Source organism: Doryrhamphus excisus, linkage group LG12, assembly GCF_037039965.1.
Source record: "Doryrhamphus excisus strain RoL-2023G ecotype Guam linkage group LG12, RoL_Dexc_Guam_v1.1, whole genome shotgun sequence".
Classification (NCBI taxonomy): Eukaryota; Metazoa; Chordata; class Actinopteri; order Syngnathiformes; family Syngnathidae; genus Doryrhamphus; species Doryrhamphus excisus.
This window is the reverse complement of record NC_136368.1, coordinates 19004058-19117291: the sequence shown is the minus strand read 5'-3', so window position 1 is coordinate 19117291 and position 113234 is coordinate 19004058. Positions and strand designations below refer to the sequence as shown.

At 40.5% G+C, this 113234-nt stretch overlaps 9 protein-coding genes and 1 long non-coding RNA gene across 13 annotated transcripts; 5 read left to right on the top strand and 5 right to left on the bottom strand.

Annotated features, from left to right (window-relative positions):
- The first annotated feature begins 2639 nt into the window (after positions 1 to 2639).
- pfkla (phosphofructokinase, liver a) lies at positions 2640 to 16311 on the top strand. 2 transcript variants are annotated; one of them, XM_058082700.2, is made up of 22 exons: positions 2644 to 3002; positions 3803 to 3876; positions 4641 to 4718; positions 6454 to 6643; positions 6726 to 6891; positions 8187 to 8231; positions 8322 to 8430; positions 8983 to 9078; positions 9170 to 9262; positions 10671 to 10796; positions 10889 to 10953; positions 11111 to 11174; positions 11262 to 11408; positions 11490 to 11560; positions 11629 to 11716; positions 11788 to 11940; positions 12862 to 13026; positions 13094 to 13155; positions 13931 to 14042; positions 14124 to 14223; positions 14368 to 14473; positions 14551 to 16310. In XM_058082700.2, exons 1-22 carry the CDS (start codon positions 2918 to 2920, stop codon positions 14696 to 14698), a joined length of 2343 nt encoding a protein of 780 aa, XP_057938683.2. In that variant the 5' UTR covers positions 2644 to 2917; the 3' UTR covers positions 14699 to 16310. The 2 variants fall into 2 exon arrangements, with proteins under 2 accessions (XP_078651145.1, XP_057938683.2); XM_078795019.1 differs by having other exon boundaries at positions 2640 to 3002; positions 11111 to 11408; positions 14551 to 16311.
- Positions 14957 to 17660, bottom strand: LOC144901505 (uncharacterized). Its single transcript, XM_078795021.1, has 7 exons — positions 17537 to 17660; positions 17416 to 17465; positions 16660 to 16850; positions 16445 to 16580; positions 16337 to 16378; positions 16237 to 16261; positions 14957 to 16157 (listed from the first exon to the last, which is right to left on the bottom strand). Exons 1-7 carry the CDS (start codon positions 17568 to 17570, stop codon positions 16033 to 16035), a joined length of 603 nt encoding a protein of 200 aa, XP_078651147.1. The 5' UTR covers positions 17571 to 17660; the 3' UTR covers positions 14957 to 16032.
- tmem169b (transmembrane protein 169b) lies at positions 17612 to 24592 on the top strand. Of its 2 annotated transcripts, none has more exons than XM_078795020.1 (3): positions 17612 to 17669; positions 20744 to 21076; positions 22278 to 24592. In XM_078795020.1, the coding sequence occupies exons 2-3, from the start codon at positions 20806 to 20808 to the stop codon at positions 22910 to 22912; spliced, it is 906 nt and encodes a 301-aa protein (XP_078651146.1). In that variant the 5' UTR covers positions 17612 to 17669; positions 20744 to 20805; the 3' UTR covers positions 22913 to 24592. The 2 variants fall into 2 exon arrangements, with proteins under 2 accessions (XP_078651146.1, XP_057938690.2); XM_058082707.2 differs by lacking the exon at positions 17612 to 17669 and adding an exon at positions 20091 to 20238.
- Positions 18624 to 19981, bottom strand: LOC144901543 (uncharacterized). The gene is made up of 5 exons (XM_078795303.1): positions 19525 to 19981; positions 19288 to 19344; positions 19095 to 19221; positions 18945 to 19034; positions 18624 to 18861 (listed from the first exon to the last, which is right to left on the bottom strand). Exons 1-5 carry the CDS (start codon positions 19571 to 19573, stop codon positions 18681 to 18683), a joined length of 504 nt encoding a protein of 167 aa, XP_078651429.1. The 5' UTR covers positions 19574 to 19981; the 3' UTR covers positions 18624 to 18680.
- Positions 24593 to 24916: 324 nt separating the features above from the next.
- Positions 24917 to 34289, top strand: LOC131136035 (X-ray repair complementing 5). Its single transcript, XM_058082500.2, has 21 exons — positions 24917 to 25015; positions 25431 to 25544; positions 25621 to 25804; positions 25882 to 25930; positions 26009 to 26131; positions 26958 to 27137; positions 27265 to 27379; positions 27577 to 27715; positions 28845 to 28957; positions 29024 to 29086; positions 29153 to 29290; positions 29377 to 29464; positions 30361 to 30491; positions 30648 to 30844; positions 31750 to 31864; positions 31958 to 32027; positions 32141 to 32250; positions 32475 to 32571; positions 32701 to 32768; positions 33556 to 33630; positions 33786 to 34289. The coding sequence occupies exons 1-21, from the start codon at positions 25001 to 25003 to the stop codon at positions 33798 to 33800; spliced, it is 2199 nt and encodes a 732-aa protein (XP_057938483.2). The 5' UTR covers positions 24917 to 25000; the 3' UTR covers positions 33801 to 34289.
- Positions 33987 to 46652, bottom strand: LOC131136034 (collagen alpha-2(VI) chain-like). The gene is made up of 28 exons (XM_058082497.2): positions 46430 to 46652; positions 44285 to 44461; positions 43601 to 44211; positions 43484 to 43504; positions 42532 to 42597; positions 41688 to 41741; positions 41570 to 41614; positions 41464 to 41490; positions 41372 to 41398; positions 41240 to 41284; positions 41115 to 41168; positions 40984 to 41046; positions 39658 to 39720; positions 39524 to 39577; positions 39427 to 39462; positions 39290 to 39352; positions 39040 to 39102; positions 38087 to 38149; positions 37936 to 37998; positions 37784 to 37834; positions 37071 to 37169; positions 36803 to 36865; positions 36694 to 36729; positions 35705 to 35750; positions 35475 to 35627; positions 34941 to 35396; positions 34836 to 34874; positions 33987 to 34739 (listed from the first exon to the last, which is right to left on the bottom strand). Exons 2-28 carry the CDS (start codon positions 44430 to 44432, stop codon positions 34141 to 34143), a joined length of 3108 nt encoding a protein of 1035 aa, XP_057938480.2. The 5' UTR covers positions 44433 to 44461; positions 46430 to 46652; the 3' UTR covers positions 33987 to 34140.
- Positions 40728 to 60743, top strand: LOC144901577 (uncharacterized). The gene is made up of 5 exons (XR_013629633.1): positions 40728 to 40806; positions 43943 to 44042; positions 44126 to 44238; positions 57045 to 57237; positions 59571 to 60743. It is a non-coding gene; the product is annotated as an uncharacterized LOC144901577 (long non-coding RNA).
- LOC131136199 (E3 ubiquitin-protein ligase MARCHF4) lies at positions 53202 to 76177 on the bottom strand. Its single transcript, XM_078795484.1, has 4 exons — positions 75475 to 76177; positions 58595 to 58750; positions 57065 to 57257; positions 53202 to 53663 (listed from the first exon to the last, which is right to left on the bottom strand). Exons 1-4 carry the CDS (start codon positions 75868 to 75870, stop codon positions 53242 to 53244), a joined length of 1167 nt encoding a protein of 388 aa, XP_078651610.1. The 5' UTR covers positions 75871 to 76177; the 3' UTR covers positions 53202 to 53241.
- A 2125-nt stretch (positions 76178 to 78302) lies between these two features.
- Positions 78303 to 95049, top strand: smarcal1 (SWI/SNF related, matrix associated, actin dependent regulator of chromatin, subfamily a-like 1). Of its 2 annotated transcripts, none has more exons than XM_078795481.1 (17): positions 78303 to 79747; positions 79813 to 80134; positions 82142 to 82192; positions 82263 to 82523; positions 82599 to 82649; positions 82738 to 82921; positions 84533 to 84683; positions 84778 to 84939; positions 85028 to 85093; positions 86589 to 86729; positions 86845 to 87063; positions 87177 to 87247; positions 88040 to 88142; positions 89709 to 89891; positions 89958 to 90058; positions 90156 to 90252; positions 94955 to 95049. In XM_078795481.1, exons 1-17 carry the CDS (start codon positions 79484 to 79486, stop codon positions 94997 to 94999), a joined length of 2472 nt encoding a protein of 823 aa, XP_078651607.1. In that variant the 5' UTR covers positions 78303 to 79483; the 3' UTR covers positions 95000 to 95049. The 2 variants fall into 2 exon arrangements, with proteins under 2 accessions (XP_078651607.1, XP_057937594.2); XM_058081611.2 differs by lacking the exon at positions 94955 to 95049 and adding an exon at positions 91124 to 91257.
- Positions 91278 to 101816, bottom strand: nme9 (NME/NM23 family member 9). The gene is made up of 16 exons (XM_058081614.2): positions 101537 to 101816; positions 101390 to 101447; positions 101119 to 101222; positions 100979 to 101050; positions 99573 to 99689; positions 99392 to 99479; positions 99194 to 99276; positions 99009 to 99101; positions 96981 to 97135; positions 96507 to 96703; positions 96059 to 96203; positions 94915 to 95022; positions 94489 to 94640; positions 94251 to 94395; positions 92374 to 92612; positions 91278 to 92290 (listed from the first exon to the last, which is right to left on the bottom strand). Exons 1-16 carry the CDS (start codon positions 101567 to 101569, stop codon positions 92199 to 92201), a joined length of 1881 nt encoding a protein of 626 aa, XP_057937597.2. The 5' UTR covers positions 101570 to 101816; the 3' UTR covers positions 91278 to 92198.
- Between the last annotated feature and the right edge of the window lie 11418 nt (positions 101817 to 113234).

Sequence of the window (113234 nt, the reverse complement as noted above, 5' to 3'; positions counted from 1 at the left end):
TTTTCTCCGGGTACTCCGGTTTCCTCCCACATTCCAAAAACATGCTAGGTTAATTAGCGACTCCAAATTGTCCATAGGTATGAATGTGAGTGTGAATGGTTGTTTGTCTATATGTGCCCTGTGATTGATTGGCTGGCGACCAGTCCGGGAGTGTACTCCGCCTCTTGCTTGAAGACAGCTGGGATAGGCTCCAGCAACCCCTGCGCGACCCTAGTGAGGAAAAAGCGGTAGAAAATGAATGAATGAATGAATGAGTTGCTGAATTTGGACGAGTGGTTAGCGTGCAGGCAACACAGCTAGGAGACCTGAGTTCGATTCCGCCCTCGGCCATCTCTGTGTGGAGTTTGCATGTTCTCCCCGTGCATGCATGTTTTTTTTTTCGGGTATTCCGGTTTCCTCCCACATTCCAAAAACATGCTAGGTTAATTAGCGACTCCAAATTGTCCATAGGTATGAATGTGAGTGTGAATGGTTGTTTGTCTATATGTGCCCTGTGATTTATTGGCTAGCGACCAGTCCAGGGTGTACCCTGCCTCTCTCGCTTGAAGACAGCTGGGATAGGCTCCAGCAACCCCAGCGCGCGACCCTAGTGAGGAAAAAGCGGTAGAAAATGAATGAATGAATGAACTGCTATTATGAAGCAATTACACATTCCGTTTCATTTTTAGGTGCAGCATCTCCCATGTAACTCTTTCCAGCAGGGTAATTGTTTGCAAAAAGTGATTAGAGACATAGATTGCTTGCTCAGGATCAAGAATGTCTAGCAGGCTAGACACACAGCGACTGGTTGTTTGTGGAGCTAAAGAAATTGCTAATATTTTCTTATTGTATTTTTTTTTATTATTATTATTTTGAACGCTTCAGGTTGCCGGTTGAGAGCAGGAGCAATATAACAGCCGCTAGATGGCGACAAATGCAATGACATGTAAAGATACTGCTCTGCTGCTTTTTGATGCTCTTCATTACATAAACTCAGCAATGTTAAACTACTTTAGGCTTGCTGTGTTTAAAAAAGGGATTTTTTTTTATTTTTTATTTTGGTGACTTGAAAACAAAGCGATGGAGGACGGTGGCAATTGAGGAGTATAAGCCGCACATAAATAAGTTGTGTTTTTAATTTTTATTAATATAATTTCAGTGTTATTTTCCTCTGTATATAAACATCAGTAAATATAACTCTGACTGAGAATTTTGTCACCAACGATCAGCTTAAATTAGCTGAAAAGAAGCATTTTCATGATGTGTTTTACATCAGTATTGAACTTTTCAGGTGCGCAGGCAGCAGAGATGAACCTAAGATTTGTACTTGCATTTTTTTTTTTGCTTTAAAGCTTTACAAAGGCCTCAATTTGAGCCACCTTCATCCATCTCTGTTGTGTTTTATGTGAATTAACGTCATGTGTTGTAATCTGATCTGTGAAGTATGATTGTCTTATGTTTACTTTCATTATTTTACTTTACGTAGCTGGCCTACACTATTATTGAATAATTTATTTTGAATGAAGTAAGTGTTCTTTTTCATTTTTTGGCAGCTTCTTCTTGGAGTATTATTTAAAAAAAAAGAGCACAACGAACAGATATGAGGACAGTATTAGTTTTATGTTTAGTGGATCAAATCATTTGAAGTATTGCTATGTACTGCACTTAGCAACATACATTGTACTTTTAACGTATCTTTTCAACAAAAGCCAATCAGGGGACACAAACACAAGGTCAAAAAGACCACTCAATGTATACGTTTTTGGGTTTTATTTTTTCCTTTCTGCAATTGTCTCTGTTATTTAATCCAAAATATCAATTTGTGTCTGAATTTTTGTGAAGCTTTTTCTAACCGTGGACATCATGTGGCCTCGTATACCGAGTATCCAGTTTCTTTATTACGCTCCTCTACCTGTTGAATGGCATTACGATCAACCGAGTCCTCTCATGTTCGATTCCTGTATTTTCCACAGTACAGTACAGTTGATAATCTGGGAGAATATAATCCAAGCAAGTCATGCATGGAATAAATGCTGATGTACTGTACCCAACATACTAGTGGTGGTCTGTTGATTTTTCTTTTGAATATCATATTTACTCCGCTCAAATAAATGCCTCATACGCACCCCTTTAATAAATGTTAAATAATAAATAATAATAAGTTGCCAGACGGTTTGTTGAGCAGAGTGGTTCCTGAATGCATCTCTACCACTGCTAACATGTTGCACAGAATAGAGTGAAGATTTGTCTGTTGCCTGTGATTAATTTTTTCTGACATATGACATAATATATGGTGGATTGGCTTGAAATTTCTCACACAGCTCAATGCTCTCTACAAAACACCCACTGTAATTTTTGGGTGTTTAGTGAGGGTCATGACATCTGTAAAGCTGTCAAGTGCTTTTGTAAGGTTTGTGGCCTGTTCCTGAGCACATTGTGTTATATCTATTTGTATTTTGTTTTCCTATTCAGTCATTTTTTTTGGTATTCAAAAAAATAATAATATAATTTAATAAAATATTAAATGTAACACTACAACCACAGTAATATAATATGATCATTTGGATGTGTTTTGAAGGTGTCGCAATAGTATACATTGTGTAAACCACGCCTACTTGAAAAGAGTCCGTGTTGTACGTGCCAAAGGTTTATTTTTCTGCTTTCAGTGTTTTTCGGCCTCTACCGGAAGGGCGGTGTTTAGTGTGTGTCATCCACTCAACGAATTGTTGCACGAAATATCGGCCTGCACGGGTTAACAAAACCATTTTGCCTTCGGAGGAGGCGGAGTCAACTGCAGGACAGACAACACGTAAGGTGGAAGGTTAAAGCCCGCTCTTCTATACAGGAAGTGACTACTTCGGACCAGCGAGTACATAAAACAAGCCTAAACTCTCCCAGTAAGGACTTTATCCCAGTTATTGACAGATTCCTTGTCAAAATGTCCTCGATGGACCTGGAGAAGTTGAAGATGACGGGAGCAGGCCGAGCAATAGCGGTGCTCACTAGCGGAGGAGACGCACAAGGTGACTCCAAACACGGCTATTATTATTATTATTATTTAATTCAACAATATCAGCAACACTCGAGTACAATTTAAGCTAGCCATTGCTAAAGTACGCTGCGTCCATACGTTGTTGACACAGTACTGTAAAGTACAACACACAATAATGACAAACTACCGTAGTTAAGAAAAAAAACTACAGTTTACAGCACTGATGGAGTGTTCATAGACCTTAGTAACTGGAACTAATGCATGTAAACTTCATTTGATAATTGTCCAGTTACAGAAATAAGGCACATATTGCCATACTTTGGTAATGCTAATGGTTTAATTTCATTTGAACATGCATCAGATTACAATTGAATGCATAATTAGTAAATACATAATCAGTTCACAGTTCCACATGTCCAAAAGGAGTAGGAAGAAGCAAAGCTTATTAAATCCTACCCCTCCATCTGGTACTTTTACAATCAGTAACTGTTACATTTGTTCACTTCCTGCTTTCCATAATACAGTTTAAGGTTGTTTTTTTTTTTTAATACTGCACCTCGTACCGAAGTACAAGGTGATATGACCATACAATGACATAACGGGTTAGATTAATTGGCGACTCCAAATTGTCCATAGGTATGAATGTGAGTGTGAATGGTTGTTTGTCTATATGTGCCCTGTGATTGGCTGGCGACCAGTCCAGGGTGTACTCCGCCTCTCATTTGAAGACAGCTGGGATAGGCTCCAGCACGAGGATAAGTGGTAGAAAATGAATGAATATTGTATTGTTGCTAAGACAATGTTGACATTTTGAACCTGTTTTTGGCGCAGGGATGAATGCTGCTGTGCGAGCTGTAACCAGAATGGGCATTTATGTTGGAGCCAAGGTCTACCTTATATATGAGGTAAAACAGTGTACATAGTACACACATCCTGTACAACAGTGGTTCCCAAACCTTTCACAGTACCCCCATCCTGAACACTGAAAAAACAGAAACCACACTGTGAGATACCGTATTTTCTAGACTATAAGTCGCTCCGGAGTATAAGTCGCACAAGGCCAAAAATGCATAATTAGGTAGAAAAAAACATACATAAGTCGCATTTTTGCGGGTAATTTATTTTACAAATCACTTGACCAAAACAGACATTACATCCTCTTGGAAGGCAAGTTTAAACATTAATAAAAGGATAAGTGTAAGATATGCTAACACAATGCTTATTCAGCTACATAAAAAAAATAAACATGAACAGAAAATGTGTCCAGCGTTTATGTAACATAAACATTTTTTTCATTTATAAGTCGCTCTGGAGTATAAGTCGCAGGAACAGCCAGCCTATGAAAAAAAAGTGCGACTTATAGTCTGGAAAATACGATATCTTTGATATATGACATTTATATATGCACACAGACCATTGAAGAACTGTATGCTATCACCTTTCTTCTGCACTGTGTATGTTCATATGAAGCGTTCAGTTGCATTACGTAAATCTCAGTGTTTGTCATTTGTAATTTGTATTTACTTACCCCCTATGACAATCTGCATACTTTGGGAACCTATGCTTTATAGCATCTAATAGTTTTGTATGAGTTGTTACTTTTAACAGAATTTTATGTATTTAATGCAATTTATTATAGTATATTATGTTTTTTTGACTTGCTGACTAGGGTTACCAGGGTCTGGTGGATGGTGGCGATAACATCCAACTAGCCCACTGGCAAAGTGTGACCAACATCATCCAGCTGGTAGGTTGGAGCTGCTGACTTACTATGACTAGACCTCCTCATGTTACTTTAGCAGGTCAACACAAGCGTCTTCCTCCCTCTATAATGTGGCAATATATGTTTTTTCTCTTTCTTTTTTTATGATTCTAATAGGACATTTTATCTCGACCATCTCGCCTTACCTGCATAATACGCAGGCTATAAACCGGTAAGAGGGCCTTGGTTCATGTGGCGTAGCTAGCTGTCCTTGTGCGGTTTTAACTCTCTAAAGGAGAAGCACCAAGTTGCACGTGGAATGCAATTTGGAACCTGCAACCTTGAGTGGCATTTGAAAGGCATGCGCTTCTACTGAGAAGCGACAGTCTTGTCGTGGTTTTTGTCGTTTTAACTCCTGTTGTATTGTTTTTTTTTACAGTCACAGTAGATATAGCCTTTGGACTCTAGTTCCAGAAGTACAGTGGAACCTCTGAAGTTGTTTCTTCTGGGACGCTAGTCCACCTCCAATTAGTTCTTTATTAACTGCACAGGCCATGTTTGAAGTAACATATGAATATTCATATATAGCATGCAAGTGTATTGAAATGTAAATTAGAACGATAAATTATGTGCGCACAGACACGGTGAAGGGGTGCCCAAAGCTGAGCAAGAGGCAACAAGATGAACATCCATAGCTGCACACTTGCTTAAGGGGGCGCTATGGTGCCAAAAACAGTTAGAAAGTAATAAATAAAGCAATATTAAATGCTAAAAACGCCGCAGGAGATACAGAGCTTGCCCTTACTAGCTTGCACTTGGGTGCACTACATCGATATGAACAATATGCTTGTTTTTGATATTCTTAAAAGAAATTAAAGTATCAATATATCGCTCAGCTCTAGTGTGAATGTAGCCTAAGTTCTGTGGTTATCATCACATTTCGACATCATCCTCAATGGGTTTGCTGGTACTCTTCTGTGTGGGGAAAAATACAGCAAAAGCAAAACACTTAATTAGATTACATCCATAGGTATGAATGTGAGTGTGAATGGTTGTTTGTCTATATGTGCCCTCTGATTGGCCCCCGCGACCCTCGTGAGGATAAACGGTAGAAAATGAATGAATGAATGAATCCCAGTGGTTTGTGACAAAAATAATGGCAAAAAAAGCATCCACACATTTGTGACTCCAGATGGGGACACTACGGACAGATTCCGGCCAATCATCTTTATAATGTGTGTGTGTGTGTCGGTGGTTTATTTGTTCATAGAATGCACACAAAACAATTTTTTCTTCCGTCCCCTTACCGTGTTTGCTAGTCTTCAATAAAACTAAAAGTGATATTAAATGTTTATTTATGTAAAACTATAATCATTCTCAATAACATGTTTTTTTTTAATGGAATAATGTATTTGGCTTTCGTGTGTCGGACCTTTTGAAGCAGACTGAAGACAAGGTTTGACTGTATAGTTTGGCATTGCGGCATCGCCTCAAGGCACTTCCCAAATGCTGAGTATATGTGCATGGTATCGTGGGATTGCTATGATATGTTGGCATGTATTAATCAGCAACAGCATTCCTCAGCATTTAAATGCACAAACTGAATGTAGTTTATGTTTATTCTGTTTTGTATTTCATAGATGTTTGAAATGTTCTGTTTCCTTGTTCCATATTTGAATGGAATCCAAACCTTCCATTCGTCATTATTGTTAAATTAGCATCAGTATTCGTAGTAGTAATGGTCTGTAGCTTATGTTGTGTTATGACATCGCCGGCTCAGGGTGGGACGGTGATCGGTAGCGCGCGATGCAAGGCCTTCACGTGCCGAGACGGGAGGTTGGCAGCGGCCTACAACCTGGTGAAAAGAGGCATCACTAACCTGTGTGTGTGCGGCGGCGACGGCAGCCTCACTGGAGCCAACATCTTCCGCAAGGAGTGGAGCAGCCTGCTGGACGAACTCGTGCAGAAGGGTGAGCCCACCATGCAAAGACCGGCGACCCAACCCGTACTTGATCAGCATCATTTATTTCCACAAGACTGCGTCTCTTTCAGGGAGGATAACTGATGATCTGGCGAAGCAGTATAGCCACCTTAACATCGTGGGGCTGGTGGGTTCCATAGACAACGACTTCTGTGGCACTGACATGACCATTGGAGCAGACTCGGCGCTGCACCGCATCATGGAGATCATTGACGCGATCATGACGACTGCACAAAGGTGGAACATGCGCTTCATTCTCATGCACTGATTAATCAAATAAAATCAGCATTAACTCTAATCTAACATTTTAACATCTTTTAATGGCACTCAAGTGTAAAAAGAAGTTAACAACTGTTTATATTCATTCATTCATTTTCTACCGCTTATCCTCACGAGGGTTGTGGGGGTGCTGGAGCCTGTCCCAGCTGTCTTTTGGGCAAGAGGCGGGGTACACCCTGGACTGGTTGCCAGCCAGTCAATCACAGGGCACATATAGACAAACAACCATTCACACTCACATTCATACCTATGGACAATTTGGAGTCGCTAATTAACCTAACCTCGCCAAACTCCACACAGAGGGTGGAATTGAACTCCGGTCTCATAGCTGTGAGGACTGCGCGCTAACCACTCATCTACCGTGCAGCCTACTGTTTTTATTCATTCATTCATTTTCTACTGCTTTTCCTCACAAGGGTTGTGGGGGTGCTGGAGCCTATCCCAGCTGTCTTCAGACAAGAGGCGGGGTACACCCTGGACTGGTGGCCAGCCAATCACAGGGCACATATAGACAAACAACCATTCACACTCACATTCATATCTATGGACAATTTGGAGTCGCCAATCAACGTAACCTCGCCAAACTCCACACAGAGGGTGGAATTGAACTCCGGTCTCATAGCTGTGAGGCCTCCGCGCTAACCACTCGTCCACCGTGCAGCCTACTGTTTATATTAAGCTGTGAAAATAATACATTTTACATAATGTGTACTATAGGCATAACGTGAAGGTGTTTGATTATGCTTTTTTTTTATATTGACAATTGTCACACACAAAAAAACGATGCTGAAGTCGTAGCACTTTGAATGTGACTCCACTTTTTTCACGTAACATTTCATGTTCTTTTAACTCTTCTTTGGAAGGAAGTGATGCAAAAAAGCCACATCAAAAAAAAAGAAAACAAAAGGCATAAAAAGCATATAAATGAGATATAGGCTTGGTAAAACTGCATTTCTCTTTGTTGTATTGTAGTGTTGTAAAGGGCAAATAGAAAAAAAAGACTAAACTTTGTGTTACGTTTGCAGCTCCAGACTATTTTTCTTTAGTATAAGAGTCTGTAAAATGTCTGTTTTGACAGTAAGGGTTACCGACCCCTGCAATAGAGAAATGACATTAGTCTGAGGGAAGAGCTTCAGTATGGGATATCAGGAAGAATGCATGTATTTATATGCTGAATAACCTCAACATATTTTTCCCAGTACTGTATACAGAAGCTCTTCACAAAAATGACGTGCTTGTCGTTCTACCAACAGCCACCAGCGGACATTTGTCCTGGAGGTCATGGGTCGTCACTGCGGGTGAGCTGAAAGGCCTTTTTTTTTTCCACGCCGTGCAACACATTCTGAACTGACCCAAACACAGCTAGAATATTTGGACTTTTTCTCCAGTTATCTGGCTCTGGTGTCCGCTCTGGCATCCGGCGCCGATTGGCTCTTCATCCCAGAGGCCCCTCCGAAAGACGGCTGGGAGGATCGCATGTGTGACCGTCTCGAGGCGGTGAGCGGTCAATACTTATTGTCACTTCAGGGATGGGCATAAAAAATCGAAAGAAATGATTGCTAGGAATGTCGTTTTCAGTGAAATTGATTGTTGATTAATACAATTAATGAATTATGTTGATGAAGTCTCAACTTGTTTGCGGTCTCTTTTCGAGTTCGAAACCCACACTATGGAAACTCCTGCAGGCAGTATGGGAACAGAAGAGAATAGCGGAATTGGAAAATGATATATATAAAAAAAAAATACATTTACCGGCCCTGAATGGATTTGTGCCATCATTTCGAAGACAGCTGGGATAGGCTCCTGCACCTACGCGACCCTCATGAGGATAAGCGGTAGAAAATGAATGAATGAATGTAGTCAAACGCCCATCCCTAGTTCTGTTCTGTGGTTTTTTGCTATGCTTTGCTAATAGGAATGGGGCAAGCTGCTCCAGGATCAGTATCAGGTTTCAGATATCCAAGTTAACTTCATTAATTACAAATTTGATAAAAATGTGCATCAGTGCATTCCTAACCGCTATAACTTTGTGTGTGTGTGTACTTCCAGAGTCGTATCAGAGGGTCCAGACTCAACATTATAATAGTTGCAGAAGGAGCTATTGATATCCACGGCCGGCCCATCTCCTCCACTTATCTCAAAGATGTACGTTGAAGGATCTTATTGCCGCTCCATTATAACACAACCTTTGTAGAATCCCATAATATGCTGAAGATGCATTCACGTGTCTCTGAAGCTGGTGGTAAAGCGGTTGAATTATGACACCAGAGTCACCGTACTGGGACATGTTCAGCGAGGAGGAACGCCCTCGGCGTTTGACAGGATACTGGTGAGTTGTTTTTAATGCATATGTTATTGCGGACCCCCTGAGGTCGTCCGATACCGGCCTGTTATGTATTCCCAGAGTTAGAACACGAACACACGGTGAGGCATCTTTCCAGTTTTATGGCCAGCCTGCCGGAGGACCTGAGGGCCGTAGAGAACGTTGAGATGTTTAAAAATAGGCTCAAGACCCACTTATTTAATTTAGCTTTTAACTCTTGCTCTTAGTTTTACTCTTTTTTTTTTAACCTTTTGAACTTGACTGTTATCTAATGGTTATTTTATGCTTATTTTAGTTTTTATTAATGTTCTTATATAATTATATATATATATAATATATTAATGTTCTTTTACTTTTTATGTCATTATTTCTATATATACTTTCTATATTCTTATTTTGTGTTTTTATATTTCTTATCACATATATCCAGTGTGCACGGCGGTCTAGTGGTTAGCGCGCAGACCTCACAGCTATGAGGACCAGGGTTCGATTCCACCCTCGGCCATCTCTGTGTGGAGTTTGCATGTTCTCCCCGTGCATGCGTGGGTTTTCTCCGGGTACTCCGGTTTCCTCCCACATTCCAAAAACATGCTAGGTTAATTAGCGACTCCAAATTGTCCATAGGTATGAATGTGAGTGTGAATGGTTGTTTGTCTATATGTGCCCTGTGATTGGCTGGCCACCAGTCCGGGGTGTACCCCGCCTCTCGCCTGAAGACAGTTGGGATGGGCTCCAGCTTATGGGGCTTACCGACTGGGGTGGCTGGGAGTTCTGCGGGTCCCCCTGCCTACCTGTTGTGTGGTGGCCCCCCTGAGTTGTGGCATCATGGCCTGGGCCGTGGGCAGCGCTTCCTGAACTGGTTCCTCTGTACTCAAACAAACTTCTTATGTGTGTGTGTGTCTGTGCAAGTGTGTGTGTGTATATATTTGTCTTGTTGTTTTTTTTTTACATGTAAAGCACTTTGTGCTACATTCTATGTATGAAAAGTGCTCTACAAATAAAGTTTGATTGATTGATTGCATTGTTAAAGAATACTTCCTGGATCCAGACATTGAGTCGCGTCATCCCCAAAATGTAATCAGATCTTCCATGTCACATTTCCGACGTTTCTTGACAATTTCGCCCAAATCCATACAAAACTTTTTCAAGTTAGTTTGAATGAAAACAGACAGACAAGCAAATAAACGCCCGCAAACACGCTTTACACAGGTAGTGATGTTGTTTGAATGGCTCATATTCTTCATTTCCACCCACTCTGTCTGTTGTATATGTTGACTTTTGCTTCAGCAAGCGCAAAATCTCTTTCAACCTGTACACTGCAGGAAGGCATTATGGTTTAAAATCAGATTTCTTATCTATTCATAGATGGTCAAATTTAATCATCTTCTCCCATCCTGCCTCTGTTCCTCTTCAGAGCAGTAAATTAGGCGTGGAGGCAGTCCTCGCCCTGATGGAGGCATCTCCTGACACCCCGGCCTGCGTCATTGGCCTTTCGGGGAACCATGCGGTGCGTCTGCCTCTCATGGAGTGCGTGGAGATGGTGAGTCTCCCTTCCGTCTCCTGAGCTTCATATTTCAGAGGAGAACCTCCAAATAATGACACTATGTTTACTACATACGCTCTCTCTTGCAGACAAAGTTGGTGCAGACGGCCATGAATGAAAAGCGCTTTAATGAGGCGGTTAAATTGCGTGGGGGGTGAGTACTACAACGTTTGCTAAGATTGTGTGTAGTATTAGTAGCTTGTATAGCATGCATATAGCAAGGAGTTTTATATTTAAGCAAATATAAGGCACTCAGAAGACGCCTTTAAATATTTTGTTGATATGTAGATGATATGTAGATTTTCTTGCAGGAGTTTTGAAAACAACTGGAACATCTACAAGCTTCTTGCCTTCCAGAAGCCTGCCCAGTCTCAGGTGAGGATGTCTCAAACACACACACACACACACACACACACACCACACATATTCAATTTTAACATGCTGAATTACGTCCCACCTCAGAGCAACTTCACTCTGGCTGTCCTAAACGTTGGCGCCCCAGCAGCAGGGATGAATGCGGCGGTGAGGTCAGCGGTGAGGTTGGCGATCGCTCACGGACACAAGGTCTACGCTGTTCACGACGGCTTTCAGGGCTTTGCCAACGGAGAGGTGAGGCCTCAGACGTTTGCGTCCGTCACTGTGGATCGATCGTAGCAACGTGCAACAAGCGACTTGTGTGTGTCTCTGCAGGTGTTTGAAATGCAGTGGCACAATGTGGCAGGATGGACCGGCCAAGGGGGGTCACTGTTAGGGACCAAAAGGTGGTCTGGAGCACTGGTCTGGTATGCTTCTTAATACTATAATACTAAACCTCCTTAACTGCCATCAGAACCCTTCCAAGCAAACACATGGAGAAGGTTGTGGAGAACATCGCCAAGTACAACATCTCCGCCCTGCTCGTGATCGGAGGATTTGAGGTATACTAAAACACTTTCACAACCACTGGTCAACATACCTTCTTCAATGATGTTCTTCGCAACAATCGAAGGCCTACCGAGGCGTACTGGAGCTCTTTGAGGCCCGAGGTCGTTACGATGAGCTGTGCATCCCCATGTGTGTTATTCCGGCTACCATCAGCAACAATGTCCCTGGAACAGACTTCAGTTTGGGAGCCGACACCGCTGTCAATGCCGCCATGGAGGTAATGCTAAACTTGTGAGATATTAAGAGCTATATTAAGAGTTAAGTGCTTTTAATTTGTCTTAGTTTTACACAATTAATAAGACAAAATTTGTTCTCAATCAGAAATCACTCCCCACTCTTTATTGCTCTTTGGTTTTACCATATCTTACTTATTGTGTGGAAATATGGGCTAATAACTATAAAAGCAATCTTCACTCACTACATGTACTGCAAAAAAAGGTCAGTAAGTTTAATTCATAATGCCGCCTACAGAGAACATACTAACTCCTTATTTCTAAAATCACAAATACTTCAACTTGCTGATATAGTTCATCTTCAAACAGCTAAAATAATGCATAAGGCTAAAAATAACCAATTAGCTAAAAATGTCATCCAATACTTCTCTACTTCTTTACAAATTAAAAAAAATTAAAAATACAAACAAAATTTTAAATACAAACAAAATTTAAAATACAAATATTTTAAAAATGCAAAATTTAAAAGTATATTAAAAAATTACATAAATACAAAAATACATAAATAAAAAACTTAAACTATATTCGGAAAGCAGGAAGTGAACAAACAGTTCACCTCCTACTAATTTTTTAAAAATTTATAAAATTTAAAAATTAAAAAAAAAAAATTTTTAATTAGGAAAGCAGGAAGTGAACAAATGTAACAGTTACTGATTGTAAAAGTACCAGATGGAGGGGTAGGATTTAATAAGCTTTGCTTCTTCCTACTCCTTTTGGACATGTGGAACTGTGAACTGATTATGTGATGCATTCAATTGTAATCCGATGCATGTTCAAATGAAATCAAACCATTACCATTACCAATTCTGTCGGTTTGCCATTTGTTTGACAATTCGTACTCCGCACACACCCAACCTACAGTTATCTCTCCTTGACACTGAATTTTAGTTTACCTCCGCCCTTAGGGTTGTGACAAGATAAAGCAATCTGCCTCCGGGACAAAGAGGCGCGTGTTTGTGGTGGAAACGATGGGCGGATACTGCGGTTACCTAGCAACCAGCACCGGTATCGCCGTGGGCGCTGATGCAGCCTACATCTTTGAGGACCCCTTTAACATCCATGACCTGAAGGTAGCATAACTCGGAGAGATCCAGTTTTTCCCTCCACATTGCGTCTCATCATTCTGTCTTTTCACAGACCAACGTGGAACATCTAACGGAGAAAATGAAGAAGGACATCCAGCGGGGGCTCGTTTTGAGGTCAGTCCATTTACCTGGACGAAACCAGGTGCTGCAGCTTGCACAAAGACCGACTGACTTCTTTTTTTTTTTTTTTTTTGACAATTAATATACCGTATTTTCCGGACTATAAGTCACACTTTTTTTCATAGGTTGGCTGTTCCTGCCACTTATACTCCAGAGCGACTTATAAATGAAAAAACTGTTTATGTTACATAAACACTGGACACCTTTTCTGTTTATGTTTATTTATTGTGTAGCTGAATAACCATTGTGTTAGCATATCTTACACCTATTCAGCCTGTTCTCTATTCTTTTATTAATGTTAGAACTTGGTAATGGTAATGGTTTAATTTCATTTGAACATGCATCAGATTACAATTGAATGCATCACATAATCAGTTCACAGTTCTACATGTCCAAAAGGAGTAGGAAGAAGCAAAGTTTATTAAATCCTACCCCTCCATCTGGTACTTTTGTAATCAGTAATTGTTACATTTGTTCACTTCCTGCTTTCCATAATACAGTTTAAGTTTTTTTGTTTTGTTTTTTTTTTTTATTACGTCCTTAATATCTGTTTTGGTCAAGTAGTTTGGAAAATAAATTACCCCTCAAAAAATGCGACTTATACTCCAGTGCGACTTTTGTATGTTTTTTCTACCTAATTATGCATTTTTGGCCTTGTGCGACTTATAGTCCAGAAAATTCGGTACTTTCAGCTGCATTACAACAAAACCATTATTTAATTTTCATTAATTAGCCCCTATGCTGTATTTTCATTGTTTTTCCTTGACAGGAATGAAAAATCCCACGATCATTACACTACCGATTTCCTCCACAAGCTGTATTCAGCCGAGGGGAAGAACATTTTTGACTGTCGGGTCAATGTGTTGGGTCACCTCCAGCAGGTACGACTTATCCAACTGCAGTGGTCATGTGCTAAGAATCAATGATAAACGAGTTTCTTTCTGTTCCCTTGAACTCACCAGGGAGGGGTACCGTCTCCTTTTGACAGGAATTATGGCACCAAGCTGGGAGTGAGAGCCATCCAGTGGATAAGTGAGAAGTTGACCGAAAACTTCCGTCAAGGTAGTAAGCAAAAGATACTAGTTGGCATGTAAAAGCCGGCTTTTTATACACATTCGTTTTGTGTGAATGTCCGATGTTGCTGTGTGAAAGCACACGGTTTAAATGCTGGATCTCCTTTCAGTAAAGTGAAACTCATTCATTCAGGTCGCGTCTTCGCCAACTCGCCAGACTCCGCGTGCGTCCTCGGCCTCCACAGGAAGATCGTAGCGTTCAGCCCCATCACTGAACTCAAAGACGTCACCGACTTTGAGTAAGCTCCAGGAATTGTTTTGCAGTGCGGTCGTCAAATCTTGAGTCATGAAATTATTATGGGATGATGTCTTCCAGGCACCGCATGCCCAAAGTCCAGTGGTGGTTTAACCTGCGTCCCATGCTGAAGATGTTGGCAAAGTATCAAACCAGCTTCTGCGAATATGTGCCAGGAGAGATTGAACATGTGACCCGTCGCTCTCTCAGCATTGACTCTGGCTTCTAGGTGCTCCCAAATCGCACTCGGCACTTTTTTTAAAAAACCATCTGCCTGTATTTACATTTTCCACATGCCTGCTCCTGTATTTGCAAAGGGTAAAATTAACTACTGCTGTTATTTATTTAAAGGGGCATCTTAAAGGGGCATCTCATTGGGCATTCATGTGGTCAAAAAACATTTTTTTGTCTGCTTTTTTCCACAGAAAACACATCTCATTCGCTCTGAGTTGGTAACAACTTTTAAATAAGTGATAATACATGGTGGTTTAAAATGCATTTAATTAGTATTTGAAGTGCACTGAAGACCGACAGAAGAGAGCTCTGGAGTTGTTTTTAATGTCTAGATTACAACAGTCAATCTTATTGCAAATGTTGATTTGAAATCGGAGGAGAATGTCAGTATCAAGCTAGCCATTTATTCCTATTACAGAGGAACCTTCAAAGGTTAAACACAGTTTATTCTGCGATTCTTCCAACAAAAAAATTGCACATTTGATAAGTGATGGAAATTTAATTAGTCTGTTCCAGAGTCAAACTCTCTATTAACCCTATAATTAAGTGTATAGGTAATGTTGTCAATAACATTTTAACATTCCTAACTGTCATACAAGTGTAAAAGAAGCTAACTTCTTTTGGAATACAATGTAAACATTTTGACCAAGCCACTTTCATAGTTATGTTACCACTACTTTGCAAGACGTTCTGTGTTTACCGCCACACTTTATTCTCTTGTGTCGTTCTGTGGTGGCGTCACAAAAACAAACACCAAAACACCTATTGGTAAGATTTCGAATTGTACAACTTTGAATGTATTGCATTTGAATTTAGAGGTTTCAAACTTGAACCTTGTCAGGTTATGCTACTGAATGACATTGTATAATGCCTTTAAATGCAATCATGTTAAAATGAACCTCCTGTGAGATAAACTACTGAATCAATCATGAACGAGAGCCAAAAAGTGAATGAATGAATGCTGTGTATCCATGTTGTAACATCCTCATCCTTAACAGGTCCATTAATTTTACACTGAAAGGCTGATTTAAGATGCTGTATCCTCAAATATTTACACGCTGTGAGATGGAACTGCTGATCTTTGTAAGTAATTCATCTCAGCAAATGATAGGTATAGTCATGCATTTAATTACAATATTTAACGGGAATGGGATGCATTGGTGTTGAAATGTTGTCATCGTGGAAAAGAAATATGTTTAGAAATGGTGAAACGACCAAATGAACACGTCACAAGAACCACAGAAGTGACCTTTTACAAATAAACTTGTTTTAAAAACTTCATATCTGAACACTGTTCTTAACTTTGTATGCGAATGTACAAAACTTTTTTTAAAAGTTGAACGAAAAGGGGAATTGATCTGTGGTCTTTCCTTTGTTAGCCGTGGGGCTCTTGGAGGCGAAAGCAAATTGGAAGTCTTCATTTTGCTCCGTTTGGTTGAACAGGAAGTCCAGGCCTGCAGAGACAACACGTGTTGCAACATGTAGTTCAAAGCAAGGTAACACGCTATAAGCATGCAGAGATGAGCTGTTTACCGCCTGATTGTTGCTCTGTGTTTTTCTGAAATCAGAAATCAGAGGTTTGTTTTGCTTTTAAGTGGAAAACAGGAAATGACATTGGAGGACAGACTTATACCTTCTCGTTGAAAAAAGAGCTTCCAAATGGAAAGGATAAATCCTGCAAAATGGGGACATGAATGCACCGGTGAAAATGTTCCGTTTCCCCCCCCCCCGCGCACCTCACCTCATCACAAGAAGAGACGACATCAAACCCGATACTCGAGGAGCCTGGGGTGCAGGGATTAGAGGTGAGTGAGAACATGAAAGCTGGAGATTTGGTATCGGACTCTTCCTGAATTGGGGAACAAGCTGGGTTGAAGCTGAAGTGAACACACAAGCAGTCATTATGAGTTCTTGCTTGATGGTAGACCTAAAAGCATGGTAGACCTAAAACCTTACTTAAAGTGGAATCTCGGTGTAACGGGCACAGTGGCGGCTAGAACTGAGGAAGATGGAGGATGAGTCACTTGACACTGAGTGACTTCCTCATCTTTGCCCTCGTTGCCTGGTGCCTGCTCTTCATCTGCTGTTCCTTCTTCCATTTCTTCCTCTGCTCCCTCCTCTACCTCTGATGCTGTTGCTTTCTTCGCCTGTGAACAAAAAGAACATTATTATAAGACATTATGAGCATTGTGTCGTACTGTGCATAAATAGATCGATATTATACTTTACTAATCTCCAAGAGATTCACAAAGGAAAGCTAGCTATTGACATTTTGACAGTCCTTAAAAAACAAACAAAACCAATAGTAGATAACAATAACAATAATTATTTTCAATAGCAGCGGCGCGGTGGACGAGTGGTTAGCGCGCGGACCTCACAGCTAGGAGACCAGGGTTCAATTCCACTCTCGGCCATCTCTGTGTGGAGTTTGCATGTTCTCCCCGTGCATGCGTGGGTTTCCTCCGGGTACTCCGGTTTCCTCCCACATTCCAAAAAAACATGCTAGGACTCGGATTAGCGACTCCAAATTGTCCATAGGTATGAATGTGAGTGTGAATGGTTGTTTGTCTATATGTGCCCTGTGATTGGCTGGCCACCAGTCCAGGGTGTACCCCGCTTCTCGCTCCAAGACAGTTGGGATAGGCTCCAGCACCCCCGCGACCCTCGTGGGGAAAAAGCGGTAGAAAATGAATGAATGAACTTGTTACTTACTGCCCCAGGCTCCTTGTCCTCTGCTTCTTCACGGTGCAGCTCACTTGACTCTAAAGAAATATTTAACAACCTTACTGAGTTTGAATATGCTATAAATTGAACCAAATCAATCTCTGCTTACCGTCTGTTTGTGAATTTAACCTCACAATTTGCATATTGCTCTGTGTGTCATCAGCACTGCATGAAGGCCTCTCCTGACCCTCAAGATCCCCCCCATCTGCCGCAGCATCCGGACCACTCGGCCATCTCTTAAGGTTTGTGTTTAAACAAGACAATGACGATTGATGATCTATGACAAAGTAATACAGAATACACCACAGTACCTTTATCTCATTGAGGCCGACAGCGGGAGAATCATCCACGGATAAAGTATCTGTTTTTTTGTCAAGTTCTGTTGTGGGAAGCTGCTGGGGGTCACTGAAAGAAAAATCCTCAGCTTTTCTGGTTAGCCATTTACACGGAATTATTCCGTTTTCTGTAGATACCTGTTAGCTGGTTTCTCTGGGGAAGGTGAAGGGGGAGTGGTATCTGGTAAAACATTGGATGTTAACTGAAAAATAGCTATAAAACATCCTAGCACTAACTTAAAACATTAGGGCCACGCTGGAAAGAATGGTAATGGTAATGGTTTAATTTCATTTGAACATGCATCAGATTACAATTGAATGCATCACATAATCACTTCACAGTTCCACATGTCCAAAAGGAGCAGGAAGAAGCAAATCAGTAACTGTTACATTTGTTCACTTCCTGCTTTCCAAATTTTTTTTTTAATTTTTAAAATTTTTTTAAATTTAAAAATTTTTAAAATTAAAAAAAATGTATTTATTTAATTTTTGTCATGTTCCAAAGTAGGAGGTGATATGACCATACAATGACATAATGGGTACCATAGTAACTGTCAATATAGTATAAGTTTAATATAAGTTTTATGTATTTATTTTAATTTTGGTCACGCACCGCAGTACGAGGTGATATGACTGATTGAAAAAAAAAATGAAGTTTATATATAGCGTGTATTACAAGAAAAATATTTACAAAGCAGAGCAGAGTATATTAAAAGATAATATTATTACAAGAATAAAGTTGTACTGTAATTTTATGATAAGAAAGGCCCATTTTTTTTTTAAGAACAATGACAATTTTACAGTTACGTTTCTTTTGAGCAGATTAAGTGGCAATTTTTTTTTCCCCCCGGACAGTAAGACATTATAGTCGTAACTTTATGACTGGTTTCCTTTTCAGTGTGGCCCTAATACTCCTTACTAAATGTGATTGTTACCAGTGAGATGCACCACTTCCTTGGCTTTTATTGTCACTTGATCATGGCAGGCCTTGGCGCGGCTTTCCATGTCAACGTTGTAAGCCTGCAGCTTTTGAGCAAATGGCTTTTCATGAGACTGCAAAAGCTTACTGTAGCTTACAATTTTGTCTCCATACGCTTCCCTTGATGGGTCAGAAGTACAGACAAAGCAGTGTGTGATTGTAAACGGTATATGATGTAGTACACTAGCAATAGATTGACCCACTTGTCATTGCTGTAATTGACTTTAGCGCTCTCCAGTTCTGCTATAAGAGTCCGCTCATACTGAATCAGCAAGCCTTGAGTTGCCTTCATGCTGTAACAGATTTTTTTTTTAAGTCCCTTCATCCTTTGCGTTAATATAATCTGTCCATACCTTTTTGCAACTGCCCTGTTGTGTTTTAAAGTGTTCTGTTTCAGTCCAATGTCCTCATCTAGTTTCTCAATATTCCTGCGCATCTTTTGGTTAGAAGTCCTCTTTTCTGCAATGTCAGCTTTATAAACTGGAAGCACATTCGTGAATTAGTGGATTTCATTCATAATGGCCCCAAAATAGGTTTAAGATTTACCTTCAATTTGTCGGTCGATTTGAGTCTTCTTCGCGGAAAGCTCACGGACTTCAATAACTATTCAAATTGTCAAAAATAAAGTCAACATACAATGATTAATTCATGTGAACTCATCTAATCCATTATAACATCTCTGCTAGCCAAACACCTAAACACATTAGTTGAGTGTTTAAATACTTTGAGGCCAACAAATACATCATACATATAAGTTAGTAAAATAGTACAAAAATAACTTACCCAGCTGGCAAAGGAGACTGTCAATATTCGGTGAGATTTGGAATGCCATTTTAGTTATAGTGGCTTTAGCATTTGCATTAGCTGTCCTCAATTTTTAGCTTCAATTTGCTGATTTGTGGGGCTCAACTAGCATAACATTGACTTTAACATTTCCTTTAACATTAATTATGTTTAAAGGAAGCTTTAAACTACACACTCAAGCACATTATTCGTCAATATTAAGTATGCTAATAATCTATTTGTTGTGTCAGCTATGCTAGCTTAGAAGCTCATAACTGAAATGAAATACAAAAAATTCACCGGATCATGAATAACCATTACATTTCAGGATGGCGTTTCAATAATTAATATAGCTTTTTCATACAATATATAATTTTCTCAATTGGTCTCCGAATTTAATGTAATTATATCATGTTGGTAAAAGATTTTGCTATTTTCGAATAGTACTCCACGGAAGTGAGGGGCGGGGCTTCGGTGCTATTCTGGAAAACAATTTGCGTAACGCATCTGTACGGTCGACGGCTAGTGCTATTCTGGAAACAAATTAACGTACATTGTCGGCATGCCTCGCGCTCGGCTCCACTGTATCCAGGAAGTCATTTTGCGTAACCCATCTGTACGGCTCCGTGTTCCCTGCTGCCAAGTGCAACACTAATGTAGCATCTTTTTTGTGGTCATTGTTAATGTTCTTAATACAACAGCAGTCTGATTAAGGTAAGAGTGCATATTCGTATAAGAGAACGTTATCCTAACGGGTGGTGTCGGTAGACAAAAGAGCGGACATGGGTGGGATTTAAATGGGAGGAGATCAGCTGGGCGAATAATGGTTTGCATTGTCTGTTTAGTTGCGAGAATTCCTTCATTTATCGTTAATCAGGAAAAAAAAACCGTAAGAAACACACACATATTTATATGAGCCATCTAGCTGTGCAATATAATGTCGCCTCTTTTATGATTTGCGGTATAAATAGCTAAAACACATTAAATCAGCAACAATGTCAGCAAATCGATCAAGCCTTGTTTATTATTGGTAATATCGTCATTATGCGTGAGTCGAGGGGGGTGTTTTTGGGTGGATTTTATTAGCTAGATTAGTGCTTGGATGAATGGACATTGAATATAGGTCAGGATGGTGTGCATTGTGGATTACTTGTAACACAAATACTAATATTCTAATGCCTTTTTTTTCTCTATGTCTCTCTTTATGTCATTCATCCAGTTCCTACTTTGAGCACGACGGATGAGATCTCCATAAAGAATAGGCTTCATAGAGTTCACAGCATGACCAGTGTGGAGGAATCTCAAACTGAAGGAGAAGGCAGCCCACAGATCATCTCTCTCAGGTCTGAATCATCAGCCAACCACGATGGCGACCTGGGGCCGTCTGTAAGGAGGAAGAGGAGGAAGAAGAAAGAGCAGCGTCCCGAGTCCGTTATCATCTTTCGCTCTGACATGGAGAGGGGACCCAGTGAGGACCAAGGAGGTGAAGAAGAGGGAGCCGAGAGAAGCGCGGAGGAAGGGGCTAATTTCCTTTGCACGCCTACCAATGAAGGTGACGCATCTTGTCTCGCTTCGCATCAAAAAAGTGGATACTGTTCAAAAGGCGAATGATATCCAGTGTGTCGGAGTAACGGCATTAAACAGGTGGTCTTCTGTTTACGGTGCCACTCGTCTCAACCACTATCGCAATGCACCATTAAGGCTAACGATTGTATTGTTAAGTCTACCTGGATGCAGTAAGGGTGACGAGGAGGTGGTCAACCGGCAATGTTTTTATTTTATTTATTTTTTATTTTATTCTTTATTGCAAAAACAAAACAGGCTACTGTCGGGCCTCACCGTGCCAAAACAATATAAAATATAAATAAAAATTAAAAGAAATAGTAATTTAAAAAAATAATAATAACCATAAATAATATAAAATATAAAATAATAATAATAATAATAAAATAAAAATAAATAAAAATTTGAAAAGCAGGAAGTAAACAAATGTAACAGGTACTGATTGTTGATACATTACCATTCTCCTTCCACACCCACACACAGTCCGGACTTCCTGTATTGTTTCCCATAATAAATTATAATCTAATGAATTAATTTAAAAATTTTACAACGCTATTGATGATACCGCCAGTGAAATGTGGTGCTTTATAATGCACTGATATCAATTTATCAACAATCTGAATCTTCAGTCCCAGTTCTTCACTACAGGAAGCTAAATAAGCAAGGCAACCAAAGTTGTGGTTGTTCACTCTCAGGAAAACACTACCCTCTAGCGTTATGGTTGAGAATTACAAGTCAAAAGCTCACCTTAACTGTAATTTAATGCAACATCTCTCAATGATATACGTAAGTCACTAAAAAACAAAATTGCTATTATTTTACATATTTGAAGTTTTTTGAAAGTAATTGCTTTGCTGGTAACTAATAACATGTATGATACATATTTTGTTACTACCCCCGGTACTGGCTAGACGGGGGGGCCCAAATTATGGCTGCATTTTCTCTGGCTGGGAACACCTCCATTCACTTTTTGCCAGTCCCACACTGTAGTACCCCATTGGACATTTTTCGGAAATTCATTTTTCCACAAACAAATCTTGAAAAAGATGCATTTAGGACTCTCTTTTTTTAATTTAAATGATAGTATATTGGTTTTATCGAAGGTTCTACTTGATCAAATTCCAACAATAGATGTCCATGCTGATGTCTCCAGTCATCTCATGTGGTCTGTGACTTTTACCTCTTAACAGGTGGAGGCTGGAACCTCCCCCCAGACAGCCGCTATGTTACACTGACAGGCACCATCACACGGGGCAAGAAGAAAGGCCAGGTGGTCGACATCCACGTGACCATGACTGAGAAGGAGCTGCGTGAGCTGGCTAAGTCAAAGGAGCGGCTCGACGCGGAATGCGAGGCAGGGGATGACTCGAACCGTGCGTGCAGGTTGGGTGTATGTCAGGGACCCCATGTTGTACTGTGGAGCATCTCTTGTGCCCCCGTGGTCTTCATCCTCTCCTTCATCACCTCGTTCTACTACGGCACTCTGACCTGGTACAACGTCTTCCTTGTGTACAACGAGGAGCGGACATTCTGGCACAAGATTACAATCTGCCCCTTCCTCATCATCTTCTACCCGGTGCTCATCATGCCCATGGCTTTGTCTCTAGCGCTTTACTCCGCCGTGGTGCAGGTATCCTGGGCACTCAGTGGGTGGTGGCAGGCTGTGAGGGACCTGGAGAAGGGCTTCTGCGGTTGGGCCTGCGGAAAGATGGGTCTGGAGGACTGCTCCCCTTATAGCATCATAGAGCTGCTGGACTCGGACACCGTGTCTGGCACTCTGCAGAGCAAATCCCCGAGTGAACTCGCCCACACGTCGTCGGTGTAACACGGAATGAAGTACAGGACATCACACGTAGTACTGTGCAAAAGTCTTGGACCACCGTTAGATTTGTTTCAGCAACACTATAATGTATGTTAGGTCCGCACGGTGGATGAGTGGTTAGCATATTGGCCAAACAAAAGACCTGGGTTCGAATCTCTATTAGGCGTCTCTGTGTGGAGTTTCCACGTTCTCCCCGTGTGCGTCCGGGTACTCCGGTTTCCTCCCACATTCCAAAAACATCCATGTTAGGTTTGTCTATATGTGCCCTGAGTCAGCTGGGATAGGCTCCAGCATACCCCTGCAACCCTAGTGACGGTAAGCGGCATAGAAAATTGATGGATGGATAATATATGTTCATAAATAGTGTTGAAGGAGTCATATTTTTGTATTGATATATTATTCTAATACCTAAATGATATATATTTCAGGGGCTGCACGGCGGTAGAGTGGTTAGCGCGCAGGCCTCACAGCTAAGAGAGCTGAGTTCAATTCCAAGTTCAATGTGAGTGTGAATAGTTGTTTGTCTATGAATGAACAAATTAATATATATTTTGAGTTAAAAAAAATTTGTTAAAAATCACATACTGCAATAATTTTTTATTATTAATATTATAGTAATATGTTGTATTATGGTTTAGGTCACTCTAAAGAGTATGAACTTTTCTGATTCAAACTTTTAATCATTCATTCATTCATTTTCTACCGCTTATCCTCACGAGGGTCGCGGGGGTGCTGGAGCCTATCCCAGCTGTCTTCGGGCAAGAGGCGGGGTACACCCTGGACTGGTGGCCAGCCAATCACAGGGCACATATAGACAAACAACCATTCACACTCACATTCATACCTATGGACAATTTGGAGTCGCTAATTAACCTAGCATGTTTTTGGAATGTGGGAGGAAACCGGAGTACCCGGAGAAAACCCACGCATGCACGGGGAGAACATGCAAACTCCACACAGAGATGGCCGAGGGTGGAATTGAACTCTGGTCTCCTCGCTGTGAGGTCTGCGCGCTAACCACTCCACCGCCGTGCAGCCCAACTTTTAATTAGTAAAAAAAAAAAAAATAGTAATCACAGCCTTTTGCACAGTATTGTAACACACATTTTCTGGAGTATATGCATTTTGTGGTCACTTTTTTTCTACATGATCATCACATCAAAATAGCTCTATTTATGTTTTTTTGCTCACCAAAAAATGTTTTTTTTTCCCCGCACCTTGGAACCTTTCAGTCTCTACTATATTACATGTTCACCTGGACAAGTTTTATGCAAATAGATCCAGCTATAATTCAAAGCCCAAGTCCAAATAACAACATATGTCTTCACATTCATCATAATACAAATGTCCGTTATCAAGTGTTGAAACTGCTTTTAATGCTTGTTTAATTTATTTTACTATTTAAGTGTAGATTCTTGAACATAGTTGTTTTATACAGTTTTTGTCTTTTTAAAAAAAAATGTGTTTCAAACCTCTATCCAAGGCTAACTGAAATATGTCTTTGGTGAAATCTATGATATAAAGTACTGTATAAACACATTATTATTGTCTCTAAACGTACCAAGTAATGCTGTGAAATATGTTTTTTTTTTTAGACCATCAGGTCGGAACTTGTTGCATTCCATGCTTTATGTGATAAACCTTCAGGGTGTAAAGGATTTTATAAATAAAAAGGGCACCTTGTTGCATGGCAACAGTATTGATTTTGATTTATCTACATTCAAGCCGCTACTCTGGTATGGACAAAACCGATTTTAATCGATCCGCTCACATTTCCGTATATTATAGTGTTCCACTTTAAAAAAATAATCAAAACATCATAACTAATATGATTTTTTTATATACTAACTAACACAAACGTCGGCCTATTTCGTAGGGAACAAACATAAGCATAGCTGATGACGGCGGAACTATTTTCTTTGTATCCAGGAAGTGAACTCGTGTTTGCTCGGCGGAACTATTTTCATTGTATCCAGGAAGTGAACTCGTATTTGCGGAACTATTTTGTTTGTATCCAGGAAGTGAACTCGTGTTTGCTCCGGATCTTTTAACGGGTAACACAGCGGTAGAAAGCGGGGAAACGAAAACAATATGGCCAAGTCAAAAGTAAGTACATTTATATTGAAGTATTTTAATTTATATTTAATTGCTAACACTTTCTACGATATATACTTTGTCAGTTGGTTTTCTACCTGGTAACGGTGCGTGTTTCATGGAGGGAAAAGGCATGTTGGGACATGTTGACGGCGGCGAATGGGGGCAAGTTGACAAGCCTGATAGGAACCATAGCAAAACGTTTATAATAATAGTAATAATACATTTTATTTGTATAGCGCTTTTCAAAATACTCAAAGACGCTTTACAGAAGAATGAAGTTGAATAAAGCAAGTAAACAGAAAGGAAGACGCACCAAAATACAACATTCATTGGTTAATACACAATTAAAACATTATTAAAAGCCGGGCGGGGCACAGCAGTCAGATATAAAAAGTTTATTGGTTTTATTTTCTGTTTACTGCAGTCGTTTCTGGTGCTGTGCATGGACGTGGGCTTTTCCATGTCCAACTCAGCATTTGGTGAAGAATCATCATTTGAACAAGCCAAAAAAGTCGTTCAGAAGTTTGTCCAACGTCAGGTAACCTCGGACACAAATATAGTACATTCGAAATGGGTTACACACATGATACAAATTATTGCAATTTAAATGTCAGGTATTTGCAGAAGCTAAGGATGAATTAGCATTGGTTCTATTCGGCACTGACTCCACCGAGAACCCGCTGGCCCAGGATGACCAGTACCAGAACATCACTGTACACCGCAACCTGATGATACCTGATCTGGAGCTTCTGGAGGAGATTGAGAATCAGGTCCACCCAGAGAATCAGCAGGCTGACTGTATCTTTCTACATATTGTACACCCGCTAATGCAAGAAAACCATGAAACTTGTTGAATACCTTAACAAATGTTACAGGGTTGGATGCCCTCGTTGTCTGCATGGATCTCCTTCAAACAGGAACAAAGTAAGCTCTCTATTTGATAACTCATGGTATATACAAATGTACGACAGTGTTCTTATCTGACATAATTTTTTTTTTCAGTGGGAAAAGTTATGACCGACTCAACATCGCCTTGTTGAGTGACCTCGCTACTGAAGCAGACTCTGAGCAACTGGACGTCATCATTGAAAACCTCAAGCAAGCTGGCATCACCTTGCAGTTCTTGTAAGCTCCAAATCTAGTCACCTTTCCCTCTAATATGGAATGGAATGGCCTTTATTGTCATTATACAAGATGTACAACGAGATTGGAGAGCTTCTCCTTTCAGTGCAGTAGTCAAGTTTAAAAAAAAAAAGTACATAAAAGTAGAGTAAAAAAAGACAATTTAACAAGATATCCAAAATATACACATAGTATTGCACAGGAGCAGATATATTAATTTTAGTGCAATCATAAATGGGTCATAGTGCATGCCACAATTAATTGCAGGTTGCTTCAGCTTGAACAAACAGGCGCTGCACCCAAAATAAATATTTTGTCCACAGGAAATGTGTGAGACATGAGTGTGAATGGTTGTTTGTCTATATGTGCCCTGTGATTGGCTGGCCACCAGTCCAGGGTGTACCCGAACACAGCTGGGATAGGCTCCAGCACCCCCCGCGACCCTTGTCAGGATAAGCAGTAGAGAATGAATGAAATACCAAACACCATAAAAACTCAGGAACCCATTAGATTTTGGTGAGGATCTGGATAAAGATGCAAACTGGTGGTGCCAAATGACTTCACCCTAATCGAGAGAGAGAGCTTTTCTTCCTGTCACTCTCACTGACTGGGAGAGATGCAACTGTGTCTTTGTCTATGTGTCTATATATTTGTCTATATGTCTATATATTTGTCTATATTGGCTGGCCAGCAGTCCAGGGTGTAGCCCGCCTCTCGCCCAAAGACAGCTGGGATAGGCTCCAGCACCCCCGCGACCCTCGTGAGGATAAGCTGTAGAAAATGAATGAATGAAAATATTCTATTAAAAATATTTGCATTTACTTTTCAGTTTACCCTTTCCTGTTGAAGATGAAGCAAAAGATGCTGGGGATGCGGGCAGAGGAGGTCCTGGTACCCCTGGCTCCGGCAAAGGTCTTTCCAGGGAGCAGAAGAGCGGACTGGAAATGGTCAAACACATCATGCTCAACCTGGATGAGCAGGAAGGTCTTGATCAAATTTACACGCTGAGGTTTGAAGGCTTTCGTCAACACTAGATGCTCACTATTGTTGTTGTTTTTTTCTCTTCTATTTTTAAATTGGAATAATCCCATTTCTTGATGACGTAACAATTTGCGCTCTGTTTGAACAACTTGTAGGAACGCAATTGAGCAACTTCACATGTTTAAGTGCATTGAGAGACGACCTATGGCCTGGCCCTGTCAGCTGACCATCGGCAGCAGTCTGTCCATCCGCATCGTTGGCTTCAAAGCTGTATGTGGTTTGATAAGAACATTGGATAATTGGACACTCACTCATCACAACACTGTGTTCCTGTTGGTGGTGGTCATGGTCACCCACCGCTCACCGTGGTTGTGGATGCTCCATGATCCACATGTTCATTCTATCCGTTTCCTTTATCGAAAGTCCAAAATTTATTTTCACAATTTATCCTGCTTGTGTCCAACCAGGTGACCGAGGAGAAGCTGAAGAAAACGTGGCTCAAGGTTGATGCTCAGAGCAATCAGAAGGACGACGTGAAGAGAGAGACCGTGTACTGTCTGGATGATGACAACGAGACGGAGGTGCCAAAGGACGACATTATTCAAGGTATTTAAACTACTTATTCAAACTACATCTTTAAAAGAGGCATATTGTGCTTTTTTCCACTTTTCTGACTTATAAATGTAGTTAGAATGTAGTATTCTCGTGTTAAACGACACCAAAGTTTCTTATAATGAGGTTTACGCATTCGGGAGTGAGCCCTGAAAGAAGTTTGGGATGTCTCAAAATGCTCGTTTTTAAAAGGCGTGGTAAAACTGTTCTTTTGTGATGTCACAGAGGAGTAGACTTCCTTATATGCACGTGGCTGTAAGCCATATAAACTCTCCGCCCTCCCGCAAGCTCTGCTACTTGTTTACGAAACAAGCTCATACCCAGCGAGAGAAAAATATTTTCATCAAAATAAATGGAAAATGAGATGCTGGAGCCTATCCCAGCTGTCTTCGGGCGAGAGGCGGGGTACACCCTGGACTGGTGGCCAGCCAATCACAGCTTTTTTCCCTACTTTATCATGTCATGGCTGACTACACCGGACTATTAAGGTAATGTAATGTAAGGCAATGTCCCATCAATGTATTACTGATGCAGAGTGACCGGAATACTACATATGACTTTGGGTACACCCTGGACTGGTGGCCAGCCAATCACAGGGCACATATAGACAAACAACCATTCACACTCACATTCATACCTATGGACAATTTGGAGTCGCTAATTAACCTAGCGTGTTTTTGGAATGTGGGAGGAAACCGGAGTACCCGGAGAAAACCCACGCATGCACGGGGAGAACATGCAAAACTCCTAGCTGTGAGGTCTGCGCGCTAACCACTCGACCGCCGTGCAGCCCTCAACGAGTATGTTAGACATAATTGTGTAATTTTTCGGGCAAAAACCATGTATTACTTTTGTAAATATGTAAGCATGATGATATGTTTCCATGCTAGTGTCAAATAGTATCATACCAAAAAATAATAAATAAATAAATAAATAATTTTATAAAAACAATCAGTCCCTCATTGACGATATTTGATTACATAAATTGCTTATTGTAGTGCACTCCATTTCCCCTCAGTTTGCCTCAAGATGGAATTAATCAATTATCATTTCCATGATGATCAATTCATTGATTGCAGTGTATAAAAGAGTTATAATGAGTGCTCCTGTTCTGTGTTACCAGGTTTTTGCTACGGAAGTGATATTGTTCCCTTCTCCAAAGTGGATCAAGAGCAGATGAAGTACAAACACGATGGGAAGTGCTTTTCTGTTCTTGGCTTCACCAAACGGAATCTGGTACTGTTATTTATATTTCCGCATGGCATCAACATTTTCGGTGTTATTCATGTGTGCCGCCTGCAGGTTCATCGCCATTCTTTCATGGGATATCAAGCCATCAAGATATTCGCTGCACTTAACGATCAGGTAAAAAAAAAAAAAGTAAAAAGGTGACGCTATGTTCATAATAATATATATTTCTTCTGATATCAGCATGCCGGAGTGGCGCTGTCCGCTCTGGTGCGGGCACTGGATGAACTCAAGATGGTTGCCATCGTTCGCTACGCCTACGACCGGCGCGCTAACCCTCAAATTGGAGCAGCTTTCCCTTGCATTAAGCAGCACTACGAGGTATATTTTTGCAGAATGAACCATCCATCCCATCCAGTTCTGCAATGCTTTACTTATGCTAACTGTACACACGCTGATCTCTACAGTGTCTGATATACGTCCAGCTTCCCTTCATGGAAGACCTCAGTCACTTTACCTTTGCGTCTCTGGACAGCAAGAAATTCACACCGTCAGGTATAGTTTGCTGATGATATTACTGTACTGTACTTTATTATTATTATTATTATTATTCGGATTGCCAAGCTACACTGGCACCAAAAAAAAAAAAAAAATGTCACCCCCTGGGCTTACCGTAACTAAACAAATATGATTGGGTTAGTTCTCGCAACATTTTGTGTGCCAAAAAACGGACTACTTGAATATACTGCATGACCAGGTTATTGTTTTCTTTCTTCCCTGATGGCATTGTAATATCCCAATATTCCATAAAATGACAATGCCAGGATTCAACCGGCTCAAATTGTGTGGTTCGAGTGTCCAGACCTAAACCCACTGAGAATTATTGAGATGTCTCAAAATGCTCGTTTTTAAAAGGCGTGGTAAAACTGTTCTTTTGTGATGTCACAGAGGAGCAGACTTCCTTATATGCACGTGGCTGTAAGCCATATAAACTCTCCGCCCTCCCCCAAGTTCTGCTACTCGTTTACGAAACAAGCTCAGGCAGACGTTTTGTATCTGGTCATACCCAGCGAGAGAAAAATATTTTCATCAAAATAAATGGAAAATGAGATGCTGGAGCCTGGATTCATGCCGGGAATGCCAGGATTCAACCGGCTCAAATTGTGTGGTTCGAGTGTCCAGACCTAAGCCCACTGAGAATTATTGAGATGTTTTGCAAAACAGAAAGTTTTCATCACGTCATCATCACGTTAGAGAACCATAATGAAACTCTGGACAGAAATTGCAGAAAGTTGTGGAAACAATGCCACAAAGAATGCATGCAGTAATTAATACTAAAGGCATTCCCTGGAAGTAGAGAGTTTTTTTTGGCCTGCCAGTGTAGTAAACAATCTTTAATGAAAACATCTCTGGCATTCCCAATCCCAACTGATATTATTGTGTATCCCCAGACACACAGCTGCAGGCTGTAGACTCTCTCATTGACTCCATGATGTTGGTGGAGCAGGACGAAGATGGAGATCTACAAGACATGGTCAAAGTCCACAACATTCCTAACCCGCAATTCCAGAGGCATTTCCAGGTTCTGTGCACCGTTTTTACCTCAGAAATTTTTTCTTTATTGTCATTGTATTGCATACAACGAAATTTAAGTGCAACTCCACGGTGAATTTTGTAGAAAGTAAAAATAAGAATAACGAAAAGCATAAAAATAAAACAAGGAATAACCATCTCTCAGTGCTTACATCATCGGGCTGTCAACCCCGGCACCCCCTTACCCCCAATGGAACCATGGCTAGCAGCTGTACTTGACCGCCCAGATGTCATTAAGGAACGTTGTGGAGCACCACTGGAGGAGGTGAAAAGGATGTTTCCTCTCAAAGAGGTGGAGAAGAAAAAGAAGCTGAAGACCAGTGCTCAGATCTTTGGAAAAGAGTAAGTTTGGTTTTTGGATCTAGTGCAGGGGTCTCAAACTCAATTTACCTGGGGGCCACTGGAGCTAGGGTCTGGGCGAGGCTGGGCCACATCAGGTTTTCAAAAAAAAAAAAAAAAAAAACGCATTTATTAAAAACAGAAAAATGAAAAAACTTTGCTTTGGTTCAAATTTTCTACAAGAAAAGCTCTGATAAAACATTCCACTGTTCTCAAATATCTTACTTTTTATTTTTCTACACAAAATAAGATGAAAAATAAATAAACAAATCAAGAATAAAGAAAATCAATCAATCAGTAATAAATAAATAAATATAATAATAATAATAAAACTGCAAATAATTAAAAATTAAGAAACCACATATAGTTGGTGGGTAGACAAATTATTTTTTTCAGATTAAAACGAACAAAGCATTATTAGAGCCCTGTAGACATGACAAAACACGACTATAGTCACATTTATACTCTTTTTATTTACAACATATTGCGCAACTGCAGGGTCTTGAGACACATGCTAACTCGCAAACTAGAGAGCTAGCGACCTAAACGGTAGCCTTCAAGTTATTTCCTTTCAACTTAAATAGCCAAAAACTTACCACTTCCACACGGATAGGGAGGATAACTATTAACAGTTATTTAACCTTTAACATGAACATTAATGAAATGTAATAATTTTTTCTGGGTACATGATACCATACAGCATCCATATCAAACTTGCGCTGGCCGCATTAACATTAAACTTTCATATCAAGGCGGGGGGCCTCAAACTAGTGTCCTGCGGGCCACATTTGGCCCGCGGGCGGCGTGTTTTTTTTACTGCACTGTTAAACGCAGACTCTGCTAGAGTCTTGAAGATGGTTTAGATTAGTCATGTGTTGCTCCTTCTATCTGACCCCTTCCACTCACAGTTCAGAGCAGCCCGATGCCAAGAAGGCAAAAGGAGATGCTGCTCCTGCGGAGGAGGAGGAGGAGGAGGAGGAGGAGTATAATCTGGCTGACATTTCTGAAGGTTCTGTTACTTCGGTAAGAATCTGGGTGGGATAGATGGGTCAGGTTCTAGTATAGGACTGACCCTTTGTTCACACCTCTAAGAATCTCATTCCTCGTTGCTTACAGGTAGGAAGCGTCGATCCTGCCCGGGATTTCCGCATCCTCATCAAGCAAAAAATACTTCCATTCAACAAAGGTGAGGCCACACTGACCAGTACGCCATTATCACGACTAATGGGCGGCTCTTGTAATTCTCTTTCTCTTTGGCTGCGATGATGAAACCGTGTCCTCCCTTTTTCCCGCCTCCAGCCTGCGAGCAGCTGACTCACAGAATCGAGCAGTTGCTAGGCAACAAGAACACGCAGTACTATATGAAAAGCATCACCTGTATCCAGGCCTTCAGAGAGCAGTCAGTAAAGGTAAATAAACATTCGCTATCTCCCATTTGGGGAATCCACGCAGGTGCTTCTCTTCTGGGTCACGTCATGTTGAGTTATCAACGCGAGTCATTTTTGTCAAGAGAGATTTATGTATCACACGCTGAACCGGTGCCAGTTCTTGCACAAACGTGCTCGCAAGTCAATGTGCTTCTCTTGGTAAACGTCTGAAGGATTCCAAATGTTCCTTATCTTTGCGCACACAGCTGAGGAATGCCGATCCGTACAACAGCTACCTCCAGTCCCTGAAAAGAAGCATCCCAACAAGAGGGCTGGAGGTCTTCTGGGACCTGCTTGTCCAAGGTATGCTAAGCAAACTATTCATTCCGGCGCTTGTGATGTCACAAAATTTCCAAAAAGTCTTAATAATGAATTTAAATAAGAATCTTTTTTTTTTTTTTTGCTCATACCCTGCTGCTTCCTGCTCAATAGATGCCGTATCTCTTATTAGCCAGGACGAGGTGCAAGGAAGTTCTGTATCCAAACATGAAGCCACTCAGGTAACTGTCTCCCTCACAAAGTTTGTAAAATAAAAAAAAAAAAAAATTACAACTATAATGATGAAAATGGTAATATTAATTATGATTATAATAATGATGACAACAATAATAATGGTAATAATGAGAAAGATTATAGCAATAATAATATTATGCGGGGACTGCTGGGGTGCTGGGCACTGAGTGGGTGCACTCAGGGACTATAGGGGGGGTCGGGGCCAGGTGGGTTGGCTTGGTGGCGTGCTTCGGGTTTTGCTGGGGTGTCCGATGTTCCCACTCTTCTTTTGTTGTTTTGTCTTATGTAAGATTCTGTGATTATATGAGTGGAAAAAAAATTCACTTATTGAATTGGTAACTGCTATGGCGTGGAGAAGGGGTAGGATTTAATAAGCTTTGCTTCTTCCTGCTCCTTTTCAGACGTGTGTAGTAATGAGGTGTTATGTGTGTATATGTATATATATATATAAATAGATATTGTAAGTGTATTGTATTGTAAGTGTATATGTGAGAAACAATAATATAACATAGTATGCATGTCTGAAATAAATTAAGAAGAAGAACATGATTATATCTTGCAAAAAGGGGTCGGCATTTATAAGCTTTTGCTTCAGCCTACTCCTTTTTGAGCTTGTGATCAGATAGTTGAATCCAAATCTAAATAATGGAAAGTTATATTTTGATTAATGTAAGAAATGCACTGTAATGTTTCATATATTTGTATATATATATTCCAAAAAAAAAGCACCCTGTCATTGACCACACCTCAAACTGAAATCTGCTGTATCTTCAGTTTCTGCTTGCTGAGGAGAAGAAAGACGAAGCGGTCGCAATAACAGAAGATGACACTGGCGATGTTGATGACTTGGTAAATATCTTTTCGTTCATTCTTTTACGAAACATATGGCCCATTTATATAAAAAAAAAAAAAATCCTGCATAGTGAAGTGCCTCAGTGTGTCCCAGGCCTAATCTTTATCTTAAACACTCAAAACCTTCCCCCCTCCTCCTTCTTCCTGTGCAGCTGGACATGATGTAAGAAAGAAGGCAATGGGAGCGACTGCGAAAAAACGGAAAAGTATGCATCACTGTGTTTATCTGTCCAGTCGTCCATTGTTTCACCTCCCACGTGGAGACCTTTTGCTACTTTGAACAAAACTAATATTGTTTTCTTTGTAATGCTGAATATTGGACAATGAGCTCCGAAAATTGACAAAAAAAACCAAAACACTGTAATATAGCTCGGCCTGTTTACGACCTTAAATCTGATTTATTGTGTATTGGATATAGTGTCAGATTGTACAGTGCATAAGAGGAATAGTAAATGGCATTAACATCAGTAGCACCAATACAAGATACGTCTCCAGCGTGATTACTCATTAACAAATCCATCGGAAAAAATGGTCAAAAAAGCCTGACCGCCACTCAGACCAGTCTTTTTCTCTGAATATGGCATTCTTATCTCCCATGGCCAGTTTCATTAAGACTTCTTGATCCACGTCATTCCCTGCGGCGATCACCGTGGGCACCACTTGTGCCCCACGCATGGCCCTAACGGCTTCATCCAGGTTCTTTTTATCTGTGACTCCATCTGTGATGAAAACAAATGCAATTTCTGCATGGCGTCTCGTCTGGCGAGCCGGTCCTTTGCCTAGTACTCTATCAATGGCGTGAGTGATGGCCCCCCCCACGCTCGATGAAGAGTCCAGATAACCCAAACGCGCGATACCGTCGGCGATGAGAACAGGGTCGTGCGTGAGAGGGAAAGCCACAAAGTTCTCACCGTCATCGCCGTATTGCAACAGAGCCAAGCGAGCTCGCAGGCGATCTGTTCTGGTTCTGGCGAGTACCAGTCTATCCGGCACCATTTGTAAGAATTCACGGATGTGACGGAAGTTCTGCACTCCGAGGCGTTCGGAACCGTCGAGCAGGAATACCAAATCGACTGGACGTTGGGCACAGGGAGCCACATCAGGTTCTAAAAAGGCGGAACAAATAACAAAATAAAAGCTTCTATTTGAGTTTTATTGGAGGTTGAGCTTAGGTAAAATAGACCCAGACCCGGTGCACCTACCGGTCTTGCAGGGGAGATCAGGGCACACAACGACTGGATCTGGAAGGGGAGTCAATAGTTAAAACAACATTTAAGACCATGACCGTGAATGTATTAACCACTGACCGGGACAAAGAACAGTCTCCATTTTGTCTATGAAGTCCTCTGCAACCAAGTCAACGAAATTCTTCATCCCTGTGACTCGCTCCTTTTGGTCGCACGCTATGGAGCCCAGGATCTCGTCATCCTGGGCTTTTCTAAACATATCCCCGACCCCGATTGCATTTACCACAACGCTGCTGTCCCGGCAAAGGTATTTGAGTAGATCCTCATCGTCACGTGGATCGAAGCGTCCATCTGTGATCACAACCACCGATAATTTGGCTCGGGCTCTCTTGCCGTCCCTGATGAGGTGATCGTAAGCGAACTTGAGAGCCGAGGGGGTGAAGGTGCCGCCGGCAATCCACTGAAGATTTTTCACCGCCATTTTAAAAGCAGACATGGAGTTTATGTTGGGTTCATCGAGACGAATGGCCTCAAAGGTCCCGTTGTGACTGTACTGCACAACTCCAACTCTTGTACCTGAAAGAGGCAGATGTTAGAAACTCTGGAACACAAAAAACTCTTGTCACTTGAGGCGTTTTATGGTAGCAATCTTACCAGTCGGAGACGCGGGGTTAGCGGCCATTGATCCCAGACGATTAATGGTGTTGATTACAAAGTTCTTTTCCAAGGTGAAGTTGGTCAGACCAACGCTCTCTGAGCTATCTATTACAAATACAATGTCCAGTGCACCGCAGCGCTTCTCGCAGTCTGAGACAAGAAAACATAAGCATGTTAAAAGATCTTCTTACTGGACTTGAGTGCACACGGTGATCATATTTACTCACCGCAACAACCGCACGTCTCCCTGATGTACGTCATGACGTCGCAGTCCTGCAGTGACAAGTGATGCAGTTATACCATGAATGCTGCGTAAATAAGTACTTGTGTTTTCAATTTGAACATGCATCAGATTGCAATTGAATGCATCACATAATCAGTTCACAGTTCCACATGTCCGAAAGGAGTAGGAAGAAGCAAAGCTTATTACATCCTACCCCTCCATCTGGTACTTTTACCAGATGGTAAAAGTAGCAGTGGTACTAAAATATAAGTTTGTTCACTTCCTGCTTTCCATAATACAGTTTAAGGTTTTTTTTGTTTTTTTTTTAAATAAAAAAAATATGACCATCCAATAACATAATGGGTACCATAGTAAGTGAATAAGATTGAAAATCAATCAATCAGTAATAAATAAATATAATAATAATAAAACGGCAAACAATAAAAACTTAAAAAACCACATATAGTTGGTGGGTAGACAAATTATTTTTTTCTGATTAAAATGAACAAAGCATTATTAGAGCCCTGTAGACATGACAAAACACGACTATAGTCACATTTATACTCTTTTTATTTACAACATATTGCGCAACTGCAGGGTCTTGAGACACATGCTAACTCGCAAACTAGAGAGCTAGCGACCTAAACGGTAGCCTTCAAGTTATTTCCTTTAAACTCAAATGGCCAAAAACTTACCACTTCCACACATATAGGGAGGATAACTATTAACAGTTATTTAACCTTTAACATGAACATTAATCAAACGTAATAATTTTTTCTGGGTACATGATACCATACAGTATCCATATCAAACTTGCACGGGCCGCACTAACATTAAACTTTCATGTCAAGGCGAGGGCCTCAAAGTAGTGTCCTGCGGACCACATTTGGCCCGCGGACCGTGTGTTTGAGACCCCTGTCTTAGGTGAATAAACACCCTGACTATAATTAGTATGAATTGTCAACCAAAAGGCCTCCTAAAGGATATACTCACAGTGAGTGCAGCATCGCCCTCTGGTCCACGGCCACCCTGCACACACGCATCACGAGTCCTTATGTAATGCACTTGTTGAAAGTCAGTCAAGTATGCACTGATTGCTCACATCGGGCCCAGGATGCCCCCTGGTTCCTCGAGCTCCGGGCTCCCCCGCCTGACCTGGTTCCCCCTAATTTTGTAAAAAAAAAAGAGCACACAATTGACAGAAATCGATCGACTGAACCCTGGTGGGCGTCAGATGTCAACTGCTCAAGTCTCAATTGTGCACCCAGCATCAGAGATTCTCGGAGTTGTTGACACATTTCCTGTTGCATCAACAGTACATCCCTCCATCTTGCTATATTTTTAATAAACCATGAATGCGTTAAACTTACAAACTCTCCACGTGGACCTGGGTCGCCGGATTCTCCCTTCGCACCACATTCACCTCGACTGCCCCTCGGTCCTTTTCCGCCTGGGATACCTCTGTCCCCCTGTAGAATGTACAGTAGTTACTTCCCGGAGGTGTACAGTACGTACACTACCGCTCAAAAGTTTGGGATCACTTGGGAATTTTTTTTTTTAGCCAGTCTGAGATTTGGCTTTTTCTTGGCAATCCTGCTATGAAGTCCAGCATCCTGAAGTTGTGCTTCATTGTTGATACTGAGACTGGTTTTTGACGGGTACTAATTAGGGCAGCTGCCAGGTGACGACTTAAAGTACACACTCTCAGATATTTGTCTTCTTGCACAGTTGTGCAGCGTTTTTATGTCCTTGTTAGACCCAGTTGGTGCTGCTCTCTGAAGAGAGTAGTTAACAGCATGGTAAGAGGTTTTTGTTTAGATTTTTAGATGGGTTTTCTAATCATATATTATCCTTATAAAATGATTAACTTGGATTAGCATTAGGCATACCAGGAGATTGATGCCGAGGACTGACAGTTGTTGATAGTAGGCCTCTATGCAAAAATGTACATCCTTCTTTGAAAAATGTTTGTGAAATGGAAAAAAATGTTTGTGAAATGCATGAAAACAACCAAATTTGCAAGTGATCCCAAACTTTTGAGCGGTAGTGTATGCAGTATTTTATGCCAGAAAGGGAACATTACAGTAGGTCCTCTTGGTCCAGGGTAGCTGAATCCTTGTCTTCCTTTGTCACCCTTTTCGAAAACAGAACCAATTCGATATAAGTACACAGATCTCAAATTGCGGGGCTAGCTCATAAAACAAATTCATTCTCAATTTCATCTATTTTTGCTACCGTTGGTCCTTGGGTGCCTGGGTCTCCTCTCGATCCAGGATCTCCAGGATTCCCCATGGTGCCCTGCTTTGCGTAAAATTCATTAGTATGTGTTATGTGTCATTATCTTGTTCTCAAAGTAAACTATTGTTGGATGTTTTGAATAACCCACATTTGCTCCAGAGCTCCCTGGGTCTCCGGGTGGACCCCTTGGTCCTGGCAGTCCAGGGGCCCCCTAAAAACAGAAGTTGGAGCCCAGTTGAAACATTAGAATTTGACTCAGAATTTAGCTAGCATGTGTGCTAGCTTTGTAGAAAATTAATTCATTCATTTTCTACCGCTTATCCTCACGAGGGTCGCGGGGGGTGCTGGAGCCTATCCCAGCTGTCTTCGGGCGAGAGGCGGGGTACACCCTGGACTGGTGGCCAGCCAATCACAGGGCACATATAGACAAACAACCATTCACACTCACATTCATACCTATGGACAATTTGGAGTCGCTAATTAACCTAGCGTGTTTTTGGAATGTGGGATGAAACCGGAGTACTCGGAGAAAACCCACGCATGCACGGGGAGAACATGCAAACTCCATACAAAGATGGCCAAGGGTGGGGAAAGACAAAATAAGAAGCCAAAAAGTTACCACTTCCACACAAAATAGGAGGAGAACTCATTCATTCATTCATTTTCTACCACTTATCCTCACGAGGGTCGTGGGGGGTGCTGGAGCCTATCCCAGCTGTCTTCAGGCGAGAGGCGGGGTACACCCTAGACTGGTGGCCGGCCAATCACAGGGCACATATAGACAAACAACCATTCACACTCACATTCATACCTATGGACAATTTTGAGTCGCTAATTAACCTAGCATGTTTTTTGGAATGTGGGAGGAAACCGGAGTACCCGGAGAAAACGCATGCACGGTGGGAGAACATGCAAACTCCACACAGAGATGGCCGAGGGTGGAATTGAACCCGGGTTTCCTAGCTGTGAGGTCTACGTGCTAACCACTCGAACACCGTGCAGCCGCTTTGTGGAAAATTTTTCACCAAAATATGTTTCGATCAAAGAGTTTTTCCCAATCTTAGTCCAAGGATGACTTGGGAATATCCTCGGAAAGCTCACCTTTGCTCCCTTGAGTCCTTCCTCCCCTGGATGTCCCCTGCGTCCCAGTGGCGCTCGTTCCCCCTTCAAATGAGAGCCAGGTAATTAGTGACATTATTATACTCTACTAATGTAATGTTAAATATTGTTTTTATATTTTACAGTGCTTAACTTCTTTTATAAAAATAATATTCGAGTCACATGACCTCTTACTTAGCTTTTTACAGATTGTATGTAAACTTCTGGTTTCAATTCGGAGTGATTGTTTCACCTTCTCTCCCTTTTTGCCAACAAATCCTTGAGCTCCTTTTGGTCCTGGATGCCCTCTCCTTCCCTGTGGACGTTTGGAACAGTTCTTGACAAAGTCACCCGAAGTCCATCATTGATGATCATATTGTAGAAATATACCACTTCGCCTTTTGGTCCAGGTAAGCCACGAGGTCCCTTGAAAGAGTCGTATTGTTATTTGGCAATTGAAGACCATTAAAACAAGCTTCATTCGTACCCGTGGTCCCTTTTCTCCCGGGGCTCCTGGATTTCCTGGGATTCCTCTTTCGCCCTGCACACAGTCAGTCTACGTGTTTTTGTCTTTGGGATTTTCAGAGGCGGTATTAGTTTGTTATTGTTTTTTTTTTTTACCTTTGCTCCTAGTTCACCTTCGGGGCCTTGAGGACCTGATTTCCCGGGTAGACCAAGGTCACCCTGAAAGACACAAATTCAGATTAATTAATTTGGAGGTTAATCATGATTTATTATGCCTACAAAAATATGTCTTGAAAGCAGGAGCCACGTTCCTTTCTTGTCAAGCCTAACTGGACAAATGAATAACAAAAGAACTTAATATTTTCTATATTAATATATTCATTTATTTTTTACCGCTTATCCTCACAAGGACATTCAATTAACCTAGCATGTTTTTGGAATGTGGGAGGAAACCGGAGTACCCGGAGAAAACTCACGCATGCACGGGGAGAACATGCAAACTCCACACAGAGATGGCCGAGGGTGGAATTGAACCCTGGTCTCCTAGCTGTGAGGTCTGCACGCTAACCACTCGACTACTGTGCAGCCTATATTAATATTAATTCATTCATTCATTCATTTTCTACCGCTGGAGCCTATCCCAGCTGGCTTCAGGCGAGAGGCGTGATACACCCCGGACTGGTGGCCAGCCAATCACAGGGCACATATAGACAAACAACCATTCACACTCACATTCATACCTATGGACAATTTGGAGTCGCTAATTAACCTAGCATGTTTTTGGAATGTGGGAGAAAACCGGAGTACCCGGAGAAAACCCGGAGAGAACATGCAAACTCCACACAGGAATGGCCGAGGGTGGAATTGATCCCTGGTCTCCTAGCTGTGAGGTCTGCGCGCTACCCACTCAAACGCTGTGCCGCCTATATGAATATATTTTGCAGTAATTATGTATAACAAAGAAGTAATTATATTTTTAGTCACATGCAGCAGAATTCCCTAATGCCTGCCATTTTAAGGGCCCGGTAAAAAAACACGGAAAATCAGGACATTTTTATTGCACACAATAAAATAAAATTAAAAAAAATCAAAACAGGACGACAGGGCATGAAAATGAACATGTCCTGGCAAAAGAGGACTTTTGGTCACCAACCAAACACCTACTCAACAGTCAAGTAGTCATGTGACCTCTCTCTTTCAGGAATGTTCTAATACATCAAACATCACCAAGGATGCTGTTTTCTTGTTTGCTGTTTAAAGAAGAACAACATCAGCTTCTTCAGGTTCTTGTCGTGCATCCATCACGTAAGTAAAGTTCTTCTATGGCACAATTCCTCCAAGCAGCATTACCCTGGCTTGGAAACAGGGGTTTAGAACATTCAGAGCGATCCCCCCCCCATGCTATTAAAACTTCATCTTCTCCGTAGACGATCTAGAAACCTAAGAAACTTGATTTATTTATTTATTTTTTTTGCTTCAAACCTTTTCTCCTTTTCCACCTGGTGGTCCAGTATCACCAGCATCTCCTGGGAAGCCATCTTGTCCCTTTTTATAGACACAAAAAACAATATGTTACTTATAAAGTTCACTATAAGGAAACAAAATTAACCTACTTTGTCGCCTGGTTCCCCTGTGCAGCCAAGAGCTCCAATATGGCCGATTTTACCCTGAACACATCACCATATGGAACATTAGCTACACCCAGTTGGACATTCATTATCAATTGTCCAAAGCTCACCTTTTGTCCGTCAGTTCCATTCCTGCCAGGTACTCCGACCAAACCCTGAGCATTTGGAGATCAATACAAACCGAACATGGCGGCAATGTTGCTACTGTATATAATTTATTATAGCAATCCTATTAAAAGTACCTTTGCTCCGCTTGTTCCCATTTCTCCCTGATGGGAAGAAAGTTGTAAGACTGGTAGATCATCTGAGGAACACTAAGAACATTCGCTCTCACCTTCTCACCCTTCAACCCGACCTCTCCCTACGTCAGAGCACAAAGAAGGGCATGTTTTTGAGATGGAAACAACATGGATACACTTGGTTAGTAACCCTAAGCTAACCTTTAGTCCGGGACGTCCGATCGGACCCTCAATGCCAGGATCACCCTGTTTTAGGAAAAGTCATATTCAGAATCTTTGTCTCAGTAGAGAGGATTCAGTATCTGCACAACCGTCTTACCTGTTTTCCCTTTGCACCTTGTGGCCCCGGAAGACCTCTGTCCCCTTTTGGACCCTGTATTGATATTATAGCAAATATTATTTGTGTTTGTGTACCTTGTTGGGTCCGTATTGCTGCTAATCGCAATCACAGCCAAGCCAGCCAATCACAGGGCACATATAGACAAACAACCATTCACACTCACATTCATACCTATGGACAATTTGAAGTCGCTAATTAACCTAGCATGTTTTTGGAATGTGGGACGAAACCAGAGTACCCGGAGAAAACCCACGCATACACCCACGCAGAACATGCAAACTCCACACAGAGATGACCGAGGGTGGAATTGAACCCGGGTCTCCTAGGTGTGAGACCTGCGTGCTAACCACTCCACTGATGTGCAACAGAGGCAACATTCATTCATTAATTTTCTACCGCTTATCCTCTTGAGGGTTGCGGGGTTGCTGGAGCCTATCCCAGCTGTCTTCGGGCGAGGGGCGGGGTACACCCTGGACTGGTGGCCAGCCAATCACATGGCACATATAGACAAACAACCATTCACACTCACATTCATATCTATGGACAATTTGGAGTCGCCAATTCACCAAAAAACCACACCATCCATTCTCAGCCATTTCATCTCAACCCCAATCATCCCAACCCAAACATTCCATCCCATCCTTTACAATAGCAGTCACACACCCTCCATTCCAATCCCACGATCCCATCTTAATGCAGACATCACAATCAAACCATCCCATCCTATCCGGCCTTTGAGAACTGACACCATCCCAACTGACCACCCCAGCCCATCCATTCAATCTCATTTCATTGATCCAAAGATGGTCGATTTTAAGCTTACCTTTGGCCCTCGAGGTCCCCTTGGTCCAGGGATCCCAGGAGTTTCAATGCAGCCCTGTTGGTAGCACTACAGATACAGTGTTTGAGAGAAAACAAAAATAATATTCCATTCAGGTGACAAACTGTAAGACTTAACTAGAAAATTCCCGCAGAAATTTTGATGGGCTTGCCACCTGTGCTGTGAACCTCGGGCCCCGGTGTGCCAACGGCTACCGTGCTGGCAACTAGCAAGACAACCTCAAGTACTGAAAAGGTTGATGCAGTCCCATAGTCTCCCCACATCATGCCATGTGTCTATTTGCCTTTAGACATTAGTAAATTAGCTTAAATGATAACATCCTAACGGCTACCATGCTAGCACCTAGCAAGACAGCCTCAGGTCCCGAAAAGTTTGGGGCAGGCCCATAGTGTCCCCACATCACGCCATGAGTGTATTTGCCTTTAGACATGAGTAAATTAGCTTAAATGCTAACATGCTAACGGCTACCATGCTAGCACCTAGAAAGTGCCAAGTTCGTCCTTTAACCTCCCTACATCATGCCATGTGTGTATTTGCCTTTAGACATGAGTAAATTAGCTTCAATGCTAACATGCTAGCAATTAGCATTTAGCCACAGAGAGAGTTGAGAAGTTTATCTAAAAAAAAAAAATGAGCCGTTAATCACGTTTCTACGTGGCCGTATGCCTGAGCTTACAAGGCTGTGAAAAGTCTGTAAATTCTCGTTTTCCCTGGAATGCGGCTGTTCTAAAAATAGAACAGGTGTACCTAATCTAGTGGCTCATTTTTGAACGTTTTGGTGAATAGCGTCGCCATGGTTACACAAAACGTTCACAAGGAATAACAATATGGGCTTGCTCAGTAATGCAAGCCCCATAGACTGCTGCTGTCTATGGGGCTTGCATTACTGAGCAAGCCCATAAGAAGACACGTCATACCTGGTACTGTTTCTTACCTCGGAATAAGCTTGGTATTTCTGCAAGGAAAAGATTTAAGTGAATGATGATGATGATGATGATGATGGTAGCATCAATCTATTAGACTTGGTTTAACATTCAAAGCAGGAGATCACCATGGTTTTTATAATACGATCAATGGAGTCCGTCTTTATTCTCGGCCTGCCGTTGACGATCTCCACAGCTAAGTAGTCATTCCGGAAGACCTCAGCTGGTGAACTGGCAATCTCCATCATTCCCGTCTCATCCACGGACCTGGATGCCGCTACGGAGAAAACGCCAATTCCCTGCTCTCGGGCCTTCTCCGCCGTCATTTTAATACCGCCGCAGGGACTTCCTGTCACGTGACCGTCTGTGATGACCACAGAGAAAAGAGCAGCGCTTGTTCCCGCGTAGTGCTGAGTCATGTGATACGTCGTATTTCGGAGAGCGCAGTCGATGTAGGTGCCTTTGCCCAGGTATCGAATGCCACTGAGACTCCTGATGAAGCTCTCTCGAGTTGCAAACTGGCTGAAGACCACTTGAGTCTGAGAGAAGTGTAGACCTCCGATAGACCAGGTAATGCGGACCCGATCCCGGTACTCCTCATCTTCCAGCCTCTGAGCAAAAACCCGCATGAACTCCTTGATGTTTTCCACCAGTATTCCAGGCGGGGACTCCTGCAGGGCAATGGTCTCGGAAGTGTCAACGGTGAAGAAGAGCTTGATGGGACAGTTGACCAATCTGCCTGGAGACCGGGAACTTGGACTGTAAGGTTTGTAATAAATCATTTTCCATACATGCGTCCAATCAAAACTCACTCTCACAACCTTCTGGGATTGGTGGATTCTGATCTGGATTGTCTCTCGGGAGTGAAATTGGCCGTGGTCCACGAGGGGTCAGTCCTTGAGGGATGGCTGCATGGACCATGTACAGTAAGATGAACTCTGGTATATGAATTATTGCCATTGTGTCGGAAAGACCCCCTCTTTGCTGAACTAAGTAAGACAGAGAAGAAGTGGTTTAACTTGCAGAGGGCTTCACTTGAAAAGCAGGGACCAGATGTCAAACAGATGTGTCTTCATCATACCATGGCAACCGGTAATGTTTATCATTGTTTTAAACCAGGGGTCTCAAACACGCGGCCCGCGGGCCAAATGTGGCCCGCAGGACACTAGTTTTAGGCCCCCGCCTTGATATGAAAGTTTGTTAGTGCGGCCCGCGCAAGTTTGATATGGATGCTGTATGGTATCATGTACCCAGAAAAAATTATTACGTTTGATTAATGTTCATGTTAAAGGTTAAATAACTGTTAATAGTTATCCTCCCTATCCGTGTGGAAGTGGTAAGTTTTTGGCTGTTTAAGTTGAAAGGAAATAACTTGAAGGCTACCGTTTAGGTTGCTAGCGCTCTAGTTTGCGAGTTAGCATGTGTCTCAAGACCCTGCAGTTGCGCAATATGTTGTAAATAAAAAAAAGTAGGGATGCTTTGTTCATTTTAATCTGAAAAAATAATTTGTCTACCCACCAACTATCTCTGAATGAGTGTGTTGATTTGAAATGATAGCTAAAACTTATCAGTCTTAAAAATGTAAAAAACTAACAAGAGGCGGGATGGGTGTGCAACATGGGACTGGAGACATAAACGATTACAGACCTTCTTGACCCACGTTCCAAACCCGCAGACTGCCGACAGAAATAAACAACTTAAGAAAAACATTCAACATGAATGCGTAACCGGCAGTACTTCCAATGTTATGATTAGAAAAGAGCTGGAATCTTTGAAACGCTGACAAAAATGAAAAAATATCGCTGGTGTCAACATTGGAATATATTGGCAACAAACTTTACAAGATTTATATTCAAAGTTATCTTCTAAATGTCATGCACTGTCTAAATAAAATTAAATCCCAAACAAAACACAATATTCATATCATAACACTGACAATGGTGCACATTGGGACTGCCTTTACTGGGGTAATAACTATAAAAGAAATATTCACTCGCTAAATGTACTGCAAAAAAGGTCAGTAAGGATAATTCATAATGCCGCCTACAGAGAACATACTAACTCCTTATTTCTAAAATCACAAATACTTCATCAAATAGTTCATCTTCAAACAGCTAAAATAATGCATAAGGCTAAAAATAACCAATTAGCTAAAAATGTCATCCAATACTTCTCTACAAGAGAGGAGAAATATGATCTCAGGGAAGAAGTACATTTGAAACACTTCTATGCTAGGACTACGTTAAAAAGCCATAGCATTTCAGTATGTGGAATCAAACTATGGGATGGATTGAGTAAGACCCTCAAACAATGCACAACGATGAGCCAATTGACAGGTACTATGGTACCCATTATGTCATTGTATGGTCATATCACCTCGTACTTTGATACGAGGTACATTATTTAAAAAAAACAACAAAAAAAACTTAAACTTCATTGTAGGAAAGCAGGAAGTGAACAAATGTAACAGTTATTGATTGTAAAAGTACCAGATGGAGGGGTAGGATTTAATAAACTTTGCTTCTTTCTACTCCTTTTGGATACAAGGATGAAGAGTCTTGAATCAGTCATGATGTGCTTTATATATCACTATATAGTATCACTATTATATCACAGTTACTACTACATGTCATTGTATGGTCATATCAACTTGTACTTCGGTACGAGGTACATTATTTTAAAAAAACAACAACAAAAAAACAAAAAAAAAACCCTTAAACTGTATTATGGAAAGCAGGAAGTGAACAAATGTAACAGTTACTGATTGTAAAAGTACCAAATGGAGGGGTAGGATTTAATAAGCTTTGCTTCTTCCTACTCCTTTTGGACATGTGGAACTGTGAACTGATTATGTGATGCATTCAATTGCAATCGGATGCATGTTGAAATGAAATAAAACCATTACCATATCATATGCTTATATATATATATATATATAATAAATAGTATGTACTCACCCGAAGTGGAAGAACAAGTGTTTCTTCTCTTTATCCGCACAGGAAATCCTAGCAATGTCCTCCACGTTTTAACAAGATGGGCATCCTATTTGGGGGGCCTGTTGTCGATCCAGGGGCCGCCCAATTTATTGTACAGCAGAGCTCACTCCCGCAGATGCCTGCGTGGAGCGGAGAGATAGCTCAGCCTCCACAACAGAAATGTAACAGCGTAAGGGGGGTGGGGGGGGGGGGTGGATAGAGTCCAGAATAAATAGTCAGGGTGCAATGGCGTATTTCTCCTACTCTTGTGGACAAGAAGAAGTGTTTCACAGACAAACACTGCAGCTGCACTCTGTCTTCTCCTTACATGGAGACACTCACTGCATGTTTACACCAACATTAAGCCTGAACGCAACACAGTCGGCGGTGCATGTACTTCATTACCTCACATGAGTATTAATAGCATAATAGAGTGGGTCGTAAATTGAGAAATGTGTTGCGGCTATGCTAATTGTACGACTTTGCAGTCAGTCAAATTCTAAGGACACGTTTTTGGAAAAAACGTGAAACGTTTCCATTTATCTTGTTGCATAAAAAACGTAGCAGTGGAGGAGGAGGATTCATAACCTGATTTATGTACTGTGCTAACCATTACGGTGAAACATAAAAATGAAATTATTCTCATCATTACATAAATAGCATTAAAAAGCAGACCATGTCTCCACTGCCTGACAAGAGAAGGGTAGCAGTGCTTTAGCTACAAAAATATTCCATCGAGAAATGGGTAAAGGTAACTATAGGGGTGCTATTTCATGTCGACAGGGCTTTAATCATGTGCTCCATGCTCTAGCTACAAAAATATTCTATTTAGAAATGGGTAAAGGTAACTATAGGGGTGCTATTTCATGTCGACAGGGCTTTAATCATGTGCTCCATGCTCTAAATACAAAAATATTCCATTTAGAAATGGGTAAAGGCAACTATAGGGTTGCTATTTCATGTCGACAGGGCTTTAATCATGTGCTCCATGCTTTAACTACAAAAATATTCCATCTAGAAATGGGTAAAGGTAACTATAGGGGTGCTATTTCATGTCTACAGGGCTCTAATAAAAATTATTTAAAAAATTAAATTTTTAAAAATATTTTTTTCATTTATTTAATTAATTAATTATTTTTTTAATTATTAAAAAATATAATAAAAAATATTTCATTTCAAAATAAGGAATCCTACTTTCACGGTTTTATAACTGTAATAAACACGGGATGACTCTATTACTTTATAGCCTGTCTTTAAAATAATGCCTTTATGACATCTTTACAGATACTAAAACATGCATTGATGCAGGATATTTGGTTTATTGAGTATAGCTGCTATTGAAATCCCTCACTATTGGTGCATTAACGACATTCATTTTAGCGTCACACAAACAAGCGTTATGTATCACAACCTCCACTAAGGCTTCATTTCTGTACAATTTATAGACTCTCACTGTTTGCAATTGTCATGTATCACATGGAAATGTCCTTGAGAGACACAATAAATGTCCCGTGGTTGTAAATTGCAGCAGTAGCAATGTAAAAAAAAAAAAAAAAAGACAATGATTGAAGGGAGCTGCCTGCTGTTACACCTTGAAATCCGTGTAAAATGTCATCAACACCAGTGTCAACGTGTGAGCAGTGACCCTTTGATGACCCCTTGAGGATGTACAGACCCCCCCCCCCCCCCCCCCCGCCAAAAAAAAAATTATAGAAAATAATAATTTTCCTTAATAGGACACTGTCCACACCCCCTCCCTTGTAAAAGACAGTTTTTACTGTTTGTGGATTCCTTGCTGTCACTTATCTGCATACTCTCTCGCTTTATGGTGTTTGGTTGGACGGACTCCAGTAATCAATCTCTAAAACTCAAAGAGCAAAAGAAGTGCACAGTGAGTTATGTCAGTTATGTTAATATCCGTCTTTTATCCCAGAGTGTTTTAAAAATTCAAATGATGCAGTTTGTCTACTCGGTCAGCCCATTTTGGTCCATTTTCTGTGGCTTACAGCTCATGGCGGCTTTACAGCACGCTGTGCATGAAGAATAGCTTGTTAATTAAATAAGTACACTTACGAGCCTTGGGGCATCACATCACTGATTGCGTTAGCAGAGTTACAGGAAGTAGGAAGTCTTTTCAAATTAAATACAGTACCAGTAACTCACTCGGTAGAGAACAGACCTCCTCCAAGGCGGGGCAGTTCGGCGATGGAGTCTTGTATCGTCATCGCTTGTTTGTCATGTTCATTGGTTCCAAAGTGAAGTATTGAGTATTATTACATACACTATTAGAGCCCTGTAGACAAGAAATAGCACCCCTATAGTTACCTTTACACACGTATTACCCAATATAGTAGACATAATCAGTGTAAATAAGCCATTTAAGATGTAAATAAGGCTTGTGCCTGGTAATGGTAACGGTTTGATTTCATTTGAACATGCATCAGATTACAATTGAATGCATCACATAATCAGTTCACAATTTCCACATGTCCAAAAGGAGTAGGAAGAAGCAAAGCTTATTAAATCCTACCCCTCCATCTGGTACTTTTACAATCAGTAACTGTTACATTTGTTCACTTCCTGCTTTCATAATGTAAAGTTTTATTTTTAATTTTTTTATTAATTAAATTTTATTTAATTTATTTATTATTATTTATTAATTTGTTTTAAAAAATTATTTATTTATTTATTCATTAATTTTTTTATTTTTTAAATTTATTTTGTCACATCACTTCCTGCTTTCATAATGTAATGTTTTATTTAAAAAAATGTATTAATTAAATTTTATTTAATTTATTTATTATTATTTATTACCTTTATTAATTTGTACAATTTATTTATTTATTTATTCATTTATTTTTTATTTTTTTAATTTATTTTGTCACGTCACTTCCTGCTTTCATAATGTAATGTTTTATTTTAATTTTTTTATTAATTAAATTTTATTTAATTTATTTAATATTATTTATTAACTTTATTAATTTGTAAAATTCATTTATTAATTTATTTATTTTTTTATTCTTTTATTTTTTTCTTTTTTTTTTCTTTATTTTGTCACGTACCAAAGTATGACATGACAAAATGGGTACCATAGTAAGTGTCAATATAGTGATATGTATAGCACACCATGACTGGTCCTTGTGCTTGTGTGTGTTGATATAAATGTGTTCCCTAAGGGGAGTAGAGCGAGTGGAAGACAGGAAGTGATATATTGAGAATAGCAGTTAACTTCTTTTTACACTTCCCTTTTCACTTCTTCACTTTTCATAAGTCGTTTTGCTCTGAATTAGCTTAATGTTGACTATTGTGCGTCACCTGACGTATTTCTCCACTTATACGATAGTCAAGTGTGTTGACATCACGCATGCGAACCACACCTGCGGTTTCAAACGTGTGACGGGAATCAGGAAAAGCAGCTTCTTGCTGAACTCTCTACAACCTCCTTAGCTCCTTAGCAAGATGGTTCTTCAATAATTAATTCCGCAGTCGCTTCCTGATTCTCTGCCTGCTGGATTTCTCCTTAGCATATTATGATCATGTGAGATAGCAACTGTAAAAAAAAATAATAATCTGTCAGGGAGAAATTATGTAACAAAAATGCAGCACCGTTTCTACAATGACATTGTGGCACACTTTAACCATGAAGAGTTGCGTTCAAAGACACCAAGTAATTTAAGTTGGATTCACATTTCCGAGCATACTTAAATGCCTCAAATTGTACTTTATCAGTAATAGGTACGTAGGAGACACGTTTAGGTCGCTGTCCGCAGAGGTGTGGAGGGCGTGGTCACATGGTCATTGGTGGGTGTGGTCACAGGAGAGCGTTTAGTTACGCTGAAAAATGGAAGGTAATTAATGAAATAAATTAGTTACCTCCGTTAACACACTATTTTTATATTAGATATTATATTCGTAAAGCCATTCCAATTTATGAAGCTCTATTTTGGGGTTTAATAACAGTGCCACCATTTGCTTTATATAACAAATACAAACACATAGCACTGATACAAGAATATTAATAATACTACATATATGGCTTTTTCTTGGCAGTCCTGCTTCTTTATTAGGTGTCCATCAAATATAAAGTCATAAAATATTTTATATAATATATATATATTATATTTAATATAAATAAATTATATGCACATATTTATTTATTATATATAAATATATTTATTTATGTATTTATATTAAATATATTATTAAAAAAATAAATTATATACATATTTATATTAAATATAATATATTTTTTAAAAATGGTACATGGTACATTTTATATAAATGTTTTTATTAATATTATATTTAATATAAATACAATATAATATTTATTTATATTAAATATAATATTTTTAAAAATGGTACATGGTACATTTTATATAACTGTTTTTATTAATATATTTAATATAAATATATATATAATTTATTTAAAAAAATAATATATTTAATATGCATGAATAAATATGTATATTTAGAATAAATAAATAATATATGTATATATATTTTATTTATATTAAATATAATATATATATATTTTAATTTATATAAAATGTTTTATTACTTTATGTTTGATGGACACCTAATAAAGAAACGATTCACACTTGTTGGTTATGAGTCGTATTCATTCATTCATTCATTTTCTACCGCTTATCCTCACGAGGGTCGCGGGGGTTGCTGGAGCCTATCCCAGCTGTCTTCACCCGAGAGGCGGGGTACACCCTGGACTGGTGGCCAGCCAATCACAGGGCACATATAGACAAACAACCATTCACACTCACATTCATACCTATGGACAATTGGGAGTCGCTAATTAACCTAGCATGTTTTTGGAATGTGGGAGGAAACCGGAGTACCCGGAGAAAACCCACGCATGCACGGGGAGAACATGCAAACTCCACACAGAGATGGCCGAGGGTGGGATTGGTGTGAGTAGTATATCCTATTAAAACGAAGCAATCTATCTATCTTTAGTACACAGCCCGATCCCCTTCACTGACTCTGGCGTCTCCTGGGATCAAACTGATATTCGAAGGACATGAAACAAGAGCTATGAAAGAGCATATTTGAATGCAAACGCTTGAAAGGCTGCGAGATCGCTGGCTGTGTGAGCCAAATGTGAACCATGAATACTGTATGGATGCAATAGAGTGGAAGTGACACCCGATGCTCGGGCACAGAAACACTAACACAACCACCGGCTTGCCGCCGTCCTTCACTTTGCTGCTGGTTACCATACTGGGAAACGGTCCAGTTTGTAGAAAAGGTGACTGAAAGAGCAACTATAGACATGCATTACAGAGATTTTACAGTTTTTAAAATGTATCCCACGTAGTTCTGCAAGTGTTTTTACATTGAAAGAAAAAAAAACACCCAGCATTGTGTTATCTGTGACAATGCGTATTATTAGTATGAACTTTTGGCTGGTTTTTTTTTTTGCATTTCTACAAATATTTAATTGTGTAGATTTTTTCTCGTAATATTATGACTTCATTCTGATAATATTTTGACTTTATTTTCATGGAATTATAATGTGCCTCTTTATAAGAATTCAGCCTGCAACTTTTCCCATAGAAATACACGCTGCAGTTATGTAAATAACTGGCTTATCTTGTCATATAGTTTTATTTTACAATATGTCGAGGGCCAATTTAGAAAAAAAAAAAGGGTTGTAAATGGCCCCCGGGCCCCACTTTGGACACCCTTGCATTTTATACGGCCAATCATGAGCTATGAGAAAGCTCAATATAACTGAGTCTGACTTAGTGTCTTCTTACAAAGAATGCTAAAATCATCATACAGGAACTTAACACTGAAAAGATTTGCGTTATTTTTTCTCGTAATATTATGATTTCATTCTAATAATATTTTTACATGTTATGGAATTATAACATGAAGTTGTAAGCCAGAAAAGCGGCCACAAGGTGGCAGAAGTGCCTTTTTATAAGAATTGGGCCTGCAATTGGGCGTGAAAATTGTAAATAGTTCAAGGTGTTAAGGTTATACTTGTAAATAATTTGGTATTTTTATGTAACTAACTGGTTTATCTTGTGGTATAGTTGTATTTTAGAATGTGTCGAGGGCCAATTAAAAAAGGAGCTGCAACTGGCCCCTGGGCCGCACATTTTTTTTATGAGCTATGAGAAAGCTCACAAGTTTATCAACTCATCGGAAATGGCAGGAGGCGATTACTCAATATGACAGTCTGACTTGGTGTTATCTTATAAAGAATGCTAAAATCATCATACAGCAACTTAACACTGAAAACTTTAGTTTAGAATTATATCTGGCTCCCTCTTGTTGAGAGAGGCGGTATTGCAGCGTCCAGCCAGTAATAACCAACCAAATAATTTGTGTGTGTGTGTGTGCGTTAAGTGGGTGTGGCTTATATGTTCGAAGCAGGAAGTAACGTTTGAATCTGAATGGCACCATCAACGCCGATATTGTTGTCAAACAGTATAAAGTGGGCGTGGCTGGCATTTGCCACTTTTTTTTATTATCCTCCAATAAGTGGCCAGTAGTTTTCTTTGGCATGTATTCGATATTTTCATAAAATACGCTTCAAAATACTCCAAAGAATACCCAAAGAAGTATTTTCCAAGAAGCTGTGCAAATTAACCAATTTCGACTTTAATTCAATCCATGGAAGGACAGTGATGATGCATTTATGTAACAAACAAGAAGACGGTATCAGTCCAGTTGCAGTTCAGCTGCTTGCAGAATTTTGGACCCCCCCCACTAAACCCCCCCCCCCCCCCCCCCACAGTGCCGATATGAGAGATAAGGCCACATCTGACTCCTCATACGGTTGTGACTCTCATGACCAGCTCTCGTGTGTTGCTGCTGGCTTGACTGCGGGGTTCCGACGTCCTCAGGTGGCTGAGGAGGTGCAGTATATTATACGGGCAGTGCGGGTCGCCCCCCGCGCCTCCTCCATCGGGGTTCAAGTGCTGCATCCCCAGTCCTCCGGCGGCCGCCACCACGGTCGCCGGCGTGGATCCGGCAGCCGTGGAAGCGACCACCATTAGCGAGGATGTGGACGTGGAGACTCCGAGTCCAGTCTGGTATGCCTGGTTGCTCTGATGAGTCCTGTCCACCGCCACGTCCTTCAGGTCAACGTTGTCCATGGACTTGTCATAGTTGAGGACCTTCCACTGCTGGTTCACAGCCTGCCATCGGTGGAAGATGCGGAACACGGAAGGTCCCTCGTGGACGATGAGCGCTGTAGAGGTCAGAGTATCGATTAGAAAACATAACGTTCATTATGTTCTCGGTGAGTTTAGCTATCTTCTCCAAGATTCCTCCACCAAAGAAACGTTGACATGGCACATTTTGTATTCTCGGACTGAGGTTAGCGGCGCTAAATCATTTGTGTTTCTGGTTGTTGTCCAGTAATCTCTTTTCGCACAGTTTGAAATTACTTATTGATTGGAGTTCTTTCAGCTCACTATTGAGAGACGAGAATCGATGTGTAGCAACAGAAGCTTAGAGTCCACATTTTGCTGTAAAGAAGCCATTTAACCTGCACGCCGGCGTCAACAAAGCTGCTTACAAAAACACGGAACTGAACATTAGCTCCTCATGCACAACCCTTGAGAGACGCCGGGGACATTGTGTGCCTTTCAGTTTGCACCGTGTGGAATGAATACACAGTAGATTGTGGTATTTACCACGCAATATTCATTTGATTTTTTTCTCCTATAATGGCAGCGCTACTCGTGACAAAATGAAAAACACTGAAAAACATTAAAAATACATATTTTTATAAAATATATTATAAAATATTATATATATATATATATATATATATAGCCAGTAGGCCAACTTGAAATATTAGTTTTTTAAATATATTTTATAATATATTACATACATATAATATTAATATATATATATTTTATATAAACACTATATATAAATATATATAAAAATATATTTTATAAAATATTACATTCATATATTATTTATAATATAATATTTTTTAATATATATTTTAATCCAATATATATATTAAAAATATATTTATAATCTATCATATATATATATTATTAATATATGTAATATATTTTAATATGTATATTTTTTATTTGATTTAATATATATTTTTTAATATATTTGATATATATTTTTCTATTTGTAATATATATATAATATATAAAATATTTTATTAAATATATTTTTTCATTTGATCCCACAAAAACTAATATTTCAAGTTGGCCTACTGGCTTTATTATCTTTTTATTTTTGTATTTATTCACCAAATTGCATTATTTTTTCCCATTCAAAGCATTCAGCAAAAGTTTTTTTTTAATTAATTGTTTAAAATGGAAACAAATATTATACAGAATACGTTTTTGTGGGATCAAATAATATATATATATATAAATATATATTTTATATTAATACATTTATTATATCCTTTGACATTTTGTAACATTAGAGCCCTCTAGACATGAAATAACACCCCTATAGTCATCTTTGTATCATATTACTTGATATAGACCACATAATAAGAGTCAGTAAGACATAAATAAGGACGGATCCAGTGCTGGAGGATCTGAACGAGGGATGAACAGGAAGTGACATCAGGGGTTTGAAGTAGAGTTTCAGCTTGGCCTGGGTTACAGTCGCTGCGTGGTGATCAAGTCATGTCATGTGCTGGTTTTTTTTTTTTTTTTTTTAAAGGTTGCAGGTCATTTCCTGATAAATACAGAAAAACTTTTCATGACATTTTCTTTTTCATCCCGATCGTCGGGGAGGAATGGTTCCGTTGTGATTAAAAAAAAAAGAGAGAAGCCAGTTTGATTGACATTTTGCATGCCTGGTTACATTATTTAACGGAATACCAGAAGCACCTTTGAGAATGTTGCTAAATACAATCACAATAAAACTATATTGTTCTAGTTATATTGCTCTATGTCAATCAAAGGCAGGTTTGCTGCAGTAACCTTTGGAATGAACTCAAAGCTCAACAACTGCAGCAATCATCTCTTTTTTTCCACATTACTTATTGAAGAATAATAATTAAAAAAAAAAAACGGCACTCCCACACTCGCTTTTTGACGTTACCAGGTGACGAATTAATCTCTATAATTTACGCAGCCAATTGTGACCCAAGCGGAGACAATCAACCCTGCTATCCCGCGTCTTCCCGCAGTTTTCATAAAACGATGTCATCCAACGTTCCTTCTTACCACCCAGGAGGATGTCAAGCTTAAAAACGGATGCCTTTCATCACACGACACACTGAGAAGATCACTTCTCCCCTCCATCAGTCCTTCAACGAGGGCACGAGGGTTGGCTAAGTTGGCCTCAAAGTGTCACAGACGTTTTTTTAAAAATTATTATTAGTGGGAAAACTATTTAAATGCATGCGATGAAACTGAGCTCAGTGGCTTTGAAGATGAGAGTTTAGCATTTTGATCAAGTTTGTGTTCAATTTAAGCATCTTTTTTATTCACTTCCAATACAAGAAAAGTAGCAAATGCTATGCCAGTATTATAATAATAATAATAATAATAATAATAATAATGCTCAGTCCATTCATTTAACATTATGTCTTTAAAGTTGTGTAGAATGCATTACAAATATTTTAACACATTTATTGAAATATATTATTTATTAAAATATATTAAAATATTGCAAAAAAATACATTAATTCATTCATTCATATATTCAGGGTACACCCTGGACTGGTGGCCAGCCAATCACAGGGCACATATAGACAAACAACCATTCACACTCACATTCATACCTATGGACAATTTGGAGTCGCTAATTAACCTAGCATGTTTTTGGAATGTGGGAGGAAACCGGAGTACCCGGAGAAAACCCACGCATGCACGGGGAGAACATGCAAACTCCACACAGAGATGGCCGAGGGTGGAATTGAACTCGGGTCTCTTAGCTGTGAGGTCTGTGTGCTAACCACTAGACCGCCGTGCAGCCTGAAATGAAAAATGTGTATTTAAAAAAAAAAAAAAAATCTGATTCATCAGTTAATCAAAAAATTAATTGGTTTATAACTGATTAATTGGTTATTAGTTGCAGCCTTGTTATGTCCAGTTTTGTTTGCTTTGTATTGATGATTTTCTTAATTATTCCCTTTTAACAATAACATTAATTTTAAAAGAAAAATGTACACAAATTGTGATCAAGTCAAACCCCATAAAATGTTTGTGTAGAATCTTCTTTATATTGCCGTTATTATTTTCAATGTCAGGGTTCTAATACAGGGCCGCATGGTGGACGAGTGGTTAGCATGTTAGCCACTCAGTCAGGAGATTGTGAAGACCTGGGTTGGAATCATCTCTGTGTGAAGTTTGCATGTTCTCCCTGTGTATGTACTGTATATGTATCCGGGGTGTGCCCCGCCTCTCGCCCAAAGTCAGCTGGGATAGGCTCCAGCATACCCCTGCGACCCTAGTGAGGATAAGCGGTATACAATTTACTATATTTGTAAAGGCATCATTTATAATACAGCTCTTGTATTGGATTGCATTACACTATACAGGTGCACCTTATGGTTTTTACTAGTATAAATTCCAGTATGATATACTAGCTTTATTTTCATTATCGTCACTTTGCTTGACTCTCTTCATGTCAGAATGAAATCGAGTAGCCCACCTATGCAGACGACGTCCATGAAGCCGTACATGCCGTAGCAGATCTGGAACAGCAGGTCTTGCCGCTGCCAGCGTGCCGACGGGCTGAACGAGGACCACACCAACCAGGAGATGCTGGCCATCAGGAAGAGAGAGCCCAAGATGGCCGCTGCGATCTGCACCTTCTCGATCACGGTGAGCGAGATGGCCTGCCACTGCATAAAAACACACACATGGTAAATTGTCATCAGATTAGATTAGATTAGATTAGATTAGTGTCAGGTTCAAACTCCTGTGACACTTTTAAAAACACTTAAATACAAAAATACTGAAGAGACAGACAACAATATTCAAAGTTACTCGCAGCGATGAGAGTGAAACCACATACCCAGTGACATGCCGCTCCACTCTGAATATGCAGAATATTCTTGTTTTGGGGGTCCCTACTACACGGTCGTGCAACTCTAAGGGGGGGGGCAGTTGCACGAGCTGCATTTGTTTGTCTATGTGTGTTTTGTATATGTGAGAGTAATTACTTTTATTGTTTTATTAGTTCTTTCATTCATTCATTTTCTACCGCTTATCCTCACGAGGGTCACGGGGGTGCTGGAGCCTATCCCAGCTGTCTTGGGGCGAGAGGCGGGGTACACCCTGGACTGGTGGCCAGCCAATCACAGGGCACATATAGACAAACAACCATTCACACTCACACCTAATTTGGAGCCGCTAATTAACCTAACATGTTTTTGGAATGTGGGGAAAAAAACCCACGCATGCACGGGGAGAACATGCAAACTCCACACAGAGATGGCCGAGGGTGGAATCGAACCCTGGTCTCCTAGCTGTGAGGTCTGCGCGCTAACCACTAGACCGCCTTACAGCCCGACTATGATACAGTGTGGATATATATACAGGGATATAAATGACTATAGTATGGCTATTGCAGATTATACAGATTATAAACAGTATGAATGTGACAAAATATAATAATAATAATCATTGCTACACACGCTGGCCACAACATTAGGTGCACTCAATAATTAGCATGAATCAATATATTTATACTCTTATGTGTACCTCAAATACCTAAAGTTGTACCTAAAGTCATCATGAGGTGAACGTAAGAAGCATCGTTATAGAAATATTTAATTTTAAAGTCATCATTTCTAAAGGAAACTGCAATTTGTCGTTTACATGCATGGCTTTGAACAAGCGCCTGGACATGGAATTGATCTAAATAGACTCATTCACCCATTCAACCTCCCACTCTTATGGCAGCGTTCTATCGGAAGGTGCATCGGGTTCTGTGCTGCGCTCACAAATGTTTCATCATGTAGACGCTAGCAGTCTGGGAGAAAAATCTGTAAAAAGTGTAAATCGGATCCGTCCAACACTGTCAGACACTTCCACCAACACAAACATTCTATTTCGGGTCATTTAGCAACTCTACAAGGAAAGAGACGAATATAAGGGAAAATATAAGGGAAAAATAATAATAATAATAATTCACAACTGTTACATTAGCGTAATTCTGTCGCTATGCCATTCTCACCTGTAAGGGGTTCTTTGTGCTTATAGCTATGACCTGGTACTTGTAATAGCAGAGCTCACAGGCCCAGGATCCTCTCTCACTGATCCATTTGATGAGGCAAGGCTGGTGGGTGCAGCGAACCGAGCCACTGCACCGACATGGACTCAGAAGCTCCCCCTGTAGGAAAGAAGAGGAATTGCTCAGTGCAAAAGTAATGACTGACATTTTTATTATTAAAAGAATGTCAGGGCACCAACTTTGTTGGGCTATAAGCAAACAACATTCATTCATTTTCTACCGCTTATCCTCACGAGGGTCGCAGGGGTGCAGGAGCCTATCCCATTCACACTCACATTCATACCTATGGACAATTTGGAGGCGTGTTTTTTTTAACTTTATTTTTTAATTTTAATTTTAATTTTAAATTGTACACAATGGTGGACCGCCAAAGAAGCAGTTTTAACTCAAACAATGTTGCTTATTTATGCATCATGTAGTAAGTACCAAGTATTTATTTGAGGTAAGGCGCATGTCCATATCATAAAATGGCATATTGTGGTGCGCAGGCAGGAGTCTGTGAGGACCAGTTAGCTATGAGCTATGAAAAACCTTGTCAACCCATTGGAAGTCAATCGTCAATACAACAGTCTGACTCATGGTGTCATCTTACAAACTCAAAGTTTTCCCATAATGCATTTAGTTTGAGAAAACATTTCATTGGAGGAGCATAGAAAGCATAGAAAAGTGCACATGGCGCCGCAATGCTGCCTTGGTCCGCCAGAGGACCCGAAACCCAAAGCCCAGAGGGAGGCTGACGCCATTGCAGTACCTTTAATTAATAATTTAATGTGTTGCTCAGACAATTCCATTTTAAACTCATATTTGTACATGTTTGTTATATTTTCAAGTGTGTCTTTTGAGTGTTAAGTTGCTGTGTGATGAATTTAGCAAAGTATTCTTTGGAAAGTGACTCTGTTATGTTGTTATACTGTTATAGACAATGACCTCCTGCGAGGTGGGTTGAGACGCCCTGTCTGCTGTGGTAGAGATGTTCACTGCGGCGCATGGTGGTGTCCATCAGGGTCAAGGTAAGCGCAGCCCAATTTTGGACGCAATACTACGTATATGGTACGATTGGACTTTAATGGGTGCGACAGTTTGTTTGCCGTTTTCCAAGCTGTTTCTGCTATTGCTTTTGTGGAACCATAGTCTGATTACTTCAAGGTAGTAATTTTTTCGCAACTAAAAAGCCTCTGCTATTCACAACATAACAAAATCCTTAAAAAAAAAAAAAAATCCTGCTGTTCTAATGTCCCGAGTTCCATAAAAGAGATCGGCCGCCAGCAGTCGTAGATTGGTAAATTTGTACAGCAAAGTGTTACTAAAAAGGCTGCATCTTAAATGCTATTACATGAAAAAGCTTCAAGAGGTTTTTTTTTGTGGAAAAAAAAAAAAAACACACAGATGGGCTTCGGGAAAAGAATTCAAAATGAAAGCACCCTCAGATCCTTCATGTTGAATCATAAATCTTATTATATTTGACAAGAACACTGCACAACCTTTCCCCATAAGACATTTGTAGACCATCCAATCCAATAGATGCTTTCGTACCATATTTACCTCCTGGCCATGGAAGTTATTTTTTTTCATCATTTTCCGCACCTGAACAATTTTAGAAAGTTTTGCCACATTTTCCATAATTTCTCTGTGAATATCTTTGATGTTGATGCAAATTAGGCATATTCAACCATGACAAGAGGTGACTCTACAGAGAACTACTAGATTATTCATAATTTGACATTCATCCGGCATCACTCCGCCTGCAGGAGCTCATTTTTTGTGAATCCGGCTGAAAACCATATTTTCAGAGGAAAAAAAACTAAACAAAAAACATATGAGGCGTTTAGATTTAATCAGACAAGGAACCATATATCCAGCAAGTAGTGCTACATGGCTGACATTGTAATGAATGCCATATCCCCCAATTATTAATATGATTTCTCCATGCATATAATTGATTATATTAACCCATTACATTAATATTATGATTCATATCTGTAACACCGGGATGTTAAAACCAGCACACATGGACTGCTGACCTTTGTACAGACATTGCATAACTGTTATGAACAACAAATAAATAAATCCCATAATCCTTGCAGCGTTTCAATGCCGGGCTTAACCTGCTATTTAATTCTGCTAATATTTTCTGGTTAAGTAATGTATAAATGAACTTATACTGCGGGATACAACAAAAAAAAGTATGATAAAACTGTATAAATGGTACATGGGTGTGGCCAAATAACATTTTCTGAAAATGCATATCGATTTTGAAAACAGGCACTTTTTTTATTGGAAAAATAATATACTATACATTTGAGTTTCGTTTAGTTTCCCAATGGTGAGTCTGAATTCATTCTGTGTTTAACCCTTAGATGCACGAGTGACTGGACCCTACACTCTTCCATAAGTGGGTCAAAAATGACCCATTTTATGCCAATTTTGCTATTTTGGTTAGGAATAATCACTTGTATAATATTTAGTATTATACTTAGGACCACACAAGAATGATTTCATGTTAGAAACATCTTAATTTTTCACTTTTTTTTATTATGTCCTATTGGAAAATGATTGTAATGGTAATGGTTTTATTTCATTTGAACATGCATCAGATTACAATTGAATGCATCACATAATCAGTTCACAGTTCCACATGTCCAAAAGGAGTAGGAAGAAGCAGAGCTTATTAAATCCTACCCCTCCATCTGGTACTTTTATAATCAGTAACTGTTACATTTGTTCACTTCCTGCTTTCCTAATATAGTTTAACGTTTTTTTTTTGTTTTTTTTTATTTTTGATTTGTTCACTTCCTGCTTTCCTAATATAGTTTAACAGTTTTTTTTATTTTTTTTATTTTTGATTTGTTCACTTCCTGCTTTCCTAATATAGTTTAAGTTTTTTTTCATTATTTTATTTTTGATTTGTTCACTTCCTGCTTTCCTAATATCGTTTAATGTTTTTTTTGTTTATATTTGATTTTTGATTTGTTCACTTCCTGCTTTCCTAATATAGTTTAAGGTTTTTTTTATTATTTTATTTTTGATTTGTTCACTTCCTGCTTTCCTAATATCGTTTAACGTTTTTTTGTTTTTATTTTATTTTTGATTTGTTCACTTCCTGCTTTCCTAATATCGTTTAACGTTTTTTTTGTTTTTATTTTATTTTTGATTTGTTCACTTCCTGCTTTCCTAATATAGTTTAAGTTTTTTTTTGTCACGTAACAAAGTACGAGGTGATGTGAGCATCCAATGACATAATGGGTACCATAGTAAGTGTCAATATAGTGATATGTATAGCACATCATGACTGGTTCAAGACTCTTCATCCTTGTATTCTTGTATCGTATTTGTAAATCACAACAATCCAGCCTGTGTTTGATATTAGAGGTTCTACTCCGTCGTTTTAGCCACACATGGAAAACAACTAGATGGAAGCCTTACTCAAAAAGCCATATCAGCCAAAGCTGCCCTGTCTGATTTATTCAAACATAAGATCAGACATATTAAAGAGAAATGGAAAAAACAATCTGTCTCCACATCAATGCCGTGCTGATATCCGGGAACGGGAAAAAGAGGGTAGGCGGGGAAGGAGAAAAGGCCCGGCTACAGATGGCCCGGGTGGGCGTGTATTGGCAAGGCCCATCAGAACACTTGTGACGTGTCCAGAGGGACTCAACACGCTCGCCGTGTGACTGTCCCGATTGCCGCCAAGAGCTGAAAAGCCAGGCTGGAGAGCGAGCAAGAGCATCCGATAACAAACGTGGCGGCATTACAGCCCACACGCGCAGAAAGTGATAACTAAATGTCCTTTTGTTGATCAAACAGCACAAAAACAAATAGAACAATGTAGCCTACTGTACTCCGTAGATGATGCAGCTTTTGCAACGCCGGACCGTTTTATGTGCCGCATTATTGGCAAAACACCTCACTTGGCCGCATTTTCTCGCCCCGTGTGCTCACTGCTGATGTAAATAACGGCACGGTACTAAATTAGCAATAGCTACTGGCATTACTTAAGCGCCTGGGATCAGTCCAAGTGCACTCCATTAACTTTTGGAGAGGGGAAACTGCAGCATAATAAACTCACTGCCACAGAAAGTGAATGATTTTCAAAAGGGCAATCGCACTCCGGCCACAAGCATTTCTTTTTTATGAGCACCGGGACCGCAACAGACATCTGGAAAAACAGGCAAGTCAGAGTCATTTATTATTTATGGTGCTTTATTATTACATAGATTTATTATTTATAGTAGAGACATTTATTATTATAATATCGCCATATTCAACAAGTTCAAGGGACAAAAGGTATAATTACTCAATACAATACTTTATATCATGTTATGAATACAATGACTCTATTCCCCTTTCAGGTGAATGATATAAGTCAGGGGTTCCCAAATGTACCAACTCAGGGCCCACTTGAAAATATAAACAATGGCCCACCTTTGTCCTATAAGCACTTAATAATGATGATGATAATGTTATTATTATTTATATAATAATTATTATTATTTATATAATCATAATGATAGTGTTATTATTATTTATATATTATTATTTATATAATATGATGATAATATTATATAATAATTCTAATTATTATATAATATAATTTATAACAATATATAATATATCATTATTATGCAATATCATTTATAATAATTTAATTATTATTATTTATATATATTATTATTATTCATTCATTCATTCATTTTCTACCGCTTATCCTCACGAGGGTCACGGGGGTGCTGGAGCCTATCCCAGCTGTCTTCGGGTGAGAAGCGGGGTACACCCTGGACTGGTGGCCAGCCAATCACAGGGCACATATAGACAAACAACCATTCACACTCACATTCATACCTATGGACAATTTGGAGTCGCTAATTAACCTAGCATGTTTTTTTGGAATGTGGGAGGAAACCGGAGTACCCGGAGAAAACCCACGCATGCACGAGGAGAACATGCAAACCCCACACAGAGATGGCCGAGAGTGGAATTGAACCCTAGTGTCCTAGCTGTGAGGCCTGCGCGCTAATCACTCGACCGCCGTGCAGCCCCATTATATGCCTTATTTTCTCTTATTGTGTCTACTATATTGAACAATACGAGTGTAAAGGTGACTATAGGGGTGTTACGTCATGTTTAGAGGACTCTAATAATGTTGCAAAAAAACACATTTAGAAGATCTTAAACAGGTTTTCACAGGGCACATATAGACAAACAACCATTCACACTCACATTCATACCTATGGACAATTTGGAGTCGCTAATTAACCTAGCATGTTTTTGGAATGTGGGAGGAAACCGGAGTACCTGGAGAAAACCCACACATGGACGATTATTACATTAAAACAGACAGTTTTCACAGGAAGCACAAAATCCAAAGAAGTACAGCTGAATAGGTGCAGATTCTGGAAGAACCGGAATGCTTTCTGTGCTGGTATAGCGTGTCTAGCACCAGGACCAAGACTCAAGCTGATACCGTTTCCTTTTGAACGCCCACAAGCTCATCCACCGCCCGTTTCTTCTGCCTGGGTCAGAAATATTTGAATCTAAGTCCAACGAAAACTCAAGACAGTCAAAACAAAAGCAGTGAATCTCATCGGGTTTAATACCGCATGTTCACAGAAAGCAAATAGGCGACATTATGCAGCGAGTCTCATAAGCCAATCAAATTTCATTTTGTGTCTCAAGTGATGATTACTCGAGGAATAAAATGAAGCATTTTAAGTGAGCTGAGACAGGAGGAAGCCTATTTCCCAGGAGATTAATTTAAGAGGTATGACACGGGGGGCAAAAAAAAAATCTATTGATGTTAAAATGAGCTCAGAGAAATAGTGGCTGGATCAAGATGAGCTGAATTTTTCTTTCCTCTGGGAACAAAATGGCAGAGCGGCCGTCCTCCATAAGCATGCAGGAAGCATCGCGCGGAGCCTTATAGGAAGAATGACACTAACTCGTTCCCCTCGAGGCTTTTTATTGTGCTGCAGACAAGTGCAAGTGCATTAGCGGTGTTACCATTTAGCGAGGAAAGCGGTGGACTCTTGAGCTCCAAATGGCACTTTTAGATTCCCTAGCGCAGGGGTCTCAAACATGCGGCCCGCGGGCCAAATGTGGCCCGCAGGACACTAGTTTGAGGCCCCCGCCTTGATATGAAAGTTTAAAGTTTAATGCAAGTTTGATATGGATGCTGTATGGTATCATGTACCCAGAAAAAAATTATTACGTTTGATTAATGTTCATGTTAAAGGTTAAATAACTGTTAATAGTTATCCTCCCTATCCGTGTGGAAGTGGTAAGTTTTTGGATATTTAAGTTTAAAGGAAATAACTCGAAGGCTACCGTTTAGGTCGCTAGCTCTCTAGTTTGCGAGTTAGCATGTGTCTCTTTTGGGAAAACCTGATGCGGTCCAGCCTCGCCCAGACCCTAGCTACAGTGGCCCCCAGGTAAATTGAGTTTGAGACCCCTGCCCTACCGCATTCATTTTCTATCAGCCAGCTTAGCTTTTTACATGATTTTGTAACTTTTTATGTATTTACTTGCAATTATGGCTGAGATTTTGCTGAATGTTGACTTTGAGGGCATCGGGGTGTGAAAACAGTGCAGCAATTTCGAGTGACCCCAAGCTAAACGCCTGATGATGCTGTGATGGGGACCGGAGCAGCTGCGACACTAGTTAGCATGCGCTGTGAGACATTAAAGTCATTACTAGAACATGTTAGAACTCCTTGTGCCTCTGTGTTCTTTACAGCAGTGTTGGTTTTAGTCTAAGCCTGAGCCTTTTTTTTCATCTATATGATTTGATACAAAAAGTGTTTTTCTCCATAGTCACATGACCTTAATTCAAAAGAGACGCCTCGAAAGTCACACAAAGTTGAAACGCTGTCATCCGTAACAAATCTTGCCAGATTTCGGCATATAGCGCTTCGGCTCAGTGAGTGTCATTCTCGAGGATTAACTCCACAAGTGACAGGAAAGGATGATAAAAGGAAAAGGATGATTACAACCATAGAACCGTACATTGACAGGCACTGGCGCAATTATGGAAAGTAAACATAGTTTTGGACATAACTTTTTGTTGTTGTTTTTTAATTCTGTATTGTGCAAAAGGAAACCATTGCTAATTCAGCTATGAGAGTTCTAAATTAGGCTAATCAAATGGTTAGCTGCTCTCAGAAAGAGAGTATGTAGGATGGGTCACAAGGGTCGCGGGGACGCTGGAGCCTATCCCAGCATGTTTTTGGAAGGTGGGAGGAAACTGGAGTCTTTGGAAAAAAAACATGCATGCATGGTGGAATCGAACTTGGGTCTCCTAGCTGTGTGGCCTGCACGCTAACCACTCGTCCACATTCAGCAACTCATTCCTTCATTCATTCATTTTCTACTGCTTATCCTCACGAGGGTCACGGGGGTGCTGGAGCCTATCCCAGCTCTCTCTTCGGGCGAGAGGCGGGGTACACCCTGGACTGGTGGCCAGCCAATCACAGGGCACATATAGACAAACAACCATTCACACTCACATTCATACCTATGGACAATTTGGAGTCGCTAATTAACCTAGCATGTTTTTGGAATGTGGGAGGAAACCGGAGTACCCGGAAAAAAACCCACGCATGCACGGGGAGAACATGCAAACTCCACACAGAGATGGCCGAGGGTGGAATTGAACCCTGGTGTCCTAGCTGTGAGGTCTGTGCGCTAATCACTCGACCGCCATGCCTTATTTTCTCTTATTGTGTCTACTATATTGAACAATACGAGTGTAAAGGTGACTATAGGGGTGTTACGTCATGTCTAGAGGACTCTAATAATGTTGCAAAAAAAACACATTTAGAAGATCTTAAACAGGTTTTCTGTGCTCCTGCTATGAAAATATTCCATTTATAAATAAGGAACTCTATTTGAAAAAAAATTGATTAACAGTGATAAATGAGGGATGACTTCACCGTGTAGTATGAATGTTTCAAATAGTTAATTAATCTTTCAAGAATAATATACGGTAATCTCACATTTATCGTTTATTTCGGTAGTAGGAGTCCTTCCTTATATATTGAATATTTTTGCACAGTAGCTAGAGCATAGAAAACCTGTTTACAACCCCCCCAAATATGGGGTTTAACATGGTTAAAGACCTCCAGACATGAACTAACACCCCTATAGTCCTTCCTTATATATTGAATATTTTTGCACAGTAGCTAGAGCATAGAAAACCTGTTTACAACCCCCCCAAATATGGGGTTTAACATGGTTAAAGACCTCCAGACATGAACTAACACCCCTATAGTCCTTCCTTATATATTGAATATTTTTGCACAGTAGCTAGAGCATAGAAAACCTGTTTACAACCCCCCCAAATATGGGGTTTAACATGGTTAAAGACCTCCAGACATGAAATAACACCCCTATAGTCCTTCTTTATATATTGACTATTTTTGCACAGTAGCTAGAGCATAGAAAACCTGTTTACAACCCCCCCAAATATGGGGTTTAACATGGTTAAAGACCTCCAGACATGAAATAACACCCCTATAGTCCTTCTTTATATATTGACTATTTTTGCACAGTAGCTAGAGCATAGAAAACCTGTTTACAACCCCCCCAAATATGGGGTTTAACATGGTTAAAGACCTCCAGACATGAAATAACACCCCTATAGTCCTTCCTTATATATTGACTATTTTTGCACAGTAGCTAGAGCATAGAAAACCTGTTTACAACCCCCCCAAATATGGGGTTTAACATGGTTAAAGACCTCCAGACATGAAATAACACCCCTATAGTCCTTCTTTATATATTGACTATTTTTGCACAGTAGCTAGAGCATAGAAAACCTGTTTACAACCCCCCCAAATATGGGGTTTAACATGGTTAAAGACCTCCAGACATGAAATAACACCCCTATAGTCCTTCTTTATATATTGACTATTTTTGCACAGTAGCTAGAGCATAGAAAACCTGTTTACAACCCCCCCCCAAATATGGGGTTTAACATGGTTAAAGACCTCCAGACATGAAATAACACCCCTATAGTCCTTCTTTATATATTGACTATTTTTGCACAGTAGCTAGAGCATAGAAAACCTGTTTACACCCCCCCCAAATATGGGGTTTAACATGGTTAAAGACCTCCAGACATGAAATAACACCCCTATAGTCCTTCTTTATATATTGACTATTTTTGCACAGTAGCTAGAGCATAGAAAACCTGTTTACAACCCCCCCAAATTTGGGTTTTAACATGGTTAAAGACCCCCAGACATGAAATAACACCCCTATAGTCCTTCCTTATATATTGACTATTTTTGCACAGTAGCTAGAGCATAGAAAACCTGTTTACAACCCCCCCCAAATATGGGGTTTAACATGGTTAAAGACCTCCAGACATGAAATAACACCCCTATAGTCCTTCCTTATATATTGACTATTTTTGCACAGTAGCTAGAGCATAGAAAACCTGTTTACAACCCCCCCAAATATGGGGTTTAACATGGTTAAAGACCTCCAGACATGAAATAACACCCCTATAGTCCTTCCTTATATATTGACTATTTTTGCACAGTAGCTAGAGCATAGAAAACCTGTTTACAACCCCCCCAAATATGGGGTTTAACATGGTTAAAGACCTCCAGACATGAAATAACACCCCTATAGTCCTTCTTTATATATTGACTATTTTTGCACAGTAGCTAGAGCATAGAAAACCTGTTTACAACCCCCCCCAAATATGGGGTTTAACATGGTTAAAGACCTCCAGACATGAAATAACACCCCTATAGTCCTTCTTTATATAATGACTATTTTTGCACAGTAGCTAGAGCATAGAAAACCTGTTTACAACCCCCCCAAATTTGGGTTTTAACATGGTTAAAGACCCCCAGACATGAAATAACACCCCTATAGTCCTTCCTTATATATTGACTATTTTTGCACAGTAGCTAGAGCATAGAAAACCTGTTTACAACCCCCCCAAATATGGGGTTTAACATGGTTAAAGACCTCCAGACATGAAATAACACCCCTATAGTCCTTCCTTATATATTGACTATTTTTGCACAGTAGCTAGAGCATAGAAAACCTGTTTACAACCCCCCCAAATATGGGGTTTAACATGGTTAAAGACCTCCAGACATGAAATAACACCCCTATAGTCCTTCCTTATATATTGACTATTTTTGCACAGTAGCTAGAGCATAGAAAACCTGTTTACAACCCCCCCAAATATGGGGTTTAACATGGTTAAAGACCTCCAGACATGAAATAACACCCCTATAGTCCTTCTTTATATATTGACTATTTTTGCACAGTAGCTAGAGCATAGAAAACCTGTTTACAACCCCCCCCAAATATGGGGTTTAACATGGTTAAAGACCTCCAGACATGAAATAACACCCCTATAGTCCTTCTTTATATAATGACTATTTTTGCACAGTAGCTAGAGCATAGAAAACCTGTTTACAACCCCCCCAAATATGGGGTTTAACATGGTTAAAGACCTCCAGACATGAAATAACACCCCTATAGTCCTTCTTTATATATTGACTATTTTTGCACAGTAGCTAGAGCATAGAAAACCTGTTTACAACCCCCCCAAATATGGGGTTTAACATGGTTAAAGACCTCCAGACATGAAATAACACCCCTATAGTCCTTCCTTATATATTGACTATTTTTGCACAGTAGCTAGAGCATAGAAAACCTGTTTACAACCCCCCCAAATATGGGGTTTAACATGGTTAAAGACCTCCAGACATGAAATAACACCCCTATAGTCCTTCCTTATATATTGACTATTTTTGCACAGTAGCTAGAGCATAGAAAACCTGTTTACAACCCCCCCAAATATGGGGTTTAACATGGTTAAAGACCTCCAGACATGAAATAACACCCCTATAGTCCTTCTTTATATATTGACTATTTTTGCACAGTAGCTAGAGCATAGAAAACCTGTTTACAACCCCCCCCAAATATGGGGTTTAACATGGTTAAAGACCTCCAGACATGAAATAACACCCCTATAGTCCTTCTTTATATATTGACTATTTTTGCACAGTAGCTAGAGCATAGAAAACCTGTTTACAACCCCCCCAAATATGGGGTTTAACATGGTTAAAGACCTCCAGACATGAAATAACACCCCTATAGTCCTTCTTTATATATTGACTATTTTTGCACAGTAGCTAGAGCATAGAAAACCTGTTTACAACCCCCCCAAATATGGGGTTTAACATGGTTAAAGACCTCCAGACATGAAATAACACCCCTATAGTCCTTCTTTATATATTGACTATTTTTGCACAGTAGCTAGAGCATAGAAAACCTGTTTACAACCCCCCCAAATATGGGGTTTAACATGGTTAAAGACCTCCAGACATGAAATAACACCCCTATAGTCCTTCTTTATATATTGACTATTTTTGCACAGTAGCTAGAGCATAGAAAACCTGTTTACAACCCCCCCAAATATGGGGTTTAACATGGTTAAAGACCTCCAGACATGAAATAACACCCCTATAGTCCTTCCTTATATATTGACTATTTTTGCACAGTAGCTAGAGCATAGAAAACCTGTTTACAACCCCCCCAAATATGGGGTTTAACATGGTTAAAGACCTCCAGACATGAAATAACACCCCTATAGTCCTTCTTTATATATTGACTATTTTTGCACAGTAGCTAGAGCATAGAAAACCTGTTTACAACCCCCCCAAATATGGGGTTTAACATGGTTAAAGACCTCCAGACATGAAATAACACCCCTATAGTCCTTCCTTATATATTGACTATTTTTTCACAGTAGCTAGAGCATAGAAAACCTGTTTACAACCCCCCCAAATATGGGGTTTAACATGGTTAAAGACCTCCAGATATGAAATAACACCCCTATAGTCATTTATGGCAGGTCCACATCAGCTCACACTGCAATAGAATGAGTCCAGTTTGTGTCCAGGCTGCTCAACGTGTGAAGCGTTTTGCGTCAAGACGTGTTGAGTTACACACACAAACAGTACAAGCACAACGTAGAAAATATAAAGCATAATGTGGGACTGAAACCCTAAATTGTTAAATTAAAATCCTCCATATTGTGACTCCCACACGAGGATGTCTGAGAAAGGTTGGGCAAATAAAAGCACCAACAAAAACAGCGTGTAGCGACTGTGATCATTCTGTCTATCCAACCTGGCAGCGACACGGTCGTCCCATTGTTGTGGTCTTACGTAAGAACCATCATCCTCATTATCTCATTGTGTGCAAAACAAGAGGGTTATATTCAAAATTAGCCTCTTTGTATGTTGAGCTGCGTCTGAGAGATTCTAACACAAAGAGCGAATTAGGTGTAAAGACTGGAAAACATTTGATCTGCTTAGAACGGACCGCAGGCGCCTGCTTTTGACTTCTGTATTTTTAGAAGCAGGAAAAGGGACGCTTGGATTTGGGACCCGGGTTTGTTTTAGAGGGGCGGTGCTTGAAGGTTTGAGGAAAAGGGATAATGACTTCCAGGACTTCCTGTGTGCAATGCAGGAAAAAAGCTAGCTTTGAAAGGCTGACAGTGGACAAAACATTCCACAGTGGGGATTTTGATATCATATTCTGTCAAGACAATTGCTTCTCACTGCTCATTTATCGTATAAGATGAAAAAAAATTTTTTATGACTATTGTTTTTTTTGCCAAAAAAAAACGATATGCCGATTTGTCCAACTCTCAATTGCTGATATTGATATCAGTCGATATGTGGAACATGACATCTACAGCATTTTTTCGGTTGTCATGATCAGGGAAAAATCTGATATCAGTATCGATACCGATAATTATTGGACATCCCTAATTATGACTATTATTTTTCCTAAAATTAAAACCTTTCTTGTATTATTACGACTATATTCTTGTAAAATGATGGCTTATTTTTCTCACATTTGAAATTCATCCTTCATAACTTCATAGAAAAAAATCAACAGTCTAATGAAAGTGGGTGGTCTTATATTCAGGTGTCAAAAAAAAAACAACTTCTCCCCAAATTAGTCTGAGGTTTTCTTCCCGTCACTCACACACTAATTACCCGGAACGCAGTTTTTTATTGTGTTTGAGTCGTCGCCTTTTGTCTAAAATGTACTTTAGTTTCAGGAATATTTTTGTAATTTACATTGATTTACTATTGGTCTAGTTTCCAAAATTCTAAAATTAAATTGTTAGTCGACTAAAAGTTTCCTGGAAAGCACGATTATTAGCATAATAATGCTAACTACTACTGTGATTGGCTGGCCACCAGTCCAGGGTGTACCCCGAGTTCACTATGGAATAGTGGTTGCTGGCCATTTCTGGGAAGGTTCACCATTGTTCCATTTTTTTGATAAATGGCTCTCACTGTGGTTTGCTGGAGTCCCACAATTTTAGAAATGGCTACAACTTTAGAAAGGAAGACCCGAGTTCAATTCCACCATCGGCCATGTCTGTGTGGAGTTTGCATGTTCTCCCTGTGTATGCGTGGGTTTTCTCCGAGTACTCCGGTTTCCTCCCACATTCCAAAAACATGCTAGGTTAATTAGCGACTCCAAATTGTCCATAGGTATGAATGTGAGTGTGAATGGTTGTTTGTCTATATGTGCCCTGTGATTGGCTGGCCACCAGTCCAGGGTGTACCCCGAGTTCACTATGGAATAGTGGTTGCTGGCCATTTCTGGGAAGGTTCACCAGTGTTGCATTTTTTGACCACTTGTGGATAAATGGCTCTCACTGTGGTTTGCTGGAGTCCCACAATTTTAGAAATGGCTACAACTTTAGAAACGAGACCCTCGGCCATCTCTGTGTGGAGTTTGCATGTTCTCTCCGTGTATGAGTGGGTTTTCTCCGGGTACTCCGGTTTCCTCCCAGATTCCAAAAACATGCTAGGTTAATTAGTGACTCCAAATTGTCCATAGGTATGAATGTGAGTGTGAATGGTTGTTTGTCTATATGTGCCCTGTGATTGGCTGGCCACCATTCCAGGGTGTATCCCGCCTCTCGCCCGAAGACCCCCGCGACCCTCGTGAGGATAAGCGGTAGAAAATGAATGATGGTGGTTCTAATTCTGATTACATTCTGTATCTGTTCCTTAGAGGGTCGCTTAAACCGATGGAATGCTGTGCAAAAAAAGACTTTTTGCACAGTCCTGTATCTCTAACGCCATTTTTTGTCTGGCAGCCTTGGGCATGGAAGTGTTGTTTGGAGAAGGATTGTCACATCACATACAGGCTGCCTTGCTCTATGTGACATCCTTAAAGCGAAAGGGAGAAGCGAGGATGACTAATACGCCCGCTGGCTCCATCACTCAGAGGCATGTAGACCTTCCACTTATCTCTCCTTGCAAACGGTACCCCCGTTCACACCTCAACATATCCATATCTAGATTTGGCTCCGAGACAGAAACAAGGACTTGCGTTCGGGATAAGATGGCGTGAAATCGAGTGTCATTATACGCTGTAAGGGGCGACGTGTACACTAGAGCACTACTACTTTGTATGCACCGTAAAATGTGCTGACTGCGTGGAGAGATTTTGGGGGTATAAAATAGCCTCTAGACCCCCCCCCTCCGTGTCAGTAATAATTAAAAAGTCAGAGCTCAGAGGTGAAACGATGCACAGAGTTGCAGAGAGAGTAATTAGTTGAGAGATTGTAGGGTATTAAAAAAGGCAACGGCCATGAAATGATACAGTTCTACCTTCCAACCCTTCCGCCCTCATTACCAGCCGCTGAGGTATGACACTCGTAGTGATCTTGAACTTCCTGCTACTGCCAATGTGCCTGCGTTTAATAACATTCATTACAAAGCTGCAATGTTATTATGCATGGAAGAGCCCAATATTTAAAAAAATATATATATTTTTTAACAGACTTCCCAAACAGCCTCTTGATTCATTTGCGGTATCTGACTAATGTAGTGTAACATTATCATCAAAATATCGAAATTGCTTGCACCGCAAGGTGTTTTTTTTTTTTTTAGGTGTAATTCAAACATAATTAAATAGATTATGGTATTTCTCCATGCAGATCTTTGCATGTATTATTCTGATGGACATGGCTTTTTAACATATTCTTTGGAACGCTGTAAATCTACATTTATTTAGTCATAGGATTAAATTATAATGTTAGCAAACAAATGTAAACACAATATGTCTTCTCTTATGAGGACAAATCTTACATTTGGACATTTTATTTTTTATTGCTATTTTTCTTGTTTCTCGTTAAAAAAAATGCCACAATTCTTGTAAAATATTGATTTTTTTTTCTTGTTATGTGACAATTTTCCGCTCACAAAGTTATATCTTATTCGCTACAATTGTGTTTTTTCAAATTTTACATTTTTTTTCCTTTTTCTTACATTGTTAGGAGTGTTTTTATTGATTTCTATTATTTAACAATATGATTAGTTTTCTTTATTTCCTGGAAACAAATCTGAACAAGATATGTTGTTATCCATCTATCTATTAATCTTCTATCTTCTAATCTTCTATCTTCACTAGGGTTGATGGAGCCTATCCCAGCTGTCTTCAAGTGACGGGCGGGGCACACTCTGAACTGGTGGTCGGTCCCCCACATAGTCTTTAGACAAACAACCATTAATGTGGGAGGAAGCCGGAGTACGAACTCTACACAGAGATGTGTAGATTATGGGGCCAAAATGGCCAACACTCATCCACTGTGCAACCCATATTTTGTTTTATAGTGTTAAAAAATTTTTTTCATATTTGGGTCTCAAAATTCATGGAAACCAAAGAGGGCGCCAAGCGAGTCACAGAGGTTGCGCGCAAGTTAGCAAACAACACAGGAAGAGTGATGATGCTAATTTTAAGCTAATGGCGATTAATGAAGCAAACTCAAACTGTCCAGAAGCTAATAATATCATTCATTATTATTAATTCACTGATATAGACAACATGATTCAAAACTTCAATTTTTTTCCAAAATGGTGGTTGAGTGGTTAGTGCGCAGACCTCACAGCTAGGAGACCAGGGTTCGATTCACCTCTGTGTGAAGTTTACATGTTCTCCCTGTTTGCATGTTTTCTCCGGGTACTCCGGTTTCCTCCCACATTCCAAAAACATGCTGGGTTAATTAGCGACTCCAAATTGTCCATAGGTATGAATGTGAGTGTGAATGGTTGTTTGTCTATATGTGCCCTGTGATTGGCTGGCCACCAGTCCAGGGTGTAGCCCGCCTCTCGCCTGAAGACAGCCGGGATAGGCTCCAGCACCCCCCGCGACCCTCGTGAGGAAAAAACGGTAGAAAATGAATGAATGAATGAGCTCTCCTCCTATTTTGTGTGGAAGTGGTAACTTTTTGGCTTCTTATTTAGTCTTTCCCCAAACTTGGCCATCTTTGTATGGAGTTTGCATGTTCTCCCCGTGCATGCGTGGGTTTTCTCCGGGTACTCCGGTTTCCTCCCACATTCCAAAAACATGCTAGGTTAATTAGCGACTCCAAATTGTCCATAGGTATGAATGTGAGTGTGAATGGTTGTTTGTCTATATGTGCCCTGTGATTGGTGTGATCCAGGGTGTACCCCGCCTCTTGCCTGAAGACAGCTGGGATAGGCTCCAGCACCACACGCGAATGAATGAATGAATGATAGTGAAAGGGGCTGTCTTATATTCAGGACTGTCATATATTGGGGACAATGTGGTTTATGTATTTAATTCTTGTCCCAGTAATCTTCATAGTGAACCAAATGGGAACGGAAGTGTTCTATTATGGTGCAGCCTTGCACTGAGATGAAAACTGGCTCCATGAGCAAGAGGATTCGACCTGACTTTTGTTCCGGTGTACCATAACAGCCATGCAAACCATCCCTTTTGGCTTTTTCACTCACGTGCTCGGGTCCCTGGAAACAGATCCTGCACACGGGCGTCCTGAAACCGCTTTCCGTGTAGCTGGTGAGGGAGAACCTCTCCTCCAGTTTGCCCTTCGAGCAGTCATCGGAGGAGCTGCTGCAGCCGCGCAACGCCGCCGACAGCTCCGTAGCGTCCACCCAGCCCGGCACCGCTCGCTCCGCCGGCCCGGCGCCGACGGTGGCGGCCGCCCCGGGCGGGGTTCCTCGCTGCTCGGCGACGCCCGGCTCGCGGCTCTGCGCGGCGTGGCCGCTCATGGGGGTGAGCGGAGGCGGCGGCGGAGGCGGAGGCGGCGCCGGTGGCCCGAGCAGGAGCAGCCTCAGGTCACCAAGCAGGACGCAGCAGCGGCTCTTCAGCATGCCCTGGCCGCGCAGCATCGGCCTGTCTGCGGCCACCGAGTCACAGCCGCACCGCGGAGGGGCGCAATGCGTGTCCCCTCATGTGTGGCGTGGCTGACGGGTATTTACGATGTATTCCAATGAACGTCTTTTACCGTCCTCGAGACAGGAAGTCAATCCAAAAGGCGGGCAAATCCCGTGGATGTAAACAAGTGTCCGAAGCCATTAAGTTGACTGAATGGAGGAGCTAAAAGAGCAAAGTCAAACGTTAGATTGATGGCAGTGTGCATCTTTATAATAAGGATGACCGCTGCCTTAACATGGCCTTTTAGTCAGCCTTTTTTTTGCACGCAACAAACTATTTCACTGCTATTAACTACAAATTCCCAACCGTCATTGGCTGAAAAGACAAACGCTAAGAAGACATCTCTTACCTGGCTATGCTGATTTCTGCACGGTTCCTTATTATTTTTGCCATCCCTCCCCCACTCCCCCCACTCCACACCTCTCTCTACACCCAGGCTGTCACTGTCGGCTCCATGTGAAGCTGCATCTACCCAGCAGACATGTTAGGTGGAGATCCTTCTTGGTACAATCCAACAAGGAAGTCGGACCGTCCTGCTGCTGTGGGCGAAAGCATCCGGGTTGTGCTGCGTGGCCATTGGCTGCTGCTGCTGCTGCTGCTGTGTGGATGCTGTGTGGATGCTGCATGCAGCCTCAGCACAGTAAAAAAAAAAGATGCTGGGACAGCTCCCAGACGCCCCACGTCACTACCGCACCGCCATGCAAGTACACGGTACACCACAGGCAAATGAAAACAAAAACAAAACTCTTGCTTTAATGTAAATCTTCTCACAGTGGGTATTTTTTTAATAGTCAAGCAATATACTGTAATATATATATATATATGTACAGTGTGCTCCAAAAGTATTGGAATAGTAAACTTTGACATCAAATGATGACTGAGTAACATTCATTCATTAGCTGGAGGGGTGCTGGAGCCTATCCCAGCTATCTTCGGGCGAGAGGTGGGGTACACCCTGGACTGGTGGCCAGCCAATCACAGGGCACATATAGACAAACAACCATTCACACTCACATTCATACCTATGGACAATTTGGAGTCGCTAATTAACCTAGCATGAAACCGGAGTACCCGGAGAAAACCCACACATGCACGGGGAGAACATGCAAACTCCATACAAAGATGGCCAAGGGTGGGGAAAGACAAAATAAGAAGCCAAAAAGTTACCACTTCCACACAAAATAAGAGGAGAGCTCATTCATTCATTCATTTTCTACCACTTATCCTCACGAGGGTCGCAGGGGTGCTGGAGCCTATCCCAGCTGTCTTCCGGCGAGAGGCGGGGTACACCCTGGACTGGTGGCCGGCCAATCACAGGGCACATATAGACAAACAACCATTCACACTCACATTCATACCGATGGACAATTTGGAGTCGCTAATTAACCTAGCATGTTTTTGGAATGTGGGAGGAAACCGGGGTACCCGGGAAAAAAACATGCATGCATGGAGAGAACATGCAAACTCCATACAAAGATGGCCAAGTTTGGGGAAAGACTAAATAAGAAGCCAAAAAGTTACCACTTCCACACAAAATAGGAGGAGAGCTCATTCATTCATTCATTTTCTACCACTTATCCTCACGAGGGTTGCGGGGGTGCTGGAGCCTATCCCAGCTGTCTTCCGGCAAGAGGTGGGGTACACCCTGGACTGGTGGCCCGCCAATCACAGGGCACATATAGACAAACAACCATTCACACTCACATTTATACCGATGGACAATTTGGAGTCGCTAATTAACCTAGCATGTTTTTGGAATGTGGGAGGAAACCGGAGTACCCGGAGAAAACCCACGCATGCACGGGGAGAACATACAAACTCCACACAGAGATGGCCAAGGGTGGGGTAAGACAAAATAAGAAGCCAAAAAGTTACCACTTCCACACAAAATAGGAGGAGAGCACAAGGTATCGCTGCCTTCACTCCTCGTCCCTCGTTTATCACAGTTAATTGTTTACAGACCCGACCACTATAGGTGAATTTCCACAAATTTTCCACATTTCATTGTTATTAAATTGAATATTTTCCTGGTTAAAGGATAAAAAACCTGTTTAGGCGTTAGAATAACAATTGTACGTGTGCCACATTCTGTCGATGCACTTGGCAGTGTGGCTAATCACAGTAAAGTGGGCGTGCCTGGAGGTGGGCCATGGGTGGAATACATTAAAACAGGCCGTTTTCGCAGGAACAACGAAATCCAAAGAAATACGGCTGAATAGGTGCAGATTTTGGAAGAACTAGAACGCTTTGTGTGGTGGTTATTGTGTGTAGCTGCTCTATAGGAGTCCACAACTCAATACAAAGGGATGAAAAAGGAGTTATGTCAGGTTACATACTACGCCTTTTTGATTGTTTTGTTTTCTTCAATGTATTTTTAGAAATACAAAAGAAAAAGAAGAGAGAAAAAAACAAGCTACGGCCCCGGGGCCACATACGCCTTAACACTCCTTCCTGAGTTATGGGGAACATTAGTGTCGAATAGATTGTACCTTGAACAACAGAAATAGACTCAAGTTTAGTTGTTGCCAACAATCAATAATTAAACACTCCAATTATTGGGCAACAGAAGGCACCGCTAAATTATGCACAACATCTCCTCTAAAGAGCAACACAGATATCAATTATACTGGCTAAAGGGCACAATGTCAAAGGGAATCAGAGATGGAGATGTTGGTTTTGTCAGTTGGAGGAGTGAGGGTTTGGTTATACTTATTACTGATATGATGTATGATGATGTATGTGTGTATTATATTATTTATTCATATAGAGCTAGAGGTAGAGCTTTGAATGGCATAGTGACTGAATCAGTAATAATATCCATTTATCTAGATTCTCACCAAAATGTGAAATTATTTTTAATGGCAACCCCTTTAAAGTTGGTGGACATTGTTTTTGTATTTTTTAGATAAAAAAAACATGCCTGTTAAGTTAACTGGCGACTCTAAATTGTCCATAACGATTAGTGAAAAGTGAAAAAAAATACTTGTATATATATTTTATCTGTTCAAAATGGCATAGTGGCTGAAACAGTAATAATATCCATTTATCTACATAGATTCTCACCAAAATGTGAAATTATTTTTTCATGGCAACCCCTTTAAAGTTGGTGGACATTGTTTTTTGTATTTTTTTATATTAAAAAAAAAAACATGCATGTTAAGTTAACTGGCGACGATAAATTGTCCATAACGACCAGCGAAAAGTGAAAAAACAAATTTGCAGGCTTTATTCGCAGGGCTTCCTGTTTTTTACGTCACTTCCTGCGCGCCAGATACGCACAGCGAAGCGTCAGAAAGTTGTCAACACGGAAGAGTAACGTTGCTTGTAAAAAAAAAAAAAACAAAAAACTACACAAAAAACTGCGTTCCCATTTTTACATCGCTTTATATATTATCTTTATTGTTTTTCATATTGGTTTCAACTTATATTCGTCTCACGTTGTTTGACATCTTGTGTACTTTACCTCACAAGTAAGCTAGCAACGTTAGCTGCTTGCGTTAGTTGTCATGAGAATCCGGATGTGATCACGTCAGTTCTCTCGTCTTCTAGCGACATAGTTGGGGAGTCATGTCCTTGCAGCTGACTGCCGAGCAGCAGCGGAGGATTGAGGAGAACCGACGGAAAGCTTTGGAGAGGAGAGCCCAGAGAGTTGGGCAGACCATCGCCACCAACAGTCATGGCTCCATGGAGGGTATAAACGGTACATCGGTACCAAACCGGTTTGCTGCATCCTCGAGTAAGGACTCCCTTACTTCTAGTAACCAAAATAATTACCCTAAGCTCCATCAGACGTCTGGTAGTGGAAACCAAAGCTGCTCTTCTTCAAGACAGGTGATGTAACTTCAAATGTTTGAGTAATGGAGATAGTTTACATTAACTAACAGTTTTCCTTGTAGATACCAGCCAAGGATGCACATTCTCCAGCCAGTTTCCAACATGTCAGCCATCCCATATCAAGCATAGACGGCAGCACTGGTGGAAAGCCGCTTCATCCCAATTACCCTTCTCCCAGCAATGCTGCAACGAGCTTCTTCTACAAACAGCCAAGCAAACCCACCTCAGACTCTGCTTCCACCTCAAAGGCCGTGCCTGCTAAAAAGCCTGCTTTGTCTACCAGGGGCAAATGTGTGCTGCACACCGAGGGACGCTTCAGGGTGGAAGTTGGCTACAATGCAGATCTTGTTGCTGTTTTTAAATCCATCCCATCTAAAAGCTATGGTGAGTGTTCACACATGACACCCGCACACTTTTTAGTCTCACTTCCTCAATGTAATCCAGTTTAAAATTGTAAAATTGTATTAGTTTGATTCCACATACTTAAAAAGCCATAGCATTTCAGTATGTGGAATCAAACTATGGAATGGATTGAGTAAGACCCTCAAACAATGCACAACGATGAGCCAATTCAAGAAACAATACAAGCAGTTGATGTTTGCTAAATACAAGGATGAAGAGTCTTGAACCAGTCATGATGTGCTATATATATCACTATATTGACACTTACTATGGTACCCATTATGTCATTGGATGCTCATATCACCTTGTACTTCGGTATGAAAAAAAACCAGAAAAAAAAACAAAAAAAAAACTTAAACTATATTAGGAAAGCAGGAAGTGAACAAATGTAACAGTTACTGATTGTAAAAGTACCAGATGGAGGGGTAGGATTTAATAAGCTTTGCGTAAAACGTAACTGTCCTCTCTGTACGCAGCCATTCATCACTATATTGACAGTTACTATGGTACCCATTATGTCATTGTATGGTCATATCACCTTATGACAAAAAATAAATAAATAAAATAAAAAAAATTAAATTAATAAAATAAAAAAATATATTAGGAAAGCAGGAAGTGAACAAATGTAACAGTTACTGATTGTAAAAGTACCAGATGGAAGGGTAGGATTTAATAAGCTTTGCTTCTTCCTACTCCTTTTGGACATGTGGAACTGTGAACTGATTATGTGATGCATTCAATTGTAATCTGATGCATGTTCAAATGAAATCAAACCATTACCATTACCATAGATTTTTGTTTCTGTTCAACTTAAATGGAATGGACTTCTAACTGACGTCTTTTCTAATATTTACCTTGGTTGTACTACAGTATCAAATGTAACATTCCGCACATTACTGTATATGTATATCAAAAGATGGCTAACTTGTCTCATAATCCTTTTAGTGCTGTTTATCCCTAGTGGTATGTCGTCTGCTAAGTGGTTGGTGGTCCCACTACTGTTTTTCCCGTAAAAAAAACTCCACTCAGTAGATGTTAATAATGCTGAGCATAGGCATTATGGTTAGACTTATGTGACCATGACGAGTATGCGTGTATCTGCTCTGAGCCAAGGATTACGTTAGCAAACATATGTCAGCTTTTGGCCGGCGTCATAAACAGTTGGTTGGCTTTTTAAAAATAAAGAAATAATGTCCAATAGGTGAAGACATTGAGGCAAATAATTGATGTAGTCTGTACTTCTTTATGTATGTATATGCATTGCTAAATATATTCTAAACAAAAGTGCACCACAGGTAAGGTGTTTTGAAACTAATGGTAATGTTTTTTTTTCATTTGAACATGCATCAGATTACAATTGAATGCATCACATAATCAGTTCACAGTTCCACATGTCCAAAAGGACAATTTATTTTTTAATTTTGTAATTTTTTTGTTTCGTATCGAAGTAGGAGGTGATATGAGCATCCAATGACATAATGGGTATTTAGCAAACATCAACTGCTTGTATTGTTTCTTGAATTGGCTCATCGTTGTGCATTGTTTGAGGGTCTTACTCAATCCATTCCATAGTTTGATTCCACATACTGAAATGCTATGGCTTTTTAACGTAGTCCTAGCATAGAAGTGTTTCGAATGTACTTCTTCCCTGAGATCATATTTCTCCTCTCTTGTTTTTTAACTAATTGGTTATTTTTAGCCTTATCTATTTTTAAGTCTAAATCTATTTTTCATTTTTATTTGTGTTTGTATTTTTATTTAGTTATTTTATTTGACATTTTAAATCAAGGATATTTATGACATCATGCACTTGCAGGCTTGTGCAAATATGGAATATAGAAACTGGAATTTGAATTGACTCCACCCAACATGATTCTAAATTGGAATTGCAGGAAGTAGAATAAAATTCTGATCCTATTTTGGCAATCCACCAATTTCCACACATTAATATTGATATTTGTACTGCACTCTGTTGGTGTTTGGCCTCAGATCCCGCCATGAAGATGTGGAGCTTCAGTATGGAGGACTACCAAGAGCTAAGTAGGTTCTTGTTCGTGCACATGTGCCTGTTGCATATGCACCCGCGTTACTGGTCTCGACTCTGCTGCAGTGACCCAAGCGGCATCCATTGCCTCGGTGTCACTGAGGCCTCTCGACGGGGCGCAGGCAGCGGACGCGGCTTCACCGACCAGCCGAGCTCAAGACAGGGTGGCGCTGACCGCTCTGCTGAAGCTGTGCAACGGCTGGCAGAAGCCAGACGCCGTCCTCCAGGGCCAGTGTACTTTGGTGTCCTGCACCAAGTTTGAGGTCGACGTCGGTTACCATGTGGATGTGATTGCGGCGTTCAAGCAAATGCCATCAAAGACTTACGGTACCAGTATTTGATCAAAATGTGTCTTATAATTCAACTACGTGGCTTCTGATATTCTTCATTCTATGCTCGTAGATATGAAATCAAGGAAATGGAGCTTTTCACTTGAGGACTACATGAGATTGAGTGAGTCATCACATTAGCTTCATCCATTCATCCATTCATCGCCGTTGGTGATCTCGTTAATGAAGCCGTGCCTCCTTACATTCCTCAGTGGAGCTCCTCGGTGGGATAGCAGCCGTGGAGGTGGAGCCTCTTCCGAGGGCAATCGTCCAGGCGTTTTCTGCTAGGTTTGAAGGGCTTCAAGCCAGGTCTTCGGACGTCCCCGCGGCAGACCTGTCCCACGTCGACCCCTTGATCACCAGCAGCCTCATGCCCTTCCAGAGAGACGGAGTCAAGTAGGTACTTCTGGAAGAAGCATGAGAATGACACCCTAATTTAGACTAGTACCTTCATAATATGCCTACATTTTGTTGAATTATTTTTTACAATAAAAAACATAAGCTAAATTCCTAGACCAGGGGTCAGCAACCTGCAGCTCCAGAGCCGCATGTGGCTCTTCAGACTCTTTATTGTGGCTCCCTTTGCGATGCTTGAATATTTTTAACACCCGAGTGGGGAAAATGCACGTCTTTTGTAATGAGTTTTAAAAAATCCAACTTTGTCTGAGACCATGAATGCATCCTGAGTGAGTTCTGACTGCTATCCAGTTCAGTACATGAAGAAAAACAAGTAATACTTACCTACAAATCTAAAAAATAAATTCGAGATAATTTAAAAACAGCGGCATGGGAACTTGTTTTTACGTTTACAGTAGTTTACACATCCATTTATGTAAGTTTATCTCCAATACTAGCAAGAGTACTCCAACTCGTCTTTTCTTATCTGAACTACTTTGATACCCCCAAATTCCCTCCAATGTTGTTTTAAACATACTGTATGTTTTGCGGCTCCAGGCTATTTTTCTTCAGTGGGCATTGGGTAAAATGGCTCTTTTCATAGTAAAGGTTGCCGACCCCTGTCCTAGACAGAAGACTTTTTTCAGTTAATTAACTGACAAATTGTGATTAAAAAAAAAGCTAATTATATTTCTTAGCCAGCCTTTTTTTCATGTGTCCCTGCGTCATGCCTACACCCTTCCAAGCTTCTGGTGTATGTGTGTGTGAGTGACAGGAAGAAATGCTCTGGCACACTTTGTATAAATAATAAGACGCCCCAGTCTTTTTCAAAGTATTTCATATTATTGTTTCATATTTGGGTGAATACAGTTTTATTATAGTCGTGAAGCCGCCGAGACATTTTTAAATTTTCAACATGTTTATGTTGCAATCAAGTCTGCAGGGTAGAAAGGAGAAAGGCAGATTGTTCCGCTTGAAATGTCCCCAGTCACCAAACAAAAAATAAAACAAAAATATGTTTGCAATAAGTCTTGAAAATAGCCATTGGAAGCTTACATCATAAAAAAAAAATATGTATATATATAAAAGAGTCATGATGTGCTATACATATCACTATATTGACAGGTACTATGGTACCCATTATGTCATTGGATGCTCATATCACCTCGTACTTTGGTACGTGACATAAATTAAATTAAATAATAAAAAAAAACTTAAACTGTATTGGGAAAGCAGGAAGTGAACAAATGTAACAGTTACTGATTGTAAAAGTACCAGATGGAGGGGTAGGATTTAATAAGCTTTGCTTCTTCCTACTCCTTTTGGACATGTGGAACTGTGAACTGATTATGTGATGCATTCAATTGTAATCTGATGCATGTTCAAATGAAATAATACCATTACCATTTTATATATATATATATATTTTTTTTACATACAAACACACTCACCAAATAAATTCATGCAGAGAGGATGTACACGAGTAATATATCTGCACACTAATTTTGTTTATCGTATGACTTCAGATTATTGCATCTTCAAAATGGAGCTGTGCTCCAGTACATTTGTATCAAAGGTCAGAAATGTCCAGCTTTTTGGTCTGCGTTGCAGTTTTGCAGTTTTTAAAGAAGGCCGCCTCCTCCTGGCTGATGACATGGGCCTGGGAAAGACGGTGCAGGCCATCTGCATTGCCGCGTACTACAGGAAAGAGTGGCCCGTGCTGGTGGTGGCTCCCTCCTCTGTGCGCTTCACCTGGGCTGAGGTGAACCAAAATTGGACCCGTAGCCACCTACGGTACATTGCATTAGAGACACATGCGTCAACTCCTTGGCTTTTTCCCGTCTTTCTCCTGTCAGTCTTTCCGTCGCTGGCTGCCCTCGCTGAGTCCCGGCAGTATCAACGTGGTGGTGAAAGCCAAGGACAACCTGAGGGCGGGGCTTGTCAACATCATCAGCTATGACCTCCTGAGCAGGATGGACAAACAACTGCCGGGGAAACATTTTGACATTCTTATCATGGTGAGTTGTAATAATCCTATTAAAGATAAGCGCATTGAAGGCATTTGAACGACTTATGTAAAATCTTGTCTTTTTCCCTTCCGCACAGGATGAATCTCACTTCCTGAAGAACATAAAGACAGCTCGTTGTAAAGCAGCTCTGCCCCTCTTAAAGGTGCTTTTCTTTTTTTTTTTTTTTTTTAATCTCTTTTCATGTATTTGAAGCAATGAAAAGATGTCCAAATTGCGGTGCAAGGCCCGTTTTCATCCTACGGCTCATTTTAATTCATTATTGAGATTTGTAATTAGATATTTACTAGTTATTAGATATTTATTGTTATAACGTGATGTTTATGTCAGACTCACTTTTATTATCTTTAATACACAAAAGTAATCAAATTGGCCTCCCACATCCTTTAATTTTTGGACACCTCTGGTTTACACATCGGGCCACTTCATTAGGTACAGCTGCCGTATTGACCCGAATCTAAGACGATATTTTTTTCCCCCCATAGAAACTAGTCTGAAAAAAGAGTGTTGTATTCACGGTCTAGAGCAGGGGTCTCAAACTCAATTTACCTGGGGGCCACCGGAGCTAGGTTCTGGGTGAAGCCGGGCCGCATCAGGTTTTCAAAAAAAAAAAAACCCAAAACGCATTTATTAAAAACTGGAAGAAAAATCAATAAAAAAACTATCTTCAATGCTTTTGCTTCTGCTATACCCTACACTTTTTCAGTACTTTGGTTCCGGTTTTCCACACCAAAATATCTGATAAAACATTCCACTGTTCTCAAATATCTTAAATTTTATTTTTTTATACACAAAATAAGATAAAAAAAAATAAATGAACAAATTAAGAATAAAGACAATAAAGCAATCAATCAGTAATAAATAAGTAAAATAATAATAAAACAGCAAATAAGAAACCACATACAGTTGGTAGAGAAATAATTTTTTTCAGATTAAAATGTACAGTATTAACAGTTATTTAACCTTTAACATGAACATTAATGAAACTTAATAATTTGACCCAATTAGCAAGTTAGCATCATACTCAGTTCCATCTGGGAACAGCGTTGTAACTTTAACAAGAACCAGGTGGGGGCCTCAAACTAGCGTCGGCCCGCGAGTTTGAGACCCCTGGTCTAGAGAGTTAAATGTGCCCGGCGAGTCAGAGCTTTTCTTCCTGTCATTCACATACAATTGTGACCTGTAGAGACGCAGCCGCGACGCAGATCAGATTGACCTTAAAGGTTGTTGGCAAGTTAGTACACAATAGAGGAGTTATCATAATCATTTTAATATAATTCTTATCAATGAAATTGTTTAATAACTGAGACTCAAGGCTATTTTGAGCTATTTTTTTTTGTCCAGAATTTTTTTTTTTTCAAAAATGAGGAGTGAACATAGTTATTTAATCCAACAATTAGGCATATTTAAATACATTCCATTGGTCGACTATAGGAATAAGCAACAATCAATGACTTTTAATCTTTAAATATTATTGTTGCAATGGAAAAATGACTCCCTGAATGTTCTGAACTTCTGCTTCCATGCCAGTTGAGCTAATCCTGCTTCCTGGAAAAATTCTCTTCAGTCTAATTTTAAAGATGAATCTCCTGCTCCGTCGTCTTGGCTCACATCCTTTGTCTTCTTCTTTGTACCCTCAGACAGCCAAGCGAGTAATTCTGCTGTCAGGGACCCCGGCCATGTCCAGACCTTCTGAGCTCTACACCCAGATTCTGGCTGTCAAACCGACACTCTTCCCACGCTTCCACGAGTATGGGCTGCGCTACTGTGGTGCTAAACAGGTAGCTATGAGTATGCATCCATTCATGGAGCTGGTTCTGATCCTCGGGGACATTTCTATGCGTCCATCTACGTGGGAACAGTAGGACTTAAATCCCTTCCATCGCTGTTCTTCAGTTGGCCTGGGGTTGGGACTACTCTGGCTCCTCCAATCTCTCCGAACTAAAACTCCTCCTGTCCGAGTGTCTGATGCTGCGTCGGCTCAAATCTGACGTTCTCGCTCAACTTCCTTCCAAACAACGTAAAGTTGTCACGGTAACCATTGACGGCGTCAGCAACCGCACCAAAGCGGCTCTGTCCGCTGCAGCCAAGGAGTTAGCCAAGGGACACAATAACGTGAGTTAGTACGCTACGATGCTATTGCTATTTTTGCACTGCTTGAACAACGCCATCGCTTCTTACGTTGGCCGCGATATTTCTTCAACTTTTTTTTTATGTCTCCGTTTCAGAAAAAGGATGAAAAAGAAGCCCTCCTCGTTTTTTATAACCACACAGCTGAAGCCAAGCTGCAAGCCATCATGTACGTACACGCTGACTTTAAAAGCAACTTAAATTCACAGCCATTCAGACTAAAAGTCAAAATAATAACCGTATCGGATGACATTTTTAGGTAATTGGTTATTTAAAAATCATTAAAAAAAACAACAACAACATGCGAACAACACTTTACCAAAAACACTAAACTCATCACAAAGCAACTAAACACTCAAGAGGTTTACCTCAGAAATATACAAACATGTACCAATGTAACTGCAAGTCATCAGCAAAGACAGATGCCTTCAATGACATGTAAATTTGTACTTTGGATAGGTTTTAATACTTGTGTAGCCCTTTCAATCTTTCAGGTACTCAAAGCGTTGTTTAGAGCAGGTTGTTTAAATTAGCTTTGCTTCTTCCTACTTCTTTTGGACATGTGGAACTGTGAACTGATTATGTGATGTATTCCATTGTAACCTGATGCATGTTCTAATAAAATTAAAAATTAAAAATTAAAAATTAAAAATTAAAAATTAAAAATTAAAAATTAACAATTAAAAATTAAAAATTACAAAATTAACAATTAAAAATTAAAAATTACAAAATTACAAAATTACAAAATTACAAAATAAAAAAATTACAAAATTACAAAATAAAAAAATTACAAAATTAAAAATAAAAAATAAAAAATAATAATAATAACTGTATACGACTAAAAACAGCAACACTTTAAATGTGACACCCCCGCCGTAGAGCATGCTCAGATTAGCTTTGGTGTGAGGAAACCCCTCCCCTACACTTTTGATGTTTTTTTTTTTTTTTTCACCACCGATAGGGAATACATCACTGACATGTTGGAGTGTGGCAGGGAGAAGTTCCTGGTGTTTGCCCACCATAAGCTGGTGCTGGATCACATCACAGGTGAACTTGTTAAAAAGGTGAGTACGACTTAGCACATTTCTACCATTAAAATACTTTCATAGAGTACGTGAAATACTTGATTGACCTTGCCAAATTAGTACATAATACAGCTGTGGTAACAGTACCACCAGTCAACTGTAATAGTGCCCTATTGCCTTATTAGTGCTACTTTAGAGAAAACTACGAATGGTCATCTTCAGTTTGACGATCAACTGAGTGATAATAAAGGACACTCTGCACCATCCCATTAACTTACATCGGAAAAAAGTGGAATTTTTCCCAACGATGTCTCAACTGTCATCACATTAAATATTGAAATGCTCAGGGCGGTTAAAACACTCCAATGCTAATGTTTGATTTGAGTACAAGGACCGCGCTGAAATCACAAAATTAAAAAATAATGTCAGCCCTAACAGCTAGGAGACCCGAGTTCAATTCCAACCTGGGCCATCTGTGTGTGGAGTTTGCACGTTCTTCCCACTGTGCGTGCGTGGGTTTTCTCCGGGTACTCCGGTTTCCTCCCACATTCCAAAAACATGCTAGGTTAATTGGCGACTCCAAATTGTCCATAGGTATGAATGTGAGTGTGTATGGTTGTTTGTCTATATGTGCCCTGTGATTGGCTGGCCACCAGTCCAGGGTGTACCCCGAGTTCGCTATGGAATAGTGGTTGATGGCCATTTCTGGGAAGGTTCACCAGTGTTCCATTTTTTGACGACGTGTGGATAAATGGCTCTCACTATGGTTTGCTGGAGTCCCACAATTTTAGAAATGGCTACAACTTTAGTAAGGAGACCCGAGTTCAATTCCAGCCTCAGCCATCTCTGTGTGGAGTTTGCATGTTCTCCCCGTGCATACGTGGGTTTTCTCTGGGTACTCCGGTTTCCTCCCAGATTCCAAAAACATGCTAGGTTAATTAGCGACTCCAAATTGTCCATAGGTATGAATGTGAGTGTGAATGGTTGTTTGTCTATATGTGCCCTGTGATTGGCTGGCCACCAGTCCAGGGTGTACCCCGCCTCTCGCCTGAAGACAGCTGGGATAGGCTCCAGCACCCCCCTCTGCGACCCTCGTGAGTATAAGTAGTAGAAAATGAATGAATGAATGAGTTCTCCTCCTATTTTGTGTGGAAGTGGTAACTTTTTGGCTTCTTATTTTGTCTTTCCCCACCCTTGGCCATCTTTGTATGGAGTTTGCATGTTCTCCCCGTGCATGTGTGGGTTTTCTCCGGGTACTCCGGTTTCCTCCCACATTCCAAAAACATGCTAGGTTAATTAGCGACTCCAAATTGTCCATAGGTATGAATGTGAGTGTGAATGGTTGTTTGTCTATATGTGCCCTGTGATTGGCTGGCCACCAGTCCAGGGTGTACCCCGCCTCTCACCCGAATCATCCCACACCCCCCGCAACCCTCGTGAGGATACGCGGTAGAAAATGAATGAATGAAAGAAATAATGTAATAGTATAATTATTAATTTTTAACCCTGCCACCTATACTGAGATTCTAAGGCTACATTGCTCATTCTTCTCTGCTCTTTCACGGTTAGCTGTCAGTAAGAGTTAGCCGCAATTTGCCTCAACAGGATGTCGCTTTAATTCGCATCGACGGGGCCACCCCCTCCAGTGAGCGCCAGCTGCTGTGCGACAAGTTTCAGCATTCAAACAAGGCCTGCGTGGCCGTGCTGTCCGTCACCGCCGCCAACATGGGCCTGACCCTCCACGCCGCCGACCTGGTCATCTTTGCGGAACTTTTCTGGAACCCTGGGGTAAGATGAAGTTCAACCTCAGATGTTTCTTTTCCTTCTTGTCACTCGACTACGTCTGTGGCGCAGGTTCTCATCCAGGCTGAAGACAGGGTGCATCGCATCGGTCAAACCAACAATGTGAACATTCATTACTTGGTTGCTACGGGAACAGCTGATGATCACCTGTGGTATGTGGGACAATATTGGAAGTTCTCAATAATATGCTTGGTAAATGGATTGATGCTTCCCCCCCCCCCCCCCCCCCCCCCCCTCTACTTATTCCAGGCCAATGATTGAAGCAAAAATGAAAGTGTTGGAGCAGGTTGGTCTGTCAGAGTCGAACCTCTCAGCTCATGCGGCGACAGCTCGATTCCACTCTAAGGTAACCAAACACACACTTCGACACACATCTTATATTTAGTGTGTACACTCCTGACAATCCTAAATGTTAAGACCGGCTGGAGTGAATGAAGCAACATGTGTACCGTTACATCTGGCGTAAAAGTAATGCGACATTTCAGACAAAGAACATCATACCAACAGTGAAATATGGTGGTGGTAGTGTGATGGTCCAGAGTGAAGAAATGGCTTTGAGACCAAAAAAAATCACTGTCCTTCAGTGCTACCCAAAGAACTGCAGGCCTCACTTGCCTCGGTTAAGGTTCATGACTCCACCGTAAGACAACACTGGGCAACCTGCAACAACCTGCATGGCAAGTTCTCGGATGAAACAAAAAGAACATTAAAGGTTGTCTCAATTTTGCCAGAAACATCTCAATGATCCTCAAGACCTGCAGGAAAACACTCTGTGGTCTAAGTTGAACTTTTTTGGAACATGTGTCCCGTTACATCTGGCGTAAAAGTAATGCAACATTTCATAAAAAGAACATCATACCAACAGTAAAATACGGTGGTGGTAGTGTGATGGTCCGCTCTCGAAATGCTGCGGCGTGACTTTAAAAGGCGGCGCATGCTGGAAAACCCTTCAATGTAGCTGAATTACAACAATTCCGCAAAGATAAGTGGGTCAAAATTGCATATGTTGCCGCTAATATTTAAATCTGACACAAAATGTATCATATACATCACTGTGTGTCAAAGACTAAATACATTTTTAGTTCTTACAGTGAAAGAGTAACCAGATTGTGGGCCCCAGCTGTATTAATGCTCTCTCATGGGATGCTCACCATGCCATAGCTTGAAAAGCCCTGCTCTAGATCCATTGTATGACTTCATTATTGCAAACTGTGCAGGACCACAAACAGAGGAGCATTGCAGAGATGTTTGAGAGGTCTTTCAGTGAGGACGACAAGCTGGACGAAGCAAGGCATTAGGTCAACGTCTGTGTTGTATTTTGAAAAAAAAAAAAAAAAAAAAAGTTGGCGCATCATGACTGACTTGTAATACTCGATGTATGTTTTTATTCAGCAGAGAAAATAATAAACAAATCTGTACAATAGCTAGTTGTGATTTTTTGTCATTTATTTCATGGTTTTAAGAACTGTGGTAAATCGAGTGGTATTGAGATCCAGGACTAGACAAGAAATGTGTGGTAAATCAGAGGGAGGTTTCTTTAGGCCCTTTACACAGGTGTAATGCTAATGGTTTGATTTCATTTGAACGTGCATCAGATTACAATTGAATGCATCACATAATCAGTTCACAGTTCCACATGTCCAAAAGGAGTAGGAAGAAGCAAAGCTTATTAAATCCTACCCCTCCATCTGGTACTTTTACAATCAGTAACTGTTACATTTGTTCACTTCCTGCTTTCCTAATATAGTTTAAGTTTTTTTGTTTTTATGGCTTTTTAACGTAGTCCTAGCATAGAAGTGTTTCAAATGTACTTCTTCCCTGAGATCATATTTCTCCTCTCTTGTAGAGAAGTATTGGATGACATTTTTACCTAATTGGTTATTTTTAGCCTTATGCATTATTTTAGCTGTTTGAAGATGAACTATATCAGCAAGTTGAAGTATTAGTGATTTTAGAAATAAGGAGTTAGTATGTTCTCTGTAGGCGGCATTATGAATTATCCTTACTGACCTTTTTTTGCAGTACATTTAGCGAGTGAAGATTGCTTTTATAGTTATTAGCCCATATTTCCATACAATAAGTAAGATATGGTAGAACCAGAGAGCAATAAAGAGTGTGGAGTGATTTCTGACAAATTTTGCTTTGTTCAATATTGAAATATTTCTGGCCACCTTATGTTGTATATTTTTAATATGAGGTTTCCAGATCATATTTTCATCTATTGTGATCCCCAGAAATAAATGTTCCTTCACCCTTTCAATGTCTACACCGTCACCGATTGATTGATGTTGGTTAGTCCACCTCTTCTTGGTGATGTTTACCTTCAAGATGTTGCTGATGGTTATCAGAAGAGGCATCCTTTGGACCTTCTGTGGTGTTCTCATCTACAGACAATTGTGTGCAATTGTAGCAAAGCAAAAACAGCACGTAACAGCAAGTAAAAGCATTTAAGTGATGGTGGCGTTACCTGAGCTGTCGGCCTCTGTGTGCTCTGACGGGTCACCAAAGATTAATTTGATCTCCTCCTCACTGTGATGCTGGCTAGATGAGCCGTGCACAGAGTTGTGGAGGATATCGGAGGCCAAGCGGGCCCTTAGAGAGTTCGGGGATGCTATCTTAGCCTGGTCGGGATCTGTGGGACCCATCATGGCTCTCCACTCTTCTATGGCGTTCTCCTTTTCTAGCACCATCATCAGACAGGGCCCACTGACAAAAGACAGGATGCTTACAATGACTTTGTCTTTAAGAGGAAAAAAAACATTGAAAATAACATTCATTCATTCATTCATTTTCTACCGCTTTTTCCTCACGAGGGTCGCGGGTTGGCTGGAGCCTATCCCAGCTGTCTTTGGGCGAGAGGCGGGGTATTTAGTTAAGTCATTTTAGTAGTTAATTCATTAATTTTCTTCTGCTTATCCTCATGAGGGTCGCAGGGGGTGCTGGAGCCTATCCCAGTTGTCTTCGGGCAAGAGGCTGGGTACATGCTGGACTGGTGGCCAGCCAATCACAGGGCACATATATAGACAAACAACCATTCACACTCACATTCATACCTATGGACAATTTGGAGTCGCCAATTAACCTAGCATGTTTTTGGAATGTGGGAGGAAACCGGAGTACCCGGAGAAAACCCACACACGCACGGGGAGAACATGCAAACTCTATCCAAAGATGGCCAAGGGTGGGGAAAGACAAAATAAGAAGCCAAAAAGTTACCACTTCCACACAAAATAGGAGGAGAACTCATTCATTCATTTTCTACCACTTATCCTCACGAGGGTCGCAGGGGTGCTGGAGCCTATCCCAGTTGTCTTCGGGCAAGAGGCTGGGTCCATGCTGGACTGGTGGCCAGCCAATCCCAGGGCACATATAGACAAACAACCATTCACACTCACATTCATACCTATGGACAATTTGGAGTCGCCAATTAACCTAGCATGTTTTTTTGGAATGTGGGAGGAAACCGGAGTACCCGGAAAAAACCCACGCATGCACGGGGAGAACATGCAAACTCCATACAAAGATGGCCAAGGGTGGGGAAAGACAAAATAAGAATCCAAAAATTTACCACTTCCACACAAAATATGAGAACTGATTCATCTTATCCTCACGAGGGTGCTGGAACCTATCCCAGCTGTCTTCGGGCAAGAGGCGGGGTACACCCTTATACTTACGAGGGTCGCAGCCAATCACAGGGCACATATAGACAAACAACCATTCACACTCACATTCATACCTATGGACAATTTGGAGTCGCTAATTAACCTAGCATGTTTTTGGAATGTGGGAGGAAACCGGAGTACCCGGAGAAAACCCACGCATGCACGGGACAAACTCCACACAGAGATGGCCGAGGGTGGAATTGAACCCTGGTCTCCTAGCTGTGAGGTCTGCGCGCTAACCACTCAACCACCGTGCTGCCGCAAAATGTTTATTTTGGTTGAAAATGACGGCAGTAAAAAGTAGCATTTATCACGCCCTGCAATAGAATCGGCTCCTAACCTGACTTGATGTTAAGCGGTAGCGACACCCGAGTCTAAAGTGGCCTGTGCAACATCCCTCAGCCTGTTTTATTGGAGCAGTTGTGTAATAGCGAAGTGGGAGAAGAAATACAAGAGGCTTGTTGAAGCGGAAGATGATTCCACAACTTAAAAGTGCTGTTTAAAATGTTAAAAAAAGGAAAAAGAAAGATCGACTTTCTGGCTGGCTGCCTGGGGCTTGTTGCAGTAAAGATTACTCCATGACAACTTCTTGTGGGAATTGGGACGAATCTGCCACGCGCCCCCGTTTGATGTTTTTTTTGGGGGGGTTCTGAGTGAAGAAGGAGGAAGGGGGGGAACTAACCTACACATGAACTCCACCAGCTGGTTGAAAAAAGGCCGGTCAGTGTGTTTCTTGTAAAACGCCTCCACCGTCTCCCTGGATAGAAGCTTCTCCTCCAGACGCCTGATGGAGAACCTTCTGTCACGGATCTCCTCTAAGATCATCTCTGTTGGGAGGAAGCGATGACAGGAAACAGTATTATCCCAGCAGGCTTAAAGCTGCACAAACACACAAAGCGATTTAACATTTTGATACGAACCTTTGTGTTCCTGCGTGGCGTCGGGTTTGATCGCAGCCAGTGTTTGCTGTACGGGGAAGAAGAAGCTGATTTCCCGGGAGGCCTCCATGGTGGATTCACTACCATGCAATTGGTTCACTGGATGGTCTCCCACAGCAAACTGGGCCCTTAGACTAAGAGTCTTGTGGTTAGATTTGAAAATCTAACAAGGAAATGACATCATTTGTGGTGCATGGACGCCATTTTGGACAACACTGAGTTGGAATTGGGTATAACATTCAAAGATGGAGGGTAAGGGTCATAACATTTGACTCTATTTATCTTTATTTATGTCACAATCATCAGTTCTACTTCTGTGATTGATGAATTTCAGTGCCCCAAACCAAGTTTTCATTCATGTTTTCAGCACAAGACCAATATTAGACATAAACCAGACTTGAATCTCACCATTCAGGATTCTCCTCTTTGGCTCTTCTGACATCCGCAGGACCGAGCATGTCCTTCCAGTGCTGTACCGCATGTTCCCTGGTGAGAACCAAAGCCAGCAGTGGCCCTCTGTATGGACATGGACATGGACATGGACATGGATATGGTGAGTAAACATAATAAATATTATTTTGCATGCTCAGGTTACGAGCTGCACGGTGTTAGAGTGGTTAGCGCGCAGACTCTGCGGGTACTCCGGTTTCCTCCCACATTCCAAAAACATGCTAGGTTAATTAGCGACTCCAAATTGTCCATAGGTATGAATGTGAGTGTGAATGGTTGTTTGTCTATATGTGCCCTGTGATTGGCTGGCCACCAGTCCAGGGTGTACCCCGAGTTCACTATTGAATAGTGGTTGCTGGTCATTTCTGGGAAGGTTCACCAGTGTTCCATTTTTTGACCATAAATAAAAAGTGGATAAATGGCTCTCACTATGGTTTGCTGGAGTCCCACAATTTTAGAAATGGCTACAACTTTAGAAAGGAGACCCGAGTTCAATTCCACCCTCTGGAGTTTGCATGTTCTCCCCGTGCATGCGTGGGTTTTCTCCGGGTACTCCGGTTTCCTCATGCTAAACATGCTAGGTTAATTAGCGACTCCATAGGTATGAATGTGAGTGTGAATGGTTGTTTGTCTATATGTGCCCTGTGATTGGCTGGCCACCAGTCCAGGGTGTACCCTGCCTCCAGCACCCCTGCGACCCTTGTGAGGATAAGTGGTAGAAAATGAATATATGAATAAGTTCTCCTATTTTGTGTGGAAGTGGTAACTTTTTGGTTTCTTATTTTGTCTTTCCCCACCCTTGGCCATCTCTGTATGGAGATAGCATGTTCTCCCCGTGCATATGTGGGTTTTCTCCGGGTACTCCGGTTTCCTCCCACATTCCAAAAACATGCTAGGTTAATTAGCGACTCCAAATTGTCCATAGGTATGAATGTGAGTGTGAATGGTTGTTTGTCTATATGTGCCCTGTGATTGGCTGGCCACCAGTCCAGGGTGTACCCCGCCTCTTGCCCGAAGACAGCTGGGATAGGCTCCAGCACCCCCGCGACCCTCGTGAGGAAAAGCGGTAGAAAATGAATGAATGAATGAATGCTTAGGTCACCTGGTCATGCTTTGCAGCAGCGCAGGGAAGTGATCCTCGTCGACATGATGGAGGTAAAAGTGTCTGACTTGCTCTTCTGTCAGAACTGTTTCTCTTTGCAGACACACTTGGAAGCCTGACTTGTTTATTTGGGCCAGAATCTCCTCTAAAAAACAGAAATACAAATAGTTCAACTTTCGGTACTCCTGAACAATCTGACATAATCTGACTTCTCGAGTGCTTAAGGGATGTCAAGCTGTGCGATATAAATAAAATGGATTGGATTGGATAATCCAAATATTTTTACAAAAATGATATGGCGCACCAAATTATGTGTACAGTATTTGTTATGTACAGTATGTAATGGATGCAGGTGTGTCTCATGTCTGCAAAAGGACCATGTTAGAGTGGATATAAGGTCGCATGCACATGCATTGGCATGTGTTTCTGTATTTGGCTCGAACCCCACCTCTGTTTTCCCTGGCAACGTCAGGCCGGATGAGAGCCAGCGTCCTCTCCGCATGCTCTTCCTCCACATCCTGCTCCGTTCCCGAGGGCGTGCTAAAGTTGGGGAAGAAGAAGGCAAGCTCCCTGCTGGCCCGGTCGCTGTCCTCGCTGCCGTGCAACGCGTTGAACAGCGTCTGTGTGCCGTATTGTGCCCGCAAGCTGCCGGCACGCGGGAGGGGAGGGAAATAAGAGGAGAGCAGATGGTTGCTTGGCTGGTGCTCGGCCGTGGAGGAGCATCATGTTTGGGTGTGTCTGACATAGCAGACGGGCTCTGTGCTTGTGTGGAAAGCTGACATTGTTGCACGCTGGTGCAATTGGTTGGAAATTCGAATAAGTGACTGACAATAATTAGACAAGTAATTACTTTACGAGGTACCTAAAGGGGGATACTGTATGCGTATATCATAATCTTGTGTACAATTTGAAGTCATCTCACCTTGCTGGCTTCTCTCTCTTGGCTTCGTCTGTGTTTGTGGGTCCAATGAAGTCAAGCCAAGCCTGCACCACATTGGCTGAGTCCTCAAGCTGAGAAAGCACCAGAATGTGGGACGGCCCGCTGGACATAAACTGCACCAGGTCTTCAAAACAAGCCTACAGGTCACATAAGTCTTGATTGATATTGAGAAAACCGATGCAATACTACTTTTGGTGCATAAAATATACATGGTAATGGTAATGGTAATGGTAATGGTTTTATTTCATTTGAACATGCATCAGATTACAATTGAATGCATCCCATAATCAGTTCACAGTTCCACATGTCCAAAAGGAGTAGGAAGAAGCAAAGCTTATTAAATCCTACCCCTCCATCTGGTACTTTTACAACCAGTAACTGTTACATTTGTTCACTTCCTGCTTTCCTAATATACTTTAAGTTTTTTTTGTTTTTAAAATGTTTAAAATTTTTTAAATTTGTAAAAAAAAATTAAATTAAAAATTTTTTTTTTTTTTTAATTTTTAAATTTTTTTAAATGTTTTAATTTTTTTTTAATTTTTTAAATTTTTAATTTAAAACAAAGTACAAGGTGATATGAGCATCCAATGACATAATGGGTACCATAGTAAGTGTCAATATAGTGATATGTATAGCACATCATGACTGGTTCAAGACTCTTCATCCTTGTATTTAGCAAACATCAACTGCTTGTATTGTTTCTTGAATTGGCTCATCATTGTGCATTGTTTGATTTCCTTACTCAATCCATTCCGTAGTTTGATTCCACATACTGAAATGCTATGGCTTTTTAACGTAGTCCTAGCATAGAAGTGTTTCAAATGTACTTCTTCCCTGAGATCATATTTCTCCTCTCTTGTAGAGAAGTATTGGATGACATTTTTAGCTATTTGGTTATTTTTAGCCTTATGCGTTATTTTAGCTGTTTGAAGATGAACTATATCAGCAAGTTGAAGTATTTGTGATTTTAGAAATAAAGAGTTAGTATGTTCTCTGTAGGCGGCATTATGAATTATCCTTACTAGCCTTTTTTGCAGTACATTTAGCGAGTGAAGATTGCTTTTATAGTTATTAGCCCATATTTCCACACAATAAGTAAGATATGGTATAACCAGAGAGCAATAAAGAGTGTGGAGTGATTTCTGATTGCTTTGTTCAATATTGAAATATTTCTGGCCACCTTATTAAATGATACCTGCACCCTTCTTACATTTCTCTAATCTCTCCTTACAAATTGCTCATTAAGCAAAAACAAAATCAGCTTAGCCAGCAGCTTTATTTAAGCCCCCTGCAGAAATGCGCATAGTGTTGATGCGTGGTGTAGTGCTGCCATACAGACTCTTCCCCCATCTGAAGGCTTATTTAGAATTCATAGCACCCAAACTAACCTCACCCATCACTGGTATCCATGTCTTTAACACAGACTTCTATGCTATGTTGTTGCTATGTTGCGATTCTACAATACAATTCTTCTATTATGTGGTCTGGGCTTTTCAAAGAAATAAACACCTCACCTCAAGTAAACAACAAAAAAAGGGATACTGACCCTCAGAATCCGGGTCCACAATCACAAACAGGACCAAATATGCCATTGACGGAAGAGAATCTAACACCGACTGATTGTGAGGTCTGATTTTTTTTTGTTGATTTTTTTTTTCTATGAGGCAAATGTTTGCTCTTTTGAACACATGTTGTTTTGTGATTTTGTGATTCACAGTTGATGCACTACACTGCTGATGGGGATGTCATCCAACTTGATATCAATAAATCCCATCTATCCCTTTTAAACCTTCCCAAACACTTTGCTATACACCCATTTTGTTACGTTATTTCAGATTTGGTAAAGGGTAAATGTTGAATACAGGAAGTGAACAAATGTGAATTACCATACCATATCTAACTGCTGTGCTGCGCGATATAGTACTTGTACCATTAAAATAATCAGATAATTTTACTCAAAATCTACATACAAAGTAAACAAAGGCATTGATTTTCTTTGCTATACCAGACCTCCGTGTCTTTGTGCTGGTAAAATTCCCGAGCCTGAACCTCGGTCAGCGTCCATTCGTCCTGGGCCAGGATTTCAAACCCTGCATCTTGAATCTGCTCAGTAAAATAATCATAACAAAACGATTTCATGACAACAGGGAGGATTAGGAATCAAACGACACAAGATGGTCTGAGTTCCTCCTTACCTTCATAATGATCTCACTGGCCTTGCCGTGAGCAACTGCATCAGGTTTGATGATGGCGACAGTGTAGGACTTACTGGCAGGAACTACAGGAGAGCAGATGGCGTGACGATGCAAATGAACACAGAACAATCGCAACAATCAACAACAGTTCCAGTGATAAAATGAAGCCAAGATGCTATTGTGGCATTTCATCAGCACCTATTATGTTTTCTCCATCCTCGCTATGAAGATGGGTAACGTCTTCTTGGGAAATCTTCTCCTCATCCATGAGACCATTATCTACTACCTACCAAAAAAAGAATCATCATAGCAAGTAGCTCTGTGAAGTTAGCATCAGTAAGCATGCTCGTCTATGTACATATGTTGTAGCTCACGTTACCACTTTTCGTTCACCGCCTTCCTCCAGGACTAACTTCTCCTTGGACAGTTCTTCTACGATCATCCTCTGAAGGAGAGGAGCATTGGCTCCTCGTAGCACGGCCACTAGCTCCCCACCCTGTCCATGCAGCACCAAGTACCATTTTTAATATTTGCACATCCAGGACCTTTTAGACCTTTTTTGAGGTTTGGCAGAGATTATAGATGGAAAAAAAATCACACAAGGGAGGAGGAATTGAGAGCGTGTGGAGGAGTGTAGCTATAGAAGGTTATTATGCATTGTAGGGACATTTTAAGGCATGCATATTCTATTTGTAATTGTAAAAAGGTATAGTTTATTTTTTTTAATGTACATATATTTACATTTATTCTGAACAGCACCTGCCACTTTTTATATTTATATTCTTATTTCTTGTTTATTTTTATTCTTTTCCTTATTTTTATTTGCACTCAAATTTTGTTGTATGCAATACAATGACAATTTTGATGTCAAATTTTGATGTTTATGTTGGTAAAGTTGTTGAGATACTTGTGTCAAAGTGAAAATGTATTCTCACCAGGAACTGAAACTTACCTATGTTATATTGCTGATTACTAAATAAGAGAAAAAAGTTATTTTCTTATGAAAGACACGAGGGTAATCTTTCTTTTGGTAGGTTCTATGTCTATATAGTCATACGTATGTTCTTTATATGATGCTTATTCTTGGCCGTCATTGTTTAGGTTCTCTCAAAAAAAGGTCGGAAAGTTTGGCTTCAGTTCCTGGTGAGAATACATTTTCACTTTGACACAAGTAGCTCAACAACTTTACCAACATAAACATCAAAATAATATTTAGAAGAATCAGAATGAGAATCGCCTTTATTGTCATTGCATTGCAATTCCACAGTGCATTTTGTAGAAATAAAAATAAGGAAAAGAATAAAAAAATAAACAAGGAATAAGAATATAAATATAAAAAGTGGCAGGTTGCTGTTCAGAATAAATGTAAATATATGTACATCAAAAAACAATAAACTATAGCTATTTACAATTAAAAATAGAATATGCATGCCTCAAAGTGTCCCTACAATGCACAATAACATAATAATAATAAGTCATGTGTGATTTTTTTCCCCATCTGTGATCCCTGCCAAGCTCTTATCAAATGTACTTCTGCCCCCTTGTGGCCGTTTTTATGGCTTGAAATTGCTCTGGAAGGTGCTTGATAAATTTATGACTGTTATAATCAAGTGTTTAGCATAAAAAAATAACCCCCAAAAGAAGTTCATTGGTACTTCTTAACATATGTTTGGCTTTTCATGTGATTTACTCACTTTTTGTGTGTCCCACAGCATCCATAAAAATAACATGGCCAATCAATAATAATTGCAGCCCGGTGGGAAACACAATAAATACAGTACTCACCCCATAGAAGAGGAAAGTGGGCTCGCATTTCCCTCTATACTTCTCCAGTGCATCAATGCTGTCTGCTTCGGCCTGTACACAAACGTTCTCATTCATACTTCAGGAGCAAATGATGCATTTATGTTTTTTAAAAGTCTTACTGTGGCGAAATGTAAGAGGTCGTCCCCAAGTTCATTCTTTATTTTTCGTAGAAGACTAAGCACAGCTCGACAGGGTCCACACCAATGTTGGTAAACATCCACAACTGTGAAGACAGAAGACATCAGGTGCTGTTACTCCATCCACCACTCGGGGGCAGCAGAGTACATTAAAATGGGGTCAGTCATTGACACAGCTGTGATAAACTACCTGAGCGTTTCGTAAATCGTCATTTGTTTAAGAAAAGACTCATATTAAGTAAAAAGTTTTTACCTGTTAAACCTTTGGTAGCAAGAACCTCCTCCCACTGCTCTTGGTTAATGACAGAAACCTACAGAGTGGGGAAAAAATGACTACGTCACGTAGGTGTTTCTGCCATCTTTAAGTGAGTAAAAACCTTTTTTTCTCTCTTTGACGAACCTGCAAAGTCACCTCTTTCTTCTTGGCCGTCATTTTCTCGAGTCTGTTGTATTAATGTAAGCTTAAAAAAGCGACAAACACACTCTGAAACAACGTTAATAAGTGAGCGGTCGGTTCAACTCGAAAGTGACTTATCGCTAATATGTTCTCGAGCGCGTGGACAATATGGTCGCCAGGCAACCAACCCTCTCCACTTCCGGTGTCAAGGCGCAGTAGCGGTTACGGCCACCAGGGGGCTCGCTTGTCACACGTGTCAAATTGAATGGAACCATCCACAACATTAGGTATAATGTGCCTTATGTCCATAGTATTATATTATGCTAACGTGTTGACATATTTTGGCCTTTGTAAACACAATAATGCATTTTGATTGACATTTTTACTCATAAACTTTATTACTTGATAGACTTGAGCTCACCCATGACCCTTGTGAGAAAACATGAATGGATATAGTTTCAGAAATGTGTTAAAAGTTTAATGAGTGCTTTATTGTAATAGTTGCTTGATCGGTACATTAACAGGAAATATATCAGGACATTAAGGCAAACTAATTGAACTGTTACTGAAATTGTCCTCGGCACAGACTGATACGTCATGCGTCTAGTCTTGATGAACAAATTAATTGCTTGTGCGAGGAGTGGAGACTTTTAACGACCTGAGCAACGGCCTCAGTTGGTTAGCCAAGGTCATAACCATCATTTCAATCAGTACGAGGAGCAGGAAAGAGACGAGAGATTTGAAGTGCAATTAATAATTTAACGTGACGAGGAGGAATAGGCCCGACAGGAAGTGGGTCACCTCAGGAAGCAGTCGCACGAATTAGGTGCTTGTGATGTGAAGGAGAGACGCCGGCAGCCGAGATATTGGAGGTGGTGACGGTGGAACGGAGCTGTGCGCCGCTAAGATGTCTTCTCGAGAGATAAATTGGAGGTGGCCGGCTATTGAAGGCTTAGAGGTGGGTCATTCCGAGGTGACACTTGAGTGACAGTTGATAGAGAATACTGAGACTGAGAGAAGACTCCTTGAAATTCAACGGCGTGTGTACAAGCGATGGAGTGAGAGGCCTGCGTGTCACTTTGAGATGACGACAGAATGGCCTCCGAGATCGTGGAGGATGTCAGAAAACTGTGACATTTGCGAGGGAGTTGCGTTAAGCTTCATAGCACCGAAGCTCTTGGATTTCAGCAGCTTATTTAGGTCGCTTGTTTTACAACACACAACTCCGACAAGGCCTAATTAAGCCTTGTGTTTTCTCTTCAGTGTTGACACAATACATTTCTTTCTTGAAGCCTCGGGCGAATCCCCTCAGACTGTCCCATTTCACTAAACACTGTAATGTTCTCACAGGAGTTTAGTGTCAAATCCCATGAAAAAGTCAAGGAAACTCCACCAGTATACGCACATGCTGTAAACTCCATTTAACGCCCATGAAGTCGTTCATTTTGGACTTTATATGGGTATGCAAACAATAAAAGCCACCCAAATATTCCCACCGCAAGGCATGCTGGGTAGTTTGTGGTGCTCATTCTCCCAACATTTTGACGTGGGACATGGGACATTTTGGTCGCATTTTTGCTTGTTTGCAAAATATGTTGATTATCTCATTAAAGAAGTAATCCTCACCAGGGTCGCAGAGGGGGGTGCTGGAGTCTATCCCAGCTGTCTTCGGGCGGGCGAGAGGCGGGGTACACCCTGGACAGGTGGCCAGCCAATCACCTATGACCCTCGTGAGGATAAGCGGTAGAAAATGAATGAATGGCTTTATGTGTTTTTACCAGCAATGACAAAAATGATAAATGTGATGATAATCATAGAACAGGTGCTATGTAGCATTATACAGTCGTCCCTCGCTATATTGTGGTTTGAACATCACTGGCTCAATCTATCATGTCTTTATTTCCAAAAAAATATTCAAGTTATACATTAAGTAGTATTCTGATATTATACAAGTCGTCAGCCATTGACAAGTCGACATGATCCTCCCATTCTGTGTGGAAGTGGTACGTTTTTAGTTTCTTACTTTATCCTTTTTCCCCACTCTGTTTGAAAAACTTAAGTTCAGAAGAAGTCAATTGGAAAGGCTAATTAGTTAGCTCGGTAGCTTGCAATCCCACCAGTCCAGGGTGTACCCCACCTCTCATCCGAAGATAGCTGGGATAGGCTCCAGCACCCCCATGACCCTTGTGAGGAAAATCGGTAGAAAATGAATGAATGATAAAAACCATGTGAATGGCTGAATTTAACATTTGTGCATAGAGTGAGAAGCCACAGTAGCTTAAGCGTAACGTTGCTCCTGCTTCAAATGCACACACGTTTGAATCCAACATGACTTCACTGCTGACCTGAGCTGAATGCAGAGAGTCATTCTTACACGAGTCTTTGCCCAAGGCTGTGTAGCTGCACTTTGAAGCTCTTTGCTTGAAGTCGCCTAGCGTGCTAACGCTGGAGCCTTCAGTGGTCCTATGCAAGTCAACACAGACGTCTCTCAAAGGGCCTCTGGTCACCACCAGGACTTGCAAAAATCACTTATCATCACCCCAAGTGAATTGCTTTAATCTGAGGAGAAGAGGAAGAGGATTTGAAGCCCACTGCTGAAGATTAGCCACCATTTGCACATCTGAGGTACAGAAGTCACATGTAAATCTCATTCTATTACATTGACACTCGCAGGAATTGTTTTGTTGTTCATTCGTGGAAATAAAAAAAAAAAAATCCCAGATGACATTCAGGGATTTTTATCGTTGTTTTCCATTTGTTGACCATCAAGGGAAATGTCAGATGGCTCGTTAAAACCTTTCTTTAGAGACTAATTAAACTCAAAGGACACTCGGTAGGGCACCGACCTAACTAATCAGCTACAAGTCACGAGAACATAACCTCAAGGCAAAAAAAAAAAAAAATGGACTGAGAATTAGCGGCATAGAAAATGCATGGACGGACACCCTTTTATATTCCAGGATGAGTTCTGATACTCAAAATCATTCATCCAACCGATTATGCAAACATATCGAATGCATTGAAAAAAAAATCTGTGGAAGAACAGCAGTGACAAGCACCTTCCAAGTCCAATCTCACTTTTGGCATTGTGGAGGTGACTCCAGGATGCAAGAGATGAGACCCGTTTGCAGATAAAAATATGTATATTTATGAATTATTGCTGCTGTGCAGCAGCTCCCATATGACATTTCTACGTATTTTATTGTCAGATTAGCAAGAATAAAAATGTGGGAGAAAACCGGAGTACCCGGAGAAAACCCACGCATGCACGGGGAGAACATGCAAACTCCACACAGAGATGGTCGAGAGTGGAATCGAACTCGGGTCACCTAGCTGTGTGGCCGGGACGCTAACCACTTGACCACTGTGCAGCCACACTCATGTTTTAATGTTGATATTGTCGTTGCAGCTGGACCAGCATGCTTTGCAGGGATTTGGACATAACTGTTATGTTTAGGGCTTAGCTGTTGATTCATGGAATTCATGTGATGCGTTAACTTGCTGTGGATGTGTTGTTTTTGTTTTGTTGCACCGTGAGCAAGTGTGTATGTCATTCTGATTTATGTTAAGCTATATGCAGGTTGGCTTTTGGTCCAAATTCAGCTACTTTTACTTTTAAAGAATACAACAATCGGACTCATACAGAAAATGCATTTAGAATACAGTTACATTACAAATGTTAATATTTGTTTCATGATATAATTTTAGTTTTTTCATCATGACTAGTGACTGCATGCGCAAACTCCACACAGAGATCGGAATCGAACTCGGGTCTCCTAGTTGTGTGGCCATGCTTTGCAGGGATTTGGACATAACTGTTATGTTTAGGGATTAGCTGTTGATTCATGGAATTCATGTGATGCGTTAACTTGCTGTGGATGTGTTGTTTTTGTTTTGTTGCACCGTGAGCAAGTGTGTATGTCATTCTGCTTTATGGTAAACTATATCCAAATACAGCTACTTTTACTTTAAAAAAATACAACAATTGGACTAATTTAGAATACAGTTAAACTGACAAATATTAATATTTGTTTCATGGTATAATTTTAGTTTTTTCATCATGACTAGTGACCGCATGTATGTAATATTGTGTCCAATGTGAGCAGTTCCAAATTTGTGTACCTTTTGTGTTTCTTCCAAGAGGGCACTGTTGCCTCAGTGTTAAAAAAAAAAACACAAACACGCAGGCAGAAAAAAAAAAAAAGAAGCCCTGCACTTTCAGTATGCTGGTGGCATGCTTATCACCTCTCCCAGGCCTAAAATCGGATACAATACAGCAGCAGTCTACAATACGGCGATGGAATACAGAATACTTCATTTTCTGGCATATTTGTCACAAGTCACGCTGCATTGTGTTGACTTGTGTCAAGCTGAAAAGAATCACAATGACTTTGCCGTTCCTCTATTCTATTCTATTCTATTCTATTCCCTCGTATTGTCCAAAACCCGTCATCCGTGATTCTCCCGGTTGTAGTGATAGTTTTTTAGACCTGTCACTATTCCCTTCAGCCTACCTGCCAGCTTCCTATAAATATCGTGACAGGCAGCCATGAGCGCTTGAGTGCTTGTGCATTCCTGGAGAGATGTGTTTTGCTCCCTTAATGCTGCATTGATGGAGAAGTTAAAGCGTGAAAAAGCCAACGGCTGTTGAGATGGAGCTAGGAGAGGCGCTGACATAGTCATGCTGACTGACTAGAAGTGGGGTTGGTGAGACACCCCCCACCCCCACCCAACCACCCACCCACCCACCACGCTTCTTTTCCCTGATAGGCAACTGTGGCGATGACAGAGGAAGCCAGTGTGGAGGAAGTCATCTGCATCTAAATAAAGGCCGCCAATGGCTTTGTCAGAGTCCATTAAGCAAATTGCAATGTTTGAAAAATGTCTCCCACCCGTTCGTATAAACGAGCCTGAAGGAAACCGTGCCTCTGTCTTTATCTCTTCAGAAGAGAAACACGAGACAGGAATCCCTTCCAAAAAAAAAAAAACAATTTGGATGAAAATGTTTATATACATTATACATGCTTCCTTTGAAAAGATCATCATTTTGATTGACAAGTGTCAATTTAACAATGTATTTACTGTTATAACAGTTAAAAACAGCCCAATTTGGGTTTGTTTCCCAACCCAGCGCCGGTTTTGGACCAAACCCACGTTGGGTTAATTTAACCCAACAATTGTGTTGTTCATTGTTTATATGACCCATGTGCGTGTGTGTATATATGTATACATATGTATATATGTATATGTATTATATATATGTATATATATATGTATATATATATGTATATATATATATCTGTGTGTATATATATGGATGTGTATATATAGTGTATATATATGTGTGTGTGTATATATGTATGTATATATATATGTGTGTGTGTGTATATATATATATGTATGTATGTATATATATATATGTGTGTGTGTATATATATGTATGTATGTATACGTATATATGTGTGTGTATATATGTATGTATGTACGTATATATATGTGTGTGTGTATATGTATGTATACATATATATGCGTGTGTATATATGTATGTGTATGTATACATATATATGCGCGTGTATATATGTATGTATATATATATATATGTGTGTGTGTATATGTATGTGCGTGTGTATATATATGTATGTATGTATATGTATATATGTGTGTATATATGTATGTGTATGTATATATATATATGCGTGTGTATATATGTATGTATGTATATATATGTGTGTGTGTATATATGTATGCATGTATGTATACATATGTGTGTATATATGTATGTGTATATATGTATATAAGTGTGTGTATATATGTATATATGTGTATATATGTACTATATATTTTTTGATTGTATGCTAATACTATTAATAATATAATATTACAATGATAATAATGACACCAATGTAACAATAAAATATTTATTAAAATTCACCATATCCAGAACATAAAAATATAACAACTCACAACATTTCCTTTAATATGAACAAATTATGTACAAAAAATAGTGCTGGGTGGGTATAGCGCGCAGGCCACACAGCTAGGAGACCGGGGTTCGATTCCCTGCTCGGGCATCATTGCTCCAGGTACTCCGGTTTCCTCCCACATTCCAAAAACATGCTAGGTTAATTGGCGACTCCAAATTGTCCATAGGTATGAATATGAGTGTGAATGGTTGTTTGTCTATATGTGCCCTGTGATTGGCTGGCCACCAGTCCTGAGTATTTTTGTAAGGGTAGAATTTTTATACAGATTTTGTATTTAGTTTGGTCGGAGTACATTGAGCCTCTGCATTCCCAGTATTCTAAACATGATATGTTTTTGATGGATACACGGTGTTATTCGTTTTTAAAAGGAAACACCAGACAGACCAAATGTTGTTTTTTGCTGCTTCTTCCTTCATTTAGGTGCTGGATTGCAACCGTGAGGCATAATTAAGAGGCAGGCTTCTGTCAATGTTTGAGAAAAGCTTCAGGTTAATTGCTGCAGTCACCTGGAGTACCTTTTCATCTCTGCTACCTCCAAAAAAAAAAAATCTCATTTCACATTTGCGAAGCTCGTTTTGCTTTCCGGAACAAAGAGACTTTACACCTTAATGGGTTTTCTCTGCGTGCAACATACAGAACATCTCATGTACTCCATTTGTCATTTTATCAAAGGCTGCCGCTGCATAATGTAACACTTTTACAGGAAGTTAATTTCAGGGGGATTTTTCTGGATGTTGGGAAGAAACTGTACAAAGAAACGGTAAGAAAGTTTATGATGCATGGGCCAGTTGCGATATCTTGAATATTGCAAGGTGATGATGTCCATAAAAAAGTGGTAAATATCCGGAGTACATTTCCTTGGCTAAATATGTACCGGGTTGAATGGATAGAATGGATAAAATGGATAATCATTGGAAAGATGCTGGGTTTTGTCCCACCCATCCGAAGCTCAATCGGAATCTCTTTGTGATCGACTGATCCGGAGTCTGATCCTCAGTGACTTTGTCTATGTTAAAAATGGCTAAATATGTACTGGGTTGAATGGATAATCATTGGAATGATGCTGGGTTTTGTCCCATCCATCCGAAGCTCAATCGGAATCTCTTTGTGATTGATTGATCCGGAGACCGATCCCCATTGACTTTGTCTATGTTAAAAATGGCTAAATATGTACTGGGTTGAATGGATAAAATGGATAATCATTGGAATGATGCTGGGTTTTGTCCCATCCATCCGAAGCTCAATCGGAATCTCTTTGTGATTGATTGATCCGGAGACCGATCCCCATTGACTTTGTCTATGTTAAAAATGGCTAAATATGTACTGGGTTGAATGGATAAAATGGATAATCATTGGAAAGATGCTGGGTTTTGTCCCATCCATCCGAAGCTCAATCGGAATCTCTTTGTGATTGACTGATCCGGAGTCCGATCCCCAATGACTTTGCCTATGTTAAAAATGGCTAAATATGTACTGGGTTGAATGGATAGAATGGATAAAATGGATAATCATTGGAAAAATACTGGGTTTTGTCCCACCCATCCGAAGCTCAGTCGGAATCTCTTTGTGATTGACTGATCCGGAGTCCGATCCCTGGTGACTTTGTCTATGTTAAAAACGACTAGAGTTGTGTTTGGCAACTCTCTTTTGTCACTCTGCGGTGTCTTTCCCCAACGAGCAGTGGCAGCTGCAGAGTACCACCCCCCACCCCCCGCCCCCCCGTCACGATCACTCACACTCACAGCCCGTCCAGCTGCTAGCAAGCTGCACATCATGGCAGATAATAGAATTTACATTTAAATAAATAAGCACATTTATGATGTAGGTCCGGAAACGGAAAACAGGCTTCCCCTCCGAATGGACGCAAAAAAAAAAAGACGTAGTAAAAAACGCAGAAATATCATACGGGAGACTCTTGCATTAGCAGAATCAATGCATCCTGATTTAATTTCACTCACTCTAGCTAGCAGAAAATCTAACGCATTCAATATATTTCGTGCTCTGTTGAGTGAATGAATGAATTTGACTGCCCAGATGGAGGATTACATACCCAAACTCACCAGGAGGGGATCAGACTTTTACAACAAAGTATTAGAACTTTTCCTGGAGAAAAAAGGCTGCATTCTTGCTGGAGCCTATCCCAGCTGTCTTCGGACGAGAGAGGCGGGGTATACCCTGGACTGGTGACCAGCCAATCACAGGGCACATATAGACAAACAACCATTCACACTCACATTCATACCTATGGACAATTTGGAGTTGCTAATTAACCTAGCATGTTTTTGGAATGTGGGAGGAAACCGGAGTACCCGGAGAAAACCCACGCATGCACGGGGAGAACATGCAAACTCCACACAGAGATAGCCGTGTGTGGAATTGAACCCGCGTCTCCTAGCTGTGTGGCCTGCACGCGAACCACTCGTCCAAATTCAGCAACTCATTAATTTTCTACCACTTATCCTCACGAGGGTCGCGGGGGGTGCTGGAGCCTATCCCAGCTGTCTTCGGGCGAGAGAGGCGGGGTACACCCTGGACTGGTGACCAGCCAATCACAGGGCACATATAGACAAACAACCATTCACACTCACATTCATACCTATGGACAATTTGGAGTCGCTAATTAACCTAGCATGTTTTTGGAATGTGGGAAGAAACCGGAGTACCCGGAGAAAACCCACGCATGCACGGGGAGAACATGCTAACTCCACACAGAGATGGCAGAGGGTGGAATTGAACCCTAGTCTCCTAGCTGTGAGGTCTGCGCGCGAACCACTTGGCCACCGTGCCACCTAAACCAAAAAACAATGGCATTATAAAAAAACAAAGCAAAACGCATAATAAGTAAACACTTTTTTAGTTTTTTTACTTTATTTGCCTTTTATTTAACCTACAAATGTGTAGGAAAAAAATCATTTTGCCTGACCCTGTACAAATTCAAAGTAAGAACACAAATGTTTTTCAGTTCATGAAAGTATCTTTTACCATTTTTTTTAACCAAAGTGAATTATTCTCCGGCTTAAATGAACAACCTCTCAAACGGAATCAGTGCCTCCGCAGCCACGAACCTCACCTCACATAACTGATTGTATGAAAGAATAAAGACAATATTAACGGCACAGGTATTCACGGAGGTCGGCTAAAGATAAATGTTAAGTACCGATTCAAGTTCAAAGTGATACCTTTTTTGTGTTAATGAGCACAAAAAGCCCGGTGGCAGCCGCTGTAGAGAAAATGAGACCTAACGAGTGCATTAGCAGTGATTATAGCAGGGTGTCTAATTGGGCCTGTCGTTATTCTAAGGGAAGAAATGTTGACGAGTGAAGAATATTACTTAGGTATAAAGTCTTTTAAGGTGGCATAAAGGTTCTTTAAACCAATCATTTTCAACAATCCGGACCCAAAAGTGGGTTGCGGAACCATGCTGGGTGCATCTCAGACAGGAAGTCAGTCAAAAATATCAAATACAATAAATGCCTGACTTATTTTTAAGTAAAATATTGTAGTCATGTTCCTCCTCGGGACTGTATATGTTCATTGCACAAGTACAGTATAAGTAAAATATCACATTGTTTTATGTCTGATTTTAATTTATGCAGTTCTTCATCATTTCCTTGATTAAAATGTACTTTGGACATGTACATATCTGCATTCATGTTTTCAAAAGATGACAGGCATTTGCTTGGTTCGATTCCACTCTCGGCCATCTCTGTGTGGAGTTTGCATGTTCTCCCCGTGCAAAAACATGCTAGGTTAATTAGCGATTCCAAATTGTCCATAGGTATGAATGTGAGTGTGAATGGTTGTTTGTCTATATGTGCCCTGTGATTGGCTGGCCACCAGTCCAGGGTGTACCTCGCTTTTCACCCGAAGACAGCTGGAATAGGCTCCAGCACCCTCGTGACACTCGTGAGGATAAACTGTAGAAAATGAATGAATGTTGCCTCCTATTTTGTGTGGCAGTGGTAACTTTTTGGCTTCTTATTTTGTCTTTCCCCACCCTCGGCCATCTTTGTCTGGCGTTTGCATGTTCTCCCCGTGCATGCGTGGGTTTTCTCCGGGTACTCCGGGTTCCTCCCACATTCCAAAAACATGCTAGGTTAATTAGCGACTCCAAATTGTCCATAGGTATGAATGTGAGTGTGAATGGTTGTTTGTCTATATGTGCCCTGTGATTGGCTGGCCACCAGTCCAGGCTGTACCTTGCTTCTCGCCCGAAGACAGCTGGGATAGGCTCCTGCATCCCCCGCGACCCTTGTGAGGATAAGCTGTAGAAAATGAATGAATGTTGCCTCTGTTGCACGGCAGTTGTGTGGTTAGCGCGCAGACCTCACAGCTAGGAGACTAGGGTTCAATTCCACCCTCGGCCATCTCTGTGTGAAGTTTGCATGTTCTCCCCGTGCATGCGTGGGTTTTCTCCGGGTACTCCGGTTTCCTCCCACATTCCAAAAAACATGCTAGGTTAATTAGCGACTCCAAATTGTCCATAGGTATGAATGTGAGTGTGAATGGTTGTTTGTCTATATGTGCCCTGTGATTGGCTGGCCACCAGTCCAGGGTGTACCTCGCTTTTCGCCCGAAGACAGCTGGGATAGGCTCCAGCACCCCCCTCTGCGACCCTTGTGAGTATAAGTAGTAGAAAATGAATGAATGAATGAGTTCTCCTCCTATTTTGTGTGGAAGTGGTAACTTTTTAGCTTCTTATTTTGTCTTTCCCCACGTTTCCCCCAAATTATATTACCCTCGTGAGGATAAGCGGTAGAAAATGAATGAATGAATTTTAAGCCATGCAGTGATTTTCATATGCCAACTAATGATGATGCAATGACATGATGGTGTTGCTTGGAGCTGCTAATGAATCATAAAAATGGAGCATTTTGTCAATGTGATTTATATGCAGAGCCGACTGAGGCGCCATCGCTCTTTTATCTGGTGCAGGATCTTGTAAATCCACGCTGCCCTAACGTGTGCTAAGTGGACGGTGGCTTTTCAAGTCCAAACTATTCCGAGCTTGGTGGCTTGCCAGCGTTGTGATGGCTGCAGATGGGGTGCCAGCAGCGCGGTGGTGAGTGGAGGAAACTCCACTGAGGCTTGGGCATCTGCTGCTGCTGCTGATGATGATGATGATGATGCATGCAGCTAGCTTGCATGCATTATTCAAAGCCCCAATGCAGTAAAGATGATGTGCCTGACTCACATTCAAAGATGGTCTCACGGTAAGCTTTTTTTTGGCCTGCTTAGAAAAGTTTCACTTAAGAGACCTGCTGATCTCCATCACAATGTAATGACATTAAAAATCTACCTTCATAAAGATATGAGAGGTCGGTAACGCTTTTTATTAGTTTATATTACTTATTAAGGCTTATTAAAAGCACCTTAATATGACGCGTTACCTTAATTACTACTTATTAAGGCTTATTACAAGCACCTTAATATGACGCGTTACCTTAATTACTACTTATTAAGGCTTATTACAAGCACCTTAATATGACGCGTTACCTTAATTACTACTTATTAAGGCTTATTACAAGCACCTTAATATGACGCGTTACCTTAATTACTACTTATTAAGGCTTATTACAAGTACTTTAATATGAAGCGTTACCTTAATTACTACTTATTAAGGCTTATTACAAGCACCTTAATATGAAGCGTTAACTTAATTACTACTTATTAAGGCTTATTACAAGTACCTTAATATGACGCGTTACCTTAATTAC

Excerpts from the sequence above, each read along its gene's own strand:
- pfkla (XM_078795019.1), top strand. The coding sequence starts at position 2,918 with ATGTCCTCGATGGACCTGGAGAAGTTGAAGATGACGGGAGCAGGCCGA. Across the intron at positions 3,877-4,640 it reads AGGTCTACCTTATATATGAG|GGTTACCAGGGTCTGGTGGA; the intron begins GTAAAACAGTGT and ends CTTGCTGACTAG. Across the intron at positions 9,079-9,169 it reads CCTCCACTTATCTCAAAGAT|CTGGTGGTAAAGCGGTTGAA; the intron begins GTACGTTGAAGG and ends GTGTCTCTGAAG.
- LOC144901505 (XM_078795021.1), bottom strand. The coding sequence starts at position 17,570 with ATGCAAATTGTGAGGTTAAATTCACAAACAGACG. Across the intron at positions 17,466-17,536 it reads GTTAAATTCACAAACAGACG|AGTCAAGTGAGCTGCACCGT; the intron begins GTAAGCAGAGAT and ends ATATTTCTTTAG. Across the intron at positions 16,379-16,444 it reads TCGTCTCTTCTTGTGATGAG|GATTTATCCTTTCCATTTGG; the intron begins GTGAGGTGCGCG and ends CCCATTTTGCAG.
- LOC144901543 (XM_078795303.1), bottom strand. The coding sequence starts at position 19,573 with ATGGCATTCCAAATCTCACCGAATATTGACAGTCTCCTTTGCCAGCTG. Across the intron at positions 19,222-19,287 it reads AATCGACCGACAAATTGAAG|TTTATAAAGCTGACATTGCA; the intron begins GTAAATCTTAAA and ends ATGTGCTTCCAG. Across the intron at positions 18,862-18,944 it reads GTCAATTACAGCAATGACAA|GGAAGCGTATGGAGACAAAA; the intron begins GTGGGTCAATCT and ends TGACCCATCAAG.
- tmem169b (XM_078795020.1), top strand. The coding sequence starts at position 20,806 with ATGACCAGTGTGGAGGAATCTCAAACTGAAGGAGAAGGCAGCCCACAG. Across the intron at positions 21,077-22,277 it reads TTGCACGCCTACCAATGAAG|GTGGAGGCTGGAACCTCCCC; the intron begins GTGACGCATCTT and ends ACCTCTTAACAG.
- LOC131136035 (XM_058082500.2), top strand. Across the intron at positions 25,805-25,881 it reads AGAGAATCAGCAGGCTGACT|GGTTGGATGCCCTCGTTGTC; the intron begins GTATCTTTCTAC and ends CAAATGTTACAG. Across the intron at positions 32,251-32,474 it reads TCAGAGAGCAGTCAGTAAAG|CTGAGGAATGCCGATCCGTA; the intron begins GTAAATAAACAT and ends TTGCGCACACAG.
- LOC131136034 (XM_058082497.2), bottom strand. The coding sequence starts at position 44,432 with ATGGCAATAATTCATATACCAGAGTTCATCTTACTGTACATGGTCCAT. Across the intron at positions 39,721-40,983 it reads CAGGTGGAAAAGGAGAAAAG|GGTGACCTTGGTCTACCCGG; the intron begins GTTTGAAGCAAA and ends TGTGTCTTTCAG. Across the intron at positions 39,353-39,426 it reads CTGGACCAAAAGGCGAAGTG|GGAAGGAGAGGGCATCCAGG; the intron begins GTATATTTCTAC and ends AAACGTCCACAG.
- LOC131136199 (XM_078795484.1), bottom strand. The coding sequence starts at position 75,870 with ATGCTGCGCGGCCAGGGCATGCTGAAGAGCCGCTGCTGCGTCCTGCTT. Across the intron at positions 58,751-75,474 it reads GTTTCCAGGGACCCGAGCAC|GGGGAGCTTCTGAGTCCATG; the intron begins GTGAGTGAAAAA and ends TCTTTCCTACAG. Across the intron at positions 57,258-58,594 it reads GCACAAAGAACCCCTTACAG|TGGCAGGCCATCTCGCTCAC; the intron begins GTGAGAATGGCA and ends GTTTTTATGCAG.
- smarcal1 (XM_058081611.2), top strand. The coding sequence starts at position 79,484 with ATGTCCTTGCAGCTGACTGCCGAGCAGCAGCGGAGGATTGAGGAGAAC. Across the intron at positions 84,684-84,777 it reads TGCGCTTCACCTGGGCTGAG|TCTTTCCGTCGCTGGCTGCC; the intron begins GTGAACCAAAAT and ends TTCTCCTGTCAG. Across the intron at positions 86,730-86,844 it reads GCTACTGTGGTGCTAAACAG|TTGGCCTGGGGTTGGGACTA; the intron begins GTAGCTATGAGT and ends GCTGTTCTTCAG.
- nme9 (XM_058081614.2), bottom strand. The coding sequence starts at position 101,569 with ATGACGGCCAAGAAGAAAGAGGTGACTTTGCAG. Across the intron at positions 94,641-94,914 it reads AAAGAGGAGAATCCTGAATG|TCTAAGGGCCCAGTTTGCTG; the intron begins GTGAGATTCAAG and ends CAAGACTCTTAG. Across the intron at positions 94,396-94,488 it reads CGCCACGCAGGAACACAAAG|AGATGATCTTAGAGGAGATC; the intron begins GTTCGTATCAAA and ends TCCTCCCAACAG.